The 144179-nt window shown below is 36.1% G+C and overlaps 5 protein-coding genes and 1 long non-coding RNA gene across 9 annotated transcripts in view; 3 read left to right on the top strand and 3 right to left on the bottom strand.

Moving 5' to 3' along the window:
- Positions 1-2282: 2282 nt before the first annotated feature.
- On the bottom strand, positions 2283-10981 carry LOC307149094 (GTPase IMAP family member 9-like; the record flags this gene model as incomplete). Its single annotated transcript, XM_079855151.1, has 2 exons — positions 2283-3227; positions 10886-10981. 2 exons carry the CDS (start codon positions 10979-10981, stop codon positions 2283-2285), a joined length of 1041 nt encoding a protein of 346 aa, XP_079711277.1.
- A 27250-nt stretch (positions 10982-38231) lies between these two features.
- LOC307152397 (glutathione hydrolase 1 proenzyme-like) lies at positions 38232-79753 on the top strand. Its single transcript, XM_079860987.1, has 11 exons — positions 38232-38345; positions 41931-42029; positions 44470-44754; positions 44878-45008; positions 48887-48982; positions 51905-52091; positions 71900-72057; positions 72152-72301; positions 74011-74144; positions 77783-77973; positions 79693-79753. The coding sequence occupies exons 1-11, from the start codon at positions 38233-38235 to the stop codon at positions 79694-79696; spliced, it is 1548 nt and encodes a 515-aa protein (XP_079717113.1). The 5' UTR covers position 38232; the 3' UTR covers positions 79697-79753.
- Positions 79754-80366: 613 nt separating this feature from the next.
- LOC307152212 (protein NLRC3-like) lies at positions 80367-109902 on the top strand. 4 transcript variants are annotated; one of them, XM_079860642.1, is made up of 7 exons: positions 80367-81524; positions 98772-98956; positions 103484-105346; positions 105499-105672; positions 105773-105946; positions 107053-107099; positions 108044-109902. In XM_079860642.1, exons 2-7 carry the CDS (start codon positions 98829-98831, stop codon positions 108571-108573), a joined length of 2916 nt encoding a protein of 971 aa, XP_079716768.1. In that variant the 5' UTR covers positions 80367-81524; positions 98772-98828; the 3' UTR covers positions 108574-109902. The 4 variants fall into 4 exon arrangements, with proteins under 4 accessions (XP_079716768.1, XP_079716770.1, XP_079716769.1 ...); XM_079860644.1 differs by having other exon boundaries at positions 98803-98956; positions 108044-109896; XM_079860643.1 differs by lacking the exon at positions 80367-81524 and adding an exon at positions 98405-98602 and having other exon boundaries at positions 108044-109896.
- On the bottom strand, positions 93545-94241 carry LOC307152872. The gene is made up of 3 exons (XR_013820076.1): positions 94199-94241; positions 93918-93991; positions 93545-93597 (listed from the first exon to the last, which is right to left on the bottom strand). It is a non-coding gene; the product is annotated as an uncharacterized lncRNA (long non-coding RNA).
- Positions 109903-132786: 22884 nt separating the features above from the next.
- Positions 132787-136967, top strand: LOC307152391 (GTPase IMAP family member 8). Its single transcript, XM_079860971.1, has 3 exons — positions 132787-133203; positions 134643-135500; positions 135927-136967. The coding sequence occupies exons 1-3, from the start codon at positions 133185-133187 to the stop codon at positions 136619-136621; spliced, it is 1572 nt and encodes a 523-aa protein (XP_079717097.1). The 5' UTR covers positions 132787-133184; the 3' UTR covers positions 136622-136967.
- A 4663-nt stretch (positions 136968-141630) lies between these two features.
- Positions 141631-144179, bottom strand: part of LOC307152299 (GTPase IMAP family member 8-like) — a 15061-nt gene continuing 12512 nt past the window's right edge. Inside the window, exons 8-9 of the mRNA XM_079860822.1 lie at positions 144072-144179; positions 141631-143829 (exon numbers count right to left, since the gene is read on the bottom strand). The exon at positions 144072-144179 is cut by the window's right edge and continues 663 nt beyond it. Coding sequence (XP_079716948.1) covers positions 143195-143829; positions 144072-144179 — 743 coding nt within the window. The 3' untranslated portion in view covers positions 141631-143194. The remainder of the gene's footprint in view (positions 143830-144071) is intronic.

Consider the following 144179-nt stretch of genomic DNA (forward strand, 5'->3'; position numbering starts at 1 on the left):
GTTCTTCTGAGAGATTTAGGGTTTGTTTAGTTTACACAACACCATTTTCAACTAAAAACGTAAAACTTTTTATGCATTTTGGTCATTCATTTACACGACAACAGTGTTTTGGGAGCCTGAAAACACAACCTTTTGAAAACTGCAAAGTTTTTGAAAACGGTCTCCATGTAAACAACAAAAAAAAAAAACATGAATCTGTGGAAATTATGACATCATGCACATGCGTATTACATGTTCAGTCTATAGTGTTTCATCGCCATCTAATGGCCTGGCAGCAGAATACAGCGTATTTAGTCGTTTACGTGGATCCGTGTGAATGGGGGTCGTTTTGACAATGGTGTCGACTGTACGTGGAAAACTCAAAGGAAAAACTTCTCTGCTTTAAGCATATTGTTGTCGTGTTAACGTACCCTGTCTTCTTTTCTCTTCAGTTGATTTCATCTAAGGCTGTGACAAAAGTCAGTTGTAGTTCTTGTGTTTCTGCTTATCTCTTTTTTTTTCTGTCCTTCTTCATAGCAGGTGTTCATCACTAATGCACAATCATCACTTAATTAATCACCTAATTATCTCATTAACTTTAACTCTGCTTCAGCTACTTTAAAACTCTAATGCCTGGGACACATTAGACAATTTTCAAATCTTAAGTGATTTAAAACTGTGGGAGAGTGCAGACATAAGGGCAGTTTCAATTATAATCCTCTGAATGCACACACTAGAAGATTCGTCTGGACCATGAGACCACACACCTGTTGATTGTAGTAACATTAGGCTTGTATGAGATGCGCCCCACCTCACCTGAAATTCATCCGAGAGTAGGCGGCTGCAGTGAGGGGAGGAGTGAAAAAATATATTTTTAGAAATATGACAACAATCACATAACCCACAGAAGGATCCCACTGTCAGAGTTTGGGAATATTCATATATTATTTGTACACATAAAAACATGATATCAGAGTTTTAAAATCAAAAATTTTCCCATCGTTTTCCATCATACTTTTGATCAATGCAGTCGGTGGAGAGAAACTGCGCTTGACTGCAGAATCTGACATGGCAGCCACGCCGTTGCAAAAGTTATGTAGGACACGTCAGCATGACATCAGAGCAAGACGGCCCACACTCATGCATCTCAAGGTGACCAGTTCTGTGCAGATTTTGCTCATCTCAAACAAGCCTACCCAGATAGCAACATTGTTTCGGCCCAGATCTGGCCCACATCTGGCACTTGTGGAATACTGATCTGGCCCACATGCAGCGTGGAATGATGGCCATTGGGCGGACCGCTATTTTCACAGTGAGACGAGATCTCATGGAGACTCGTGAGATCAAATGTGATTTGAGAAGAAAAACAATTGGAGAACGATTGATGTCATCAGCACTGTAAAAATGAACACGCTATATCTACTCAATAAAATTGTGGCAACAGATTACAAGCAATATTATTAATTAAATTGAACAAATTAGAATTGAGTAATAATTAATTCCTTAAAAGTTAACCATTTAAAATTAGTAAAATGTAAAAAAAAATTTAAACAATAATATCTGAATAACAGTCAGACGTCAAATATTAATTAAGAACTCTTTATTTTGTATTGCCAACATTGAAGACACCATTATGGTGTTTTTAAGTCACCGTTATGGTGATCAGTGTTTGTTTTAGTTGGGCTCTTGACCCTTAAATCATTAACTTTAGATTTAGTCTGGCTGCTGTACATGAGTTATAACAGCCAGATGACCAAATAGAAAAGGTGATCTGATGGTGTTGGTTGTGTTTTAACATATCATTATTTCACAGTCATTTAACCTGAAGCACTGAACTCATATAGAGCCCAATTTCTGAGTTAGGTTTACTTTATTAATTATAGCAGCTCTGTCCATGTACAGCATAATATTTTTAGCCTTTTCAATGAAATTTTCACTTAAATGTTCGTGGCTGCCAAGTCTCAGTCATAGAAGCACACACCATCCGGCAGGTGAAGCTTGGGAGCAGTAAAATAATCGTACCCCGATCTCTTGGGGTGCAAATTTGGCTCAAAACCGGGCTAAATATCTTCAAGTGTGTGGCCAGACTAAGGGTAAGTTTACATGACAAAGATGTACAAACTCAAAATATTTGTAATTTTTGCATTTTATGATCAAAACAACAATACTGATAATCATATAAATCTGTAAGTAATCCCTTAAATCAGAAAAAAAAAAAAAAAAAACATGAAAATCACAGCAATACATAAGACATAAACAACATACCAAAGGAAATAAATATAAAGTGATCATTATAATGAGAATTAATCATCATACCACTTGGAACTTCCCCTCTTTAACTTTCCCTTGATGTGTTTAACCTGATCTGCAATGGCTTTAGCAGCACCTGTTCCTCCTGTTAGAGCTGCTCCTCCTGCTATTAAAGCTACAGGCAGTGCCACTCCACCAGTGGCAGCAACCAGTACTGCACCTCCAGCTACTGCTGCTCCTACACCCGCTACACTCGCTCCTACTAAAGCTGCGTCTTGAGCCTTCTTCATCATGATCTTTCTCTGAGCTTCCTTGTACATCTCATTTGTGTAATGCTCTCCACCATTCTTCATCACCATTCTTTCTATCTTCTTTAACAGTTCAGTGACCTGTGATCGATTTGCTTCTTTGTTATTGAAAACATGATAACCGCCTTTACACTGTTTGACTAGCTCATTAATCTGTTTGTTTTCAGTCAGAAACTGCTTTATAGATGTTTCTAACTGATCTCCTCTAGTGAACAGAATGATAGTGTAACGAGCAGCTTCTTCTCCAAAGTTCTTCTGAATCCATTTCACTGTGTTTTTCTCCTCATCTGTGAATCTCACGTCCAGTCTGATGACCAGCAGAAACACATGAGGACCAGGAACAGACATCTCTACACACTTCACTATTTCCTCCTTCACTTGTTCTTCACTGAGCGAAGTATCAAACTTTCCTGGAGTGTCGATCACTGAGATGTTTCGACCATCCGTTATCCTCTGATGTTTTTGGCATTCGTTAGTCACAGATTCAGTAGAAAACCCTTCTTCAAACAGCTTTCGTCCAAGGATAGTGTTTCCTGTTGCACTCTTTCCAGCTCCAGTTTTACCCAACATCACAATCCTGAGATCTGACAAGATTAAAACATAAAAAAGGATAGGTGTGTACCAAATAAATATTTGCTTATACAGAGCAAAATCCCCAGTTTTAAATACACACCCCTCAGTGTAGGAGAGCTGAGACAGTTGAAACACTTTTCAGATAAATGTCGTTTTCTAAGATAAGGTTACAGATATATTTTTTTTTTGTTTTTTTTTGTGATCAACAACTCACATAAGTGTTCTCTTAGTATCATGTGTTATTCGGTACAAATATAGAATGATTTAAGTAAAATTTGACTTTGAACTTTGTTTCAGCAACACAGGGGTGGGACAGATGAAACATAACAGTTTAAACAGCCTGGTCTCATTGTTAATACGTAGGTATTAATACGTAATTTTCAAAGATAGAAAACGTACGTTTTGTACGTTTGGATAGATGCTGAAACGTATAATATGGACGTATCTGCAACGTTTAAACGTAACATTATTACGTTTTTACAGCTAAAAAACATAAACTATTTACGAATTTTTCATATCATAAAGATATCTGTATAATTTCCCTTTTCACCATTTTATAAATAAATGTAAGATCCCTTAACCCTACTCCTATGGAGCTTATAATATGACAAAATAATTTGAATTTGAATTGTGTAAATTTGAATATGACAAAATAATTTGAATTTGAATTGTGTAAATTTGAATATGTCAAAATGATTTGAATTTGAATTGTGTAAATTTGAATATGACAAAATGATTTGAATTTGAATTGTGTAAATTTGAATTATTTGCAAGTGTAAAAATAGTTCTGAATTTGATTTTTTTTTTTTTTACGAATATTGAACATTTGAAATTTAACAAATTGAAATGTTTTTATGGCTGAATTTTATAGACATGTATTTTCAAACAGCTAGTTTTTTTGTTCTGAATTCTTATACTGCAAATATTCAGTTTAAAAAAATACAGATTCAAGTTTTCAAGAAGAAGAAATTCGGATCTTCAAATTCAGTTTTCTAAAATTCAATCTCAAAAATTCAATTTAAAAAAATTCAGGTCTTACAGAAAGTAGGTCACAGGTCATCCACAGGGAAGAATAAATGATCTCAGATAAGTCGAACAGAGCATTTTGGCTGCACTGCAGTAGTTTTCTGCCGCAAACGCGGTGGTGGTTCAAGATAATCCGTGTATCTTTCGTTCAGTTGTTTTTTTATTTAATATTAAGAGTAGAAAAATAAGAAAACAGCTTGAGTATTAGATTTCTATTATTCTAATAATAGTCCGCTGCAGCAGTTGCACGGATAAAGCGGTTGTTAATAAAATGCTAAATCAGATATATGTACAATAACATTACGATGACCTTCAATCGATTTAAATAATAGGCTACATGGGGTTTAATTTGTCGTTTAATGAGATGTAACCTGATATATGTTATCAGGCATGCATTTATGCATTTATGCATTTATGCCTGATAACATATATCAGGTTACATCTCATTAAACAACAAATTAAACCCCATGAAAACTGAATTTGAAGATCCGAATTTCTTCATCTTGAAAACTTGAATCTGTATTTTTTTAAACTGAATATTTGCAGTATAAGAATTCAGAACAAAAAAACTAGCTGTTTGAAAATACATGTCTATAAAATTCAGCCATAAAAACATTTCAGTTTGTTAAATTTCAAATGTTCAATATTCGTTAAAAAAAAATCAAATTCAGAACTATTTTTACACTTGCAAATAATTCAAATTTACACAATTCAAATTCAAATCATTTTGTCATATTCAAATTTACACAATTCAAATTCAAATCATTTTGTCATATTCAAATTTACACAATTCAAATTCAAATTATTTTGTCATATTCAAATTTACACAATTCAAATTCAAATCATTTTGTCATATTATAAGCTCCATAATTATGGGTCTATAGGAGAAAACGCCTTTTGTGTCTCACCTCACGGTAAATAAACCAAATATTACAAAATGGTTAAACGATTAAAGAAGGTATTTTTAAGGTTTTAAAAAGGATTCTTGTTTAACACCATAGGCTAATCCTCCGAAACGAGTTTGCAGCAGAAGTCACGAACAGAGCGAAATGTTATTATTTATGATTAACATTAAACTATTAATAAATGCGACTTAAAATTTAATTGATAAGACAATTGAATGCAATAGAGTCAAAAAATTAATCCCACGATTTTAATATGCATAAGTTAAATAGAAATACGTACAAATGTGTACGTCGGCAGTGTTGGGGGTAACTCATTACAAGTAACTTGAGTTACGTAATAAGATTACTTTTTCAAGTAACTAGTAAAGTAATGCATTACTTTTTCAATTTTTAATAAAATATCTAAGTTACTTTTCCAAATAAGTAACGCTAGTTACTTTTTCACATTTATTGACTGACAGCTATCCTGTCCCCATGTTGAGAGAAACAAAGTGAGGTGTGTGCGCTGTGTAAACATGATGGTTATTGTAGTTCTAGAGTAAATGTGAACTTACTCATCTCACTGCTCAAAATAAATAAAAACAGTAAAATGCAATCTCAGAATTTTACTCAACTTTTATAATTAACTATTAAATTAAACAAATATACTTTGTGAATTTAATCTCACTTTATTAATGTCTTTGCTGCTGACCTTCAATGATGTAATTCAACCATACTAATAAGCAAAAATGACTTTATAAGATTTAGAAATAAGAGTGTTGAACTTCCTTCTCCTGTATAGTATTGTTCTTTAATCCAGATCAGTAGCGCAGCTGAAAGGTTAGTTTGAGCGGCACTCTTTACTGTCAGTGTTGGGGAAAGTTACTTTTAAAAGTAATGCATTACAATATTGCGTTACTCCCCAAAAAAGTAACTAATTGCATTACTTAGTTACTTTTTATGAAAAGTAATGTGTTACGTTACTTTTACGTTACTTTTTCTTCTCACCTGGGCTGGGCTTGCTTGTTTGTTTTTTTAACAAGACCAACAAAAAAGTTATACTTTTGGCAAATGTTAAGGCTCTTTCACACCAAAAGTGAACTGAATAAGCCTCAGGCTGAAGGAAATGTATATTTACGCTTTTACAGTAAAGAGTGCCGCTCAAACTAACCTTTCAGCTGCGCTACTGATCTGGATTAAAGAACAATACTATACAGGAGAAGGAAGTTCAACACTCTTATTTCTAAATCTTATAAAGTCATTTTTGCTTATTAGTATGGTTGAATTACATCATTGAAGGTCAGCAGCAAAGACATTAATAAAGTGAGATTAAATTCACAAAGTATATTTGTTTAATTTAATAGTTAATTATAAAAGTTGAGTAAAATTCTGAGATTGCATTTTACTGTTTTTATTTATTTTGAGCAGTGAGATGAGTAAGTTCACATTTACTCTAGAACTACAATAACCATCATGTTTACACAGCGCACACACCTCACTTTGTTTCTCTCAACATGGGGACAGGATAGCTGTCAGTCAATAAATGTGAAAAAGTAACTAGCGTTACTTATTTGGAAAAGTAACTTAGATATTTTATTAAAAATTGAAAAAGTAATGCATTAATTTACTAGTTACTTGAAAAAGTAATCTTATTACGTAACTCAAGTTACTTGTAATGAGTTACCCCCAACACTGTTTACTGTAAAAGCGTAAATATACATTTCCTTCAGCCTGAGGCTTATTCAGTTCACTTTTGGTGTGAAAGAGCCTTAACATTTGCCAAAAGTATAACTTTTTTGTTGGTCTTGTTAAAAAAACAAACAAGCAAGCCCAGCCCAGGTGAGAAGAAAAAGTAACGTAAAAGTAACGTAACACATTACTTTTCATAAAAAGTAACTAAGTAATGCAATTAGTTACTTTTTTGGGGAGTAACGCAATATTGTAATGCATTACTTTTAAAAGTAACTTTCCCCAACACTGTACGTCGGTAAAGTTGTTTATACGTAAATAAATTACGTTTTTGTGCTGTCAATACGTAAATATTATACGTTTTAGTGCTGTAAATACGTCAGTATTATACGTTTCTGTGTGTATAAAACGTAAATAAATGTACGTATGGTAGAACTATGCTTTACGTAAAAAGACACACGTATTCTCATGAGATCACGTTGGTTTAAATGGCAACTATTCATCTAATGCTTGTTTTTGTGAACAATACCTGAAAAGTAACTTATGTACATATTGTATTTTGTAATTTATTTTAAATTAAAGGTTCATATTAACCATTTTTGTTCTGTCGCCCAATAAACAATGCGCATTTTGTAATCTTTCTAATAGGCTATTTTGACAAAGACAGACAAATCCGTTTACAATTCATTTTTTTACATTTCTTCCTTGAGTCATATTGAGTGTTTGCTAGTTGAATAGCCTGTTAAAATGAAGAAAACAAGGCCAACCAAAAGACGATAAATTAAATTTATTGAAGATTTAAGATTGGACAATTGATGATTGCTAAAGAGATAACATGTGTTGCGTAATTGAAAATGAATTTGCATTAAAAGAAACACAAGTCTAGCAACAGTATATGAATCTATATACAGTATAGGCTATGACCAGGTTTAACTGGCAGGAGGCGCAGTCGGGACGGTTGAAACACTTGTTAATGCACACTTAAGGGTGTCTTTCAGTTAGGGCTGGGCGATATGGCCAAAAAATATTATCACGATATTTTTTTTATATCAGTCGATATCGATAATTATCACGATAAATGTCAAATCTTTCTTTCAAGTTTAAAGGCAGATTTTTGCTCCTAAGTGAAAGTTGTAGAAACCAGAGCATTAATTGTGGTTTTAAACTACTCTTTATTGTCAGAACATATCATGACAAACACTTGCCAAACAGGCAAACATTTCACAAATCTGAGGTAGAACATTCAGGCATTTGTCATTTTTCCTTAACAAAATAAATATCTTAAAAAATATTTCTTAGTTTCTGCATGTGCTCATTTTTATTTGGTAAAATTTAATATTCTCACTGTTTGAGTTTTATTAAAATTAACCATTGGTCATCCAGTATCATGCATTTAGATCATGATAACCTCACTATCATGGCAAAATGTAACTTTATGGTTTCTGGTATTTGTATGAAAAACAGTAGCCTAACGTTACATTATTAAATACTGTAATTATATTCCATTAGTCCTTTAATACATTGTCTACATTAAAAATATAATACAATTCAATGTAGGCTATATCCCACATTTCATGGTGCAGTTAATATTACTAGGCTAACGTTACAGTAAATCCATGGTAAATGATGGGGATTTGTAGACGGAAAAGTCTTCTGACTGTATCGTTGCGCACAGTGTTTCTCCTGTTTGTCAGCGCTGTTTCATCTGCCTTTAAACTGGTTTAAATCACTGAGACGTGTGTTCTTCGCTGAATTCAAGCGCTTCTCACTGGATCTCGTGACTGACACCGATCAGAGTAAACGCATCTGCTCTAGTGAGCTCGCGCTGCTGTTTGGACTTTGAGCCGAGCGGATAAATGGTCCGTGTGGCGCGCGGTTCAAATGAGTTTTGTTCCGCTTTTGGCGCATAAACATTATCGAACATTTATCGAACTCTTGATATCGTTTTATCGAGAAAAATTATATTGCGATAATTATCGTTATCGTTTTATAGTCCAGCCCTACTTTCAGTACTAATACACCTGCCATATTATCATTATGATGGCACATGAAACAATACAACTTGTCAGTCAAAAAAAAGTTCTGCCCGAAAGAATTCACTTACCGCACTCAAAAACAGCGTTTGCAGCTTTAACTCCAAAACGGCACGACGTAAAGAAGAAATGTTTTCGCGGGTATGGTAGGCATTGTGTGCTGTACGTGCTGACGAAATTTGATGTACATGACGTGAGTGGTTTTCAAGGAAATCTCAGTGTTTCATCCGTCCCGCGTTTCAATCGTCCGGGCTCTCCCCTACATATGTGTCCACACTACAGTATGTTAAAATAACACTGAAGCAGTGTTGAAGTTAATGAGATAATTAAGTGATTAATTAAAGGGGTCATATGCTGGTTCTAAAAAATATTTTTATTTTGAAACATTATTTTGTGTATTTAATTTAATGCAATATGTTATGCAATAAAAATGTGGTTTTAGGTTAAAAAAAGTCACATGCTGTACACCAGGGATGGGAAAACTCGGTCCTGGAGGGCCACTGTCCTGCAGAGTTTAGCTCCAACCCTGATAAACTCTCCTGTCTGTAGCAGTAATCTATTAATATGTTGGGAGCCAAGATAGTATAAAACCAGCATGCATTGGCATGAAGCATGTCACCATTGTTGAGATTCGTATGCTGATTATTGATGTCTGTTTCTTTAAAAAGAAAATTTGTACTTAAAATTTAAAAATCAAAATTCTAAACATTTGATCTGTTGTAAGAAAGTTTTGATGGTAGTGCTGGGCGGTTTGACCAAAAATCCACATCACGGTATTTTTCTAAATTACACCGGTTTCACGGTATATGACTTTTTTTTAAGCATGACTGGGTGTAAAACACATTTTTCACTGAGTGAGAGAGGAAATACTGCAGTAGATTGACTTAGAATGCCCTATTTTACTGTCATGAGTGAATATTGTAGAAAAAAATCCTCATTATTAATACAGGTTTGCAAGGCTGTTTAAAAAGAGGTGCCAGCTTGTTTATTCAACGATGTCAATGCCAACCACAAACAGATTTTCCAAAAGGTGTTGATATTGTGAACCAATGTATGGGAAACACTGTAATATAATTTGACAGCTATCAATTATAGTTTAACCTATCCATCTTCAAAGTCACGCTTAGTAACACGTGCAACAGAGAAAAAGGACACTCTCAAACAGTGCCGCGCCGCGTTCCAATCATTATTAAAGCGGCATACACCGGTACTGCGGTATTTTAAAAATTCATATCATAACAAAAATAAACACCGGTATTCAGTATGAACCGGTACACCGCACAGCACTAATTGATGGTATTATTCACTGATAAAATGTAACCTTTTTTGTTCAGGGGTAAAAAAGCAAACTAGTCTACTTGATTATCTTTGTTTCTGGTTTCATGGCAACACAATATGTTGTGTTAAATACTGTTACAATTGACCTGAAACATGCATAAAAGCCAAGAGTCAAACTGTCCAACTAAATAAAACACTGATCACAATAATGGTGACCAAATATTTTCAATAAAACATCAACTACTAAACCTCTGTTAATTCTAAAAAAAAAAAAAAAAAATCCCTGCTGAGATATTGAGAGGTTTATTGTCTTTTATTTGCAGTTGATTTCAGGCTGTGTGGCTTTAAGTCAGCTGTAATTGTTGTGATTCATTTTCTGAGAGTGCAAGCATGATGTTGAACCAACATCACATTATAGCATTGACTCAACACCATCACCATTGATTTATGGATGAAATTTCAACATTTTTTCAACATTAATTGCTGGAGCAAAAGAGATGTTGATTCAATACAGTTAACATTGACACATTAACATTATTTTGATGGTTGCTGTCTATCTGGGACCCTAATCAAACACACCTGAACCAGCTAATCAATGTCTTCAGGATTACTAGAAAGCTACAGACAGGAGAGTTTATCAGGGTTGGAGCTAAACTCTGCAGGACAGTGGCCCTCCAGGACCGAGTTTGCCCATCCCTGCTGTACACTATTGTTGCTCCTTTATGCCCAGCCTTCCTGAAACACGACGATTTTTACAAAGCTCATCGGTCTGAAAAGCGTGGTGTGATCTGATTGGTCAGCGATCCAGTACATTGTGATTGGCCCAAAAACCTTAAGCGTGTAATGAAAATGTCACGCCTGTTACCATATTTGGAACATCAGCTCCCAAAGCAGGTGATAATGTCAATTCTGAGATTTTGTTGAGATTCATGTGATGATTGTTGATGTCTGTGAGTATCATCATAGCTTAACTTTTCATGCTCAAGTTGGTTAAAATATTCTAACTGATTGTTATAATATTGCTGGATCTAATGCTGCAGTAACACAGGGTTTGCGATGTAAATTTATTAACGGTTCAACACAATTGTTAGATTCCAAAGACATCAGTGAATCAGTCTATTTCATGATGATTATAAAACCATCATCATCTGATCTCATTTCACTTTAGCTTTCTTTGCTGCCGCAAATGTGTTTGACAAACACACTGTCACAGCGGCCAAAAAAAAAAAAACCATAAGATATAATAAGAGTTACGAGCCCAACTAATGGAAACACTATTCACTATTATGGTGACTTCAAATGAAACACATTAGAGTTAAACCTCTGTTAATTCTCAATTACAACTTCTGTAGACGTCTGACAGAAATAAAGTCAGTCTGGTTAGTAATAAGTGAAGCTGGTAATGCTGTTTGTGGAGTTGTTTAATCCTCCTCTGCTGAGATCTTCACAGATTTAATGTCTTCTTTTATCTTCAGTTGATTTAATCTAAGGCTGTGTCTGAAGTCAGTTGTAGTTCTTGTGTTTCTGTAACCATAATTCCATAATAAAACGATCACCGAAAATCAAATTGGGCGGGAATTAATGTAAACACAGATATCGAAAGTGAGTGTAAACAGTCGGGCCAAAAAAACAGATCTGGTCAAAAGATCTGACCTGTGCATTAAAACTTGCTGTGTAAATGCAGCAAACACCCAATACCCTTTCAATCGGTTTCAAATGCCCAAAACCGCTGCTTTTCAGGAAAAAAAAAACAGTAACTCTTACTTGAGTAGATTTTTAGACCAGTACTTTTACTTGTACTTAAGTAAAATTGTATTGAAGTAATAGTACTTTTACTTGAGTACACTATTTATTACTCTTTCCTCCTCTGTCATTATGGAGATCAGTGTTTGCTTTAGTTGGGCTCTTGACCGTTGACTTTAACTTTAGTTCTTCTGGGGATTTTGCAGTGTTGTGAATTCACTATTGATGTTTGGTTTTTGTGTTTAGAGTTTTGTGTAAAGTTCTTACCTTCTGATATTATCTGGTATTTCTTCTTATGGCTCATTTCCCATATTTTTTCTGATGTCTTGCCTACATTTTTGTCTCCCATTTTTTCATTAGAGAATTCCTCGAATCTGTCTAATGACATAGTATCCAGGTTTTCATAAATGGGAGTTGTTGTCATTCTTTGTCTGAGATAAGAAACATCATTGTCCATTTCTTCTTCAGTCACAGTGTGTGTTGTTCTCTCTTCCGTTGCACTTTCCATTTCAAAAGTCTCTGACTTTGTTTTTGCTCGTTCTTGTCTCTCCTCTTTTTCTTCCTCTTCTAGTGTCTTTTCTCTTGTGATTTCACTTACTTGTTCAATCACAGCACGTGTTCTCTCTTCTATTACTCTGTGGGTTGTGAAAGTCTCAAATGCTGTTTTAGTTTGCTTTTGTTTAATTTCTTGCTCTTTTCTTTTGTATGTCTGTTTTTCCTCTTGTTTTTTCCTTATTCTTATGCTCTTTGTTCGAGACACTGAGAAAATCCCACTATTGTAATGCTGGTGATTATTCTGTTTGACGAATTCATCAATCTTCTCTAAAAGCTCTATGATGTGAGTTTGATTAATCTCATTTGTACTGTTGATCTCATGGTATTTATCTCTAAAGGGGTTGACAAGGTCCAGAAATGTTCTGCTATGTATCAAGACCATCCATTCTCTGTTTGATATTTTGTCTCTTCCAGTAAACAGAACCAGAGTGAATTTAAAAGCTTGAGCTCCAAAGTTCTCCTGAATTTGCTCCACCATGTTCCTCTTGTCCTGTTTAAAGTTCTCCAGGTTTACGTTGAGCAGGAAGACGTGAGGACCAGGATCAGAGAGATCCAGACTCTTCATCATCTGCTTCTTCATCTCTTCATCAGTCAGTTGAGTGTTGAAGAATCCTGGAGTGTCGATGATGGAGATGTTTCTGTCTTCTACTCTTCCTCTCTGTATCTCACTCTCTCTGGTTCTGCTCTCTTTAAATGCCTCTCGACCCAGTATTGCATTTCCAGTTGAACTCTTTCCAGCTCCACAGACTCCCAGTAACACAATCCTCAGATCAAGTGCACCACCTGTCAAACAGTTCATGTCATTAGCTTAGGATATTGTTGATGTGTACTGTAGTTATCATAATAAGCACACTGTAAAAAAAAACTGTAAATTTACAGGAAACGGTCTGTATTTTTTAACAGAATTTTGTCGTTTTGTCATTATACAGTGAATACCTGTTATTTTACAGATATTTGTTGTAATTTAAAGGTCCACTATTAAATTTACAGGTAATTGCTTTTATTTTGGTTTTACATTAATTTTACGTTTTTAAAAGGAAATTCTCTGTAATTTTATAGGGTTATGTGTAATTTTACATAAAAAATTAAGTAATATTTTACAGATTATTTCTGTGGAATTAGAAAACAAAGAAAATAAGGTAACTGCAGAAATCAGCAGTCACTAAACATGTTTTCCTTAAAGATTATTAAGCATGTGGGGGTTAAAGTGAGTTTTAAGATTTGTACACACATTAGGCAAGCCTATTTAATTATTTATAGTCTTTTAATTTTGTCTTGCAAATAGATGTTCATTTTGATCATCATTTGTAGGCTATTTGCCCGAAAATTTCATTTAGGCCTATATTTTATGTCTTTTATTAATCGTTTTTCCAAATCTGCGTGGCTTTGTGTGCGTTTGTATGTATGTATGTGTGTGTGTGTGTGTGTGTGTGTGTGTGCCCGCGCGCGCGCGCGCAGATTCAAATTATCCGCCATTTGCTGGCTGCTAGTCCCGCCCACAACAGTTAGCTACAGATCTGTCTCTGTCTGTCGTCGATCTGTGTCAAGGGCAAGCGGGAGATTTGAAGTTTCAGTCTACGCTCGTGAAGTAGTCGTGGATTGTGATCACAGTGGTTCAAAGCTATAATCGTATTCGACAGAAGCAGCCAGCCGTGAGCAGGAGCGCTGAACACATATTAGTTGTTTGTAGTCTGGGTGTCAGTCAGTCTAGAAATAACGCGCCCTTTTTCAGTGAGCCTGGTTCGTCGTCACAGCAGACCTCATCCCGACCGATCAACGGCTGAGGTAAGAGTCTCATACTACATGTGTGTACGATATTTTATATTACATTTGTGTTAAGTGGTTAGACAATTTCCATGCTAACGTTAGCATTCTTAAATGATGTTCAGTTATAACTGGGTCAGGGCAAAACACTGAAAATGCAGCATGCGTTTTTTAATTATCGATCTGTGTTAAGAAAGATCAGTTGAACCCAACCCACATCTCTACTTGTTAACTTAAAGACCTAAAACAATCTTTAGTAGACTTGTTATTCATATTAAAGTCCATAATTGTGTATAAAATCTTCGTTATGATAGTCAGTAACATTAAACCAATAAATGGCGGGATATTTTGAAACACTGTCTGGAAGCTGAAAACTTTTCTCTTAAAAAACATACTTTATTTTATTATAATAAAATTGTAGTAAACACGTTTTTAGCTGATTTTTTACCATTGTAATAGCCACAGTTTTACTAAAAATAGGCCTACCGTGTTTCTTTTGTTTATTTCGTAATAGTTAACATGACTAACTTTATTAAGACCGTTAAGAAATCGAAATACTGTAACTTAACGTACTTGTTGATGATACAGGAAAGCCTAGAACAGGAATACTAGAATATGAATACAACATGATGAACCCCTAGGACCTAGGTGTGCAGCTAGGTCACAGTAAATCATATTCATTTAACATTACTTTCTATAAATGTAACTTAGCTAAAATCACATGGCAGCTCAAAATATTACTGTTAGCCTTTCCAGCTCAGCTTCAAGATCATAGTCATTTGAGTTTTTGCATTGTCCCAATGGAACATATTCTGACATGTGTAAATCTAATACTGAGTTTTAAAATAACTTGTGTGTGTGTGTGTGTGTGTGTGTGTGTGTGTGTGTGTGTGTGTGTGATTTCAGGTCACGTGGAAAGCAGATGATCATGGCAAACAAGGTATGGGAAGAATTCATTAAAACATAAAAATCATAACGGTTCTGATTCCATATGTTCATAACAGTCTTCTGATTCCATATGATTGCACTAAAAGTATGCACAAGGTTTGGATTTGCTACAGCAAGATTACGATTGTGTTAGATTCCACCCATCTTTCTTTCTTTTTTTTAATTTTTTTTAACTACCCACTAAGCAAAATGATGTCCGAAAGACTTCTTTTCAATGTCTTTGTTACAAAAATCAGACGTTGAAATGCCGTCCACTGAGGAGCCAGAATGAAAGTTATGACGTCTTTTTTTGACGTGTTCTGCACGTCCGATATAGACGTTCATCGAACCTTCGTACAAGGTTAAAACTAGTTCAGATGTGGCCATTGTGGACATATTTCAACATCATTTATGGTATCATTTAGACATAATTACTTTGACTATTGCTGTCTTATGATCTTACTGAGAATTAACAGAGGTTTAGATGTTGATATTCGTTTAATTTGAAGTGTCACCATTGTGGCGATCCGTGTTTGCTTTAGTTGGGCTCTTGGTCCCTGTTCCTTTTACTTTTAACTTTTCTTTGGCTGCTGTAACAGTGTGTTTGTGTAACACAATTGTTGTGGCAGAGAAAGCCTAGAAAAAGTATGAGGTGTTATCAGTTCAATGTTGATGATGACATAATTATCACAAAATGGGCCTTTAATATTGTGTTTAAAGTTTTGTGTTTATATTTGCCATTAATAACCACCGACCTTTTGGAACTGCATTATTGGTGAAGGTGTATTTATTTGAAGGTGTATAAAAAGCATGTGCACATTATGTTTTGAGCAAGAGTATCATACAGTCACACACAGACATCAAGATTTTGGATATGAATCACAACAACGGTGACAACCAAAAAAAGCTTGGGAATTAAGGATGAGTTTTGTACTATGAAAGCTACCCATCATGCATTGCAGCATGAAGCTTTTTTTTAAATTGTCACCATTGTTGGAAATCATATGCACAATCTTGATGTCTGTGTGTGACTGTATGATACTCTTGCTCAAAACATCATGTGCACATGCTTTTTATACACCTTCAAATAAGTGATCATTTTAATGTTTTTGGCACCAATAATGCAGTTCCACAAGGTTGTTGGTTATTAATGGCAAATATAAACACAAAACTTTAAACACAATATTAAAGGCCCATTTTTGTGATAATTATGTCATCATCAACATTGAACTGATAACACCTCAAACTTTTTCTAGGCTTTCTCTGCCACAACAATTGTGTTACACAAACACACTGTTACAGCAGCCAAAGAAAAGTTAAAGTAAAAGGAACGGGGACCAAGAGCCCAACTAAAGCAAACACGGATCGCCACAATGGTGACACTTCAAATTAAACGAATATCAACATCTAAACCTCTGTTCATTCTCACTAAGATCATCTGACAGCAATAATCAAAGTAATTATGTCTAAATGAGACCATAAATGATGTTGAAATATGTCCACAATGGCCACATCTGAACTAGTTTTAACCTTGTACGAAGGTTCGATGAACGTCTATATCGGACGTGCAGAACACGTCAAAAAAAGACGTCATAACTTTCATTCTGGCTCCTCAGTGGACGGCATTTCAACCTTTGATTTTTGTAACAAAGACATTGAAAAGAAGTCTTTCGGACATCATTTTGCTTAGTGGGGCTCTGTCATTTAGAAACATGACTTTTCCTATCACTACTATCTTAATGACACATATCTTTTAATCCAGCTAGATGATCTGACGGTTGCTGCTCGCATCTCAGCCTACCTGATGGAAAATTCTTGCTGGATGAATGACCTTCACCTTTAAATCAGCCTTGCCAAGACAGAACTGCTTATGGTTCAGCTTTCAGCCAAAACATACTTGCTGTGATCCTGCTGATTTGCCTTATCATTAGGAGGATCAGGCCCTTCCTATCGGAGCTACACAACTCTCTTGTTCTATCCAGACTGGCCTATTGTAATGCTCTCCTGGCAGCTCTTCCAGTGTCAGTCAAACCTCTGCAACTGATCCAGATGCTGCAGCAAGAGTTGTCTTTAAAGGTAGCCCTATGCCTAAACTCACTGCTTCCGATCTATGTGTCCTCCAGAAGCATGTGTTCTGCAAGTGAACGGCGCCTTGTGGTGCCATCATCCCAAAGAGACACAAAACCACTTTCACTGACATTTACCTGGACTGTTTCCTGGTGGTGGAATGACCGGCGCAACGCAACACATTTTCAAGAAACTGCTAAAGATCCATCTTTTTCATAAACACTTCACCCAATAATACTAAATCTTTGTAAAAAAAAAAAAAAAACCCTTTCTGTGTGTACTGTGCTAGACTAACTGGGACTTGTCACTGCACTTGTTGCTTTTTATTATCTTTAATTATTATCTTAATTGGTTAGTCACTTTGGATAAAATGTAATTGTAAATGTTAAAATAAGTTATACTGTAAAGGTATACGGTAATTGCTTTTTATTGTGGATATTTTTACATGTTCTAAATTATATACTAAGCTTCTATTTCCTATCAATCACTTATCTTGATGTTTAGTGTTTGTTCAATTACTAATACTGTAAATATGCAGGTAATTTGTACTCATACATTTAGTTAATTTAAAAGAAATTGACTGTACATTTGCTATTATTAAGAACTTAATTAGAGATGTTGTGAAATTGTATCTGTACAAATAAAAAATAAAACTGTAAATTTACAAACATTTGTATTTGAATTTATGTACTTGTGTGCATTTTTTATACATAATTTCATTGTTATTTTACACATAAAAACTATATTAAAAGAAAATTACTGTAGATAGACAGCATTATTATATAAAATAATTTTATAAAACATTAAATTTACAGTATTTAATTGTTTTAAAGGTGTATATGACTTTTTAAAACATTAAAAATCCCAATAATTACATAAGATTTAATGTAATATTAAAGATAAAATCTGTTATTTAATTATGGAAAATTACTGTATTTTAACGAGATTGTTTTTTGCCGTTATTTTACGGTAATTTTCTGGCGCCCCAGCTGCCGGAATAATACCGTTTTTTTACAGTTTTTTTTTTTACAGTGCAGACTATTTTTGTACGACTGGGTTAATGGGAGTCAATCACTCAGTGTTGTTTTTAATGCGCCATTAGCAACACAGCGGGTGTGATGTATATTACGATGATGAACAATATGCCTTTCTCCACTGATGTTCTTAGTTGTTCAAAGATTTTTTGATGATTGTTAGAAGGCAGATATCTGCTTCTGTACCTCAGTAAGTTGACCGAGTCAGTGGAGGTGGCGGGGCTAATTTACATATTCATGGATCCGCAAATACTAAATTAAGCAAGAGTGTATAGTATAGTTTTTTCTCACAGGAAAATATTTTATATGTAATTTTGGTGACCAAAGATTAGTTTTAAGGGGTATAATTATTGACTACAGGGGAACTTTAAGAATGTATCGTGAATCCGGACCCTGATCGTGCAATTGATGTTATATTTTTTATATTTTATTTCAAATAGATTATGCCGTTTGGATGTATTGGCATTTTTAGGCCTATGAAAACATTTCAGTGTTTTAATGCAATATAAACAGCACCGGGGTTCACTCCTGTTGAACCAGATGCTGATGCAGTCCTGTGTTCCTCAGCTTCCGATGTCATTAATCACTTTGACAAAAAATCATCAGGTCCCAATGCTTCATTTTGAAATATGTTTATTTATTCATTGGCACAAGATTTAGAGCTTTGAATGTCACATCACAAATGTATCTGTGCTGATCCAGCATCTTATTAACCTTGGACCCATTAATATAAAGAGTCAGCTGTCAGTAAACTTTTAACTTATCGCCTAAACTAGATCGTTTGAATGGCATGCAATAAAGTAATTCTTAGAACAGGGAAGTATAATCTTCTTCCTTAAGGCCACCTTCCAAATACCTGAACCAGTTTTTATAATTACTTGAAAATCACAGACAATGAGTTTCAATCAGAGTTGAGACTAAAATCTGCAGGAGCAGCGACAGCGTATCAAACTCCTGTCTCAGATCATGATGTAAGAGACTGGAAACTGTCAGTCTGCAGATGTGCTATTCGTCACGTCTCATTTTTATAACAACCAAATAGAATTTTACATAAGACAATGATTCTGTTGAAACTAATGCATGATGAAACAGCTTTAAATCAGCTGTAAATCAGAAGCTTTGTAATATGACCAACTTATCTTAGTAAAGATTTAATTAAGTTTTTACTCCCTGTTTTACGTTTCAGTTTTGTCAATACCACAAACAAAAATCCCAGCATATAATTCAGTTCTGAGTATTGATTTAAACTGGCTGTATCATATTAAGTTAATTAATTTACACTGACCTTCATGTTCTGATTCCATTATGTCTCTTGCAGTTTTTATGTCATTCAGAGTCTTTCTGTTTCTGTCTGACTGTCAATCTGAATAAGAGAATCTAGAAGTGTCTATACTGAACTTTGCCCCTTTGAATATAATCTCAACGCCGTTCATTGGCTATGTATTAGACATTATGCAGCAGCAGGGCCGTGCACAGACATTTTGAGGGGCAGTGGCTTAAACCAAAAAAGGGGGCACTTTAAGGAGTTTGACTCTGAGGCAGTATCATCTTAATATAGAGAATTAATAACAGCTCTTTTATAATCATGGGCAATTAGATTACAATTAGGATTTAGTGCTAAATCAATTTATGTTGTTAGAATTATCCTTCCAATTAAATAATTAAATGTCTGTCTTTCTTATCACACTCTATTTACTTACTGTCAGCCAGTTTAACTGTCTGATTTGGCTGACACTCAGTGGGCTCTCCCGCACTCTCCGAGCTGCACTGTTAGACCTTACCAGGTTTTTTTACTGTAAAATACTGGCAACACTGTTGCCAGTAATTCACTGTTAATTGTACAGTTCTTTACTGTAATCTACAGTATGTTACTGTAAAAATGCACTAAAACTCGAGTTAACTAATTTCACTTGCAGAAACCGACTGCCTTAAATTGATTAACTGTCATTTAAATGTATTAACTAAAATGTATAACGCATTAATAACGTGAGCAAAGTATTACTGTGAACTTCTTTCATTTGAAACCACAACAAAACTTTGAGATTTCCACTGAACCAGCAACTACACAGTCACCGCCTGTTAAATAAAGCAACATGCAGAATATCATCAATGTTTGTAGATCTTCTCCTGGACTGAAGCACAGGCTCTACTCTTCTGCACAATGGTGACCCAAAACATTTATTTTTACAGTAAACTACTGGCAACAGTGTTGCCAGTATATACCTGTTTTTTAACTTACAGTTTATTACTGTTAAAGTACTTTTTGTGGGTGTGTCTTTTTTATCTTACACTGTTAACCATTTCAACCCCACAGGAAAATCCACACTATAAAGAGTAAAAGTAACATTGAGACAGTGTTGCAGTTAGATAATTAAGAGAATATGTTGAATAATAAGTGAAATAAGTGAATGAGAACCACAACTGACTTCCAGCCATTACACATTATTACACTCATTATACCCAGTATGACTTTATTTCTGTCATACATCTACAGAAGATGTTGTTGAGATGTTTAATTGAAAATGTTTGGTTTGAAGTTACCATAATAGAGATCAGTGTTTGCTTTAGTTGGGCTCCTGACCCTTCACTTTTTAACACTAGTTTTTCTCTGACTGCTTTAACTGTGGTTTAGCAGGTCACGTTTGAGTACACACACGGTTGGTGAATGATTGTGGTTATATTTATTATGATGACAAAATCATCATATAGCCTGTTTGTCCACTGAGTCTCATTCAGTTTTTAATCCTCTATTTAAAGGGGACCTATTATGCAAAATTCACTTTTGTATGGTGTTTGGACATAAATGTGTGTTGGCAGTGTGTGTACACAACCACCCTACAGTGATAAAAATCCACTCACTCCTTTTTTTCTAATCTCCATAAATCAAAAGCAGTCTCTCCAAACGACCCGTTTTCAGAATGTGGCTTTAGTGACATCACTAAAGCCACAGGCCCCGCCCCTGAGTGTTGACTGACACTGCCGTTATAACTTAGACCCGCCCTGATCGAGTTCACAGCGAGTTGTACACATCAGCCATTGCTGCAGCAATGCACTCACGAGAAGCGTCGAAGCATCTCCCAAGCGTTGAAGGTGTTGTAGCTGGATGTATTCATTCACATAGCTCTCTCTATTTACTCTTGAAATCTGCTAGCCAGTGAAGACGAGGTGGATTCATTTTGTTTTCAAAGAAAATCCTCCCTCAACTCAACAGAAACTTATGTAAGTTACTTATGCACTTCTTATACTGTTTACTCAGCTCTAACAGTGATTTTCTGAAGAAAAACTGATGCTTCATCTTTTGTGTGACATACAGTAAACTTTATTAAACTCATCAGTATATTGTGTCATCATTCAGACAATTAGATCGTCAGACGGAGTCCTACAGCAGGCTTGCATTAATAGTGTATACAAGCAATGCCAATTAGGTTATAATCGTAATTAAACTAAACTATACCTTTTCCAACTCCATACAGCATATATTCTCTGACTCTGTAGACATTTTTATGGTCGAAATGAACACCATTACTGTGACTGTCTGTTTTATTATTATCATCTTAGCTCTGATCGCGGCTGCTTAAGCTCCGCCCCCTGTCCCGTGAACCGCCAGCTCATTAGCATTTAAAGGAGAAGCACTAAAACAGTGCGTTTTTCACAGACCCAAAAAATGATGATTTAAACGTGCTGTAAATAAAATTATGTTGGGTATTTTGAGCTAAAACTTCACATACACACTCTGGGGACATCAGAGAATTATTGTACATCTTGTGAAAAGGGGCATAATAGGTCCCCTTTAAAGTGTTACGTTACCACCTCTGTGGAACTACAGTAATAAGTTATGATGATCTTTTTTTTTTAACACATAATGCACAGCCTAAAAAAGAATCAGAGCTACAACCTCTTGTAGAAACACTGAGATATCAAAAATCTGCATATGTCTCTCATCAATGGTGGCAATAATTTATTTTTATTTATTTATTCATGCACCAATGCATGCTGGGGGTTTTATGCTCTCCTGGAACCCAGCATGCATTGCGACATGAAAATTGTTATTGTCACCATTGTTGAGATTCATGTGCTGATTGTTGATGTCTGTGTGTGCCTGAGTTAAGCAGGAGTTCAAAATGTTTTAAAGCACTATATTATTTCAATATTCTTCAGAATAACTTATTACAGAAATATTGTATTTCATGTTGTGGATTAACAGGTATATGATAAATATAAAACACCCACAAATTCAAAGGCTTATACACTGGTTAAGATCAGAGAATAAGACATGTCCAGGATGATTATGTAATCATCAAAACAGTCTTAAACACCTGGTCATCTTTCTCTTGACTATTTCTTGCCATAACAAATGTGTTTTATAAACTCATAGTTAAAGCAGCCAGAGAGAAACTGATATAATAAAGTTAATGGTTCAAGAGCCCAACTAAAGCAAATACTGATCTCCATCATGATGATAATAACTTTATTATTTTCAATAAAACATCAACAACTAAATATCTGTTAATTCTCAACAATAACTTTTGTACGAATATTAAATAATTTTACAGTGGTTTGTAAACTGGTTTCACACTCGGTGGCTGGAAGTCAGTTGTAGTTCTTGTGTTTCTCTTTTTTCTGTTCTTGTTTCTCTGTCCTTCAGTGATTCTGCTTATCAGGTGTTCATCAGTTTCTCAATTCACTCACTTCTTTTCATTCACTCTGTCAAGGGGACTATATTAGTGAACTAATGTAGGGAATAGTGAATGAGGGTATAGGGTGTGATTGGGAAAACAGCCTCTGAGTGTCGATTTTGAGCACTGTTAATTCACAGTATATTCCTGTAGGCTACTTTTGTTTTCTACGGTATATTACTGTTTTAATGGAAAATGGTATGATATTGTCAGAATTTTGCTTTTTTTACAGCAAGGGTTAACAGTGTGCCTCATCTTAAATGGAAGTATTAGACATTTAATTTAATATTATACAGTTACAGTATAAATTGAAATGATATTAGGTTACAGCAGTTATAAAGTCACACCGGGGTAAAATGCACATTTGACTTAATTCTCTTTTAGACCACTCCATGGCACAAATTCAGCTCAGCACACAGCAAAATCCCCAGTGTTAAATTAACACTCCTCAGTGTTTATATGTGTCCACACTACAGGGTGTTAAAAATTAACACTGAAGCAGTGTTGAAGTTAATGAGATAATTAAGTGATTAATTAAGTGATGATTGGCCATTAGTGGTGACACCTGATGTTAATAAGCAGAATCAATGACGGAAAGAGAAAAAACAATAACAGAAAAAAGAGAAACACAAGAACTACTGACTTCAAGTCATTACACATTGTTGCACTTATTATTACCAGTTTGACTTTATTTCTGTCATACATCGACAAAAGTTCTTGAGATTCAACAGAAGTTTAGACGGTAATGTTTTATGGGATTTTTCTTTTCAAGTTACCATTTTGGTGGTCAGTGTTTGCTTTAGTTGGGCTCTTGACACTTTTCATTTTTTAATATTAGTTTTTCTCTGGTTGCTACAACTCTGTGTTTATAAAGCACATTTGTTACTGCAAGAGAAAACATGACCTGCTCACAATATGTTTTGATGATAAAAACATTATCATGTAGTGTCCTGATTCACTGATGTCAGAGTCTAAATTTTTGACTATATGCTTGATGTCTTGTTTTAGTATTGGTGATTGTAGCTCTGAGATTCTACAGTTTGAGATCTAACAGCAATATGAAACATTTTGAAAATACTTTGAGCAAAGAAGTTATTGTGTTTAAACACACAGACATCAAGAATCGGCATATGAATCTCAACAATGGTGACAATAAACAAACTAGTGACGAACAGATCAACTCTGAACATCACAAAACAAGCTACTAAAGTCAGAACAAAACAATAGCAAAATAAAAGCCAACAGAAAAAACAATGAAAATTACAGGAAAATTCAGCTGCATAATTTATTCATGCTGCAATGCATGATGTCAGTCATTGATGCATTCTGATTGGTGGCTCCCATCATGCACTGCAACATTAAGCGTTTGTTTGATTGTCACCATTGTTGAGATTCATATGTAGATTATTGATGTCTGTGTGTGAATTTAAAACCTTCAGATTCCTAAAACTGGAAGTAACTACTGTAGTGAAAAATTAATAAAACAATTAGCTAATCAGTTTATAATGCTGGGTGACATCATTGAATCAGGTCACTAGTAATTTCATCATCAAATCATAACCAGGGCTGCATTTCCAAAAGCATCTTAAGCCTAACTTGATCGCAGACCAACTGCAACAAATGGTCTATACGATCAAATTAGGCTTGTGATGTTTTCAGGAAACACAGCCAAAGTCATAGCTCCTCTTGCCACAACACATATGCTTTATAAACACAGAGTTGGAGCAGCCAGAGAAAAACTAACGTTAAAAAGTAAAGGGTCAAGAGCCCAACTAAAGCAACCACTGACCACCATAATGGTGACATGAAACGAAACATTCCATAAAACATTACCATCTAAACTTCTGTTAAATCTAAATAAGACCGTGTGTAGATGTATGACAGAAATAAAGTCAAACTGGTAAAATAATAAGTGCAATAATGGCTCGAAGTCAGTAGTTCTTGTGTTTCTCTTTTTTCTGTTCTTGTTTCTCTTTCCTTCAGTGAGTCTGCTTGTTATCATCAGGTGTCACCACTAATGGCCAATCATCACTTAATTAATCACTTAATTATCTCATTAACTTCAACACTGCTTCAGTGTTAACTTAATTATCTCATTAACTTCAACACTGCTTCAGTGTTAATTTTTAACACTCTGTAGTGTGGACACATATAAACACTGTGGAGTGTTAATTTAACACTGGGGATTTTGCTGTGCACTTTTTTTCATAAACGCTTTTGATGATGGACTTGAAAATTTGGCTGATCCTTGACTTGATCGCGGCAAAGTTGATTCTGTTCTAATTTGATCTAATATTTTATGTTTTTTTTTTTTTAAATGTTTTAAACTTATGAAGCAATTTAAATACAAAGATCCCAAAAATCTTTTAGTTTTAAAATAATTTTGTTTCTGTATTTTTCAAGTAAATTTTGATGACAGTATATTTATTGAACAAACATTATTTATTTAATTGATCAAAATAACCCCAAAAATAGTATAAACTTTACTAAAGTGATTGTTTTGAACAAGTATCAACTTATGCATTATTAAAAGCATTTTAATTTATCTAAAGTATCAATACTGTGTCTTCTGTACCGTGCTGGTTTTACCCCTTGTGTACCTCCTCGCCACCTCATACATTAATACGATTTTTAAACTAACAAACCACCTTTATGATTTATTTTCACACAAAATCTGTTGCTCATCAATTTTCAAACATATCATCACCTGATCTCAGTTCACTTTAGCTTTCTTTGCTGCTGCAAATGTGTTTGACAAACACTCTGTCACAGCGGCCAAAGAAGACAAAATATATAATAAGAGTTAAGAGCCCAACTAATGGAAACACTATTCACTGTAATGGTGACTTTAAATAAAACACATTATAGTTAAACCTCTGTTAATTCTCAATAAAAACTTTTGTAGACGTCTGACAGAAATAAAGTCAGTCTGGTTAGTAATAAGTGAAGCTGGTAATGCTGTTTGTGGAGTTGTTTAATCCTCCAGTTCTGGTTTATTTCTTTGCTCTTGGCTGAGATGTGGCATTGCTATGGCCTGCTTGTGGCCCAGATCTGGCAAACAGGAGTGGCCCACCCAAGTGCCGTAAGTCCATGCTGCATGTGGGCCAGATCATCTTTCCGCGTGTGCCAGATGTGGGCCGGATCTGGGCCGTCACAATGCCACATAGCAACATTGTGACGGCCCAGATCCGGCCCACATCTGGCACACGCGGAAAGATGATCTGGCCCACATGCAGCATGGACTTACGGCACTTGGGTGGGCCACTCCTGTTTGCCAGATCTGGGCCACAAGCAGGCCATAGCAATGCCGCATCTCAGCCAAGAGCAAAGAAATAAACCAGAACTGGAGGATTAAACAACTCCACAAACAGCATTACCAGCTTCACTTATTACTAACCAGACTGACTTTATTTCTGTCAGACGTCTACAGAAGTTTTTTATTGAGAATTAACAGAGGTTTAACTATAATGTGTTTCATTTAAAGTCACCATTACAGTGAATAGTGTTTCCATTAGTTGGGCTCTTAACTCCTATTATATATTTTGTCTTCTTTGGCCGCTGTGACAGTGCGTTTGTCAAACACATTTGCAGCAGCAAAGAAAGCTAAAGTGAACTGAGATCAGGTGATGATGGTTACCTGTTGATGGTTTCATAATCATCATGAAATAACCTGTTTCACTGAGATAATTTGAATCTAACAATTGTGTTGTACCATTAATATATTCTCATCACAAACCCTGTGTTACTGCAGCGTGAGATCCAGCAATATTATAACAATCAGTTAGAAGACTTCAACAAACATGAGCACGAATCATTACTGTTCGATCACAAACACAGACATCAATAATCAACGTATGAATCTCAACAATGGTGAGAATCAAAAGTACTTTGCTGCAATGCATGCTGGGTACCATCATTGTACAAAACTCCCAGCATGCATTGCAACATGAATAAATTATGCAGCTAAATTGTCCTATTAATTTGTTTAATTCTAAATATGTGCTTTTATTTTTTTGCTGTTGTTTTTGTTGTGGCATTTAGTAGCTTTTCAGTGATGTTCTGAATTAATCTAAAAAAAATAAAATATTGTCACCCTTGTTGAGATTCATGTGCTGATTTTTGATATCTAAGTGTGTCACCATGGATTTTTTTTCGTGCTCATGTTTGTTAAAGTCTTCTGATTGTTATAATATTGCTGGATCTCATGCTGCAGTAACACAGGGTTTGTGATGAGAATATATTAATGGATCAACACAATTGTGAGATTCAAATTATCTCAGTGAAACAGGTTATTTCATGATGATTATAAAACCATCAACAGGTACCCACATAGCAACATTGTTTCGGCCCAGATCCAAGCCACATCTGGCACATGTGAAAAGATGATCTGGCCCACATGGAGCGTGGAATGACGGCCCTTGGGTGGGCCGCTCCTGTTTGCCAGATCTGGGCCACAAGCAGGCCATAGCAATGCCACATGTCAGCCAAGAGCAAAGAAATAAACCAGAACTGGACCTTATCTGAGCCACAAAATCTGTGTATATTAAATATGGAGTCATCTCAGCCTTAATAAGTCTGTTAACAAGCAGAATCACTGAAGGAAAGAAGAGAACAGAAAAAGAGACGAGCAGAAACACAAGAACTACAACTGACTTCAGCCACAGCCTTAGATGAAATCAACTGAAGAGAAAAGAAGACATTGAATCTGTGAATATCTCAGCAGAGGAGGATTAAACAACTCCACAAACAGCATTACCAGCTTCACTTATTACTAACCAGACTGACTTTATTTCTGTCAGACATCTACAGAAGGTCTTATTGAGGTTTAGATGTTGACGATTTATTGAAAATGCTTGTTCACCATTATGGTGATCAGTGTTTCCTTTAGTTGGCCAGTTTGACACTTAGGGGTTTTTTTTTTTTGAGTTTGAGTTTGTGGTTTTTGTAACAGTTTTTACCATAGCACGTAATTTGTTCCAAAGAAAGCCAGAAGCAAAAATGTTCAGGTGATCTAGTTTTCAACAACAAAAAAATTGAATAATGCACTTATCTCATCACTGTCCAAAAGTGGTTATTTGATGTTAATAGATTATATTCACCAACAATACTCTCTTGCCACAGATTGGACATTATTTTTTTTCCAATGCCAGGAGCATTTCTGTTGAGTTGTGATTAGAATCTGCTGAATGTTTGCTTTGTAATTTTCTGCTGATCAGATGCAAAATGTCAACTAAGAAAACAGGGATAAAAATTTACAAATGTATAAATAAATGATGTGTTTGACATCTCTGATGCTTGTGCAATCGACAATTTTAGTTTTGAAGGCATCATTTACAGAAAGAATTGCACAAAGAGATTGGAAACATCCATGCAGAACAGTATATTTATTCATTCATAATAACTTTTTTTCACTGAAGATGTAGACGATCACATGCATGCAAGCAAAACATCTTTGCATATGACCATAGATTGTTAAATATTTTATTTTTATTTTATGTAGATCGATGCAGGTTTTGTATGTCTCTGGATGCAATCTTGTCAGGGGTGCACAAAGGTCAACTGCACATCTCCACTAACTTCCAAAACGTCAATCTCCTCCATATCATTTTTGCGACGGCTGTAAGTATGAACTTGTTTACCATTGACAAACACCATTACCATTATCAGAACTGCAACAAATGGTGACCTGAAATGCACATACAAGGAAAAGATGTGAAATTTATATATATATATATATATATATATATATATATATATATATATATATATATATATATATATATATATATATATATATATATAACACAATCTGATAAGATAGCCCTTAATAATGTCTATTATGTGAACACATTTTGCATGTATGGATAATGATACAGTTTTGTGATGTAAAATATTGCAACCTCTATTGTATAGCCCATTTGAATAGAAATGCTTTATACAAGAATCATAGTCAAATACCAAAAATGGTTGCCCTGGCTCAAACGGCATCTCTCCAGATCGTTCCTCCTTGCCCCACTTCCCGTCCTCATATCGGTTGCGCACAACCACTTTCTCATCAAAATCAGGACTGTAGTCAAACGCAATTCCAGTTTTGTGCCGTAGACTAAACCCTACTCTGTTGGAGAAAGAACCTTTTTTAAAAGTAGATGTGTCATTACAACAGCATTAGAGAACATTTAAAAGCATTTTAAAGAAGAAAAATGAATGATATTGCATCTGTGTCCGAGAGACATGACATTGTCAAACCTTTTTGCTTGGGCGTTGATGACTCCCTGGATGACAAAGCATTTGCCAGGCAGTACTCCACCATATATGATGCTTTTGTATGGGACCATCTGATTGTGGATCAAAGTAATTAAAAATAATTATTATTTATACTGCAATGTGATACTCCTTTGTCAAAGTTTAAATTATTCATTCCACTTTTCGGATTATAAAATGTATGAATGAAACGGTCTCTCCTTTAATCTAATTGTAAAATTTTCTGTGATCATTTGACAATTTTCCCCTCCAAAGCTGAAACGTCTGTGACTGTCCAAAGGATGTGAATATAAGGCATGCGATTGGTTCTGTTGCCATAATATTGTAAAACTGCATTGTTTCACACTGAACACGTTTGGCGCCGCCCTTTTGTCAAACTATGGAAGCTATAGAGGTGTCAAAAGACTTCTGGGTGGAGGTAAAATGGAGAAACTGTACACATTGTTCACCTACATATACTAGCAACATTGTAACAATACAAAGCTGATCAGCAAACTTTTCCTTTAAAAGGGGACCTATTATATCCCTTTTCACAAGATGAAATATACATCTCTGATGTACCCAGAATGTGTTTGAAGTTTCAGCTCAAAATATCCCAAATATCATTATAGCTATTTGGGTGCGAGCAAAAACATACTGTTTTTTTATGTGTTAGCAGATTGTAACCAGTTTTGGGTGGGGCTTCCCCCTAATCTTACATTAGAAATCTGGAACATCTTGTTTGGAGAGACTGTTTATCATTTATGGGGATTATAAAAAAAAGGAGTGGGTGGATTTTTTACCTTTATAGGCTGGTTGTTAACACACATTGTGCACATATCTCCATGTTCAAACACCTTATAAAAGTGAATTTTGCATAATAGGTCAATTTTAAAATAACTCACCAAAGGTCCTGGAAGTGCAGGAAGGTGGGGCTGTAAATGAAAATAAATGTGGATATTTAGGACGGGAACATTTGAGCTGCATAAACTACAAATGAGCTGATAATTATCTTACATGTACAGCAGTAATAAAACAAGAGCATAGGTAAGCTAAATAGGACATATCACTATAGGCAGGACGCAACAGTAAGATTATTATTTTTTTAAACAAACCAACAATTAAAACAGAGTCACATGACCTCTGATGATATTCAAAATGTTGGTGTTAAAAAAATGGTGCTGAAGGCAAATAATATCATTCCCTTATTTTACAAGTTTCACAAATTCTTATTTTCTATCCAGTACCACTCCCCAAACATTTTATATGACTGCGGACTAATCCTGCTCCTGATTTATGAGATTGTCACTGTAATCTTCCCCTTACCAGTCATTTAAAAAAATTAAAAATAAACAAGAAAAAATGCCCCCCCCTAGTCAGAGCCGATTATAGATGACAATCGTCAATTTTCAACATGGAGCACAAACTCTATTTTTAGAGAAGCCTCAGATCCTTCAACATATTGAATTTCAACTAACTTCATTGTGATAAACACATCTGTACACACTGATACATTACATCAAAATTAACACAAAATATACTGTATATTGCTTTTAATTCACCATTTCCCACACAAGATTGATAAAGGCCTACAGAACCCATCTAGCCAAATAAGGAACAGATGCAGATAATGGTATAATATATGGTAAAGTAAATATTGTTTTATTTCTCACCACAATATAGTGGAAGGCAACTAAATTCAGTTCCACCATTCCAACCACACAGATGCGATCCACATCTGAGAACGGCATACGGTGCTTGTACTCCGAGAAGAGTTTCCCATTTGTACTTATCTAGAAAAAGCCAAAGATAATGTTGTTCTTCTGCTACAATAAAAAAAGGAATGTAGTGGTGGTTGATGGAAAGATCCTTTCCATGCCTTGTCATTAAATGGCTAAAAAAAAGTCTGAAACTATTTACAGACAGAAAGCAGGACTAAAGCAGAGTGAAAAACCTTGTAAGACTCCTGGGTGACGAGGATCTGCAGAGCAAACATCTGGCCTTTTGGGAAGGGAGTTTCTACCTTGGATTCCTCCCAGCCCCACTTCCCGTTCTGGCGGGTGTTGTGCACTACATACCCAGAGATGGGCAAGAGCCATGAATAGCGTGGGTTAAAATGCAGAACAACATCATCAGACCCATGTGCGAGGTTCACGTTGAATCTGGAGAAGAAACAGGAACAAGAAATAAAGGGACAGTTCACCAAAATAAATGAGATCTCTGCCACCATTTTCCAAGATGAAGATGTTACGGGTCCTGGTTGCAGCAGAGAAGAAACAGGATATATGTATATACAGCAGTCTTTATTAATCAAACTCAAACTAACAGAAATACTCAGAATTCTTTAACACGGAACAGAACGACCAAGCTTTCAGCAATGTCAACTGACAACTAGACAGGATTAAACTCAGGCTTAACTACACAGGCAAACAAAAGGAAGTAATGAGACTAATTATCAAGACACACCTGAACTCAACTAACACAATCAGTAACCAAGGATATAAACAGGGAGAGGATGAAGGAGAACTGAATATTAACAAGGACATTAGGGGCTGTTTAAACAATACAGTTTTCAACTAAAAACGTAAAACTTTTTATGTGTTTTGGCCGTTCATTTACATGACTACAGCGTTTTGGGTGCCTGAAAACATAAAGTTTTGAAAACGGGTTTCAAAGTGCAAGTTTTTGAAAACGGTCTCCACGTAAACAACAAAAACGCGAATCTGTGAAGATGATGACGTCATGCACATGCATATTACGTGTTCAGTATAGTGTTTCATCACCATCTAATGGCCTGGCAGCAGAATTCAGCATTTATAGTCGTTTTTGCGGATCCGTGTAAATGGGGATCGTTTTGACAGTGGTGTCGTCTGTACTCGGAAAACTCAAAGGAAAAACTTCTCCATTTTAAGCATATCGTTGTTGTGTAAACGTACCCTTAACCCTTGTATGGTGTTCGGGTCTGTTGGACCCGTTTTCATTATTTATCAAAAGAAAAATGATACAATTAATTATTTTTTTCAAACTGAGACTCATTGGCCTTGGCTCATTTTCTGTGAGGAATATATATCAGAACACATTTTTAATGAAAACACACTGTACACCCCCCCTACACATTTATATTACACACAGGATGTTCGGGTCCACTGGACCCGGGGCTAATAAAAGTGTGGAAATTGTAGGTCCTGTGTACCTTTACTCTGTCCTCCTCCTGTCAGGGCCTGCTGTGTGCATGTGTGTATGTTCTTTTATATGGTTTATGAGGACACAAATGTGTATAATGACATGGGTATTACAACGTAAACATGGTTTATGACGACATCTGTGTCCTCATACTAAAACATACTAAATGGTGTTTTTTGAAATTCAAAAAATGCCAAAAGTTTTCTGTGATTGGTAGGTTTAGTGGTAGGGTTAGTGTAGGGGGACAGATTATACATTTTGTACATTAGAAAAACCATTATGCCTATGGAGAGTGACCGTACACCACATATCCAAGTGAGTGTGTGTGTGTGTATGTGCATGTGTATGTGTGTGTGTGTGTGTGTGTGGGTGTGTGTTTTGTGTGTGTCTGTGTTGTGGGTGTGTGTGTTGTGGGTGTGTATGGGGCGCCGTTTGTAAAGCGGCTCACGCTGAAAATAACAGCAACATTTTGTCACATTTAGCTTCAAACAATGTTTAAAAAACTGGTATGAATTTTTGACGGTCACTTTTTAGCACATTTACAACAATATTTGTCAACTTAGAGATATTTTAAATAGTTAAATCTAAATATTAAATGTTAAACCTAAATGTTAAATGTTAAATCTAAATGCTAAATCTAAATCTAAATGTTAAATCTAAATGTTAAATCTAAATCTAAATGCTAAATCTAAACGTTAAATCTAAATGTTAAATCTAAATATAAATGCTAAATCTAAATCTAAATGTTAAATCTAAATCTAAATGTTAAATCTAAATATAAATGTTAAATCTAAATCTAAATGTTAAATCTAAATCTAAATGTTAAATCTAAATATTAAATGTTAAACCTAAATGTTAAATGTTAAATCTAAATGCTAAATCTAAATCTAAATGTTAAATCTAAATGTTAAATCTAAATCTAAATGCTAAATCTAAACGTTAAATCTAAATGTTAAATCTAAATATAAATGCTAAATCTAAATCTAAATGTTAAATCTAAATCTAAATCTAAATGTTAAATCTAAATCTAAATGTTAAATCTAAATATAAATGTTAAATCTAAATCTAAATCTAAATGTTAAATCTAAATCTAAATGTTGAATCTAAATGTTAAATCTAAATCTAAATCTAAATGTTGAATCTAAATGTTTCGGGTGAAACTAAATATTTAACTAATATGCAAATTCAAAATGCCGGTAACCGGAAGTGCCAAAATAAAAGCGTGAGGAAGTCAGTGTGTGTTTATAGCATGGTTTAGTGTCAAATAACGAATAAAAACCATCTCATCCGAGGAAATGGTCTCTCTTGGACATGGATTATCGTAATAAGTACCTAAAATAATCAACACGTTTGAAGAAACTGTATTTGAGTAGGCTAGTGTCACTTTTATGAAAGGTGCGGGACTTATGACCTGTAGCTATAATAGTCAGCCACGAGGGGGCTCACTTTGATTGAATGTCATGTCATCACTCTGTCATCATATACAAATACAGTTTCTCCAAACGTGATTATTATTTTATGTAGTTATTATCACGATAATCCATGTCCAAGAGACCATTTCCTCGGATGAAATGGTTTTTATTCGTTATTTGACACTAAACCGTGCTATAAACACACACTGACCTCCTCGCGCTTTTATTTTGGCACTTCCGGTTACCGGCATTTTGAATTTGCATAATCGATATTAGTTATATATTTAGTTTCACCCGAAACATTTAGATTCAACATTTAGATTTAGATTTAGATTTAACATTTAGATTCAACATTTAGATTTAACATTTAGATTTAATATTTAGATTTAGATTTAACATTTAGATTTAGATTTAACATTTAGATTTAACATTTAGGTTTAGATTTAGATTTAACATTTAGATTTAGATTTAGCATTTAGATTTAGATTTAACATTTAGATTTAACATTTATATTTAGATTTAGATTTAACATTTAGATTTAGATTTAGCATTTAGATTTAGATTTAACATTTAGATTTAGATTTAACATTTAGATTTAACATTTAACATTTAGGTGTAACATTTAATATTTATATTTAACTATTTAAAATATCTCTAAGTTGATAAATATTGTTGTAAATGTGCTAAAAAGTGACCGTCAAAAATTCATACCAGTTTTTTAAGCATTGTTTGAAGCTAAATGTGACAAAATGTTGCTGTTATTTTCAGAGTGAGCCGCTTTACAAACGGCGCCCCATAGGTGTGTGTATGTGTCTGCATGAGTGTGTGTGTGTGCGTGCGTGTGAGAGAGAGATTGTGTGTAAGTGTGAAAGAGTGCAAGAGTGAGTTTTGTGCTTCTACTCCTGCCATTCCCACACGAGGTTGCAATTCTTAAATTTGATCTAATAAAGGTAAAGAGAAAATATTGACCATATATGCTGTTTATATTGCTTGTAATTGGGATGAAGTAAACATCTGTTGAGTATTTTAACATAAATTGTTTGATTGTGTTGAATTTAAATGCATTGATGCCACTTTGTTCATTCTTGAAGTAAACTTTTGCCTTGTTAAAACAATTAGTCTAGTCTAGGCACTGTTCCCACAACATTTTGTAGACATGGATTGCATGAACAGTGATGTCCTTGATCTTTTAAACAGCTCCCTGGAAACAGAAAACATCCCAAATTACTTATTTTATTTGGATGAATTCCTAATTTTTTATACAATGTATCAGTTAAGTTTCAGATCATGGCTCTAGGCAACATTATTCATAATCTCTTTTTTTTTTTTGCTGATGACAGTTATACAGTACATATCTGTAGAGCAAAGGTCTGCTGAGGTGCCATTTATATTCTCCTTATTAATCACTGTCATATCTCTTTTCCCAGTGGCAGCCATGTTGTTTTAACCAGTCATCAAAAAGATGCTTCACAACCAATCATAGAACTATTAGCTAAGTTTATATCATACTGTTGAAAACATGGAAGATAAGATAATGAATCTCATGGAATTTCTCGATTGGTAAAAAATCTTGTGCACATATAAATTTAGAGCATTTATTTTATAATTTAGGGCTTCAGTTCTGCATTACTGAAAGAGTTTTAAAGGAGTTTCATATGGTAATAATCAGACTGGACAAATAGGGTGAATTATCATGCCTGAGTAGCAAACAATTGTTCTACCGTCCCACAAATTTTCAAGTTTGTCGATAAATGAATATCTATATAATGTCAAGCACAAGTGTAGTTATATTTTGAACACTGATTCCTGATTTGAGGAATATACTATGATATGCAGTACAACAGGAACTAATTCATATTGCAATAAAAAAACTATTTCATCTTCAATATATGTTTTGTTGTATACGTGAAAATGGTGATATCATAATGGAATATTAGTTCTTTTTATAAAAGTCTTGCTACAGGTGTCCTGATAATGTCCTGAATTGCATTGCAGAAAATGTTCAATCAACTTGAAGTAGAAATAATTGGTCACTTACTGGGTTGATAAATGGCGGTTGCATAAGCTGAGTCATTTTTGGCAGATGTTGCTCTCCTCCAAAAAACAAAAACAAAAGAGTTTAAGGGAAGAAATCCATCAGTAATCTTGTATTCAAGGCTGACCACCACTTACAACATGTCCAGTTGCAGCTCTGGATGATTGAAGCTCCACTTACTGGTTTCAGTTTCTTTATCTGAGTTAATGTTTAACCTCTGTGTTTTAATTACATGGCACAAGTACTGTACATTTCTGTTAATCCAAATATATAAATAAGAATCACTGGTCCACTGATCTAGTCGAGCGAGTCTATATCTATATCATATATAGATATATAAGATGTGCCTATATCATGTGCTTCAGGATAATTTCTCTTTAAATTATTCAGTTTTGCTGATTTTCCTCATGCATAAACTTGACTTCAGTGATAATGAACTGTGTCCTATAGTCTTGTTACATAAAATAGGTCAGAATTTCAAAGTCCATCTAAGATTTATAATGATCAAAATGTCAAGCTTTAAGGTTTAGGCCATATAGTTGTATCTTTTTGTAAAACTGTAAACACCCTCCCTTTTTGACCAATTTATACAGAGGATGTTGTTAGATAATCCTGTGAAATTATAAACAAAGTATTGTTGAATTCTCAATATCAATAATATATCTGCTAACAGAATGGCTGTGGCTATTAAAAACCTGAAAAGCCTTACAAGAGGCTTTGTCAACTGGGCAAATTTAAAAAAGCAACAGCAAAGGTTGAGGCTTCCGGCAGAGGTTTGGTTTATCAATGGTTTATCAAACATGGGTCTATTTGAGTGTAACAGATGCATATGCATGAAATCACTGTCCATAATCAGCTCATGGACACAGTACTGAGGCTATACACAGAATATGTATTACTTATAGTACTCTATATGTGTATCTAGCCTTTCACTGCCCTGCAAAAAGCATGTGTGCAAAAAGCAAGGGTATGCTCTGCCATAAAAGTTGACCAGTTTTGCAGCGCTACAGAAAGGGTACATGTAGATAAAATAATTAAAAAGTCAATAATACATTAAGGCTTTTAGTTGGAACTGATTGGGGAGCAAATATAGATACATTAATGATGATATAGGGGAATTTCATTTAATATTGATTATGGTTGTATGGCATATGGGTCAGCAGCATCTATTTTAAAGATTTTAGAAGTTGTTCAAGCGAAAGCATTAAGAATATGTGGAGGGGCAATGAGAACACCACCACTTAATGCACTCTTAATCGAAATGGAGGAAACCACATTGGAGTTGAGGAGAAATAAACTGTCTCTTTATTATTGGACTAAGTTACAAGGTAAAGATTTTAGAGATCCTGCTAGAAGTTTATTGGAAGAACATTGGGAATTTCAGGGAAAGAATGGAAGGAAAAGAAAGACTATGATGAACTTCATAGATAAGAGGGCACAAGGAATGGGAGTGAAATATTTAAAGATCGGACCAGTAGTGTGTTGGCCACCATGGTTTCTGTCAGAGCGGAGTTTTCGGTCGAAGTCCACAGTAGTCGATTGTCGAGTTCACGCGCGTGATCATAGGTAACTAAGCAACAGTGGAGAACTCGACAATCGACTACTGTGGACTTCAACCGAAAACAGGAAATAAACAGGTATGTGCGCTGGCTGAATAAACATAATTTTTATTCATATCTTTCACATCTACTGCAGTCAGATTGACCCGCGTTCACTCTGAAGGAATCACTCACATTGGCTGTGCACTTGTAATGACACATCAAGGATGTTAAGAGGCTAAAAGCAGGTTTAAAACTTGCCCCATTGAAGTCAACAGGGTGCAAATTTTAAAGAGGATAACACGGTGTAGGCAACACCGATTTGTGTCGTTGTTCTCTGTACTGACAGCACTCCAAATTTACAAAAAAATTAAAGTAGTGCATTTAGTGCATTTTTACAGTAACACACTGTAGATTACAGTAAAGAACTGGCAACAGTGTTGCCAGTATTTTACTGTAAAAAAAAACCTGGTAAGGTCTAACAGTGTGTTGCTGTCTCCGCGAGAAACTCAGCGAATACTTATCATACAAACATGAAACGTACATCTAAAGAAAGCTTGAAATGTATTTTAAATAAAATAATTCACATTTAAAACAAATATTCTCTATGTAACTAAATAGATGTACAGTGTGGTGCAGTGTTACATTTGTGGTGTAATTGCATATTGACTCCACTAGATGGCCACCTTGTTTTTTACTACTGGGGGTTACTGGGAGTGAGTGAGGGTTATAGCCTACATGCCCAGACTGGTGAGTAGCACACGCTGCTAGTGTTCAATTATAAATATTTAGTTCTGAGATACATCTCTATGTGTGTGTAGTTTATTAAAAGCACTACACGAGAAGGAACATTATACAGTTTCTCCTGGCTCAGCTTATTATTGTTAATATGATCACATCCACGTAGGCTACAGAGTGCGCTGTTCATAATATATTGTGTAGAGGCAGTATAATCGAAATGGCAAACGCCCCCAACAATGCCTTAAAAAGCATAGCGTTTTATCATCCGATTTATTCTCTTTCCTGCGTGTTTGAACGATGGCACGCTACACATGTGAGGAAGCTATTCCACTCAACCTGTTTAGTAACGAAGAGAGCGCATTTTCCTCAGAAGAGCGACTTGATCCAGTCATGGATACAATGTCGGATGAGTAAGGTTTTTTTTTCTTTTCTTTTTTTGAGTTGCTAGCCATTTATTCCTGTGATATAAATAATTACTCCAATTTTTAGTGTCACACGATCCTTTAGAAATCTCTCTAATATGATGTTTTAAATATCAAGAAATATTTCTGATTATTATGAATGTTGAAAACAGTTGTGTATCTTTTTTTCAGGATTCTTTGAGTAGAAAGTTCAAAAGAACAGCATTTATCTGAAATATAAATCTGTATTGTAACATTATTCAATAGGCTACCATTCAAAAGTTTGTGCTCAGTAGAGTTTAGTTTTTTGTTGCTGATCAATGTTTTTTTTATATATATATATATATATATATATATATATATAAATTAAAGGGGTCTGTCATTTTTGTACATGCTAATATGATTCTTTAGGGTATAAATTAAAAGTTTGTAATATACTTTAATTAAAAATTGTCATTAGTATTGTAAGAAAACACAAATTTTACCTGGTCAAAAACAGCTCTGTTTTCAGCACGCCATTTACTCTCCCTCAAGTTGTTCCAAACCTGTATGATTTCCTTTCTTCTGCTGAACACAAAATAAGATATTTTAAAGAAGGTTGGTAATTAAACAGTTGCTGGTCCCCAAAAATGGTACAAAATTGGCTTTGACAGGGTACAATCCAGAGTTGTATAGTCCAGGGGTCAGAAAGTAAAAGTCCTGCCATATGTTTATTCCACCCATAAACTCAGTCAGCTGATTTCACTAATTAGTTCTCTCTCCTGTCTGAATTAGCAAATCCAGGTGATTGGAACAAAATACTGAGGAGAACTTTTACTTTCTGAACCTGGACTTTACACCTCTGCATAGCAATGCCACATGTCAGCCAAGAGCAAAGAATTAAACTAGAACTGGACCTTATCGTAGCCACAAAAAATCTGTGTATATTAAATATGGATTAATTTCAGCCACAATCTTAGATGAAATCAACTGAAGAGAAAAGAAGACATTTAATCTGTGAAGATCTCAGCAGAGGAGGATTAAACAACTCCACAAACAGCATTACCAGCTTCACTTATTACTAACCAGACTGACTTTATTTCTGTCAGACATCTACAGAAGTTGTATGACTCCAGACTCAAGAGTGTTAAAGTTAATGAGATAATTAAGTGATTCATTTAGTGATGATTGAGCATTGAAGACACCTGATGTTAACAAGCAGAATCACTGAAGGAGAAAATATATTTTTTAAGACACCATTATGGTGATCAGTGTTTGCTTTAGTTGGGCTCTTGACAATTAAATCATTCACTTTAGATTTTGTTTGTTTGAACAAAGAGAAAATTTTATCAGGTGGTGTTGGTTATGTTTTGACATCATAATTTGCCTGAATCACTGAACTCATTTACAGTCTAATCTCAGACAGTATATTGTTGATTACAGCAGCACAGTGACTCTACAGCATAAGATCTGCAAATGATTTTCAACATTTTCAATATAATCAAAAATATTTCTTAAAAGTTGTTCTGATCAAAAGACTTAGAAAATTAATTTTTGTAGACATGCTGACATCAATAATCAGCCTGTGAATCTCAACAATGGTGACAATAATAAAGCATGTTGCAGTGCATTCTGGGTGCCACCAATCAAAACTCACTCATGGCTCCCATCATGCATTGCGGTATGAATAAATTATGATCTGAATTGTCTTACTAATTTCCTTTCCCTAATTGAATATTCTTATTGTCACCATTGTTGAGATTCATACACTCATTCTTGATGTCTGTGTGTGCCTGAAAGAAAGATTTGTTTTATCAGAACAACTTTTAAGAAATCCTTCATATTATTTAAAAAATTCTGGATCTTATGCTGTAGAATCACAGTGACGCTGTAATCAACAATATACATTTAAGCCTGAGATTAGACTTTAAATGAGTTTAGTGATTCAGGTCAAATTATGATTGTCAAAACATGACCAACACCACCTGATCAACTTTTCTCTTTGTTCATCTGGCAGTTATAACTCAGATACAACAGCCAAACAAAATCTAAAGTTAATGATTTAATTGTCAAGAGCCCAACTAAAGCCAACACTAATCACCATAATGGTGCCTTAAAATATATTTTCTCCTTCAGTGATTCTGCTTGTTAACATCAGGTGTCTTCAATAATGCTCAATCATCACTCAATGAATCACTTAATTAGCTCATTAACTTTAGCACTCTTGATTGAATTTAACATTCATATTTTAACACTTTAACACTCTTGAGTCTGGAGCCAGATAAACTCCCAGGAGAGTTCATTTAACACTGGAGTTTTTGCTGTTTTATAATTATTTAATATCATTAAATTGACTTACAAAACTTTTATTTCCTTTATGTCAAGGCTACTCAAATATAGTGATAAGTTAAAATCTACCTTAAATGATTAAGGTATCATTAAAACCTTTAAAAAAAAATACTTAGCAGAGGCTGTCTTTTGATATTGAAAAGAAACGGTATATATATATATATATATATACCTTTTAATGCTTGGGACATATACCTTTTTGACCCTCAAAAAGGTACATATATGTACCTTGGGGGACAGAAATGGACTCCTACTGTACCCCTATTTCTGAGAGTGTACCGGTTCCATATCGGTTCCAGGTTTCGGTACCCTACAAAACACACAATTTGTTGCAAAAAAACCAAACAAAATAATGATCAGCTGATCTAGAAAACAGCATCATAAAGGCAAATAATTCATTATTCTTATTCCTGAAAAGTGATTACTTGTGAATAATATATTATATTTTACAACAAAACTATAATGCAACAGATCAGACAATCTCAATTTTGATTTTTAAATACATTTTAGGAATTTTGTTTAGAAACATGGGGGAATTAACACGTTAATCTTTGCGATTAATTTGAGATGTTTAATGCGTAAATAAAAATTGACAATTGACGATGTACTTTTTTTTTTTATTTTTTTTTTTTGCCTCGTTTTAATGATTTCCTGTTGCGGCTACTATTGAAAAGGCTGAAAATATACCGTCCCGCCCCTCCGTGATGATCAGGTTTCATTCTCGCGCAGCTTTCTCTAGCTAGACGTCCGGACTGTAGTGCGCTTCTGTTCTGTGTTTACTTTTCGGCGCAGTAGGCTACTAACCAAAGCAAAGTAAAATCCCGCTGCTGCTGAGAAACTAGTTCCTGTAAATGTAATGTGATCATTGAGTAGCAAGAGTAGTTTGATTACTAACATTATTCTCTCAACAGACATTTACATCGATAGTCTGGCGTTAAAATTGATTTGCTTTTGGTGTTCTGTGGAGTGGTTAAAACTGTTTTTAATGGCAGGCTAACAGATACCGTTAGCCTAGCTCCAGCGAACTATGCAACTGGAAGGACTGGGTGAAAAATGTTGAAAACTGTCTCCACTGATAAATAACACCCAGGCTAACTTGGAAACGAGGTCCATTGTCCAAAATCCTGAACCACCGCTTTAAAATAGATTGTGCTACTCTCTGATAAATCATAACAATTACTATTGTAAATATTTGAATAAATAATAGTACACCATTGCAACTATAAAAACACAAAATAAGATTCATATGAATATTTTTATTGGCAGAAGGAGTTGGGGGAGAAACAGAAGTGGGCGGAGTTTCCATTTCAGCAGCACTAAGTACCCAGCAGTTGGCAGCAAGCCTTCATACTACACGAGCAGCGGGTAACATTAAGCAAACAGAAAATTTACATTTATCCTTCAGTGCTACTATATATATATATATATATCTATATCTATATCATCATTATATATAGATCTTGGACTGAAGCACAGGCTCTACTCTTCAGCACAGCGGTGACCCAAATTTTACTGTAAAATACTGGCAGCAACATTGCTAAATATAATATAATCACAAGTAATCACTTTTCAGGAATAAGAATAGTTAACTATTCCTGTTTATGATGCTGTTATCTAGATCAGCTGATCATCATTTATTTATGGCTTTCTTTGCAACAAATTGTTTTTTGTTAAACTGATATAAAGACAAAAAACAGAATGCATTATTTTATACTGTATATTACTGTTTTAATGGAAAAAGTATGACATTGTCAGAATTTGGCCTTTTTTACAGCAAGGGTTAACAGTGTAGTAAAATCCCAGCCAGCACAGCCATGTGGGGCCCAAATGGGTTTGACCTGGGCTATCTAACTGGGGCCCAGCCAGTTTTGTCCTCGGTTTCCATGTAGGCCCCACATGGGTTTGCCCAGATGAAATGAACACTGCTTAGTGTGCACAGTACAGGCTGTTAAATGTAACACTGAATCAGTGTTGGAGGTAATGAGATAATTAAGTGATTGAATAATGATTGTGCATTAATGATGAACACCTGCTGTTAACAAGCATAATCACTGAAGGAAAGAGAAACACAAGAACTACTTCCAGCCACAGCCTTGGATGAAATCAACTGAAGATAAAATACATTACATCTCTCAAGATCTGATTAAACAACTCCACAAACAGCATTACCAGCTTCACTTATTACTAACCAGACTGACTTTGTTAATTCTCAATAAGAACTTCTCTAGATGTCTGACATAAATAGAGGTTTAGATGTTGATTATTTATTTGAAAGTAAGTAGTTTGATTTGATGTTACCATTGTGGCGATCAGTGTGTGCTTTAGTCAGGCTCTTGACTTTTTAACATTTGTTTTTCTCAGGCAGCTGTATCTATTTGTTATGGTGAGAACAGCAAGAGAAAAGATAATCAGATGCTGTAAGCTGATTGATGATAAGAATATAATCATCATGTAGTGGCTTAACTCACTGGTATTATGTGTAAGATTTGTACAGGTAGTATGTCATTCATTTTGTTTTATTGTTGTGATTCTACAGCAAGAGATCCAGCAGAGTTTAGTCAGAACATCAAATGATTTTTAAAACCCCATTTACACGTGTTGGACTACTGAAAGTTCTACTTGCACACAGACATCAAGAATCAGCATATGAATCTCAACAATGGTGACATGCTTCATGCTGCAATGCATTCTGAGTGCATCATACAAAACTTATCCATGGCTCCCAGAATGCATTGCACCATGAAGCATGTCACCATTGTTGAGATTCATATGCTGATTCTTGATGTCTGTGTGCGAGTAAATCTCACAGGAGCCCAAAATATGTAAATGGCGTGTTAAAAATCGTTTGATGTTCTGATTAAATTCTATTTTTTTTTTTTTTTGCTGTAGAATCACAACAATAAAACAAAATGAATAACATAGTACCCGTATAAACCTCACACATAATCAATGAGCTAAGCCACTACATGATGATTATATTCTTATCATCAATCAGCTTACAGCATCTGATTATATTTTCTCTTGCTGTTCTCACCATAACAAACAGATACAGCTGCCTGAGAAAAACTAATGTTAAAAAGTCAAGAGCCTGACTAAAGCACACACTGATCGCCACAGTGGTAACATCAAATCAAACTATTACTTTCAAATAAGTAATCAACATCTAAACCTCTGTTAATTCTTTTCTGTAGATGTCTGACAGAAATAAAGTCAGTCTGGTTAACAATAAGTGAAGCTGGTAATGCTGTTTGTGGAGTTGTTTAATCATATCTTGAGAGATGTAATGTATTTTATCTTCAGTTGATTTCATCCAAGGCTGTGGCTGGAAGTAGTTCTTGTGTTTCTCTTTCCTTCAGTGATTATGCTTGTTAACAGCAGGTGTTCATCATTAATGCACAATCATTATTCAATCACTTAATTATCTCATTACCTCCAACACTGATTAAGTGTTACATTTAACAGCCTGTACTGTGCACACTAAGCAGTGTTCATTTCATCTGGGCAAACCCATGTGGGGCCTACATGGAAACCGAGGACAAAACTGGCTGGGTCCCAGTTAGATAGCCCAGGTCAAACCCATTTGGGCCCCACATGGCTGTGCTGGCTGGGATGTGGCATATTCCATATTATTTGATAACAGGATCAATTGACAATAATTTACATGACATGATTTGGTCAGGTATGCTAGTTTTAGGAGGAGGAGTTAAACTTATCAATAAATAAAAATGATACAGAAGAACATTTGAATTCTGTTTGTGTGATGAATAAATATAAACTATCTCAAACTCTGGTCTTCTACTTTCAGATGTCTGTTGTTCGCCTTGGTGATTGAAGTGGTTGTGATAGTTTTGATTTTTTTTTCCATTCGGACATTCTTTTGGACACTCACTCAGAGACACTCTGAAAAATTCTACTTTAAAGCAGCAGTGACTGGAGATGCCGGGGTTAGTTCTGAGAGACTCTCTGATAAATGCTACTTTAATGCAACAGTGACTGGAGATGCCGGGGTTAGCTCTGAGAGACTCTCTGAAAAATGCTACTTTAATGCAACAGTGGCAGCGGATGCCAGGAATTGTTCTGAGATCGGGAGGTATGATGCCAAAGAGCCACATTTATGTTTGCATGAGCAAAGAGACTTCTGAAACCCTAGAGTTGGACTTACTAATATGGAGTCATTTTTCTTAACTTTACACAGAGCTCTTTGTGTTTGCAGTGACATGTTGAAGCGTGGCGGTACAGCAGTTGATGCTGCTATTGCTGCTCTGCTGTGTATGAGTCTGTTTAATCCCCAAAGCATGGGCATCGGAGGAGGTGTAGTTTTCACCATATACAATGCATCATCAGGTATGTGGGCTTAAGACTTAAGACTTAAACCAGACTCCGACAACAATCTCCTAAATAGTTACAGGAACTTAAAGGTGTCATGTGTAAGAATTGAGGTAAAAATATCCAAAAAATGAGCTACACGCATCAAAAGAATGAAAAGAAATAAAGGCGATGATGTCATTAAAAAATGACAAGTTATTGTGCTGCAGAGATATCAACCTGAATTAGCATGCTAAATTACTAGCCACAGCCCGACAGGTGTCATAATACCAGTTTCGGCCATGGAAGGCGGTATGCGGGCAACATAACCCCCAGCCAAACTGCAATACACGAATAACTTGCACGGCTTGTGGGCGTACTTGAACCTGATGTCAATCGTGTGGAAAAAAATGCCCACTACTACATTTCAGTTCAGGGAAGAGAGCGGAAGAATGGCTGAAGCCCTTGGCAAGAGACCCTTAGGCCAGTGACACACTGGATGCGTGGCGTGTCCGTTTTTATTTCGGCTCCCATGTTAACAGGTTAGAGCTTGCACACTGCCTGCGTGACACGCGCGTCTCAGGTGCGACTCGAGTCGCGCGGAAAACGTGTGCATGCTAGAAATAGAACCGACGCCTATTTTTCACGCGATGCGTCTTGGAAGCGTTTCCATGCTAAATTGAATAGGAAAATCTGTTTATATGTCATTTTGACACGAATACATATTAATAAATGTCATTTTGATGTTTAAATGTGTCTAGGTTTTGACATAAATGCAAATATAAATGTAATTTTACTAAATATTATCGATTTTCAAATACTGCACCTGTCAATACAGAACAAAATATTATGTTGCCTATTTTGCCGTCAACACTGCCGACGTTGTCTTTGCTGCTATATATTCATGTTTAACATGAAGTATAGTCCTTCCACAACTCTCTCCCCATATGTCAAATATAGCCTATCACCAATGAGGCTTATCATATGTCACCTAGCAGCAGCAGCACCGCATCAGACACGCTTCTGGTGTGCAAAGACATGGAAAACGCCACACAGCTGACACGCAACAGAAACGCCACGCAGCCAGTGTGTCACCGGCCTTACCACCACCACAACCACCCGCTGCAGGGAAAAAACACAGCAGCCAAACAAAATCTAAAGTTAATAATATAAGGGTCAAGAGCCCAACTAAAGCAAACAATGATCGCCATAACGGTGGCTTACAATTTGTGATTTTCTCCTTCAGTAATTCTGCTTGTTAACATCAGGTGTCTTCAATAATGTTCAATCATCACTCAATTAATCACTTAATTATCTCATTAACTTCAACACTCTTGAGTGTGGACTCATATACACTCCCAGGAGTGTTAATTTAACACTGGAGTTTTTGCTGTGTACAAAGAGCCGTAGTTCACTGACAAGCTGAGCCATATCGCATGAATTATCGCTGGCGATACGTCCGCGATATTAATGCGATATGGCTCAGCTTGTCAGTTAACTACGGTTCTTTGTAGTAAATGCCGCTCCATCTGAAAGCAGGTGATGGCGATTTACTACTAATCAAGGAACCGCCTTTACTAACGAGATGCGCATAACAATGTCATGCGATATATCGCCCAGCCCTAATAGAGACCAGAGTCACTGAGATGCTCAATCCAGAGTTGTATAGTCCAGGGGTCAGAAAGTAAAAGTCCTGCCATATGTTTATTCCACCCATAAACTCAGTCATCTGATCTCTCTCCTGCTGAATTAGCAAATCCAGGTGATTGGAACAAAATACTGAGGAGGACTTTTACTTTCTGAACCTGGACTTTACACCTCTGCATAGCAATGCCACATGTCAGCCAAGAGTAAAGAAATAAACCAGAACTGGACCTTATCGTAGCCAAAATAATCTGTGTATATTAAATATGGAGTAATTTCAGCCACAGCCTCAGATGAAATCAACTGAAGAGAAAAGAAGACATTAAATCTGTGAAGATCTCAGCAGAGGAGGATTAAACAACTCCACAAACAGCATTACCAGCTTCACTTATTACTAACCAGACTGACTTTATTTCTGTCAGACGTCTACAGAAGTTTTTATTGAGAATTAACAGAGGTTTAACTCTAATGTGTTTCATTTGAAATCACCATAAGAGTGATTAGTGTTTCCATTAGTTGGGCTCTTAACTCTTATTATACCTTTTGTCTTTTTTGGCTGTTGTGACAGTGTGTTTGTCAAACACATTTGCAGCAGCAAAGAAAGCTAAAGTGAAATGAGATCAGGTGATCATGGTTACCTGTTGATGGTTTTATAATCATCATGAAACAGTCTGATTAAGTGAGATATTTTAATCTAATCCCTGTGTTACTAAAGGATGAGATTCAGCAATATTATAACAATAAGTTAGAAGACTTCAACAAATATGAGCATGCAAAAATCAGTTTAATATGACACACACAGACATCAACAATCAGTGAATCTCAACAATGGTGACAATCAAAAGTACCTTGCTGCAATGCATGCTGGGTACCAGCATAGTACAAAACTCCCAGCATGCATTGCAGCATGAATAAATTATGCAGCTGAATTGTCCTATAATTGTGTTTAATTCTAAATATTTACATTTATTTTTTGCTGTTGTTTTTGTTGTGAATTAGTAGCTTTTCAGTGATGTTCTGAATTGATCTGTTTATCTACATATTTGTTATTGTCACCATTGTTGAGATTCATACGCTGATTGTTGATATCTGTGTGTGTCAGCATAAGTCTGTTTTTTTTTGTTCCATTCTTTGTTAAAAGATTTAAACCGATTGATATATTGCTGGATCTCATGCTGCAGTAACACAGGGTTTGTGATGTGAATATATTAGTGGATCAACACAATTGTTAGATTAGAAAAATCTCAGTGCATCAGTCTATTTCATGATGATTATAAAACCATCAACAAGTAACCATCATCACCTGATCTCATTTCACTTTAGCTTTCTTTGCAGCTGCAAATGTGTTTGACAAACACACTGTCAGAGCGGCCAAAAAAAGACAAAATATATAATAAGAGTTAAGAGCCCAACTAATGGAAACACTAATCACTGTAATGGTGACTTCAAATGGAACACAGAGTTAAACCTCTGTTAATTATCAATAAAACTTCTGTAGACGTCTGACAGAAATAAAGTCAGTCTGGTTAGTAATAAGTGAAGCTGGTAATGCTGTTTGTGGAGTTGTTTAATCCTCCTCTGCTGAGATCTTCACAGATTTAATGTCTTCTTTTCTCTTCAGTTGATTTCATCTAAGATTGTGGCTGAAATTACTCCATATTTAATATACACAGATTATTTTGGCTACGATAAGGTCCAGTTCTGGTTTATTTCTTTACTCTTGGCTGACATGTGGCATTGCTATGCAGAGGTGTAAAGTCCAGGTTCAGAAAGTAAAAGTCCTCCTCAGTATTTTGTTCCAATCACCTGGATTTGCTAATTCAGCAGGAGAGAGAACTAATTAGTGAAATCAGATGACTGAGTTCATGGGTGGAATAAACACATGGCAGGACCTTTACTTTCTGACCCCTGGACTATACAACTCTGCTAATCAAAGAAAAAGTTTCCATGAGAAAGGGGCTGACATATTGACCCCAGTTCTGGTGACACACTTAATTGGGACTAAATATGCTTCTTTTTCATCAGAAAACCACACCTTTGGCCACATTCCTGGACCAACCTCCATGTAGATTAATCAGATTTAGTTAATGGGCTTGTATTTCATTGTTATCAACCTATTATTTCCCTCTGATTTTGGGGTAGGTTATGGTTTGGATATTGTGACTGTGTTCACACAGGAATTGTAATCCAGGAAACACAGTGACTGCCATGACTATAAAGCCTCTAACACTTCACTGTTAAATGAAAATTAAATTCCATGTTTTCCCTCTCAGGAAATGTGGAGACGATTAATGCCAGAGAAACTGCTCCAAGGGCTGCTACACAGAACATGTTTGAGAATAAGACATATTGCAATGATGCAAATAAAGGTAAGCCAACAAGGAAGAACATCTCACAAAATCTAGCCACCATGATGATTTTACACTTACAAGTTTCAGTAAGCGTCCCAGTCAACACGTTGATCTCACAGTGATGTCACCATATGATCACAACATCAGCAATCTGAGTTCACAGTGATCTAAAAGTGTAACCAAAAAAGTGTAGTTACCAAAAAAGTGTAGTTTGTTTGAAAGTAATACTTTGGTTTGGTCATTGTGGAGGCAGTGTTTGCTTAAGTTGGGCTCTTTGGCCTTGACTGGTTGATGTCAGTTTTTCTCTAGATGCTATAAGTGTTTGTTATAGCAAGAGAAAGTGTTGTTGGCTACTTGTTGAGAATAAAGATATTAGCTTAAAGGTGGTATCAGTGATTTCAGGCCCAAAAATATTTGTATCACATTCATCTAATCTTTCCTAACAATCCGCTAGCTGCCCGCCCCATAAGCATCCCGTCAAAAAAATGCGTCTCTGTAGGTAGCCTAGGCTCTGAGATCTGCACACAAAAACAAATGGTTTAGCCAAACACTCAAAACCAAAACAAATAGTGTTCCAACCAATCACAGACAGGGGGAGGGTGTTGTGAGGTTTTGTGCTCGTGCACGGCTGCACGCGAAGTCAGAGCTGAAGAAAAAGCTGTCTCAAAACCTCACAACACCCTCCCCCCCTGTCTGTGATTGGTTGGAACACTATTTGTTTTGGTTTTGAGTGGTTGGTGAAACCATTTGTTTTTGTGTGCAGATCTCAGAGCCTAGGCTGCCAACAGAGACACGTTTTTTTGACGGCATGCTTATGGGGCGGGCAGCTAGCGGATCGTTAGGAAAGATTAGATGAATGTGATACAAATATTTTTGGGCCTGAAATCACTGATACCACCTTTAATGTAGTGGCCTGACTTTCTCCATGGATTTGCATCAATTAATAACAAATTAATAAATATATTTGTTGTAATCAATAGATGTCCGGTTCTTTTTAGTGAACCGGTCGAACCAGTACACTAAATCGGACTGAATCGTTCGAAACAGTTCGCGTCTTGCGTCAGCGCTGATCCACAACTACTCACTTTTGGACATGTCTGACATTTCTCTGACTCAAAATAAACCAATATCCTGGAGTATATGTTACTCAGTAATTCCAACACTTCACTGAGCTGAGACATGTGCTGAGAGAAGTGATGAGCACGAGTAGCTGATACATACGCGCACTACCGAACGTACAGGTACAGCGGTTCTCGGATCACCAGTACAGAACCGAGAACTGTTTCTTTCGGACACGATCAACACACTGGGAACCGGATGAGCTGAACATATGTGCAATTTTTTCAGAGGGACGAAATTCATGTTTCTTAAGTATTTTGTTGAACATCAAACATCAAGAGTAACAAAATAAAACATGTTGGAAATATGTTTATCACATAATTACTGTATTTTCACTGTATTATTTTAAAGATTGGAAACACAATGAATGGATTGTAAAACTAAATATTTATTATTATTCTAAAATATTATTTTCAGGAACAGCTAATTCAATTTCTAAGTAAGTTGATATTTGACGTAAACTCTTGCCAAGGTTTGGGGCAAACAAAGATGGGGCAAACAAAGTAAATGTTTATAATGTGTTGATAAATGTGTTTCGGGGCGGCAGTGGCTCATGTAGGTTGTCTACAAACCGAAAGGTAAAGCGCTTTGGTGGCCACAGGTCTGTGAAAGAGCTATATAAATGCAGTCCATTTACCATTAAAAAAAAAAAAAACACCGTATTAAACATACTGGAGACATGCATCGACTTTTTAGTTTTGTCAAATATAGGTCAATCAGGTTTCAGCAGTTCTCCGCTCAGCGCACGTATTCTGCTACAGCAGTTCTCTGATCACCAGTACAGAACCGAGAACTGTTTCTTTCGGACATGTTTGATACGGAGAACCGATGAGCTGGAGAGACTGAGCATGCGTGATAGCACCGTCTCTGAAACGTTCTTTCGGCCAACTGATGCTGTGCTGATACATGAGCAAGGCTGAACCGAGGACTTAATGAGGGGCTGAATTTGGCGAAATAAGTTTATTTAATAACAAATAAAATAAAATTGATGAAGACACATTGCACATTGATGATTATGACGATGATTACTATTATTTAACTGACCTAATGATTACAAATGCCTTTATCTGAATTGATATTTATCTGCCGGGATGATAGAATTGAGTTCATTACATTAGGGCATAAAAGAACCGGTTTAATTGAAACGAAATTGAAAGAAGCGGATCCTGCATTATTTGAATCAGAAAATCTGAAGTATTTAATGTAAAAAACTAAATATTTGAACATTAGTTTTTAAGCCATCATTTAAAGACAAACACAAACCTCAAGAACCAGCACGTGAATCTCAATAACGATGGCATGCTTCATGCAGCAATGCATTGTGGGTGCATCATCCAAAACTTATCAGTAGCTCCCAGAATGCATTGTGGCATTAAGAATGTCAATGTTAGTTCAAAATTGTTGTTTCTTCTAAACATCTAATTCTCTGTTAATCACAATAAGAACTTTTGTACATATATGACTATAGTAATAAGTGAAGCTGGTAATGCTGTTTGTGGAGTTGTTTAATGATGTTGAAACCTGACAAATGTTTAGACATCAACCCAATTTTCATTATCAACCAAAATGTGACGTCTGAGTGATGTTGGATTCCATGTCCAATAACATTTCTAGCTGGGGTGACTCACAATGTGGCCATAATATGAGCACACAGTGAGTGTGCTGTGAGATTACACTTTTAGATCACTGTGAACTCACATTGTGCATGATGACAGGGATGTTAGTTATCATTAAAACAGTAAAATAAGTAGTTCTTATGATTTATTGCCAGTTAGGCCTTTGAATGACTTGACCACTTCTTTTGTTTCATATGGATGGTAGCATCATATATAGCTGTACCAGGAGAACTGCGTGGTTATGAGATGGCACACAATAGGCACGGGAGACTGCCATGGGAGGAGCTGTTTGAGCCCAGTATAAAGCTGGCAACGGAGGGTATTAAGATTGGCAAGGACTTTGCCGAAGCCATTGAAGACGAAGACCACAAACTTTGTGATAATGCACTGTGGTAAGAATAAATAATTTGTGAACTATCTAAAAACTACACTGTTAACCCTTGCTGTAAAAAAGGCCAAATTCTGACAACATCCTACCATTTCCCTTTAAAACACTAATATACTGTATAAAACAATGCTTTCGAGAAAATACAGGAATATACTGTAAGCTAGATGCGAAAGTTCGTCGAGACAAACTTTAAGTTGGCTTGAGAAAGTTTGGACCAGAACGTTTTTTTGCTAGGAGGTTGCTAGGGTGTTCTGGGTGGTTGCTATGGTGTTGCTAGGCGGTTGCTAAGGTATTTTGGTTGGTTGCTAGGGTGTTCTGGGTGGTTGCTAGGGTGTTGCTGGGTGGTTGCTAGGGTGTTCTGTGTGGTTGCTAGGGTATTCTGGGTGGTTGATATGGTGTTGCTAGGCGGTTGCTAGGGTATTCTGGGTGGTTGCTATGCTGTTGCTAGGTGGTTGCTAGGGTATTCAGGGCGGTTGATATGGTGTTACTAGGTGGTTGGTAGTTGTCACAGATGGTTACTATGGAGTTTTTATAGAGTTCTTAGCATGATCTTGGCATGATTTAACACTTAACTAATCGCTATTAGCATGTAGCTATGCACTGCTAGCATGTGTAGCATGTTGGAAGTGCTGTTTGCTAGCATGAGTCAAAAGAGCCAAACCTCATCTCTATACGATGTTCTGATACAGAGATATAGGACTTGCAAAACGGTTGCTAGGGTACTCAAGTTTGGTTGCTATGGAGTTGCTTGGGAGCTGGAAGCTTTAAACTTAAGAAGTTTAAAGTGGTTTGAAGTTTAAAGTAGTTTACAGCAGTTTTAAGTTTATGACAGATAGATAGATAAATAAGTTAGTTAGACAGATAGACACACACACACACTAACTCGCTCACACACTCACTCAGACACACACACTCAGAGTTTATGACTTTAGAGTTTATAAGTGTATAAATTGATGAGTTTATAAGTGTATGAGTTTTTGAGTTTTGAGTTTGTAAGTTTAAACAAGTTTAGAGTTTATAAGTTTAAATGAGTTTAGAGTTTATAAGTTTAAATGAGTTTAAGAGTTCATAAGTCTATGAATTCATGAGTTTATAAGTTAATTAGTTTATAAGTGTATGAGTTTAGAGTTTATAAGTTTAAATGAAGTAAATTTAGTAGTTTAAAGTTTAATTTAGTTTGAAGTTTAAAGTAGTTTGAAGTTTAAAATAGTTTGAAGTAGATAGATGAGTTTATTAGTTTAAATTAGTCTCAATGGCTTTTATATTATATAGAATGGCAGTTTGATTTAGTCTAGGGTTTCAAGGAGTTTAGATTTGAATTTTTGGCAGTTTGATTTAGTTTAGGGTCTCAAGGGATTTAAATTTGAATTTTTGGCAGTTTGGCAGTTTAAAAAACCTGAACATTCCGCAATTTTAATTCAAATGTTTTTTTCCGAGTTTTGATCATCATTTTTAGGAAAACCGTAAGTCCGATCAGTCTGAAAAGATATAGCAACTCGAGTCAGAACAGTCTGAGTGTCTGAGCCGAGTTTGGAGTATGTAGAGTTAAAGCTCTAGGAGGAGATCCATTTAGTTTTTTTTAGTCTCAGAAGAATAATAACTAGAAAAAAAAGTTTGTTGAGACAAACTTTAAGTTGGCTTGAGAAAGCCGGACCAGAGAGTTTGAAGAAGTTTAAAGTAGTTTGAAGTTTAAAGTAGTTTAAAGTTTGATAGATAAATTAGTTAGAAAGAAGGAATAGTTAGAAAGAAAGAAAGATGGATTAGTTAAAAAGAAAGAAAGATGGAATAGTTAGAAAGAAAGATTAGTTAGAAAGAAAGATGGATTAGTTAGAATGAAAGAAAGCAAGATTAGTAAGAAAGAAAGATAGAAAAAAGAAAGAAATGTAGATTAGTTAGAAAGAAAGACAGATAGATTAGTTAGCAAGAAAGAAAGATACATTAGTTAGACAGAAATAAAGAAAGATGGATTAGAAAGAAAGAAAGAAAGAAAGAAAGAAAGATGGATTAGTTAGAAAGACTGATAGATATATTAGTTAGAAATAAAGAAATAAAGAGAAAGAAAGAAAGAAAGAAAGAAAGAAAGAATGAAAGAAAGAAAGAAAAAAAGAATAGTAGATTAGTTAGTTAGAAAGAAAGATGGATTAGTTAAAAAAGAAAGATAGATTAGTTAGAAAGAAAGAAAGATGGGAAAGATGGATTAGTAAGAAAGAAAGAAAGATTGATTAGTTATATAGAAAAAGATAGATTAGTTAGAAAGAAAGAAAGAAAGAAAGAAAAAGAAAGAAAAAAGAAAAAAAAAGAAAAAAAAAGAATGGTGGATTAGTTACTTAGAAAGAAAGATGGATTAGTTAAAAAGAAAGATAGATTAGTTAGAAAGAAAGAAAGATGGATTAGTTAGAAAGAAAGCAAGAAAGACAGTTTAGTTAAAAAGAAAGATTCCCAGTCAACACATTGATCTCACAGTGATCTCTCCATATGACCACAATCTGAGTTCACAGTGAGCTAAAAGTGTAACCTCACAGCGCACTCACTGTGTGCTCATTTTATGGCCACAATATGATGTCACCCCAGCTGTAAATGTTATTGGACATGAAAATTTTAGTTGAAAATGAAAATTGGGTTGACGTCTAAACATTTGATGTCAGGCTCTAACTTCATTAAACAACTCCACAAACAGCATTACCAGCTTCACTTATTACTAACCAGACTGACTTTATTTCTGTCAGACGTCTACAAAAGGTTTTATTTAGAATTAATAGAGGTTTAACTCTAATGTGTTTCATTTGAAGTCACCATAACAGTGATTAGTGTTTCCATTAGTTGGGCTCTTAACTTTTATTATATCTTAAGTCTTTTTTGGCCGCTGTGACAGTGTGTTTGTCAAACACATTTGCAGCTGCAAAGAAAGCAAAAGTGAAACGAGTTCAGGTGATGATGGTTTTATAATCATCATGGAATAGACTGATTCACTGATGTATTTTGATTCTAACAATTATGTTGTCACATTAATATCTTTTCACAACACAAACCCTGTGTTACTGCAGCATTAGATCCAGCAATATTATAACAGTATAGTTAGAAGACTTTAACAGACATGAACACAAAAAAGTCAGTTTAATATGACACACACAGACATCAACAATCAGCGTATGAATCTCAACAATGGTGACAATCAAAAGTGCTTTGCTGCAATGCATGCTGGGTACCAGCATAGTACAAAACTCCCAGCATGCATTGCAACATGAATAAATTATGCAGCTGAATTGTCCTATAATTTTGTTTGATTCTAAATATTTGCTTTTATTTTTTGCTGTTGTTTTTGTTGTGAATTAGTAGCTTTTCAGTGATGTTCTGAATTAATCTGTTTATCTGAATATTTGTGATTGTCACCATTGTTGAGATTCATACGCTGATTGTTGATATCTGTGTGTGTCAGCAAAGGCTAATTTTTAAATTTCATGTTTGTTAAAAGATTTAAACCGATTGTTATATTTCTGGATCTCACGCTGCAGTAACACAGGGTTTGTGACGTGAAAATATTAATGGAACAACCTATTTGTTCGATTATAAAAACCTTTGTGAATCAGTCTATTTCATGATGATTATAAAACCATCAACAGGTAACCATCATCATCATTGTAAAAAAAATTTTCACACTCAGGACCTTCGGGTCCAAATGGACCCACCATAGGAAATGAATGGGAAATTGGCAAAAATGTGAAAATGCAGAGTTTTTTTGTGCGTACAATCTACAAATCAGCCACGATCCAGAAAAAAAGCACACAACAGTGAAGGGGTTAATCTATAAAACATCAAGAGTGCAAAACAGACACATCCACACACACAAACACACTTTTATACACATACACACTAATAAATTCAGATTACAAAAATCTGTTTTGAATTTTTAAAAATCACAGCTTCATCGGAATGTTACGAAACTAGGTGACTTTTATGGTATTAGGAATGTGAACACACAAAAAATATTGGGGTCATGATCCAAGCACGTCACACTTCTGCTCTTTGGTCAAAAATGACCCCCATAGGAAATGAATGGGAAATTGTCAAAAATATGAAAACACAGAATTTTTTTGTGCATAAAATCTACAAATCAGCCAGGATGCAGAAAAAAAGGACTCAACAGTGAAGGGGTGAATCTCTAAAACATCAAGAGTACAAAAAAAAACCACACACACACACACATTTTTTTTAATAAAAATAAAATAAAATAAAAAATATATAAAAAATGTCTATTATATTCAATGGGAAAAAATGGGTCATAATTATTGCATAAATATTAATTAAAATCATAAAATTATCTCAAAACACCAAAAAAGAAAAGAAAAAATATTATAAAAAACAAGTAAAAAAAAAATTATATATGATTTTATATATATATATATATATATATATATTAATCCCGCCCTCCGGGTCCATTTGGACCCGAAGGTCCTGAGTGTGACTGTTAAACAAAGGACCCCAGAGGGTTAATGAAGTTGGAGCCTGACATCAAATGTTTAGACGTCAACCCAATTTTCATTTTCAACTAAAATTTTCATGTCCAATAACATTTACAGCTGGGGTGACATCATATTGTGGCCATAAAATGAGCACACAGTGAGTGCGCTGTGAGGTTACACTTTTAGCTCACTGTGAACTCAGATTGTGGTCATATGGAGAGATCACTGTGAGATCAATGTGTTGACTGGGTTGATTAGTTAGAAAGAAAGAAAGACAGTTTAGTTAAAAAGAAAGATTGATTAGTTACAGGTGCTGGTCATAAAATTAGAATATCATCAAAAACTTGATTTATTTCAAGAATTCAACTTAACAGGTGAAACTAATATATTATATAGACTCATTACATGCAAAGTGAGATATTTCAAGCCTTTACTTGTTATAATTTTGATGATTAAGGCTAGGGGTGCACGATATATCGGCCGCCGATATAATATCGGCCGATATGGTCATTTTTTTTACACATCGGTATCGTTCCGATGTCAAAAAATGGCCGATGTGAACAGGCCGATATTTGACGTGTGAAGTTGAAGATGAAGTTGACATGCTGACGCGAGACCGAGCAGTAGTGAACCGCCTGATAGAAATGCACATTTGATTCAGATGACATAAGCAGTCTGTTTTTTTTTCCGTTTTGAAGTGTTCTGTTTAAAAATAGATGTTTCAAGCTTTCTATATATGTGTTAATACACTGTGAGGCAGGTAAGTTTCGGTTCATTTGAGACACGCTCCAGTTCACGCGCCGTCGCCTTGCATGTCCTGATTAAATATTTTCTAATATTTACTTATTTATTTTGGATGAAACATTGATCAAAATTAAGATACAATTAATACAAAACGAAATCAAATTTAAAGACAGGCTTTGTGCTTTCTGTTTGAGGTCTCTGTGAAAGTTTTAAAGCGGTCTTTCGGACATGCGTAACAGAGAACTGTCCTGTCAGTAGCCTAACATTGTTAACGCAGTTATGTTTTTTCCCTCTTCATGACACATTTTTGATTGATCGTTTTTTTGACTTGTAGATATTTGAATATATTGCATGATATTTGATACCCGTTCGAATTAGATTTTTCTCAAAAGTGACAGCGCGTGTGATTTGTGGATTACTGATAAGCGCGAGTGGAGAAACAGGCGTTTATTTATTCATTCTCAGTGTTGAGAAACGTAGCCTTCATGTGTTACGTTATTGTGTTAATAATAACTAAAGTAGCCTACCTAATTATGTTACATATTTATTTTGTATGAAAACTAGCGCGTTCGTTACTTATGGATTAAAAAGTAGGCTACCGTTGTATCAGTGCTGCGCGAGCTCTCCCTCACAAACACGGACGCGCGCACACAGAGAGAGAAGATAATTGTAAAATGAAAAATTGACGGGCTAAGTTTAAATTTTGTTCTTGCTTGTTTTTTGTTTTTCTATCAAAATATCAGAAAGCATTTTGTATTATCCATCCTGTTTTTAAAATTCGTTAAATGACGGACGTTTTACTGTTAACACAGCCCATATGTCGGATTCGTCTTATAGCCTACTTGTTATTATTTTTAGAATAAGTGCTTCGTTATGCTATTATTGGACTCCTGTCTATTCATTGTCAACTGTTTTCTATAAATATGTTTGTATTGGCTAACATTTATTCAGCTAATGCGTGTGCTGTTTAAAATGTGCAATGTTCAAAGGCAAAGACAGCACGTCACAAATAGAAGCCCTATTCCCTGTGGTATTTAGTATCATATTTGGATATTGGAATAATAAATTAAGTAGCCTATCTTAATTGTACAAAATGTTCCTGTTTTTTTTGTTTTTTTTCTGTTTTCTAAGGGTTTCTTAATTTTAGACAAGTTGACCAGCACACATTATATGCAATGCAATATAATGCATGTGCGTCGTATGTGTGACATATTTTGCATACAGGTAAAGGTGCCCAATATCAGTCATTTCTAAAGTAAAAAAAAAAAAGTGTTTTGGAAAATAGCTCTTTATTTGATAATCATTAAAATTTGTTTTCTATACAGAGATATCGACATCGGTAAATATCGGTATCGGCCATAAAAACAATATTAATATCGGTTATCGGTATCGGCCACAATTTTCACATCGGTGCATCCCTAATTATGGCTTATAGCTTATGAAACCCACAAAATCAAAATCCCAGAAAATTAGAATATTACATGAAATCACAGTAATTACACAGTGATACCATGGTCATTGAACCAGGTTTTGGTTCTTTTGGCAGTGTGGGCCAGTGCAAATCCTGCTGGAAAATGAAGGAAGCGTGAAGTGCTCTGGAAATGTCCTGGTAGACGGCTGTGTTGACTCTGGATTTAATAAAGCACAGTGGACCAAAGTCCTCTTTTCTGATGAGAGAAAATTTTGCATCTCATTTGGAAACCAAGGTCCCAGAGTCTGGAGGAAGAATGGAGAGGCACACAATCCAAGATGCTTGAAGTCCAGTGTGAAGTTTCCACAGTCTGTGTTGGTTTGGGGAGCCATGTCATCGGCTGGTGTTGGTCCACTGTGCTGTCCACTCAACGCATCCGTCTACCAGGACATTTCCAGAGCACTTCATGCTTCCTTCAGCAGACAAGCTTTATGGAGATGCTGACTTCATTTTCCAGCAGGATTTGCACCTGCCCACACTGCCAAAATAACCAAAACCTGGTTCAATGACCATGGTATCACTTTGTAATTACTGTGTGATTTCATGTAATATTCTAATTTTCTGAGATTTTGATTTCGTGGGTTTCATAAACTGTAAGCCATAATCATCAAAATTATAACAAATAAAGGCTTGAAATATCTCACTTTGCATGTAATGAGTCTATATAATATATTAGTTTCACCTGTTAAGTTGAATTCTTGAAATAAACCAACTTTTTGATGATATTCTAATTTTATGACCAGCACCTGTAAATAGAAATAAACAAAGAAAGAAAGATGGATTAGTCAGAAAGAAAGATAGATTAGTTAGAAAGAAAGAATGATTAGTTAGAAAGAAATGAGGAGCTCTTTTCCAAAACGGGATAAATCCATTTCAGTAGTTTTCAGGAAAATTACATTTTTTACCTAGACCCACACATTTTGTGAATATTCAATTTATCCTAATTAAAATGTTTTTTTTGGCTCAGTCTGAACACGTTGAACAATGATTATTAAATCAAACAACAATATTGTTGATGATAAATACAAAGTTTATTTATTTATTTTTCAAAACGCTATAAATCCATCAATTTTTGAAAAAAAAAAATGATGGTTTGTCTTTTAAAAAACAAACAAGAGAACATGCAACATATAATCAGGTACTCATAGTATAAATGAATATAAATTAAATAAGTGCAAATGCATGAAATAAATAAAAGCCAAATAAAATAAATAGTAAAATAAAATAAAATAAATAGTAAAAATAAAATGCATATTTCCAGTGACATGTTCTAATATTGTCCACCACATAAAACAAATTATTTAAAAATAACACACATACAAATACCAGTCCTTAAATACAACAATGTTAAAAAATACATTCAAATCATTTAGTAACACATTTAGGCTATTAGGCTATTAGAACTATTCAGTACTTTTAATGTCACGTTAGCAGGCTTCTTTACAGGAAAATATCTTTATCGCGAGGGGGAAACCTACAAAACAGTATTATACTAGTCAATTCTGAAACGAAAGTTGTACTCACCAAACACTTTTATGAAGGTCGCCTTGCAAACGGGCACATTCTCCGGATGTCTGTTGCACAAAAGACTGTACTTAACAGATACGTTCCGGTCTTTTTGTTTGTTAATGTCCTGGACTTTCGGACGCTTCCTTGTCACTTGCGTGATGTCCAGGAGATGAAGTATGGCCTGGTCCTGGTCAACCTTGTTTTGTTTTTCATAAAAATAGTTGAAATTTACCATCAGATCGTCCGGCGACAGCCTCTCGGCCTGACAGAAACCTTTGGCGGCAGCTTTGTGTTGACATCCCACTGTTGGTATTAACGCACCACCCGAGTGACGAACCTTCTTTTTTTGTTGTTTTTTGTGATTTTCTTTGTTCAGACTGCGCTTTCTACCCCCAGGTGTAGGTCTCACTGGCTCATCAAGGCCATCAAAAGTGTTGCTACAGTTTAAAGCACTCATTTTGAGGAATGAATGAACATAAAGTAACAAACCTCTGTTCAGATCGCCGCCTATTTGGATTGCGTAGAACGCTCACCGAATTCTGATTGGTTGAGAGGATATATCCCGTTTAGGCTAAAAATAGGTTTGGCGCTTATCTCGTTTTGGAAAGAAACTGCATCTTGCAGTACATTTTAAACAAGTAAATATAGCGATTTGTCATGAAACGTTGATGGAGCAGTGAATAGGTCCAGTACACAGTAAAATGACATGACAAACTCATTTTTTTTAAAAATGGCGTTTATCCCGTTTTGGTAAAGAGCTCTTCAAATAAAGATAGAAAGAAAGAAAGATGGATTAGTTAGAAAGAAAGAAAGAAAGAAAGAAAGAAAGAAAGAAAGATTAGTTAGAAAGAAAGATTAGTTAGAAAGAAATAAAGATTAGTTAGAAAGAAAGAAAAGTTAGAAAGAAAGAAAGGATAGAAAGAAAGAAAGAAATATTAGTTAGAAAGAAAGATTAGTTAGAAAGAAAGAAAAAAGGATAGACAGAAAAAAAGAAAGATTAGTTAGAAAGAAAGAAAGATTAGTTAGAAAGAAAGAAAGAAAAAAGAGAAAGAATAGTAAGAAAGAAAGATTAGTTAGAAAGAAATAAAGAAATAAATAGATTATTTAGAAAGAAAGATAGATAGATTAGTTAGTAAGAAAGATAGATTAGTTAGAAAGAAAGATGGATAGAATAGTTAGAAAGAAAGTAAGAAAGAAAGAAAGATTAGTTAGAAAGAAAGACAAAAAGAAAGAAAGACAGATAAATAGGTAGATAGATAGATTAGTAAGAAAGAAAGAAAGAAAGAAAAAGAAAGACAGATAAATAGGTAGATAGATAGATTAGTAAGAAAGAAAGAAAGAAAGAAAGATTGAGTAGTTAGAAAGAAAGAAAGATTGATTAGAAAGAAAGAAAGAAAGAAAGAAAGAAAGAAAGAAAGAAGATAGATTAGTTAGAAAGATAGATTAGTTAGAAAGATAGATTAGTTAGAAAGAAAGAATGATAGATAGATTAGTTAGAAAGAAAGATGGATTAGTTAGAAAGTTAAAAAGAAAGAAAGAAAGATAGATTAGTTAAAAAGTAAGAAAGAAAGATTAGTTACAAAGAAAGAAAGATAGATTTGTTATAGATAGATAGATAGATAGATAGATAGATAACAGTTTGAAGATAGATAGATAGATAGAAATAGTTTGAAGATAGATAGATAGAAATAGTTTGAAGATAGATAGATAGATAGATAGATAACAGTTTGAAGATAGATAGATAGATAGATAGATAGATAGATAGATAGATAGATAGATAGATAGATAGATAGATCGATAGATAGATAAAAAACAGTTTGAAGATAGATAGATAGAAATAGTTTGAAGATAGATAGATAGATAGATAGATAGATAGATAGATAGATAGATAGATAACAGTTTGAAGATAGATAGATAGATAGATAGATAGATAGATAGATAGATAGATAGATAGATAGATAGATAGATAGATAAAAAATAGTTTGAAGATAGATAGATAGATAGATAGATAGATAGATAGATAGATAGATAGATAGATAGATAGATAGATAGATAGATAGATAGATAGATAAGTTTATAAGTACATTGAATGGTAGTTTAATTGAGTCTAGGTCTTCAGAGAATTTACATTTGAGTTTTTGTGTTTGTGCACTACTGGGCCACCGTAGTCTTGGCTCAATTTGAGAGAAAGAAAGGATAGACAGAATGAAAGAAAGATTAAAAATAGTTTGAAGATAGATAGATAGATGATAGATATAGTTTAAAGATAGATAGATAGATAGATAGATAGATAGATAGATAGATAGATAGATAGATAGATAGATAGATAGATAGATAGATAGATAGATAGATGATAGATAGATAGATAGATATAGTTTAAAGATAGATACTGGGCCACTGTAGTCTTGGCTCAATTTGAAAGAAAGAAAGAAAGAAAGAAAGAAAGGTGGATTAGTTAGTTAGAAAGAAAGATGGATTAGTTAAAAAGAAAGAAAAATAGATTAGTTAGAAAGATAGATTAGTACGAAAGAAAGAAAAATTGATTAGTAAGAAAGAAAGAAAGAAAGAATGAATGAATGAATGGTGGATTAGTTAGAAATAAAGAAAGATGGATTAGTTAGAAAGAAAGATGGATTAGTTAAAAAGAAAGAAAAATAGATTAGTTAGAATGAAAGAAAGACTGATTAGTTAGAAAGAAAGATAGATTAGTAAGAAAAAAAGAAAAAATGATTAGTTAGAAAGAAAGAAAAAGAAAGAAAGATTAGTTAGAAAGAAAGAAAGAAAGATGGATTAGTTAGAAAGAAAGAAAGATGGATTAGTTAGTTAGAAAGAAAGACTTATTAGTTAGAAAGAAAGAAAGAAAGAAAGAAAGAAAGAAAGAAAGAAAGAAAGAAAAAGAATGATTAGTAGGGCCCTATAAAATCCGTTTTATTTTTTCCCAAATTCCGTTTTATTTTTTCCCAAATTCCATTTTTTCCGTTTTAATTTTTGCAAATTCCGTTTTTTCCGTTTTAATTTTTGGGAATTCCGTTTTTTTTTTACCCTTTACTGTTATTTTAGTCGTAAAAAGAGTGTTTTTAATGTTAATGATTAAAATGTACACAAATAAAATAGGAATGACCCTAAATTTATTGAGGTAACAAACAAAATTCTCATTTTAAGAGATGTTAAAAGTGGTTTGGTTTGTTTACATTAGTGAATGTATTAGGCTAACTAACATGAACCATGAGCAATACATTTGTTACTGTATTTATTAATCTTTGTTAATCTTAGTTAACCCTAACCCTGTATTTTTATTATGTTACTTCACACAGTGCATTGGGCTAACTAATGTTAACAAATACAACTTTTCATTTAAATAATGTAGGCTACTAAATGGTGAAATTAACATTAATAAAGATTAATAAATGCTGTAGAAGTGCAGTTTATTAATAGTATGTTAACTGATCTAGTTAACTAGAGTTTAATAAATGGAACCTTATTGTAAAGTGTTACCGATTTTGTTATACACCGAACCGATCAGTGTTGGACAGATCAGTTGTTTTAACCATTCATTAAAGTGAATCAGTTCAAAGGAGTCATTAGTTCGCGAATCGGACGTATCATTAGCAGACTTGTACGCGTTGTGTGATTATCCCGGCAGTTAGGACATCGCACAAGATTTGTCAACACAGAAAACATTTCATCATTGGATAGGTTTTGTTTAGTTTATTGAAAGTGTTTTTTATGTCAGCTGAATGGGCGGAACGCTTTTCAGAGAAGAAGGCAAGGTAAAAAAGTTTTTTTTGCACAATTCACACCCAGCGGTAGCCTAATTCAGGAAAAAAATATCCGAATGCTCCACGTGAAACTTCGTTCTTCCGATCTTTTACCATTGTGTCAATTCTCAATTGATTTAGATTAATAAGCGCGAGGGAGTGAGAAAGAGCAAGACAGTTTGAAGACGCGCGCGCGACCGGGCCTCTCTCTCTGCTCGTTCTTTCAGTAATATGCGATTTTCCTCAGACATACGTTTTTCTCCCACACAAAAACAGAATTTTATTCCAAATATGTAAAATTCCGCGAAATTCCGCGTTGACACTAGATTCCGCGTTAATTTGCCAATTCCGCGATTCCGTCCGCGATTCCGTGATTGCGGAAATTATAGGGCCCTAGATTAGATAGTTAAAAATAAGTAAAGATGGAAGAAAGAAAGATGGATTAGTTAAAAAGAAAGAAATATAGATTAGTTAGAAATAAGGATGGATTAGAAAGAAAGAAAGATGATTAGTTAAAAAGAAAGATATATTAGTTAGAAAGAAAGAAAGAAAGAAAGAAAGAAAGGTTGATTAGTTAGTTAGAAAGAAAGATGGATTTGTTAAAAAGAAAGAAAGATAGATTACTTAGCAAGAAAGATAGATGGATTAGTTAGAAAGATACATTAGATAGAAGGATAAATAGATAGATTAGTTAGAAAGAAAGAAATAAAGAAAGATTAGTTAGAAAGAAAGATGGATTAGTTAGAAAGAAAGAAAGATGGATTGGTTAGTTAGAAAGAATGAAAGATGGATTAGTTAGAAAGATACATTAGATAGAAGGATAAATAGATAGATTAGTTAGAAAGAAAGAAATAAAGAAAGATTAGTTAGAAAGAAAGAAAGATGGATTGGTTAGTTAGAAAGAATGAAAGATGGATTAGTTAGAAAGAAAGAAAGAAAGAAAGAAAGAAAGAAAGAAAGATGGATTAGTTAGTTAGAAGGAAAGACTTATTAGATAGATAGATAGATAGATAGATAGATAGATAGATAGATAGATAGATAGATAGATAGATAGATTTAGAATGGTAGTTTAATTGAGTCTAGGGCTTCAGATCATTTAGATTTGAGTTTTTGGCTTGTACACTAATAGGCCACTTGGCTCAATTTGAGCACTCTGCAATGTAAGTCTATGGGATTTTTATGATTTTTAATATTAATTTTTAAGAAAACTGAAAGTCAAATTAGTCTGAAAAGATATAGCACACCAAGTCATAACTGACATAACAGACTGAAAGTCTGACCCGAGTTTGGAGTTTGTAGAGTTAAAGCTCTAGGAGGAGTTAGTGTCAAAACATTTTGGGTCAGAAGAATAATAATAAGTTTAAATAGGATTTCAGTAAGTTGGCTTTCTCAAGCCAACTTAATAATATGTTTAAGTACAATATCAGTAAGTTGGCTCTCTCAAGCCAACTTAATTAACAGTGCTCAAAACTGAGACTCAGAGGCTGTTTTCCCAATCACACCTGTCATGGGCTATGTTCCATTCAGCTTAAACACTCCCAAGAAAATCCAGGACACAGTTGATTCATTTCCATGAAGTTTACTGGGAATTTTTTACTGGGAACCCAAATACACACACAGCAAAATCCCCAGTGTTAAATTAACACTCCTCAGTGTTTATATGTGTCCACACTACAGGGTGTTAAAAATTAACACTGAAGCAGTGTTGAAGTTAATGAGTTAATTAAGTTAACACTGAAGCAGTGTTGAAGTTAATGAGATAATTAAGTTAACACTGAAGCAGTGTTGAAGTTAATGCGATAATTAAGTGATTAATTAAGTGATGATTGGCCATTAGTGGTGGCACCTGATGATAACAAGCAGACTCACTGAAGGAAAGAGAAACACAAGAACTACTGACTTCGAGCCATTATTGCACTTATTATTTTACCAGTTTGACTTTATTTCTGTCATACATCTACACACTGTCTTATTTAGATTTAACAGAAGTTTAGATGGTAATGTTTTATGGAATGTTTCGTTTCATGTCACCATTATGGTGGTCAGTGTTTGCTTTAGTTGGGCTCTTGACACTTTATTATTTAACATTAGTTTTTCTCTGGCTGCTCCAATTCTGTGTTTATAGAGCATATGTGTTGTGGCAAGAGAAACTATGATTTGGGCTGTGTTTCCCGAAAACATCGCAAGCCTAATTTGATCGTATAGACCATTTGTTGCAGTTGGTCTGCAATCAAGTTAAGTTTAAGATGCTTTTGGAAATGCAGCCCTGGTTATGTTTCAATGATGAAATTACTAGTGACCTGATTCAATGATGTCACCCAGCATTATAAACTGATTATCTAATTGTTTTATTATTTTTTCACTACAGTAGTTACTTCCAGCAATGTTTTAAAGATCTGAAGGATTTAAAATCACACACTGACATCAAGAATCTACATATGAATCTCAACAATGGTGACAATCAAACAAATGCTTAATGTTGCAATGCATGATGGGAGCCACCAATCAGAATGCATCAATGGCTGACATCATGCATTGCAGCATGAATAAATTATGCAGCTGAATTGTCCTGTAATTTTCATTGTTTTTTCTGTTGGCTTTTATTTTGCTGTTGTTTTGTTCTGACTTTAGTAGCTTGTTTTGTGATGTTCAGAGTTGATCTGTTTGTCACTAGTTTGTTTATTGTCACCATTGTTGAGACTCATATGCTGATTCTTGATGTCTGTGTGTTTTAACACAATAACTTCTTTGCACAAAGTATTTTCAAAATTTTTGATATTGTTGTTGGATCTCAAACTGTAGAATCTCAGAGCTACAATCACCAATACTAAAACAAGACATCAAGCATATAGTCAAAGATTTAGACTCTGAATGACATCAGTGAATCAGGACACTACATGATAATGTTTTTATCCTCAAAACATATTGTGAGCAGGTCATGTTTTCTCTTGCAATAACAAATGTGCTTTATAAACACAGAGTTGTAGCAACCAGAGAAAAACATATATTAAAAAATGAAAAGTGTCAAGAGCCCAACTAAAGCAAACACTGACCACCAAAATGGTAACTTGAAAAGAAAAAATCCATAAAATATTACCGTCTAAACTTCTGTTGAATCTCAAGAACTTTTGTCGATGTATGACAGAAATAAAGTCAAACTGGTAATAATAAGTGCAACAATGTGTAATGACTTGAAGTCAGTAGTTCTTGTGTTTCTCTTTTTTCTGTTATTGTTTTTTCTCTTTCCTTCAATGATTCTGCTTGTTATCATCAGGTGTCACCACTAATGGCCAATCATCACTTAATTAATCACTTAATTATCTCATTAACTTCAACACTGCTTCAGTGTTAACTTAATTATCTCATTAACTTCAACACTGCTTCAGTGTTAACTTAATTATCTCATTAACTTCAACACTGCTTCAGTGTTAATTTTAACACTCTGTAGTGTGGACACATATAAACACTGAGGAGTGTTAATTTAACACTGGGGATTTTGCTGTGCAGTAACAGTGTAAGTAGCACCACTTAGCTAACATAGCAGTGCCTATATGATAAACACAATCAAGCTAGTAGAAACAACCAGCAGCAATAAACAAAGCTTATTTAGCCGTCTCAATAATCTTACAAAATTAAAAGTAAGCAGTAACCAAATATTACACGATGAGAAATACTTACAGACGTTGCCTTAGCAAAAAGGGAGAAGGAAAAGCGATCGACTCAGAAACGACTGATAGAGCTCACACATTACTGTAGCTGATTACCGCATGGCAATTTTACTTCCTGTTTCCCAACATGCACTAGTACTAAATTACTATGGTTACAAGATAAACAAACCACACTGAACTGCTGAAACAAACACATTTCCAAGCGGCATGACAACACCCTATACCCTCATTCACTATTCCCTACATTAGTTCACTAATATAGTCCACTTGACAGAGTGAATGTAAAGAAGTGAGTGAATTGAGAAACTGATGAACACCTGATAAGCAGAATCACTGAAGGACAGAGAAACAAGAACAGAAAAAAGAGAAACAGAAACTACAACTGACTTCCATCAACACTGAGTGTGAAACCAGTTTACAAACCAGTTTAACATTATTTCTTTCGTACAAAAGTTATTGTTGAGAATTAACAGATATTTAGTTGTTGATGTTTTATTGAATATAATAAAGTTAGTCACCATGATGGAGACCAGCATATCATCATCTATAAATTTCTCTCTGACTGCTGTAACAGTGAGTTTATAAAACACATTTGTTATGGCAAGAAAAAGTCAAGAGGAAGTTGATCAGGTGTTTTAGGCTGTTGGGGTGATGCCAAAAGTCTTCTGGACACGTCGGATTCGCTGTTATCTTTCTATCTGCAAGCTTTGAATTTGTTGATATTTAATATTTATTTATTAAATATCTTTGAATGAAATAAAGCAATGTTTCGTAATATTTTTTTTAGGATATAAAGGATATTGAAATCATATAGCGCATTAAAACATTTTGAACTCCTGTTTAACTCAGACACACACAGACATCAACAAATCAGCACATGAATCTCAATAGTGGTGTCATAAGTTTAATGTCGCCATGCTGGGTTCCAGGATAGTATAAAACCCCCAGCACATACCGCAGTATAAATAAAAAATAAAATGGTGATCCTTTTTTCGGGTCCCCATTGTGCAGAAGAGTAGAGCCTGTGCTTCAGTCCAGGAGAAGATCTACAAATACTGATGATTTGCTGCATGTTGCTTTATTTTACAGAGAGTGACTGTGTAGTTGCTCTGTAGTTGTTAATGCATTATATATTTTAGTTAAAAACTTTAAACGACAGTTGGTCAATTTAAGGCAGTCAAGTGAAATTTGAAATTAGTTAACTCAAATTTGAATCTAGTGCATATCATTTTTACTGTAACATACTGTAGATTACAGTAAAGAACTGTAAAATTAAAAAAATTAAAACAGTTACCAGTATTTTACTGTAAAAGCCTGGTAAGGTCTAACAGTATTAGCTATTTTGAAATTAAAATAAAAAACACACTTTCTCTGTGGCAGCGGTTTTGGCCACTAGGCAGATCTGACCTTACAGTGTGTGCATAATTATAAGTTACCACATAAAAAAACACATAAATCTTAACAACCAATGTTCATTTTGTACACTGTTAACCCTTGCTGTAAAAAAAGGCCAAATTCTGACAATATCATACCATTTTCCATTAAAACAGTAATATACCGTAGAAAACAAAACTAGCCTACAGGAATATACTGTGAATTAACATTGCTCAAAATCGACACTCAGAGGCTGTTTTCACAATCACACCCTATACCCTCATTCACTATTCCCTACATTAGTTCACTAATATAGTCCACTTGACAGAGTGAATGAAAAGAAGAGAGTGAATTGAGAAACTGATGAACACCTGTTAAGCAGAATCACTGAAGGACAGAGAAACAAGAACAGAAAAAAGAGAAACACAAAAACTACAATTGACTTCCAGCATCACTGAGTGTGAAACCAGTTTACAAACCAGTTTACGATTATTTCTTTCTTTCATACATGTACAAAAGTTCTTGTTGAGAATTAACAGAGATTTAGTTAATAATAAAGTTTGTTGTCACCATGATGGAGATCAGTATTTGCTTTAGTTGGTCACTTGTCCCTTGACTTCTTACCATTCATCTCTCTCTGACTGCTGTAACAGTGAGTTTATAGAACACATTTGTTATGACAAGAAAGAGCCAAGAGGAAGATGATCAGGTGTTTTTGGCTTTTGTGATGATGTCACACTCATCCTGGACATGTCTGATTCTCTGATTTTTCCTACATATATTATTTGAATTGATGGGTATTTCATATTTATCATATATCTGTGAATCTACAACATGAAATCAATATTTCTGTAATCAGGACTTCTGAAGAATATCAAAATCATATAGTGCATTAAAACATTTTGAACTCCTGCTTATCCTGGACACACACAGACATCAACAATCAGCTCATGAATCTCAACAATGGTGACAATCAAAAGTTTCATGTCGCAATGCATGCTGGGTTCCAGGATAATATAAAACTCCCAGCATGCACTGCTGCATGAATAATACAAAAAATATATATTGCCACCACTGTTGAGATTCATGTGCTAAATTGTGATATCTCTGTTTTTCTTTAAGACAGTGTAGCTCTTTTTTTTTTTTTTGGTTTATGCATGATGTGTTAAAAAAATGAGTCATTGTAATTTATTACTGTGGTTTCACAGTGGTGCTAATGTAACACTTTTGATTGAGAATTAAAGGAATTAATTTCCTTAGTGAATGAACAGGCAATATGATGATTTTGTCATCATAATCATTATAACTACAATCATTCATAAACTGTGTGTGTACACAAGTGTGACTTGCAAAAACAGTTCAAACAGCAAAAGAAACACTAATGTTTTAGCATCAGCATCCCAACTAAAGCAAGCACTGATCTCTATAATGGTAACTTCAAACCAAACATTTTCAATTAAACATCTCAATAACAACTTCTGTAGATGTATGAAATAAAGTCATACTGGTTAATAATAATTATAATAATGTGTAATGGCGTCAGTTGTAGGTCTTGTGTTTCTCTATTTTCTGTTCTAACAGCAGGTGTTCATCACTAATGCTCAACAATCACTTACATATTCCCTTAATTATCTCACTGCAACACTGTCTCAATGTTACTTTTACTCTTTGTAGTGTGGATTTCCCTGTGGGGTGGAAAGGGTTAACAGTGTATGATAAAAAGACACACCCACAAAATGTATTTTAACAGTAATAAACTGTAAGTTATAAAACAGGTTTATACTGGCAACACTGTTGCCAGTAGTTTACTGTAAAATCTAGTTTTTTGGGTCACCGTTGTGCAGAAGAGTAGAGCCTGTGCTTCAGTCCAGGAGAAGATCTACAAACATTGATGATTTGCTGCATGTTGCTTTATTTAACAGGCGGTGACTGTGTAGTTGCTGGTCCAGTGGAAATCTCTTTATTTACAAAAGTTTTGTTGTGGTTTCAAATGAAATAAGTTCACAGTAATACTTTGCTCATGTTAGTAATGCTTTATACATTTTAGTTAATACATTTAAATGACAGTTGGTCAATTTAAGGTAGTTGGTTTCTGTAAGCGAAATTAGTTAACTCGAGTTTTAGTGCACTTTTACAGTAACATACTCTAGATTACAGTAAAGAACTGTACAATTAACAGTAAATTACTGGCAACAGTGTTGCCAGTATTTTACTGTAAAAAAACCCGGTAAGGTCTAACAGTATATAATCATAAGAGATAATTGTTAACAAGGGCTTAAAGTGAAAAATGACTTATATTAATATATTATATTATATTCTTATATTATGCATTATTATAAAGCAGATTTTTTTACAGGTAAAATGGGTAAAAGATGCAAAAATATGATCAGAATATCGACTTGCCAAATTATTGTTATTATATTATAATACTACACTAAAAAAAAATGTTATGTTGGCTTTAATGAACTTTTTTATGTCAAGGTCTACATAACTAGGTTACGTTGGATTTATGTAACATTATTTATTTCAATTAACTTAAGTTATTTACATAAGGTTAATCCAATGCCATTTAATTGAATGAGGTTAAAAGTCTTAATTTTGTCCAAAACAATTAAGTTAATTAAGTTCAATTATCCTAAAATTAATATTTTTACATTCAGCCAAATTTGTTTGACATAAACCTGTTGACATAAAGTTAATTAAAGCCAACATAGCATTTTTTTTGAGTGTGTGTTGAATGTCTCTATTTACACAGGGGTCCCTAAAGCCTCAGCCTTTTCACTTACATAACATCATCTTGTATCTGCTTTTGTCTCTCTTTGTTCTAGTGAAATGATTTACAGCTCAAAAAAAATTTGGAAGGAAAATGATACTAAACCCTTTCCCAAACTTGCTATCACCTACAAGACGATATCAAAAGAAGGAGCAAAAGCCTTTTACGATGGGTCATTGACTGATGATATAGTGAAAGATATAAAGGCTGCAGGTTATTTCATTCTTTAAATTTTATCAGGATCTGCTGACCTACAATAATTTGAGTATGCAATTCTTTCTGAGGGGTTTTTGGTCTTATATCACAGGAGGGAATATAACACGTGAGGACCTGATGTATTATAAGGCAGAGCTAAACGAGCATGCATTAAACTTTACTTTGAGAAACTACACGTTTCATGTTCCTACTGCTCCATTCGGTGGACCTGTGCTCGCTCTGATACTCAATATACTCGAAGGTCAGTGAGTGTATGTCTGTCTGTGCACAGCAAAATCCCCAGAGTTAAATTAACTCTGCTCAGAGAACATTTGGTCCCTCTCTATAGAGAGTTAAAATAACTCTGATTCAGAGTTATTTTAACTCTCTGTAGAGAGGGACCAAATGTACTCTGAGCAGAGTTAATTTAACTCTGGAGATTTTGCTGTGTGGATTACAGGTTGGGAGTTCTAAGGCCAACTGTGGTACTCTCCAATTAAATAATTCTCCTCACAAGCGACTCACTCTCCTCACCATTTGTGGGGTGCATTTAGAGGTGGGTAATCCAGGGCCAAAGAGTAAAAGTCCTGCCATATGTTTATTCCACCCATGAACTCTGTCAGCTGATTTCACTAATTAGTTCTCTCTCCTGCTGAATTAGCAAATCCAGGTGATTGGAACAAAATACTGAGGAGGACTTTTACTTTCTGAACCTGGACTTTACTCCTCTAGCCACATGTCAGCGAAGAGCAAAATAAATAAACCAGAACTCGACCTTATCTGAGCCGCAAAACGTATATTAAATATGGAGTCATCTCAGCCTTAATAAGCCTGTTAACAAACAGAATCACTGAAATAATGAAGATAACAGAAAAAGAGACAAGCAGAAACACAAGAACTACAACTGACTTCAGACACAGTCTAGGACAGGGATGGGCAAACTCTGTCCTGGAGGGCCACTGTCCTGCAGAGTTTAGCTCCAACCCTGATAAACTCTCCTGTCTGTAGCTTTCTAGTAATCCTGAAGACATTGGTTAGCTGGTTCAGGTGTGTTTGATTAGGGTCCCAGATAGACAGCAACCATCAAAACAATGTTATATTAATGGTAATGTGTAAATTTTCGCTCATCACGTTTGCTCCCACAATTTAAGATTTCATCCATAAATCAATGGTAATGGCGTTGAGTCAATGTTAATGTAATGTTGGTTCAACATCATGTTTGCACTCTCAGAAAATGAAACACAACAACTATAACTGACTTAAAGCCATACAGCCTGAAATCAACTGCAGATAACAGACACACATGTAACCATATACTGCTGTAGTCTGTGTTGTGTTGGAAATCAGTGAAGAACGACAGGAGAGCGTCGGACTGGGTTTGCATAGAGAATGTATTGAACCATCACCTCCTTACCGACCCTTTTTAATGTATTTTTAGAAACACTAGTTTAAACAAATGTATAACAGCCTTAAATGTATATTAACAGGAAAATCTTGTGAAATAAAACCATTTTAACCTCGTCACACACACACACAGCGTGATTTTAAGACTTCGATCTTTAGCTCATTCAAGGGCAAGCAGTGTTATGAATGAAAGCCGGTACAGCCTTTAATAAGCATCTGTACATTAAGTAGGTATGCTCTTGTGCTCACATCTGTCTGCTGTTAAAGAGACCAAGTGCATTGTTGTTGCTATTCAAATCACTACATACATGGCTTAACAATATTTCTCTGAGTTGAATATTAATATATTGTGTAAAAAAAAAAAACTTAGTCAAGTTAAATTTAAATCACAGTGAAGTTTATGCAATATGTACTGAAGAGAGAGTGCAGTGGTTCGCCAATAACAATTCGCTTGTGCATCTGTACATTGTAACGCTTCTTTAAACTAAGTGTTCATTCAGAGAGTAAAAACAAAAATGGAAAATGATTAAGATACATTTTAAATAATTATTAAACATTTCCTATTAGGTTACAACTTCACAAACACCAGTGTGTCCACAGAGAACAAGACTCTGACCTATCATCGTATGATAGAGGCGTTCCACTTGGCTGATGTCGAAAAGAGTAAACTGGGAGACCCACTCGATGAGAACATAACTGAGGTGAGTGCAACTCTTCTTATATATTGTCACAATGTCTGTTGTAATTTCTGTTCCTGTTTGTGTTTGGTTTATCTGTCAATTAGTTCAGTTCTGTCAATTAGTTAGTTCAGCCTTGTTTAAGATATTTGCAGGCTATAATAAGTTTTAAAGGGATAACAATTCGGGAGCCCAAAGGGTCAAAATTGGGAATTTTTGCACATTTGACTCAAACTCTAAACACATCAAAAAACATCCTCATTGTTTCCTGTCTCATCTACACATCTACATTTACATTTATTCATTCATTTTGCAGATGATTTTATCTAAGGCGACTTGAATGAGGAATAGAACAAGCGATTCACCAAGAAGAGGCAAACAAACACAAGAATAGTGCTAAAAACAAAACAAAGTAGTAGACATTTGCAGTAGCATAAGCTATGGTAGGGAGGGGTTAAAGGTTTTTTTTAATGATGATGAGGTTAAGTTCTCACGGAAGAGATGAGTTTTCATCTGTATTTTGAATGTTGTCAGGGATGCTGCATTCCAGTAGCCTGACAAGCAACAACTCTGACGTCATTATGTTAAGCCCACCCACTAACCAGTTAAAGCTATACACGATGTGACTGGCCTGACTAGAGTCTGTTTTTTCCAGCTCAAAAGCCAATGGAGAGTTGCTAGACGACACTGGCTGCAAAATAAAATTTGCTGCCTCTAAGGTGCGTCTATTTCATAGTTATGGAGCCTTCACGTGCTATGGTAATTATGGTAAATACCAAAATGCACATGAACACCCCCTCATGTGGTATTTTCCACTGGGCAGCTCGTAGAATATTTTGATGCACGAGTTGCCGAGATGAGATAACCTTTGACCTTTTCAAAATGGCGGAGAGCAACACAAGAGTCGTGAATGGTAAGCATTGTACACAACTAAACGTTTTTTTGCTACTGTTAGCGGATAGTTTTGTAGCCTATACAATGTTATGTCATTAACAATTGTAATATAATGCGTTAACACTCAGTGTCAGTTTTAAAAATACCGTTATGGTTTGGTGTTACCTACCCAGAGCAGATGCTAGCTAGCAGTCAATAGGAGCCTCCTAGTAATGAGCGGTCAGGCAATTTACTCACGTGAATGTATTTTGTCTGTAGTGTACATCTTTTCCCATTACTACAACAAAAGCACTTGAACACAACACACTGATAAATACTAGTTCACAAGTGGAAAATATCATCTTTTCCATAGCACGTGAAGGCTCCATCAATTCAGTTAATTGTCGAAGTTACTTGAGACACTGATGAGCACCTGCTGTTAACAAGCAGAATCACTAAAGGAAAGAGGAACGAGAAGAACAGAAAAAAAGATGAAATCAAGATAAAATACATTAAATCTTAGCATAAGATCTCAGCAGAGGAGGATTAAACAACTCCACAAACAGCTTCACTTATTACTAACCAGACTGACTTTATTTCTGACTGACATCAACAGATGATCTTATTTAAATGTTTGATTATTATATCTTTGTGATTTGACATCCATAAAATATGAAGGATTTTAATAAGTTTATGCTCTGAATCTATTGAACTTCTTAAACACCCAGGCACACACATGCATCAAGAATCGGCGTATGAATCTCAACAATGGTGACAATCAAAAGTTTCATGCTGCAATGCATGTTCAGCATAGTACAAAACAATCGTCCATGACTCCCAGCATGCATTGCAGCATGAATAAATTATGCAGCTTTCATTTTCTTTAATTTGTACTTTTTGCTTTTATTTTTGCTGTTGGTTTTGCGTTGACTTTTAGGAGCGTGTTTAGTGATGTTCAGATTTGATGTTATATTTTTTGTTGATTGTCACCATTGTGGAGATTCATTGGCTGATTCTTGATGTCTCTGTGTATCAAACTGTAAACACAGTGAAAATATTTATAAAGAATAATGAGTTTAAAAATAATTTTTCATAACTGATTATGTAGCACTGTTTGGTATTTTGCTGTAGTTTTCAGTGTTGTAATACTAATTAAGCTATTATATTTAAAAAAAAATATATATATATATATATTTAAAATATAATATTACATTAAGCTATTATATAAAATTTTGCTGGACCTCATGCTGCAGTGACACTGGGTTTGTGATGTGAAAATATTAGTGGAACAACATAATTGTTAGATTAAAATACCTCAGTGAATCAGTCTATTTCATGATGATTATAAAACCATCAACAGGTAACAATCATCACCTGATCTCATTTCACTATAGCTTTCTTTGCAGCTGCAAATGTGTTTGACAAACACACTGTCACAGCGGCCAAAAATGATAAAATAGGAGTTCAGAGCGCAACTAATGGAAACACTAATCACTCTTATGGTGACTTCAAATGAAACATTAGAGTTAAACCTCTGTTAATTCTCAATAAAAACTTCTGTAGACGTCTGACAGAAATAAAGTCAGTCTGGTTAGTAATAAGTGAAGCTGGTAATGCTGTTTGTGGAGTTGTTTAATCCTCCTCTGCTGAGATCTTCACAGATTTAATGTCTTCTTTTCTCTTCAGTTGATTTCATCTAAGACTGTGGCTGAAGTCAGTTGTAGTTCTTGTGTTTCTGCTCGTCTCTTTTTCTGTTCTCTTCTTTCTTTCAGTGATTCTGCTTGTTAAGGCTGAGATGACTCCATATTTAATATACACAGACTTTGTGGCTACGATAAGGTCCAGTTCTGGTTTAATTCTTTGCTCTTGGCTGACATGTGACATTGCTATGCAGAGGTGTAAAGTCCTAGCCTGACTACGTCAGACTTCGTACTTCCGCTCAATTTCAGTTTGCTTCTGTACTCAGTCTGAGATAGCGACCTATCTCCCCGTTTTCCTCCAGGCTTCAAAACAGCCGGCCAATCAATGAACAGAGGGCGGGCTGAGAGCCGTGACGTAGACACTGATTGTACCGTGGATGCGTAGATTTTTACTTCACATAATCTGCAAAAGTCGCGCACAGCCATGTTCACTCCGGTATTTCGCTCGATGGTTTTGTTTTCGCATCATACATGTGTTTACAGTGGAAGTTAACACACGCGCATAACACACGTCATAACCAAACTTTATGTGATTTGGCTTACGGGTAACCAATGATTTTAAACTTCAGACAAGCCCCCCACCCCCTGCGAGAAAGAAAACGCTTTTCAATTATGCCCTCACAGACTCTGTCTACGAAGCAAAGCGAAGTAGCAGAGTTTGGTATTACCAGGCTAATAAAGTCCAGGTTCAGAAAGTAAAAGTCCTCCTCAGTATTTTGTTCCAATCACCTGGATTTGCTAATTCAGCAGGAGAGAGAACTAATTAGTGAAATCAGATGACTGAGTTTATGGGTGGAATAAACATATGGCAGGACTTTCTGCTTTCTGACCCCTGGACTATACATCTTTATAAGTGGTGACATGACACACAAGATCTCAAGACACATGCAGCCAGTGACATCATACTCATGTGATTGGATCATGTTGTGATTGTCATGGTCAGAAGGTGAATAAACAATGTCAGAATTTTCAGTTTAGAGTCAACTTAAACTTTAAGCCGACTCACATACACAGGAGTAACTTATGTTATAACAGGCATTATTTTCTCTGAGCCTTTCACTGTTCCTATTTTCATGAATTTTGTCACAGATTGTTTTACAGATTGTCCAAAATATGACCTCAGACGACTTTGCTGACGGTATCAGGGCAAAGATTAATGATAGCATCAAACAAGTGAGCTACGGTTGCTCTAATGGGAGGGATGACTCTGGGACATCTCACCTGTCAGTCATTGATAAATATGGGAATGCAGTGGCAGTCACCAGCAGTATCAATGACGCGTAAGAGAAATATATATCAGTGTGTCTTAATCAGAGGTGGAAAGTCCAGATTCAGAAAGTAAACGTATTTTGTTCCAGTATTTTGTTCCAATCACCTGGATTTGCTAATTCAGACAGGAGAGAGAACTAATTAGTGAAATCAGCTGTGTGAGTTCATGGGTGGAATAAACATATCAGGACTTCTACTTTCTGACCCCTGGATTACCCACCTCTGCTGATAACGACGGAACTTGCGAACATTGGCTAACAATGCTTTTGGGAAACACACCCCAGATTAGTTCTTAAGACACAGTCTTAACAAAATGGCATTGTTCATGCAACTGGCACCTGAACTGGATCTGACTCACCCAGTTACAGTTTGTAAAACATAATATATCTTATAATTACAATATATAGGTCCAAAACTGCAGCTTCAGACAGCAGACTTCTCACTATACAATTTGTTTAACTGTTTTTTTTTTATATAAAACAAAAAATGTTTTTTTTTTTTTTTTTAGAATAATTTGCATAGTCAATCATCTGCAATCATCATGAGTTGGAGGGAATGGCTATGTGTCTTTCACAAACTGGTTGTATAGCATACACTACGAAAATAATGAAAGCATAAAGTCTTTAATTTATAATCCACATAGAGAAGGTGAAGGCAGCAACAACCATTAAACATTGACAAGACCGGACAACAAAGAACATAAACACAGTAACTTAAACACAAGAGACAAACAGAGGTAATTAATCAAACACAGCTGAATAGAATGATGAATCAAATCATAGCCATAGTAACTAATAATGAACCTGTCAGGCAGTGAGAAAACAAACTCAAACTCAACACAACTGTGACGGTCTCTCAGCAGGAGAGCATTAATAGATTCATCAACTGAACTCTAGTCCCACTGGCTCTGATAAAATCAAACATGATGGGAATTGTCATTGTATGTCAACTTCCTTCAGTACATCCTTGATATTATCAGAGCCAGTGCAACCGGTTCTCAAGGCCTTTTACTTACTAAAAAGCTCTTTGTTAAACAAAGCCTTGTCCTTAAGAATTTCTTTCTGGGATTCAACTAAAATGAAATGACTAATAAAATATGAAGCAGAGACTGAACTAAATTGTTTATTTAAAGTAGATAATTTTGACATCGCCTACAAAATCAAGTTGTTTCATAGCCAGTGGGACAAAGCCTTGAGAAATATTTATCAAACAATGCTGACAAGATTCACTCAAAATAGTAAAATACCACACTTTTTTCGTTAATTTGATTCAATTTAATTTAATTTAATTATAGTAATGAATTTTGATTCATTTAATTATATATTAAGAAGACCTCATTTAAAAGACAAAAACGTTAATGTACTTTTGGTGTCTATTTTTATGAAGCTCTGTTGCTTTGCTGTTTTTTTTTTTGTTTGTTGTTGTTGTTTTTATCATATTGTTGTCTGAATCTTTTTTGTGTTCTCACAGTTTTGGATCTAGGGTGATGTCAGACTCAACAGGCATTGTATTTAATAACCAAATGGATGATTTCATGGATCTTGATATGATGTGTGAGAGTGTAGAAAACAAAACAATAAAAAACAACTTAATTAAACCAGGTAAATAAATAAAACTGGCATGCCTTGAGTTACATAAACTTACTGTAAATGAGGCTATATTGTACTGTACACTACCTACTGCTGCATATAAATATAAATGTTCACATAAATACTAATTGTTTTGACAAGGTAAAAGGCCACTTTCATCAATGTGTCCCACAATAATATTGGACCAAGATAAAAAGGTCAAAATGGTGGTTGGAGGTGCAGGAGGGACAAATATCACCACCGCAGTTGCTCAGGTAACAAAAAACACTAACAAGAGTTTACATACTTTACATAACATGTCTACAGCACAGACCAGAAAGCAATTTGACATTTGATTATTCTGAATGATCATTCAGGACAATAAAAACATTTGCTTATATTGAATAGGTTGTGTTTAATAAATGAAGAAAAAGCTATTTTTCTTTTATCTAACAACCTTTTCCCCTCTCCTCTCCTCTCAGGTGATCATGAACTACCTGTTCTTTGGCTATGGCTTGGAGCAAGCTGTTACAGAACCCAGAGTTCAGATCAGGGGAAATGAGACATTTGTAGAAATCAAGGACTTAACTAAGTTTGAATTCTTAAAGGTTTGTCATCTCAATAAGATACACAAAGTCATAAAAGTGAGAAATATTCTAATTTTATCTCTGTGTTTATGAACTCAGGAAGTAATTAAAGGCTTGGAGCAGAAGAATCATGAAATAAAAAACCATTCTGAAATATCAGTGATCCAGGCGATTGTCCGAGAGGGGGAAACACTCTGTGCTGAATCTGAGAGGGAAGGCGGTTATCCTGCCGGATACTGAGCTCTGCTCCTGCGCTCATGCTGATGTTGTCAAACATGTGTTTGACTCCGCAAAACTGTCGTCTAGTGACAGATCAAGACTTGTTTGTTGGGGTGTTTTATGGGTGCCAATTAAACTTGAGCAGGAAATGTGCAAACAAGTATTCATAGTTTCAGCCATCCTGCATTACGATATCAAACTTTTTTATCAGTAGTATTCCAGCTTTTCCATTTTTATTTATCTTATTTGTTATCACTTGCATTATGAAATCTACTAAAAATATATATAAACTCAAAAAAATAAAAAAAATTTCCATGTTGTAAGCTTTAATTAAAAGAGTTTGATTGTTGTTAAGGAGTTGTTGCAAATCAATAAAGTATCCTGTCATCTTTAACTTTATAAAGTGTTGTTCTGCCAGTGTAACATTGGTGAGGGAAGCAATGGAAACAATACACAGCAAAATCCCCAGTGTTAAATTAACACTCCTCAGTGTACATATGTGTCCACACTACAGGGTGTTAAAAATTAACACTGAAGCAGTGTTGAAGTTAATGAGATAATTAAGTTAACACTGAAGCATCATCAAACACACATACAACATAATACAAAACTATATTATTACAGTATACTATGACATAATATAGGCCTATAAATGCAATATAAATTACCATACATTCATGTAATATATAGGTTAGCTACATCCTATTATGTAATACAAATATTTAATATTGATGTTAAAGATTGTATTTTGATGTTAAATTGTATTTTTATTTAGTTAATATATCAAACTTGAAGCCAATCTAAGTGGTAAATGTCTGTTGCCATGTTAATATTAAAATGAATGTAGTTTATTTTACAATGTTTTAACCTAATTTATTTATTATTTTATCTTATTTAAACATAATCATGATAGGTGCATTATAACTGTCGCGTCTCAGCAGTGACAGTATTTCACTCTCCACTTCCAATGTAGGCTATGTATCAATGTGCCCTTATAGCCTACCCTATGGGAGTTCGCACTGAACATGCACGGACTGGAATCTCACTCAGAGCACTGATGGGTGAAGGGAACACACATCGAGTCACCTAATATGTGAGAAAACAAAAGTAAAAGAAAAAACGGAAGAGACGCCAGTCCGGAGATATAAAACAAAAACCACGTGTATTTAACTCCGGGAGCCTGTTTAGGTGAGTTCAGATGTTTTAAAAAATTGTTTTTAAAAGTGGGTGGGGCAGGTCAGAGTTTGAGTTTTATTTGTCGACACAACTCATGTTTTGTCCTTATACTGTAGCCTAATGCATGTTGTTAGTAGCTGTTCTTATCAGTCAGTAAATATCAGCGTTTAATGCTATGGCGCTGGTGTTGAACTAGCGTGCTTGAGGAGACATGGGTTCTAATCCGCCCACGATTAGTTTATTATTATTTTCTCATTAAAACAAACAATGTTTGTTTTAATATTAGAAAATGTAGTTATTTGGTGAATGCAGGTAAAGTGGGCAACTTTTTGTGTAAACGTGTAATGTATATAAACTAGATGTTTGTTTTCCTTTCCTTTTCTATTAGATTCCATTAATTTTATAAGGCCCAGCTATAATATTTCAATTTGAATACAGTTCATATGATGTGTTATTTGCACCAATACAATTTATTTTTATATTTTTTTATTTTTTTGCATCATGCACTCCAGACAAATTTATTTTCAGGTACACTGGGCCGTCCTGGTTTACAAAAAAAGGTGCCTGTATCTAAATTAAGAATACATTAATTATTTACACATTATCAAACAAAGATATTCAATAAAATATTGAACCAACCCAAAATATGTAAAATTCATCAGTTCACTCAATACATGTGTAAAATTCTAAATAACTGATTGACATGAAATCTGAATATCAGAATATATACATTTTCTTTATTTTAGATGAACATTTTAAGCAGCCATGTTGATCTGTGTTATCAATGCAGAAACGTTTTCTAAAAACACCTGCAATTGCAATTGCAAAAAGAAAGTAACACAAAAAAGGGTCAAAGCTCAACTAAAGCAAACACTGATCTCCATTTTCAATAAATCATCAACATCTAAACCTCTGTTAATTCTTCTGTAGACGTCTGACAGAAATAAAGTCAGTCTGGTTAGTAATAAGTGAAGCTGGTAATGCTGTTTGTGGAGTTGTTTAATCCTCCTCTGCTGAGATCTTCACAGATTTAATGTCTTCTTTTCTCTTCAGTTGATTTCATCTAAGACTGTGGCTGAAGAAAGTTGTAGTTTGTGTTCTTATTTCTCTCTCTTTCAGTGCTTGTTCACAGCAGGCATTTGAAGGATTGAAAGAATGTTTCAGGAACATCACACTAACCTTTAAATAAAATTCTAGCAATCTTCTAGTAACATTTGTATGTTCTTGGAATGTTACAAATCAAGATCCTCTGTTAGCTGGGTTAATGCCTCTCATTCCTTCCTCATTCCTCATTTCTGTGCAACCTTATAAGTTAGAAATGAAAGTATTTTGTCATGTCTGTTATCTGCGGTCAAACACACCTATTGTTGTGAAGCATGTCGCCGTAAAGCAGCCCGCAGCCAGATTATTTTGATAGCGGCTGGTTCTGAAATAGATATGTCATGACAGCAACAGTTACTCACAATCACTTCATCTTTATTCATTTTGCCTTCAAAATAAAAGTATGAGAATGTTTTTGCAGCAATGTTTTATTTTGAGATGAATTGAGAGCTTTTAATTTGAAAAGTTCTGAAAGACATTCGAAAGAGCCTGTGGATCGCGTCGTTGCAGATAACCCTGCAAACAAGCCAGCACTGGCCCTTTACGGGCCCACTTAGGGCTAGCCTAAGGGCCCCCAGCGGGCTGCCAGCGCAGGGCCCATGAGAATTTGCTCATTGGCAAAACGTTGGCCCCTTAGCGCTGGCCCCGCACGGGCAGCCCTCACTTAGCCCCCAGAAAGCCCTCACTAAGCCCACACAGGGCCCGCACTATTAATTTACAACAATAAATCCGTTTCACTATAAATACTTTTCAGCTACTATAACTTATTTTATACATCTGAAATGAATGCAGTCACCACATAACTAATGTCTGTATTGTCAAAAAATGTACAGTAGTCAAAGGGATTTCAAATCAATGTATTTATTAATTACAAAATATAAAACATTCAATTCAGGTTAATACAGGTTAATAAAGCTAATTTAACACTCTGAAAGGGACTAAAAAATCTCTATACAAATATAAAATAATTCAAATAAACATAAAAAATACTGGTAACACTTTATAATAACGTTCAGTTGTAAGTCGTGTATAAGTGGTTAGTTAATGATGAACTAATCATTTACAAAACATTCATAAATGATTAGCAAGTGATATACTAACATTTTATGTATGTTTTGTAAATTCCATTACAAGTCATTTACAAGTGATTAGTAAATGATTAACTAATTATTTACAAAACATGAATATGCGTTCATAAATGATTAAAAAGTGATATGTTAATTATTGTATGTTTTGTAGATTAAGTTATAAGTCATTTACATTTGATTAGTTAATGATTAACTAATCATTTACAAAACATGACTATGCGTTTCATAAATGTTTAATAAATTATGTGTTTTTTTTGTATGTATGTAGCAATTAGAGGGTGCAGAAAGTGTTGTAAATGCCTTGTATACACGTACAGATCATTTGTAACAGGTAAGTAAGTGTTCAACACAATGTGTAAATGCATGAATAAATCATTTACAACACTTTCTGCATCCCCTAATCTTAAGTGTACACTATTCATCACTTGTAAATGTGTTACACATCATTCATAGATTACCACTTCAAGACTCAATAAGGCATAAGATCAACAAATCTTATCTACGAATGATGTGTAACACATTTTCCAAGTGATGAATAGTGTACACTTTAGATTAGGGGATGCAGAGAGTGTTGTAAATTATTTATTTATGCGTTTACACATCATCTATAACAGGTGTTGAACACTGTAGTGTGTACTGCAGTGTAAGTGCTGACTGGTGAGGGTATAGACAGCTGTCTTCTGTAGTGTGTAGTGTAGTGTGCACTGCAGTATATTCTCTGACACACATGGAGTCTTTAACCACTGTGCACCTGATGTGAGCAAAACATACAAAAAAAGGTGGCTCGCTGGAGGAGGGTGGCTCACTGGTGGAGGGTGGCTCGCTGGTGGAGGGATGGCTCGCTGGTGGAGGGGTGGCTCGCTTGTGGAGGGGTGGCTCGCTGGTGGAGGGGTGGCTCGCTGGTGGAGGGGTGGCTCGCTGGTGGAGGGATGGCTCGCTGGTGGAGGGTGGCTCGCTGGTGGAGGGGTGGCTCGCTGGTGGAGGGTGGCTCGCTGGTGGAGGGGTGGCTCGCTGGTGGAGGGGTGGCTCACTGGTGGAGGGTGGCTCGCTGGTGGAGGGGTGGCTCGCTGGTGGAGGGGTGGCTCGCTGGTGGAGGGTGGCTCGCTGGTGGAGGGGTGGCTCGCTGGTGGAGGGGTGGCTCGCTGGTGGAGGGGTGGCTCGCTGGTGGAGGGTGGCTCGCTGGTGGAGGGTGGCTCGCTGGTGGAGGGTGGCTCGCTGGTGGAGGGGTGGCTCGCTGGTGGAGGGGTGGCTCGCTGGTGGATGGTGGCTCGCTGGTGGAGGGTGGCTCGCTGGAGGTGGGTGAAATCAAATTAAATCAACAGTGCTTTATTTTTTTTCAGCTACCTTAGGTGTATTTAACAGTAGAATTCAAGTACAAAATTAAATGAACAAATATAACAATAAAACACTAGATATGTTAATTATTGTATGTATGTTTTGTAGATTAAGTTATAAGTCATTTACATTTGATTAGTTAATGATTAACTAATCATTTACAAAACATGACTATGCGTTTCATAAATGTTTAATAAATTATGTGTTTTTTTTGTATGTATGTAGCAATTAGAGGGTGCAGAAAGTGTTGTAAATGCCTTGTATACACGTACAGATCATTTGTAACAGGTAAGTAAGTGTTCAACACAATGTGTAAATGCATGAATAAATCATTTACAACACTTTCTGCATCCCCTAATCTTAAGTGTACACTATTCATCACTTGTAAATGTGTTACACATCATTCATAGATTACCACTTCAAGACTCAATAAGGCATAAGATCAACAAATCTTATCTACGAATGATGTGTAACACATTTTCCAAGTGATGAATAGTGTACACTTTAGATTAGGGGATGCAGAGAGTGTTGTAAATTATTTATTTATGCGTTTACACATCATCTATAACAGGTGTTGAACACTGTAGTGTGTACTGCAGTGTAAGTGCTGACTGGTGAGGGTATAGACAGCTGTCTTCTGTAGTGTGTAGTGTAGTGTGCACTGCAGTATATTCTCTGACACACATGGAGTCTTTAACCACTGTGCACCTGATGTGAGCAAAACATACAAAAAAAGGTGGCTCGCTGGAGGAGGGTGGCTCACTGGTGGAGGGTGGCTCGCTGGTGGAGGGATGGCTCGCTGGTGGAGGGTGGCTCGCTGGTGGAGGGATGGCTCGCTGGTGGAGGGTGGATTGTGCCATGAATGTGAACATATGTTGTCTGTGAATTTTTTTATATAATCTTTCGTGTGAAGAATGCTACAATTTAGCGGGTAGAAGTTTGATATGGTTAGACTTTGTGTGAGAGCACTTTGTGGACTACAACTCTTCGCTGCTTTCGACGCGTTTGAAACGTCAACACCACTCGCACTCGGACACTAGCTCACGGATCCCGCTAAACATGGCTGTGTCTGTGGAAAAGGAGTTTCCCCACTGTGTATGGGGAACTGAGGTTACGATAGTAACCCAGTAGTTTTCTCTCAAATGTTTACTTTCACTATACATCTCCCATAACCAACTGAATGCACTGTAGCACGATACTACCCAGACAGCAAACTGACTACGAAACGCATCCGCCGCGGAGGTACAGTGAACTCCGGAACGGATCCAGAAAGCGGATCCGAAACTGCGTCCACTTGCACACCGCGCCGGATCCGCCGCGGTGGCGGATCGCGGATCCGGTCCGACACCGCTGCGGTCCCTTTGCGTATCCGTACATAAATGGGTATGGCGAGCGGATAATGCCTTTTCTAAGTCTACCCTGAAGAAGGCGAAGGAGCAGTCTACCCTTCCGTCGCCGTCAGTCCGTGTCTATTTTTGAATGGGATTGATAGAGACGTCAGACGACAGACCGGCGGCGACGTCACGGCGGCGTCACAGTAGTAACGTATACCTTACGGCGACGTGGCGACGGCGTACGTGAGAAATGTATAAAAAATCATAACGTCTGAACCAGGCACGTCGCCTAATAAGACGCCTGATACACACGTCGTCCCTCAGTACGTCGCCTAATAAGACGCCTGATACACACGTCGTCCCAATCTAATGTTATTTTTCCGATGTTGATAACGAAAAGTGAATAGCATGAGTAAGATTGGATTTGCAATAGGCTATATCGGGAGACATGATTTTTGTTTTGTTTTGTAGGAAGCTTTTCTTTAAAGTGAATTTTTGTTTAATATTAAAGCCTCTTAATTTTAAATTTGTCATCACCCAATTGCTTGGATTTAATAAAAAAAGAAGCGAATATTCCATAAACAGGCTCTAACTTGTTGGTCTTTCTACAGCAGTGTTTCAATAAATGGTCTATCTTTTCTAGACAGAAAAGTTAACAACAAAGTAATAAAAATCTTTTATTTGCAAAATCTATCCCTGCCTCCAGATACAAATGGTCCCCCTTGTATGAAAATATTAATTGGAATAGAGCATGGAGTAACCCACATACATTTTTAATTACAAACAAATTAAAAGAAATATAATTTATTACCCCTGTAACAAGATTATCTCTAAATTTATAGCCTACCGTAGACGAAAAATGCAGCTTTTGCTTTATGGAAACGGAAACGTTAGACCATTTATTCTATAATTGCTCACATAGCTCTTCTCTGTGGAATGATATAGCCAATGTTTCATTAATGGCAACAACAATGTTTCAACAACTTGGCTCAAACATAGCCTACATTTATCTAATTTTGATATCTTCTTTTACTTTTCTGACTCAAATTTCTCTGTACAATATATAGTCGACTTAATCATTTTGCTTGGAAAATTCTTTATTCTTAAATCGAAGTTTATGAAAAACTACGGTGACGCATTGCTGCCACATACATATAATTTTTTCCACTCAATTATGTCGTAATAACGAGATCTTATGTCGTTTTAACGACATATTTTTCTCGTAATAACGAGATCTTATTTCATTAAAACGACACATTTTCTTGGCCTTATAAGGACGTGTGTAGTCATGTACAAAATATGCCTTTATCCACATAAAATTGATAGCCAATCATGTCTTTATCATACGTTCAAAAAGCTGAAGAAATAGCAGCCCCCAACGGACATTCATGTTAAAAGATAAAATTCTGTACACACCTTATTAATAGCAGATGAGCCCAGAATACGAACATTGTGTTTAATTCATAGACTGTAAAAAATAGGTTTAATTGCATATTAGGCTAAGCATAAAGAAAAAGCTTAATGTGGCTTAATAGGCTACTTCAGTGATAAAGATCAAATGCTGTACACACCTTATTAATAAACCATACTATCCTACAGAAAAGCAGATGAGCCCAGAATATGAACGCAATGCATTTAATTACACGTTAAGCGTTTTCCGATAGAAACCCTTTATTATAAAGAAAATAAAGGTGGCTCTTAACGTGGCTTTCTATGGGAGGATGGCATTGCGGTGCACAGCAAATCCTTTAAATGGTACTCAATGCAAAACAAAAATGAAAAATAAAAGTAGCCAATAAAATAAACAAATTATTGTGGCATTAATTAGCCCACAAACAATATTTATTTTAAAGACTAAACGAATTTGTTTAAAGAAAAAAAAACAGCATTGGGCGTTTATCTGTAGAGTGTTTCAGCCGCCCTTTTCAAACTGGCGCAATAAAATGCAACAGAATTTGATTTGTTAAACATGAAGGACTTATCAGTCTGGCATGGCCGCTCGCTCTAACGTTAACCTAGATAAATGTTCGCTATTATTAAGCGCATATCCGAGTGTTTGTGCGGAGTGTGGAGCGCGCACTGCATGGCACACATGGACGCGCCGGTGCCATCACTCGCATTTTCCTATCAACAGTGGAAACAACTTAAATACTCCATTTCTGGTCATACAGAAAAGAATAATACATCAGTCGCAACTTTATTTGTGTAAACTCTCAACAACAAGAAAACGTTGTGCTTTTGTAAAAGAAAAGAAAACGAACGCGCTTTCATGATCTCTGTGAATTGGAGCGCATCTAAAAAATGAACCGAAAAACAGTTAGCCTCACAGACATGAGAAATATAACTAGCCTATCTATATAAAGTTTATAAATAAAATAAAAATGTCCACCAACGAAAGCAAATACGGTAGGCTGCCATCTGATTATGTGATCCTGTCCTTATGAAAGGCGCATTCATTAGCCTACTTTTGCCGGTGCTTTGCGGCAAGTTTTATGCGCTTGAGCGCGGAATAGCCATAGGCTATATACACCCAGGATTGAATATAAACGTGCGATTAGTCCTAATTGCTTAAATAAATTACTACTAGTCTAGAAAAATCCTTTAGTCTATGGCAACTCTAATCAATAGCCTACATTTAATATTTGACATTATTTAATTATTAATTTTATCCAGCTCTTTACATTAATTTAGTTGAGTTAGCATAATTAGTTCATGAACAAATAAAATAATAAAATAAAGTTTAAATTATACCGGTAACATTTCTATATAGCATTGCTTATTCCACCACACAAAGGACTGTTTATAAGGTGACAATCCGTTATACATGTGAAGATTGTATATGGCTGTATCTTGAAGATTTTTGTATTGTATCTTCTGTTATAAAGATGAAGATTGACATTTCGTTAATTAAACAAAATAAGAACACAATGTTGTAAAAAATAAACAACTTAGGCTATGTTCTGTTAGATGTGTTTTGACTACTTTTTGTTTAATTATCTCTAGGTAATGAAGATATAGCCTATTAACAAAAATAAATCTTAGGCTAGGCTATATATAATTAATATATTATATAAAAAAACTTATAGGCCTATATAAAATATATTTTTAAAAAGGGCCTCATTGATTCATTTTGCCTGATTGGGGGCTGTTACTATTTGCATAAGCTTTTTGAACGTAGAAGTGTGAAAAAGGATAGGCTGTCAATTTTATGTGGATTATAAAGGCAAAAAAAAAAAGATGTCGTGACATCTCATTATTACGAGAAAAATATGTCGTTTTAACGACATAAGATCACGTTATTACGAGAAAAGATGACGTTAAAACGACATAAGATCTCGTTATTACAACATAATTGAGGGGAAACAATAATATGTATGTGGCAGCAGCTATGCGTCACCGTAGTACTGCTCTTGATGTAAAGTGTAACAATTATCGTCAGTTATCCTCTTGCGCCCTCTGTTGGCATTTGTACATAATATACATATGTTCATTGTTTATATATTTCTTCATGTATTTTAATAGTGTTGTTAAATAAAATAAAATAATTAATTACTTTTAATACCCTACTTTATTTGAACCAATTATATTGCCTCATTTGTAATTATGTATTTAAGTCATACTAAAGGCTATTGTTCACTTCAGATCTATCTTTATGACCAAAAAATATATAGCCTAAATAAATAGTCGACACTGACAGCCCTAGTCTTGAACATTTGACCATGAACCTACATTGTTTTGCATTTTGTGACTAAACGACTATTTCCCTCTTATATTTTTTCATTGTTGATTTCTTGAAAATAATAGGCTATTAAAATACTTTCTTGTCACCTTCTCCTGTAAACAATATCGTGAATAGTTTCATTTTGTGTATTCGCCCATTATGGTCAACTGTGTAAATTAAAATTATTACCACCTTCAAAAGTAAAAACTCAGACTGACACATTCCAGAATATTATGTTTATAGATTACAATTAATGAATTTATCTGTTCAACTTTAAAGTTGTTGTTAATAATTGTGCAAAAAGTTGTGACTTTGATGGTGTATAATTTGCATAGCCCTCATATCCAGTAGAAAGTGAGTGAATTATTTAAAAAAAAAAAAAAAAAACTATGTTCGTAAACCATTCAGAGATGACATTAATGACATAGCCTACACAACTTTGTATACAATACAAAATTTGTATCAATGATATTTTCAATGTCATCAGAATACAAGAAAAGAATGATTGATTAGAAAGATAACAAAGGAAAGATAAGAAAAGCTAGGGGGGGGGGAAATAGATATTATTTTATTGTGATGCGACGTTGGAGTCATGCTGTGGTGAGACGTTGGTGTCACGCGTCTGTGATGCGACGTGCTGTGGTGAGACGTTGGAGTCACGCGTCAGTGGTGCGACGTGCTGTGATGCGACGTTGGAGTCACGCGTTGGTTTCACCCGTCTGTGGTGCGGCGTACCCCTTCTGTCACGTAAAAGTACACGACTGTAGACTTCGGTAAGTTATCCGTGGCATTATCCACTCGCCATAAATGGGTACATCCGCCCCGGCTTCGCTTTGGATCCGCGAATGAGCCGCATATCCGCTCCGGGTCCGTTTTGGACCCGGTCATATGCCCGGCCCGGGTCCGTTTTGGACCCGTTCATAAAATTCCGTCTACAATGCCACTTTTTTCCCCACACTTGATTATCTGGCCAAAACTATAGCTACAGATATATTTAAAATCTAATGGTGGACGAACATTAGATAGACTGGACTGCTCTATAAAAGCTTGAATAGTTATTAATGTATGTGCCTTTGAATAAAACATGAATCATTAAACATTAATAATTTTTAGCCAACTAACAATAACAAAATAGGTTATTACAGACTATAAATGTATTTACTAATTTTTTAAATAGTTTTATTCATGTATACATTGAATAGACATTACAGAAAAAAATGAAATCAACCATGAATTGTACCAAGAACATCATTTTATTTAGTGAAAAACATTACACTAAAATGATAAAGTATTTTTTTTCACTACTGTTGGGTCAAGGTTTGCTGACAGGGGCTCCGGCTCCTTGAGCTTCCCCTATCTGATGCCAGGTTGAACCACCGGATTACATGTTTTGTAATGTCGTCATCGGTGGCGGCACAGGAGACATGGCTCTTTCTCACACCACCTGTAATACATAAGCAGATTTTCATTACATGTCATGAAATCACATTGAAGCTACCAGGTTGTTGTTTTTTAGAGGATAGACATAATTCTTTTTTTAACTTAAAATAATGTCAAGTCGTAACAGGGTGAAAGGCACTTCTGCCTCCGCTTTGCGGTCCTTTATCTGCTATAACCACGCTATGTAAGATTGCCAGATCGGGTCGCGTTTCTGTAGTTCTAATGAGACATAAGAAAACTACAGACTTTAATAGACTCCCTAAAGAATTTGGCACAAACACAAACAGAAGCTCAACTAAAATGATTAAGTGATTATAATTTTAACCATTATACAGCGTGACAAAAAAAAAAAAAGTTTTCCTTGAATAAAACTTGAATGCCCATAAGTTTAGTTGACTAAAAAAAGAACTAAACAAAAACAGGATAAGGTTGACTAAATATGATAAAAGTTAAATAGTAAATTTGACACAGGACTAAGCATGCATAAAAATAAAAAAGCTGACAAAATAAACTCTATTCGAGTCTTGTATCTAATGAGGTATTGCTCACCAGAGCAGGCAATACTGTCTGATCCACATCCCCCCCCCCCCCCCCGCCAGGTAGGTCTGTAGACTCTGCTTGCAGAAGGGGTTTGCTCTTCTGCTGGTCTCTGTGAACAGTGAGGCGAAGAAATGGGTGGAGGTGGAGCAGCTGTGCCGCTACTTAGGATAAAAGGTGGTGGTGTGATAACAGGAGCTGATGGTTGTGTTAAAAGTTTGCCTCTCTTTTTATGAGCATCTTCCTCCTCGCTCTCATCAGAGTCTCCCAAGAAATGACTATAAATTAGGGTGGAAAAAAACAAGCAGTAAACATCTTATTAATTACTCTTATTAATAATAATAATAAATGTAAAGCCTTCCTGTAGTTCAAACAGTAGAGTGTTGGCGCTTGCAATGCTAAGGTCATGGGTTCAATTCCCAGGGGAAGCAAGAACTGATAGGAATGTAAATGTGTACCTTAAAATGCAATGTAAGTTGCTCTGGATAAAAACGTCTGCCAAATGCATAAATGTAAATGTAATTACATAAACATTTTCACTGGCCTAAGAACTTAAATTGTAAATCAATGTAATTGGTTGAGAATAGTTTCTCTGAGAAACCAGAAAACATACTGTCCATTTAACTCTATTTCAGCTGGCTTTACGTGTGGTGGTTGTCGGGTTCATCATATCCTAACACTAAATTATGTTTTTGAGAAAATATAGAGGCCAAAAAGTTAATGTAAAATATAAAGGATAATATACGTATACTAACATCGGCTTTGGCCTTCTTTTTGGCCGAATCTCCTCCTCTTCCTCTTCAGACTGTAAATCTGATGTGTTGCAATTTAGAGCTTTCTTCAAGAGTTGTTGTGCCACAAAGTAGTCATCTAAAAAATAAATAGCCTACATGTTAAACTTCAGTAGACCTTCAAATTAATAGAGTAGAACTATAGACAACAGAACAATATGAGAATGTAATTAAAAGGATTTTCTTCCCATATAACATATTGGCAAAATACTTTGATATTTGCTTACAAAAGCCATTTAGATTATTTAAAAAGAAAATAGCATACCACATGACTCTGGCATCATATTTTTTCCAGTCAGGTCCAGGTTCCTTAGAATTTTTCACTGCCCCGTTCACTCTCTCATCACTTTTGTAGTTTGGCCAATAGGTAACTCCATCACTGTACCAATTTTGTGGCACCAAACATCCTTAAACGAGAAGGAAGTAACAAACAGCACCAGATAAATTTAACTTCCTGTTTCAAGAACAGGTCAGTATGTCTACCTTGGGTTATTTCACCAAGTGTATGGTGTAATTGCATATGGGTCACTTTTAAATTAAAAAAGCTGGTCCAAAAAATAAAAGAAATTCAGATATGGTCAACAAATCAGAATTGGGCATCAAGACCTGCAGTATAAATGTGGCCTTACTGAACTCAATTGAATCAACAATGAACTGTCAACTTACAGTGAAGTTGCTGAAGAACTTACTGTCTTAAGGTGGAGCTGGAGACAGGTACAGTTTTTCTATTCATTTTATCTAAAAGAAACGTAACAGAAACACAAAATACACATTTCAACTAGTGAGTTGTGGAAAATAACCAAAATTTTGAGTGTTTTCAAAAATAATTATACAGCAGGGCTCGACAATAAGGACTGCCTGATGGCCCGGGGCCAGCGTGAAAGATACTTGGGCCAGTTGCAGGAACTTTAACCTGCCCCATTGGGCCAGTGCTGCATCTTCAAGTTGATAATTTGCAAATTTTTAAGCCTTGACAATTGAAATGCTGTAGTGTGGATCAGTGTCAGTATTTGACAACATATCTGGCTAAATCAAGTTAGAACAGTATTAAATCTTACTTTACTCTGATGTCAGGAAAAGATGAAACTCCAAAATAAGACTGGTGGCACTTGAACAAACTGTGAACTGTAAGCTGCAACAGAACACACACACATGATATGATATGAAATAATTATCTGAAACAACATTACATGGGGAGGTGGTGGAGAATATATTTGTCATGATGTAAACAAAAATGGACTCAAACTAACCAAACCAGTACAGTATTAAATGCTGTAGTGTGGACCAGTGTCAGTATTTGACAACAAATCCAGTTGGAACAGTATTAAATCTTACTTACTCTGATGTCAGGAAAAGATGAAACTCCAAAATAAGACTGGTGGCACTTGAACAAACTGTAAGCTGCAACAGAACACACACACACACACACACACACACACACACACACACACACACACACAGTATCATATAATATTAATTATTTTTTTGAAACAACATTACATGGGGAGGTGGAACTGTCAAAATGTAAACAAAAATGGACATGTTATACCAGAAATTCAGTGAAAAACGTAAGTTGGGTAACTTTAGGCCTAACATGATAATATTGCCTGACATTTTAACGTTACTGGAGGGGAGAAAATACGCGATCAGGGTGTGATAAAAATCCGGACAGCTAACGTTAATTAAATCACCTAACCTCCCAGACAGAAAGAATATACCATCCAAATAGCTTTTTACTCAAAGTTATTAATTATCAAATACATTTTTACTCAAATCTACGCTAATGACAATTTGCTAACTTCGTTTGCCACAATCATTTCAGAAATAAAATCATCGGTATGTTGAACGGTATGAACGGTAATGTTTTACAGCTAAGTAACTGTACAAATAAAGCATATTTGAACCATTCTTACCGTGTTCCGTGCTTGTCGACCTGCCGGTTAGCTTTTCCACAGAGCGGAGAATGATTCTGTGACGATGGCGACAGTTGAAATTAGGCGCGTTTGGTCAGCGGGTCCGCCCAGCGTCTGTAGCGAGTCCGCGAGGTGACAGTGCGTTAGGGGGCGGGGCACATGTTAAGGCGCGTCCGAAGTGCGGATCCGTATGTGATCCGTTCTGGGTCCGCCGATTAAAACCGCAGGCGGGGCCGATCCTGGAGGCGGGGCTGATCCTGTTAGCGCAGCGAAAACGAATCTGACAGTCAGGCGGATCTGGCGGCTTGAGGGCGGGTCCGCCACGGACTCCTTTGCTGTGTGGGTACCATCTTCAAAAGCAGATCGTGGAGCCATTTAATCGTCCACGTTCAAAATTCGTGTGCTCAGAGCAGCCGTTAGACGAACGTAGTTATAACTAACGAACTTTTTTTCCTTAGACTTTAGCAGTTTACTGTGACAATCTGACGTGGTAACATACAGAATTGTAAACGGGGTGAAAAGGACAATATTTAGCCTATATAAGCTAACTAACGTTAGTTTATTGACAACCTAACGTTAGCTCGTTGTCGTTCGACAAAAACATAACTTATGGTCTGGATTAACGTTAACAAAAAAAAACAATAGGTAACGTTACTGAAAATACAATAATAGCAGAACACACACACTGACTATGGCAAATATTTACTGTTAAAGATAATACTCAATTTACAATTAAAACTCACCTCAGAGTCAGGAGCTTTCCACTGTGAAGGCAGAAACAACCGTTAGGAAGGCGGAAAGTGACGACTGCAGCCTGTCTGTAGCGCGATGACGTTGATTAATCAAAAAGTTGATGTTCGACGCATGCGCGGAATTGGATACTTTTAACACGCATGTATTAATCTTTTATTTCATGTAATTTAAAGTGTAATGCCGAGTTAAGGATAGAAAAATAGATACTTAAATAGATATTTCATTAGATAAATTATATTAATTATTATTAATTATTAAATGCAGGAAGGTTTCTTCAAGCATCTTGTTCACAGTTTTTTTCAGTTTCTTCATGTTATCAGACTCGATGATGGTGAGATCAGATCATACCGGCTGTTGTCAGATTCGTTGTGCATACACAAATCTCACTGGATTATTACAATTAATGGCAAAAAGAATGTTTGGAAAAGAAATAACCGACTTAAAACCATTTTTTTTTTTAGTTAATGTAAACATAAATGTATATATTCAATGCTATATATATATATATATATATATATATATATATATATATATATATGCATTGAATGCTACAATTAATTCTTATAAGTTAATAACAAAAGATAGCCTATAAATTACATGAAAAATAGCACTCCAAAGAGCGCTCAATCTCTATCTCGGCAGACATTTTCCTTCTAAATATTAAAAAAATGAGTGTATAGCCTAAAGTTAAACTTATGATCTCCAATGTTGTTTTGAGTGTTGTAGACAATGGTGTGAAAAGCAACTATAATGAATAAACATTTATTTGACTTGACTGAGGTGTTATTAGTCATGTGAACTAGTCTTTTCTTTCAATTTAATTTCATTTTTATTGTTGAAAATGTTTAGCTATATTAGAATGATATAAATGGCATTAGGCCTATACGTCTATGGGAAATTGTATAAAAACAGACAAAAAAGAAGAGAAAAGTTTAATTTAAACTTTAAAATTAAAATTTAATTTAAACTCAACGAACTCTGCCAGAGTGATGGATATCATAATAACTAGTAATAACTTTTGACCTTCTCAAATAAATTAAAAGCCTATTGTTTTATTCCTGATATGCAGGATTCAAAATGAAAGTAGGTTGGTAGATTTTTTTTTTAAATTACGAGGCAGCCAGATTTTTACCACCAATTGCATGGTACACTGTTAATTTTGGATTACATTACAAACATCATATCCAGTAAAAGTAATAGGCTTTTTAAAGTAAGATTTGTTCTTAGAGTTTTTAAGGGATCATGTGTTGTCTTGTAGACACAATCCAATGCAAATAATGGATTTTTACTCTGCTGAGCAGAGTTATAAATGGAAGGTCTTATTGAATTTGACATTCAATTTTAAAAAGCAGCCAAAACGTAATGAAAGTGGGCTACCTAAACAAAACCTGCATGGGCCCAAAGGTACAAAAGCTGCTCTGGGCCCGAACGGGCTGGCCCACAATGGGCCACCATGGGCTTAATGTGGGCAGCCCGCTAGTGTGGGCTGCTCACAGTTAGCCCGCGGTGAGCCCAAAGCTGTGGGCCTCGCCTGGGCAAGCCCACACTGGGCCTGTTTAGGTTTGGTGTGGGCTGGCCCTAGCCCACTGTGCCCGCAAAAAGCCAGCATGGGCCCCGCAGGGGCATGTTTGCAGGGAAGACACACCGGCCGGCTTTGCATTGACAAAACTAGGTAGATTAACGCATATTGTCTTTCCATTCTTCTTTGTAGGCATATGCCCTATTTTCACTGTCAACTTTACTCTTTAGACTCTTTGATAGTGCCATTTTCTCTTATGTTAACATCACCCTGCCTGCACATGACGTAATAGTGTACCTCCACCACGCAAACAATAATAATAATAATAAAAAAAAAAACGTTTAGTACGTGAGGATGCCAAGGAATAATTCTGAGTGTAAAAGGCTATGTCAAATAATTGTGTTATAAGCAAATTAAAATGATACACATTTATTATTCACAATATGGATAGAGGAAATAAGACAGGCTAGTTCGTTAAGAGCATGACTCAAACATGCCATTAATGGGCTTATTCAAGTCCTCTTTTATTTTCTTAATGTTATGTTTATCCATTCCGCATCTTCCACATATGTGTGTTTTAGCAAGGCGGTCTCTGTTGCAAGTTGGTGCATGAAGATACTTGCCAGGTTACCTGTCACTACTTTATTAATTTATCCAGTGTAAAACCCAGACACCGCCACACAAATGTGGCTTTTTGTTAATGACTGTCCTACTACAGGATTTAACACAGAGTAACATCTCACTACCAGTTACATAACAGTCTGTCACAGGCAATTCTAGTTGCATTTTTCATCAATTCATTTCTTAAATTATCATTTGACTATGTTCTGGCCCGCCATCTAGTGGCGAAAATGTTTTTTTTTGGCCTGATGCTGAACGTACTTGCTGACCCTGACACATTCCTCTGTCTATCTGAGCATTATGTAGATGGTGTAACATCACTAAACACCAGAACGACAATTAATGAATAAGTTGCTTTCAAACATATGGTTAATTACATCTCAGAGTTAATGAGACAGTCTTGTGAGTTCGTATGGCAATGTCAGAGGTTTCTGCCCCACAGTGTCGGTGCAAAAATACTATTTAAAATTACTTTTGAAAAATACTTAATAATTAAAATCTTCATATTATATGTCTTTCTGTTAATACAGCACAGTGAAGAAAAACGTCTTGTGGTCTCCCAGTCATTTGTATCATGGAAAGTTAAGCATTATGTAAAAAAAAATAAAAATAATGCCCTTATCATGATGCCTTTATCTTTGAAAATATGTGCATTTCATAATGAATTCAGGCGAACTCAGTGTCGACTCATTTTCCGCTTATTCTTTTTTTTTTGTGTGTGAATTGAACTCTGTGTAAAGGATTGTGGGTGATTGGAGGACGTGAAGGATACACATGATGCATATATCCTTCAAAACAGGCTGAATGATGGACGCAAAATGCCTTCCAAGGCTCCTTCAAACTGAGACGGCTTTAGTAGGATATCCTTCTGATTGAGAAACACACTGAAGTGCCAGTGCAGAAGGAAAACATATGATGAAAGCACACAGTGTTTAGGGTAATAATCAGATTTTAGTTTGCCATCTGCAAGCAGGAGGTGTTTGACCTCAGAAACTAGTTTAAGAGCAATGGAGCTTAAAAAGTACTGTTTTAATCCATGAATCTGAGAGATGAAACATGATTGTTTCCAGTGTTACTGTAAATTTGTTTTTATTGTCCTTTTGAAGATAATTAACAGATAAAGGCCTTAAACAAGAGAACGGGAAGGGGAACACACCTCCAAAATGCATCACTGTGAGGAGAGAGAGGAGGACAGTAAGGAGAAAGAAGAGTGTGGTGCAGGACCCAGCTGTGTGTCAATGAGGAGTGATCAGTCCATGCACAACCCCATTACTTTCACCTCTGACCTCAGGTACAGTACGATACCAATGAATGCATTTGGCAATTGCTTTCAAAACAATTTACAGTACATTCAAGCTACACAGCACAACATGTTGGGACAACAGATTGATAGACAAACATTTGTCTATCAATAGGTCAAAATTTGAAAAAGCTGAATACAGTTGTTTTCATATTGTTTTAAAGCAGCTTCACAGAAGACTATGCCTTATTGTCTTAAAGGGATAGTTCACTTTGAAATTAATTTTTGGTATGTTTTAGCTTACCTCAAAGGCATCCAAGATGTAGGTGTCTTTGTTTCCGCAGTAGTTTCAATTTTTATATTTTTAGGTCAAACCGTTCTTGTCTGTCAGTCATATAATGCAGGTCTATGGTCACTGTCTCAAAACAGCATGCACAAAGTCCAAATTAAACAATTCCCCATCGTCCAAATTAAACAATTCCCCATCGTAAGTACACATTGATGGCTTAAGACACGAAACGAGCGGTTTGTGTGAGAAAACGAACAGTATTTATATAGTTTTTGTCCTCTTGTAAACACACACACCCAAATGATCAGAGGACGCGGGTGCTTCGGTCTGCGCAAGCGCCGGAAAGCGCCGGAAAAGGTCAGAGGGCGCGGGTGCTTCGGTCTGCGCAAGCGCCGGAAAGCGACGGAAAAGGTCAGAGGGCGCGGGCGCTTCGATCTGCGCAAGCGCCGGAAATTATCTCTCGCGCGTGTACGTCACTCATTGTTTACACAGAACAGAGATTGTAGGTAAGACGGCTAATCGAAATGGTTCTAATTTGGTTCGAAATGGTTCTAATAAATACAACCTGTCCCAAAGAACATAGCGCAACAGACAAAACCGTCTAAGGAAGACACAGTTTCAAAGCATTTGTCACGATTCTCAAATTAGTTTTTACAGACTGACAACAGTGTAAGTTGTCTTTACAAAGTAATGGTAATACATTACATATTCCATGGTGGTTTTCTTTAGTGGTGTGTGTGTGATCATTGATGTTGCCTTGTACAATAGCGTCGATTTGTCTGTTCAGTGACTGAATGATGTGTATTTACCTAAAATTGTGCAAGGTAAATTGTTGAATTGAGGAATTTTTTTGTAGGTTATTTATTGAAAATTACACCGCTTTTGTTGTCATTTTTCTTGTATTTATTAGGCCTTTATTTAAATTTTCTCTTTGATTTACTACTATATTTTTGTTTGATTCCCTTATTGCTGAAAAATATTGTTCATTTGTGAATGTGCAGCTAAAGAAAATTAAACTTACAATCCTTGCTTTTATGTAAAGTGTCATTACTTTTTATTCTAAATATTTATATATAAATATGAAGATATTATAAATACAGATTGTTTATTGACGCCAATTACAATGCAAATGTAGTTGCAATTTGTTTTTATTTTAGAAATTAAAAGAAAACTTCACTTTACAGTATAATGACAACAAGCAGCACTTTCAGAAAGTCCAGAATGCATATCAATGATAAATTCCTTTAAAATAGGGAAAAAGCTTATATTATAAGTGAACAATTATTAAAAAATATATAGAATGTTGTAAACAAATTATAACAGTACAATACAAGTTTCTACAACATTGCAAATGCATTGTCTGCCTCTGTGAAGCCAACATAACGTCCGGAGGGGGATGGATATTTATCGCGAATGACTTTCACCACACAAGAGGGTAAAACTTTTCTATTTCTTCTGCCCAGATGTTCCCCCTTCAGCATCCACTCCAAAACCACACGATACGCCACCAATCTGCACTGTCTGAAATATAATGCAGTAATTATAATTAATTAATTGGTTTATAATGCACCCTTATAATCGTTACGATAATAGTAAAAATACAACACAATACTCACTCTATTGACAGCGTACCATTGGGTCCCTCTGGCCTTGGACGTCGCCTCCAGTTTATACGTGGCAAACTAAACACAACGTGCAAAACGCTGCGGCTCAACAGCGGAGAAAACTCGGGATCTTCAGTCAGGCAGGTGTATGACGGGGTACTGTCAATGTCCTCGTCGTCGTCTTGTAGCTGTGGCATTGCTATGTTCCATTCGTGACAACATATGCTCTCTACTTCTGTTGGCATCTCACAACACTTGCTACAAGAACACCACCAATTTTGCAGAGATCTAGCTGTCTCTCTGAGGCTTGAAGACGTGCTGCTGCAGCGGATGCTTCCTCTATCGCTCTGAGTTCTTGATCGGTGTACTCTGGTTCAAATAAATATGGTTGTGTAAAAAATTCAACGTTGTCTGTTGATATATCGAAATCGTCTTCCATTGCCATTTCCTGTACGTCTAAATATGTTTAGATCTTCACAGTGAAAGGTAAGGCTTCCGAAATCTCTGTGTAAACAATGAGTGACGTACACGCGCGAGAGATCATTTCCGGCGCTTGCGCAGATCGAAGCGCCCGCGCCCTCTGACCTTTTCCGGCGCTTTCCGGCGCTTGCGCAGACCGAAGCACCCGCGTCCTCTGATCATTTGGGTGTGTGTGTTTACAAGAGGACAAAAACTATATAAATACTGTTCGTTTTCTCACACAAACCGCTCGTTTCGTGTCTTAAGCCATCAATGTGTACTTACGATGGGGAATTGTTTAATTTGGACGATGGGGAATTGTTTAATTTGGACTTTGTGCATGCTGTTTTGAGACAGTGACCATAGACCTGCATTATATGACTGACAGACAAGAACGGTTTGACCTAAAAATATCAAAATTGAAACTACTCCGGGAAAAAAGACACCTACATCTTGGATGCCTTTGAGGTAAGCTAAAACATACTAAAAATTAATTTCAAAGTGAACTATCCCTTTAAATGTAATGCCTTGATGCAGTGTATCTTAACTCCAGTCCTGGGACCCACCTCCCAGAATGTTTAAGATGTCTTACAAATTAAAACACCCTTTTCAGCTCATCAGCTTGAGTAAAACATATTAGGAGGTGGGTGCCAATGACTGCAATTGAGAAACACTGCCTAATTGTGTGCCTATAGTATGCTTAATGTCTCCAGTGAACAGCCAAATGTAATTGTGGCAGAGAAAAAAACTCTTTAAGAGCCTATTTATAAATAGTATGTATACATTTGGTATCAATATTTGTAAGCAAGCATTCCAACAGATAGGAAAATAATTAAATTATAAGGATGGTGGTCCATGTACATTTTTCGACTTAAAATTTAAAGTAGAAAAATGAGAAAATGGCTAATTTATAATATAATTATATATATTTTATATATTTAAAAAAAATGAAGAAAAAGAAAATGAGAATTTGGCTTCTTAAAGCGTTTGTTACAAATAACCTCTTTTTTTTAATCCAACAACTGGACTAAGGAATGCTTTGACATAAATCACACTGGGCAGGGCCCAGAAAGGGTTTTCTCCTCTATAGGCATGGTTGTGACAACCTGCTTTCCAGGAAAAATATTAGCTGATTATTTCAGAAAATATGAATGCACCCACACTACTCATCAGCCTACTTTTTTGGCACACTACTGGTTTTATTTAGCTGTCCAACTATCAAAATCTGTGTCTGTGTGTCAAAGCTGCATGACCCACTGGACAGCACAGAGCGGATTATATTTTATGTTACAGCAAAGTGCAGAAAGTACCAATTTAAGTGTAAATATGAAGCACTCATAACTTCTATTTTACTTCACACCAATTTAAAAAAATAATAATAATAATCCTGAATGCTGATTAAGTAGCCTAACATCTTTGTTTGGATTGTTGAATGTGTGTTGATTGTGTTTGGATTGCAGAACTATGCAGTTGTTGCCTTTATTTTCACATGGTTACAGTTAATGTTTTCATTTAAGGCCAGTTTTATGTAGTTTCAAGTTCAACCAAATTTAAAAACAAAAGTGATGCTGATGCTAAATGTCAGTACCATCTTTGTTTGTATTGAATGTGCTTACTGTGCAGTTATTGCCGTTAATTTCAGATGGTTAAAGTTTTTATTTTCAATAGCCAAAACCCAGTTTGGTCTGGTTAAAGCAGGGCTCAGTAGTTTCGGGAGCTCCCCCCACAGCTTCGGAATAGATATTTGACAACACTGTTGTAAAAACTTCTTTTGGCCGTAAAGCAATTGTTTACATCGCGAGACCTGATATCACGCGATACTTCCTGACGCAGCGGCCGGCGGCCTGCCGGCTCAAAGTTGCAAGTGCGTATTTTCCGCTCACGGGCACCAGGGGGGTGTGAAACGACCACCATTCAACCCGAAATAAGTATAACCATTCCATATATAACCAATGACTCCGAAGCTGTTCAGTTAAGGTCAAAAAGTTACTTAGATCACCTTTAAATACCAAATAAACATCTTGTTTATGAATACTTTCATTCTTTCTTGTTTGTTGCTTAAAGAAAGAATAAAACAGAATTCGGAATCGGACAGTTTGCTTGTAAAAAACGGTATCCGAATTGGCCATTAAAAATCATGATCGGTTCATCACTAATTATAATGTTATGTGAACTTTTTAATGCATAAATGTTGTTGATGTTGTGTCTTTTGTATGTTGTGATCAGATCTGTGCCGTCCTCTACATCCTACAATCAGACCCATATCAGGCAGGACAAAACTGAAGAAGTCCTGCAGACACACACACTGGAGACTGGATACCTGCAGAGAGTCAAAGATCAGCACAAAACCAGCATGAAGAACAAGTATGAGAGACTATTTGAGGGAATTAAACTACAGGGGAATCAAACCCTCCTGAACAGGATCTACACACAGCTCAATGTCATAGAGGGAGAGAGAGAAGGAGTGAATGAAGAACATGAGGTTTTACAGATGGAGAAAACAGCCAGAACACAACACTCACAAGACACTCCAATAAACTGCAATGACATATTTAAAGCCTCACCTGAACCAGGATGTGAGGAGAAAGACCTGATCAAGACTGTTCTTACTAAAGGCATCGCTGGAATCGGAAAAACCGTCTCTGTGCAGAAGTTCATTCTGGACTGGGCAGAGGGAAAAGCCAATCAGGATATAGATTTCATATTTGTGCTTCCATTTCGAGAGCTGAACTTGATCCGAGATCATCAGTACAGTCTTCACAAACTTATGCTGGATTTTCATCCTGAACTTCAAGATCTGGACTCAAAGATTTATGAGGAGTGTAAAGTTGTGTTCATCTTGGATGGTCTGGATGAAAGCAGAATTACACTGATGTTTTCAGACATTCAGAAAGTTTCTGATGTGACTGAGACTTCATCAGTGGGTGTGTTGATGTCAAACCTTGTGAAAGGAGATCTGCTTCCCTCTGCTCTCATCTGGATCACCTCCAGACCAGCAGCAGCCAATCAGATCCCCTCGAAATACATCAAACGTCTGACAGAAATTCAGGGATTCAATGAGCCTCAGAAGGAGGAATATTTCAGGAAGAGGATCAGTGATGAGCATCAAGCCAGCAGAATCATCTCACACATCAGAAGAGCAAGAAGCCTCCACATCATGTGCCACATACCCGTCTTCTGCTGGATCTCATCCACGGTGCTTCAAACGCTCCTGAAAAAAGATCTGGGTGCAGAAATCCCTCAAACTCTGACTGAAATGTATATCCACTTCCTGCTGATTCAGATCAACATGAGGAATCAGAAATATGAGGAGAGAGATCCAGAGAAAATCCTGCAGTCCAACAGAGAAGTGATTGTGAAACTTGCTGAAGTGGCTTTCAAACAGCTGATGAAGGGCAATGTGATGTTCTATGAGGAGGACCTGAGAGAGAGTGGCATAGATGTCACTGATGTTTCAGTGCATTATGGGATTTGCACTGTGATCTCTAAGGAAGAATCTGTTATTCATCAGAGGAAAGTCTACAGCTTTATTCATCTGAGTTTTCAGGAGTGTCTCGCTGCTTTCTATGCATTTTATCATTATGCTATCGAAATTTTTGATAAGTTGCAATTTTGTGATGTGATGCATAATCTGCATAGGGATGCAACTGATAAAGCTCTTAAGAGTAAGAATGGACATTTTGATCTGTTCCTGCGGTTTCTGTTGGGCATCTCACTGGAGTCCAATCAGAGACTCTTACATGATCTTCTGACACACACAGAGAACAGCTCAGTGAGCATCAAGAGAACCACAGAGTACATTAAAGAGAAAATCAATGATGGACATGGAATCTCCACTGAAAGATCCATCAATCTGTTCCTCTGTCTGCTGGAAGTGAAAGATCAGACTCTGTCCAGAGAGATTCAGGAGTTTGTGAAATCAGACAAACACTCAGAGAAGAAACTCTCTGCTGCTCACTGCTCAACAATCGCCTACATGCTTCAAATGTCAGAGGAGCTGCTGGAAGAGCTGGACCTCAAGAAATACAACATATCAGATGAGGGTAGAAGAAGACTGATACCAGCTGTGATCAACTGCACAAAAGCTCTGTATGTGTTTAATTTTGTCTTAATGTCTTAAACTGTGTCTTAATCTTTTTTTTGAAGGTCTTTTGCAAAAAAAAAAAAAAAAAAAAAAGATAGAAATACAGTTGAAGAATGAGATAAAAAATTAAATTTTCATGTGTTTTAATCTTTTTCAGTCTTGCTGGCTGTAATCTCAGTAGTCAGTCATGTGAGGTTGTGTCATCAGCTCTTCAGTCCACAAATTGTTTCCTGAGAGAGCTGGACCTAAGTAACAATGACATACATGATTCAGGAGTGAAGCTGCTCTCTGATGGACTGAATAGTCCAAACTGTCAGCTGGAGATACTAAGGTGTGTTAGAACATATAAGGGATAATGTAGAGTCAGACAGCTGATCATAATGTTGATGTGTGTTTGTAGATGATCTGACTGTGTGTGTGTTTGTCTGTAGGTTGTCTGGCTGTATGGTGACAGAGGTAGGCTGTGGTTATGTGTCTTCGGCTCTGAGTTCAAACCCCTCACACCTGAGAGAGCTGGATCTGAGCTACAATCACCCAGGAGAATCAGGAGGCCAGCTGCTCAACGACAAACTGAAGGATCCAACATGCTCACTGAAGATTCTCAAGTATGTTTAGACGTTATGACTCATATGTGTGTCTGTATGTGATTAGGGGTCACCTAAGAGGGATCTTTGGTTAAGAAATTGCAACTGAACTTTTTTATGATCTCCACAAATCTCAGATAAGTGAAAACAGTGAGCAGTTGTTCTAAAAAACTGAGGGTGTAAAACTAGAGAACTGTTACTTTGATACCAAATTACTACAACCCATATATTTTTAAAGTCCTACTAGGATTCAAGAGAGCTTAGTTTTAAGGGGTTAAATTCTATCACAATTTGCAGTACTTATTTAAAACTTTATTGTGCCATTTTGTTTGCAATGTTTGATTGCAATGTTTTGTTGTCTATGCTGACCTGCACATAGGATTTATTCTGTGCTATACTGTCTCTGGTCTGGAGCACACTGGTTCACGTGACACAGATGCAAAATTAGAGGCTGTATTCACAAAAAAAAAAAAAAAAAAAAAAAATCTTAAGGCTAATAGTTGCTCTTAATGCAAAAAAATTGGAGCAACTGTTAAAACCTAGGGGCATGTTGCTCCTAATATTAGGAATGGTACATTTTCATCTAGGAGTAATTCAACAAGCATTAAATGCTAAAATTAGCTCCTAAACCCAGGACAGCTTAAGGCAGTCTCACACCACATGACAGGATTTTGCTGTTGCAGACAGATTTTGTCATGGACAGAAGGTCTATGACCAAACCCCTGGATCATCGCCAACAAGGTCTTGAGGTTTATGTACCTTATTTACCTCATCTATGTTGTGTATGATTGCTGCTATGCTAAGAATAAGACAGATGACAAGGAACCTTGTTCTGTAGTGAGAGCACCACAGCAATTCAGGTAGTTTCACAGTCCTGTAGTTTGAGCTTTCCTTTAGAAGTATTTGCACCTGTTCAGAACACTCCTTTGAGACTTGGCTGAAGATACAAATGCAGTATTTATTTAGGGTAATCCAAAAAGTAGTCAAAAGCAGGCAAATGTCCAAACATACTGAGATCAAGATAATCCAGACAGGGTAAAATACAAACAACCAGGCCTTAAGAACCTTCCCACATATCATGTAATTTTTGTTTGTTTGTTTTTGTGTATGTTTTTGTCTCTGTATAGTTTGGACCATGGAGGATATTCCAGGATCACACCAGGGCTGAGAAAATGTAGGTCCTCACACACACACACACACACACACACACACACACACACACACACACACAATATTTATTATAAACAGCCACTGCTATAAACTCTATTAATTTTATTATACTCATACTGCAGTATTGCAGGGTTTGTGATGTGAAAACATTAATGGAACACTATTGTTAGATTTTAAAAACATCAGTGAATCAAGCTACATCATTATGATTATAAAACCATCAACAGGAAACCATCATCACCTGATCTCATTTCACTTTAGATTTCTTTGCTGCTGCAAATGTGTTTGACAAACAAACTGTCACAGCTGCCAAAAAAAAGACAAAAGATATAATAAGAGTTAAGAGCCCAACTAATGGAAACACTAATCACTGTTATGGTGACTTTAAATGAAACACATTAGAGTTAAACCTCTGTTAATTCTCAATAAAAACTTCTGTAGACGTCTGACAGAAATAAAGTCAGTCTGGTTAGTAATAAGTGAAGCTGGTAATGTTGTTTGTGGAGTTGTTTAATCCTCCTCTGCTGAGATCTTCACAGATTTAATGTCTTCTTTTCTCTTCAGTTGATTTCATCTAAGGCTGTGTCTGAAGTCAGTTGTAGTTCTTGTGTTTCTGCTCGTCTCTTTTTCTGTTCTCTTCTTTCCTTCAGTGATTTTGCTTGTTAACAGGCTTATTAAGGCTGGGATGACTCCATATTTAATAAACACATATTTTATGGCTCAGATAAGGTCCAGTTCTGCTTTATTTATTTGCTCTTGGCTGACATGTGGCATTGCTATGGCCTGCTTGTGGCCCAGATCTGGCAAACAGGAGTGAGCCACCCAATGGCCATCATTCAATGCTGCATGTGGGCCAGATCATCTTTCCATGTGTGCCAGATGTGGGTCGTATCTGGGTCATCAAAATGTTGCTATGTGGGATGTTCTGATCTCTCTTTTTGTGTTCAGATGCCTGTCATCTCACATTGGATCCAAACACAGCACACACTCAACTCATTCTGTCTGAGGAGAACAAAAAAACAACATGTGTGAAAGATCATCAGCCGTATCCTGATCATCCAGAGAGATTTGAGCTCCAGGAGCAGGTTTTGTGTCGAGAGAGTCTGACTGGACGTTGTTACTATGAGGTTAAATGGAGTGGCTCGGGTCATGTAGCAGTGGCATATAAAGAAATCTGCAGGAAAAGTGGGATTGACTGTTGGTTTGGACTGAATGATATGTCCTGGAGTCTGTACTGTTCTGATATGAATTACACAGTCTGGTTCAATAATAAAAGCACTGATGTATCTGGCCCTTCAGCCCGCTCTAATAGAGTAGGAGTGTATGTGGACGTGTTGGCCGGCACTCTGTCCTTCTACAGCGTCTCTGACACACACACACTCACACACATACACACATTCAACACCAGATTCACTGAACCACTCTATGCTGGATTTGGGGTTTATCCCGAATCTTCAGTGTCTCTGTGTCAGATTTAACAACCTCCTGCGAGAAACCACTGAGACACATTTCAACCTTTTTTCATAAAAAAAGTAATTACAATTTTATATCTTGTCAATGCAATATTCTCACAATTGTGACATCAATTAATAGCCTTTTTTTTTTTTTTTTTTTACTATTTTTTGACATTGTGAGCTTTACTCACAATGCATGAGGTTGCTTTGTGAAAAACAAGTCATATTGTAATATAAATTTGCAGTGTGAGATATAATGTTACAATTATGAGAAGTATTTGCAATTCCGAGATTTAAATTCACATTGTAAGAAATTGTCATAATGTCAGTCTGTTTTGATTTCTGTTCTTATTTGTGTTTGGTTTATCTGTCAATTAGTTCAGTCTTGTCTTCCTTCGCCCCCCTGTCGGCTTGTTCCTATAGTTTCTAAATGATTGTTAGTTCAATTCAGGTGTGTATTGTTAATTTACTCTTCAGTTCTGTCTATTTAAACCCTGTGTTCTGTCATGTTCTTTGTCAGTTCTTATCATTGTTTTAAGTTGGTTGTTCTGTTCCTTGTAAGATTTGGATTTTGTTCAATAAAAGATTGCTGCACTTAGATCTTATTTCTTCCACATGCTGCAACCAAATTGTAATGGATATAAAGTCACAATTACCACAGCAAGGTTTCCCTTCAATGAGCTAAGGAGTATTTTCAACTTTCACAAGTGAAAATAAGAGATGGGATCGTACAGATTTTCTGTCATATTCCTAATGTTACCAATATAGAATTATACTGTTAAATATATTGAGGTGAATTAACACAAAATTGTTCATATCTGCATAACTGGTATAGCTGTCTATTTGTGAATGTTTTCCCTTTAATTGAGTCTTGATGTCTTATTTCCAGATTTTGCTCTTATTCTTCCCTTTGCAACATAATTTCATGAAAAAGGTAGGGTTCATTTGAGCTCTCGACAGTCTTCATCTTTATTTTAATATATCCATTCAACAGAATTGGTTTAAAGTCAGAGTTGGAAACATATTGATGTCAAATGTCTTTTTCCACAAATGTTCAAATGTTCACAAATGTGAAAAGTGTATAATATCGAGGTACACATTTCTAGTAATTGTGAAGTTAATTCTCATGTTGTTTTTTTTAGAAAGTTTTAGAATATTTGTCCTCTCCCCAAATTTGTCACTACCGAAACACAATAATACATAATTTAATTAACAAGAAGGCTTATATTGAACTATTAAGATTTTGTTTTCATCTACCTTATAAATATATTTTTTGCTATTTTACTATCACATGTAAATCAATAACAATTACAATATTTACAATATTTGTTAATAAAAAGTGTAATTTATGAGATTTGTTGTATTCTGAATCTGATCTTTCTGTGTAAAAGGCATAAGTTTCAAAGGATTCATTAGTTTGAATATACATTGAACCAAACTCTAAAATAACATTATCCACTGCAAAAAGAGATGTGTCAAAAAACAACACATGTGACTGTGTAGATAGCATTTTGACACGTTGTGTAGATTTTAGCACACAATGTGTGTTAAAATGTAACTCTGGATAGAATAGCACTGGGTGGAGGCCAGTTTGTGTTTATGAAAAAAATTATAGGTATATTTTATATGGTATCCCATAAAATACTCTAAAATAAATAAAGCAATACATTCAAATAAATAAATTAAATCTTAATTCATGAAAATTTAAAGATTAACGGGTGTTTTTTTGCAGCCAATCACATCATGCCTCTTTTTCAATGTCTTTTTCAAATGCTGCTTTCACTTGTTATTAATAACCAGATTAACTTTATTTCTGTCAGACTCTACAGAAGCTCTTATTGAGAATTAACAGGTTTTGGTGTTGACGATTCATTGAATGTTACATTTAAAGTAACCAGAATCGTGATTAGTGTCAGCTTTATTTGGGCTCTTGACCCTTGACTCTTTTTTACGAGAGGTTCTCTCGTACTGCGTAATATCTTACGCTATGGGGAAATCTCTTTTCCGCGAGATACTGAAGCCAAAAATTATCATTAATTTTGGAATAATGTAAAACGTGTTACGGCAGCATGCAGACATAGGTGAGACAGCTCGCGCGCCTATTAGCTGCCCTGCGGCAACGCACCAGCCTATCGAAAGGCCCCATCGTGACGGCAGCTCCAATATATTATAAATATAATTGAGTCACTCAATTGACCACTGAGTCACGTCTCGCCAAAATGGGCGTGGCCTTGGGCTATAAATATAGCTTCGACAGGCTGGTTTAGCTGTTTTTTCATCGCCGGAGCGAACCAGAGCGTGTTGCAGGCATGGCAAAGATACGCAGTACTCGTTCCCTCTTCTAGAGAGAACCGAGGTTACGTTAGTAACCGAGTATGTTCTCTTACGAGAGGTTCTCTCGTACTGCGTAATATCTTATGCTATGGGGAACACAGTGTAAAACGCTGTGCATGCTGAGATCCAATACCAAAGTCCCAAGGGCAAGTGCCCGGGGCTCATATAGTACATGATCATCAGGGACTCACAGAGAGTCCAGGAAGAAGGGCTAGAATAGCATCATTCCTGTAATAAACAGCATCCTATAAGGAGCAATTATGTTGATAGTGTTCCACACAGCCAGGGCGAACAAACTCGGCCTGGTCTGATGAATATTATGGGTCTTACACACTGCCCATAGAGCTGCGTGATCGATCAGCACGCGTTTGCTCAAGCAGTTTCAGTACACATATACACTCTTTAATGGACATATGCACGTTTAACCACAATTTTACAACGTAGGCCTATTATTCCATGAATTACTTCTACTTATATTAAGTTGCTCAAGCAAGTGGTAAAATATTTAACCATGTACTTATATTAAAATGGCAAACATTTTAAATTAAAATTAAAACTTAAAATGGACAAAAACAGCCGACTCCCATGCCTTTTCTTTTGCATTTAAATTTTAATACAATAAATCTTGCATGTCACAAAGAACTTGTTTTTCCACCTCCACATGGATTTAAGCTGTGAAATTTCATCAAACAATGGCAAGAGTTTATAGTAAAAGAGCCAACAAACACACCTCTGATGTTAATGTCTTTTGTTCCACAGAGCACTTGTGCACTGTTTCACTTTACACCGCAGAAAGTCTTATTTCACTTTACCAGATGTTATGGACGCAACATCATTACCCAGCCAACATTTGTATGTGGGGCCCATATGGGTATGAAATGGGCTGAAAAATGGGCCCCATGTAGGATTATCCGCGGGGTCCATAATGGCCCCATGTTAATTGCCCAGATGGATTTCATGTAGGATTGCACTTTGTACTCGATGGGACCCAAGTGGGCAACATGCACAAGACCCATCTTGGTCCCAGCTTTAACCCAGTCGACATTTGTATGTGGGGCCCATGTGGGTTTGAAATGGGCTGAAAAATGGGCTGTGTATGGGATTGTTTGCGGGTTCCATAATGGCCCCATGCCAACTGCCCACATGTATTTCATATAGGATGGCACTTATAAACAGGTGGGCCCCAACTGGTCTTCATGCACAAGACCTTCATGCTGAAGACACAACTCTTCCACAAACACCACAACCAAAGATGTTTAGCAAAACAAACTCTTCTCTCTATTAAGTTTTTGCACTTTTACTTTTGCTCTTGCTTCTGTGTTAAATTTCAGCTTTAAAGGTGCAGTGTGTAATTTTTAGTTTTCAAACCCCTTTATCTAAACCTCTCTACATAACCGCCGGACCTGCCTCCATGTCTGTAGTTTTTCAACACTTTTCACTCATGTTTGTAGTTCTAACCGTATCCTCGTCCAACGCGCGATGGGTTGTGGGCAATATTAGCCGTTACAGTGCGCATCGATCTGCACTTCGGATTCTGACCGGAGATAGTAGACCATCCGGGTATCTTTGGAACACTCATTTCAACATACTACTAATTCTACTACTAAGACGTACTAATTCTATTTTTGAATACTATTTAGGACGGATAGTATGCGAATTGGGACGCACCGATTCTGATGTTTCTGTTCCTCCATAGTGCAATAAACAGATGCACAATAATGAAATATGAAATAAAAACAAAAATACAGTTTACTATAATAATAATAATGGCTATTGACCATTTTATTAAAAGTGAAATCAATACAACTCAAACGCAGTTTCACAGACACTCAATATCAGAATAACAGTCACGACTACATCAGAGGTTTGGTGTCCCAGATCGCCCTAATTCACATCGTAAGAAACAGGATGTTTTCAGTTTATTATAGCAATGAGAAAATAATGACAATTTTACATTTTACTTCTAACAAGTTCATATGAAGATCAGATGGCAGTTTTTAAAAGACAGAAACCACAATCAGAAATTATACATTCACAGAATGATTTACTAAAATAATAGAATCAAAAGCAAAACACGACTGGATTCAACTAATACATTTCCTCATATCAGATCATTCCAGTTGTTCCCATGGTCTTTTGTAGGATTCAGCTCAATGCAGTCCTCATTTCCAAGGTTATTCGCCTCACCTTTTTACCAAAACCCGAATAAAGTGTGTCAGATTTTCAGTTATTCAGGACCCCAGATGTTCAATGAAAGTTTGTATCCATTCAGCAAACAACAAATGAGGAGCTTTACAAAATATTCATCATAAAAGAGCCAACAATATTCACAGCACCAGCCCAGCTAACAGGGAATGATTTCATAACATTGGCATTGTGACATTGTGAGTTAGTTTATTTAGAGTGAACACTGTGAATCTGACTGCAGTGCAGTCAGATTCACCGTGTTCACTCTAAATAAACTCACTCACATGGCTGTGCACTTGTAATGACAAATCAAGGATGTTAAAGCAGGCTAAACGCAGGTTTAAAACCTGCCCCATTGAAGTCAACAGGGTGCAAATTTTAAAAAGAGGATAACACGGTGTAGGCACCACCGATTTTTGTCGTTGTTCTCTGTACTGACAGCACTCCAAATTTACAAAAAAAATAGCTCAATGTTAAAATTGACCGGAGTTCTCCTTTAAGGATCAATACATTTCTGGCTTAAAGTCAGACGCTTCACAGTAAAATCCCCTGTGTTTCATTAACAGCGCACAGCGTGAGCATTAGTATTGACACCTGAAGTTAATGTTTAAAATCACTAAAGGAAAGAGGAACAAACATTTGAAGTCACCATTGTGCTGATCAGTGTTTCCTGTATTTGGGTTCTTGAACCTTGACAGTTTTATTAGTTTTTTTTTCCCTCTTGCTCCAGTATCAGCGTGTACAGAGACACAATTAGGCTACTGTGAGATAAACATGAGACAAAATAACATCAGATGATGATGACTGAAAATGTATGGTGACTTCATCAGGTGGTGGTCTGATTCACTGATTTTTTATCAATGCTGAAATACCTGCAATTGCAAAAAAAACAAACAAAAAAAAAAGAAACGCCAAGTGGCCGACTGGAGCAAACACAATGTTCAAACAAAACATTTTTGACTAAACATCAACATCTAAACCTCTGTTAATTCTCAAAAAGAACACCTGTAGACGTCTGACAGAAATAAAGTCAGTCTGGTTAGTAATAAGTGAAGCTGGTAATGCTGTTTGTGGAGTTGTTTAATCCTCCTCTGCTAAGATCTTCAGAAATTTAATGTCTTCTTTTCTTTTCAGTTGATTTAATCTAAGACTGTGGCTGAAGTCAGTTGTAGTTTTTTTTTTTTTTTTTTTTTTTCTGTTCTTGTTTCTCTTTCCTTCAGTGATTCTGGTTGTTTACAGCAGAAGTTCAAATGTTTGAAATAATGTTTCAGGAACATCTAACTAACCTTTAAATAACACTCTATTAACATTCACAAAACTTGACATTTTATGTTCTTGGAATGTTACAAATCAGCGTTCTCAGAATGTTAAGTTTTTGATAAAAATGAAGTTGAAGAATGTTTCAAGAACATCATCAAGAACTTAAAGAAAACTGGACATTTTAACGTTCCATAACAAAAACCTGACTGTTTGGAAAATGTTCTTAGAACACACAATTTTTAGCTGGGACAAAAAATAAAAGTTTTTTATTTTATTTTATTAAAGTGGTTGTTGTTGTGATTGTGTTTATAACCCAGTCAACACATTGATCTCACAGTGATCTCTCCTTATGATCACAATGTGAGTTCACAGTGAGCTAAAAGTGTAACCTCACAACGCACTCACTGTGTGCTCATATTATGGCCACAATGAGAGTAACCCTGTAATGTTCCAATAAAGCAACTTAGTTTCTCAAAGTCTTAGCTTTATTAACATTAAGCTTTCGACAGTAACTTACATGCAAACACACAATGTGACTACTCTTAGAAACTGTTGACTAGCGTTCTTCTTTGGATGTCTGCAACTTAACTCCTAGCAAACACTCCGTCGCCACCTAATGGACTAAAGACGCATTGCCTATAACAACAATATAAACTGTTTTATATCACATCACCCTTCCTTATGAGTTACTTAACAAATGTAACATTGAACTGTGAAATTACAATAGTCAGAAAACAACATTTGTTTTACGTTTTTTTTTTTCATGAATGTCTTTCTTTATCTTGCAAAGTCCTTGAATCTCTTAGGAGTTGTGACAATTCGTCCAGACCTTGTTTGCACTCTTTTTGGTGAACTAACTGTAGTGTGACTGGAATCAGACTCCGGTAGATCAGTTCCTGGTTGTTCATACTGCACTGTACTGTCTGGGACGTTATCAGGCTCAGTTGCAAGTTGATTTTGACCATGAACTTCATTTTTCCTCTGAGTTTGTTGAACTGAAGTAGATGCTGGTTCAGTGTCACTGACTGTAGGCATCAGGTGTCGACGATTTCGTCGAAGTACTCCAGTTTCAGATTGGACGAGGTAAGACCGTGGTGATTCACACTTTCTGAAAATAGTTCCGGATCTTATCCAACCTCTTTCAGCATCCAGCTTGACTGCAACAGAAGTTCCAGGTGGAATCTCAGGTAATTTTCTAACACAAGTTCCAGGTGGAATCTCAGGTAATGTTCTAACACCGTTTCTTTTGTTGTAATACTTCCTGTAGGTCCTTTTTGCCTTTTGATCAGCCTTTCTCACTTGCCGCAGATCAGGCCATTCAGGTCGCAGGTGAGACTCCAATGTGGGGACTGTAGTTCTTATTTGTCTTCCCATCATCAGCTGTGCTGGACTTAGCCTGTAGCTTGAATGGGTGTAGCTCTGTAGCTCATCAAAGCTGTGAATGGGTCAGACTGCTTCAGGATCCTTTTAGCTGTTTGCACAGCCCTTTCAGCTTCTCCATTTGACTGGGCATAATAAGGGCTCAAAGTAATGTGCTGAAAATCATAGTCTCTAGTGAAGTCTTTGAAAGCACTTCCACTAAACTGTGGGCCGTTGTCAGTAAAGAGAACATTGGGACAGCCCCATCGTGCAAACATGTTCTTTAAGCAAGCACGTGTTGTTTCACCTGACAAGTTTTGAAGGTGAGCAATGTCAATATATCTTGAAAAATAGTCCACGACTACCAAGTAGTGTTGCTTATTCACCTCGCAGATATCAGCACCGATTCTCTCCCATGGACGGTCTGGCAGTGAAGTGGTTAAAAGTGGCTCCTTCCTTTGGGTAAGTCTTGATTCCAGACAGTCCTTGCAGCTGTTAACTAGCTGCTGAATTTCCTGACTTAAGCCTGGCCACCACACACTACATCGGGCTCTCTCTCTACATTTCACAATGCCTTGGTGACCGCTGTGCAATCTTTGCATTATGTCAGACCTCATATTTTGGGGTATTATGATCCTGTCATCATAAAGCAGTAGATCCTGGAAAATTGACAAATGATGGCGTGCACTGTAGTATGATTTCAAGGCTTGAGGGACATTTGCTGCATACCTGGGCCAGCCATCAGTCACATAATGCCTCACCTTTTGTAGCTCAAAATCCATCTCTGTCTCTCTTTTCACAGATTCCAGCTTTGTGGGAGAAATTGTGGGCCATGCACCACTGACTGCATTCTCATAGGCTTCCACTTCTTGGACTAATTCAGAGACCACTGATGAAATGGTTGGCTGAGGGTGTCGTGAAAGCGTATCAGCGACCACCAGTTGTTTACCAGGTACATATTGTGCGACAGGATTGTAACGCATCATCCACAGCAACAGCCTTTGACATCTCAGCGGAACTGAATCAAGATCCGTTGCGTTGATCAGTGGAATCAGTGGCTTATGGTCGGTTTGCAGGATGTAACTTTCCAATCCATACAGAAACCGTGAGAATTTTTCACAGGACCACACGGCCGCCAGACACTCTTTTTCGATCTGGGCGTACCTTTTTTCAGCATCGGTCAGCACCCTGGAACAGTAAGCCACTGGTTTCAGCTGTCCATCATGGTCCTGCAGCAAAACGCCTCCCAGACCGTAGCTGCTCGCGTCTGCGCTGACGACTGTGGGCTTTGTAACATCATAGAATGCTAGCACAGGAGCTTTTGTGATTAGGTGCTTCACATTTTCAAAGGCCTCCTCTTGTACGGCACCCCAGTACCATACTACATCACGTTTCAACAGCTCGTTGAGAGGTCGAATAACCTCTGAGAGATGAGGAACATACCTGCCCAGGTAATGAATCATTCCTAGCATTCTCCGTAGGTCTGAGACGTTCTTTGGCTTTTCAAGGTGAGTGATAGCTTCGATTTTGGCTGTGTCTGGGCGAATGCCCTCTTTGTCTATGACATGTCCCAGGTACCTGAGTTGACTCTGACGTAACAGGCACTTTTCCGTGTTCAGCTGGAGACCAGCCCGGTCAATGGCTTCCAGAGCCTTCTGCAGTCGCTGCTCGTGTTCCTCTGGAGTGTTACTAAATACTAAAATATCGTCCATGAAGACTGCGACTCCTTCAAGGTCGTTGAGGATTACTGACATTTCCCTTTGGAAGATTTCGGGTGCGCTGGTGATACCGAATGGTAGCCTACGGAAAAAATATCTTCCAAAAGGAGTAATGAACGTTGTCAGTTTAGCACAGTCCATATCCAGTGGAAGCTGCCAGAAGCCACTAGCTGCATCAAGAAGTGAGAAAACTTCGGCGTGTGCAAGCCTGGGAAGGATGTCGTCAATTGTTGGCAGCACAAATTTCTCTCTTTTTACAGCTTTATTTTGTTGTTTTAGATCCACACAAATCCTTATTTGCCCCGTTTTCTTTGGAACGGCCACCATAGGGGCGCACCACTCAGTAGGCTCGGTGATCTCCTCAACAAAACCACATTGAACCATTCTCTCTAGCTCCGCCTTGACTTTTGGAAGCAAGGGCACGGACACCCGTCTTGCAGTGTGCACACTGTATGGTACAGCATCCTCTTTCAGGCAGATTTTAATGGGTTTTGTCTTCACTAATCCCAGTTCAGAAAAATAAATGAGTTGGAGCTCTTCTAGCCTCTTAACTAAACCCATTTCACTTGCTGCATCACGACCAAGGAGATTGTTTACATGGGGACCAGTCAACACAAATGCTTCAAAATTATACTGCTCATCTTTAAAGGTCGTCTTAGCTCTGAACTGACCTTTGCATTGCAATGTTCCCCCTGGGCTCTCAAGTTTCACATTGACTTTGTTAAGTTTTGGTTTGTACTTCAAAACTGAGAAAGTTTTCTCAGAAATGACACTTATGTCAGCGCCTGTGTCAATTTTAAAGTCTATGTTTGTGCCCTGAATTGGGAGTGTGACAATCCAAGCTCCACTTTTGTCATCAATGCGAGTTAACTCACCCAGGAAATGTGTTACACTGCTGCCCTCTTGTGGTCTGCTGACATCATGGACTTCTCGTGTTCTACAAACTGCAGCGAAATGACCCTTTTTCCTGCATTTGCGACACTCAGCACTTTTTGCTGGACAAATTTCACCTTTTCCATGATTTCTGCCACATCTTTTACATCTCCAGTCAGAAACATGCTCATTTTGGTTTCGTTTTGAGCCACGGTGCTGTCTGCCTCTTTCACTTTGGTGGAATTTTCCTCTCGCGCCGGTCACCTCGCTGATTTGAGCACTGACACTGGCAGCCTGTTCATTAACGTGTCCACGGACTTGTTCAGACTGCCTCACGAGCTCTACGGCATTTCTGAGTGTCAATTCGGGTATTAATTGAAGCTTTTCTGACAGCTTTCGGTCCTGAATCCCGATCACGAGCCTGTCGCGAATATTTTCATCTTTAGCAGCACCAAAGTCACACGTGTTTGCTAGCTCGTGGAGGCTACGAATATACTCTTCGGCCATTTCACCTGGCTTTTGAGCCCTCGTGTGGAATCGTGCACGCTCGTGAATAACATTAACTTTAGGTACAAAGTAGTCATCGAGCTTCCTAATCACAGCTTCATAGTCCTCTCGTTCTTCCTCCCCAAACGTAAATGTCTGATACACTTGTTCAGCTTCTTTTCCCAGTGAATAAAGCAGTGTACAGACCTGTACTTCAGCCTCTTCCTTATCAAGTTTAGTGGCGATCCTGTAGCGGCGAAATCTCTGACGCCATTCTGGCCATCGTTCGGGGTGACCAAAATCAAAACTGTCCGGGGGCTGAAACTTTGCCATGGTGTTAACAGCGCTCCACTTCTGACACCATGTAATGTTCCAATAAAGCAACTTAGTTTCTCAAAGTCTTAGCTTTATTAACATTAAGCTTTCGACAGTAACGTACATGCAAACACACAATGTGACTACTCTTAGAAACTGTTGACTAGCGTTCTTCTTTGGATGTCTGCAACTTAACTCCTAGCAAACACTCCGTCGCCACCTAATGGACTAAAGACGCATTGCCTATAACAACAATATAAACTGTTTTATATCACAAACCCCAGCTAGAAATGTTATCGGACATGTTAAAGTAATTTGATTTCCAGTATCTCAAACCCTTGCTCATTATTTTTAATTTGACCATGCCCACGCTCGCAAAAGAGATTGACAACAACCACAATAAAAAAAAAGAACTTCCCATAAATAAATTGTATGGATACATTATTCTCTCTTTTGGTTTTCTTCACTTTAACTTCTGAACTACTCTGCAGTTGTCAACTAACAATTTTGTGTTCTAAGAATGTTTTCCAAACAGTCGGTTTTGTGAATATTAATAGTGTTATTTAAAGGTTAGTTAGATGTTCCTGAAACATTATTTCAAACATTTAAACTTCTGCTGTTAACAACCAGAATCACTAAAGAAAAGAGAAACAAGAACAGAAAAAAAACTACAACTGACTTCAGCCACAGTCGTACATGAAATCAACTGAAGATAAAATACATTAATCCTCTCAAGATCTCAGCAGAGGAGGATTAAACAACTTATTACTAACCAGACTGACTTTATTTCTGTCAGATGTCTACAGAAGTTCTTATTGAGATCCGAGCTTTAGATGTTGATGTTTAGTTGAAAATGTTTTGTTTGAAATCACCGTTATGGTGATCAGTGTTTGCTTCAGTCAGCCTCTTGGCCCTTGACGTTCTTTTTTTCTTCTTCTTTTTTTACAGCAATTGCAGGTATTTCTGCATTGATAAAGAATCAGTGAGTCAGGCCACTACCTGATGAAGTCACCATACATTACATCATCATCTGATGTTATTTTGTCTCATGTTTATCTGACACAGTAGCCTAATTGTGTTTCTGTACACACTAATACTGGAGCCAGAGGAAAAAACTAATAAAACTATATTACTTTATTATTGAAGTTGGTGTTTGTCTCAAAAACCTATTTTTTCAAACCCTTTTTATATTAAATACTCCAGATTTTCTGATTAAAACGCTGCATGCTTCTCATGCTGAATAAATTCTGGATATTTATGATCATGTAAAATTGATACCCGAGACTAGTCCCTGGATGAAATCAGGCTACTGCGTTATGATACTATCATTATTATTAACAAGTAGCCAACATACTTGTTTACAATTTCTCTTGCTATAATAATGACTTTCAGCAGCCAAAAAAAAAAAAAAAACTAACATCAAATACTCAAGGCCAAAGAGCCCAACTAAAGCAAACACTGCCTCCACAATGGTGACCAAATCAAACTATTACTTTCAAACAAACTATTTTAAGAGGTTCAGTCCTGTGTCTGCTGGGAAACTTCCCGCTAAAACTTTAGAATGTTAGGGGATAATGTTCTATCAATGTTATCACTAAAAATGTTTAAAATGCTTTAATAGAGTGTTGTCCTTTTAGGAGAACATTCTGGTAACAAAAATAAAATTAGCTACAGAAAACAATATAAGAACATAAGATAATGCTCTCAAAACATTCATAGAACAATAACATTTCTAGCTGGGATGAGCTCATATTGTGGCCATAGTTTGAGCACACAGTGCTAAGACAGAGAACTCAGATTGCTGATGGTGTGACCACATAGTGACATCACTGTGAGATCAATGTGTTGACTGGGGGAAGAGCCGAGTTGAATTTATAAAGGTTGTGATGATCTCATTTTTGAATGAGAATTTAAAGGATTTAACAAATGCATCCGAAGTGTTTCTCTGAGATGATGAAAGCCTATTTTTCAGAGGATGAAACCTATTTCTCACAAACACATTTTTTCCTATTTGAGCATGGGTAATCATGCCAGTTGTTCAAGCTGGGGTCTGTAGGATCCAGTACAATACAATCCTCATCTCCACCATGGCTATTCGGCTGACCTTTGAACCAAAACCTGAATAAAATTGGTCAGATTTCCCATTATTCAGAACCACAATTTTCAATCAATCTAGATGTATAGTCTTAATTTTAAAATAAGAAACAAATACACTTGATTTTCTGTGAGTGTTTTATCACTTACCCTTGTTTCAGTGGTGAATTATCAACCCATTTCATCCTGCCTTCAGTCTCAATGTCAGACAAACCAATTCACACACTCTCCTTGACTAATGAAGTTATGTGCCTCTGTTTGTGAATAAAAACAGGAGTAAGTGTGATTCCTCTCTTTAACTAACAGACACTCACACAAACTCACCTGTTTCTCTTCAGTGTTGATAATGATCAGATCAGCTCCTCGATCCCTGCAGAACTGCCTGCTCTCAGACCAGCTCTTCCGCTCATTGGATATGAAAAACCTGTCATTTCCTTTCAACAAACACAAACACTTTGCTCAGTATTTGTGTTGTAAAGTGCAAACAAACGTATAAAATACATTTGTACAAACCTTGTTCATATAACTTCCTTAGTTCAGCCTCCAACTCCAGTTTCTTCTGACTCAAAGAGCTGAAGTTGTTCTTCAGTTGGTCTTTTTCAGTCATTAGATCAGTGTAATTGTCCTGTAAGCTGTTGATAGTGTGATTGAACTCTTCAACTGTGTTCTTGTAACTCTTTAACAGGTCTCTCTCTGCTGTGATGGTGATGTACAGTGTGATGAAGACCAGCAGAAGAACACAAATGAGCCCGAGACACACTCATCAACACCAAACACCTGCTTCCTCCTGACAAACAGAGACAAAACACACGGATATCAGTAAATAACAATTCACTCTATAGTAAAATATATAACTAAATATCAACGTTCAAAAAGTCTTTTTGAAGCGTTTTATTCTGAATGCTCTTTTATAAATGACAATCATCAGAAATTAATATACACTCTCAGAAAAAAAGGTACAAAAGCTGTCGCTGTGGTGGTACCTTTTCAAAAGGCACACTTTTGTATCTAAAGAGTATTAGTCCCTCAAAGGTACATATTATTAACATGTAACAGTAACATTTTAGTGTATGGTAAAATATACAAACAAGAATTCTGTTTTAATACATTTCACATTGACGTATTGTTTTTAGAGAACAATCATTGAAATTGCATTTCTCAATTCTTCAAACATTATCGCCACCATCACTGCTTCAGAATAAACTTTGTACTTACTGCACTTTTGAGCTTTTCCTTCATCCTGGTGGTGATTTGGTGTTTGAGGTCCAGTTGTATCTTCAGCATCTCTTCTTTCAAAATTGACATAATAGATGTCTGATTCCATTATTTGCACTTTCTTACAGTTACAGTAGAGTATGTGTTCACAGATGAGCTTTGGTCTCTAGAATGAGGAAGGTTTATTTAAACACACTGTTAACCCTTGCTGTAAAAAAAGGCCAAATTCTGACAATATCATACCATTTTCCATTAAAACAGTAATATACCGTAGAAAACAACACTAGCCTACAGGAATATACTGTGAATTAACAGTGCTCAAAATCGACACTCAGAGGCTGTTTTCACAATCACACCCTATACCCTCATTCACTATTCCCTACATTAGTTCACTAATAAAGTCCACTTGACAGAGTGAATGAAAAGAAGTGAGTGAATTGAGAAACTGATGAACACCTGATAAGCAGAATCACTGAAGGACAGAGAAACAAGAACAGAAAAAAGAGAAACACAAAAACTACAACTGACTTCCAGCAACACTGAGTGTGAAACCAGTTTACAAACCAGTTTAACATTATTTATTTCATACATGTACAAAAGTTCTTGTTGAGAATTAACAGAGATTTAGTTAATAATAAAGTTTGTTGTCACCATGATGGAGATCAGTATTTGCTTTAGTTGGTCACTTGTCCCTTGACTTCTTATCATTCATCTCTCTCTGACTGCTGTAATAGTGAGTTTATAAAACACATTTGTTATGGTAAGAAAGTGTCAAGAGGAAGATGATCAGGTGTTTTTGGCTTTTGTGATAATGTCACAATCATCCTGGACATGTCTGATTCTCTGATCTTTTCTGTATTTATTCTTTGAATTTATGGGTATTTCATATTTAGCATATATCTGTAAATCTACAACATAAAATCAATACTTCTGTAATCAGGTCTTCTGAAGAATATTGTAATCATATAGTGCATTAAAAAACTCCTGCTTGTCTCAGACACACACAGACATCAACAATCAGCACATGAATCTCAACAATGGTGACAATCAAAAGTTTCATGTCGCAATGCATGCTGGGTTCCAGGATAATATAAAACTCCCAGCATGCACTGCTGCATGAATAAAAATATATATATTGCCACCGTTGTTGAGATTCATGTGCTAAATTGTGATATCTCTGTGTTTCTAAAAGACAGTGTAGCTCTGTTTCTCTGGTTGCATGATGTGTTAAAAAAATGAATCATTGTAATTTATTGTTGTGGTTTCACAGTGGTGGTAATGTAACACTTTTAATTGAGGATGAATTCCTTAGTGAATGAACAGGCAATATGATGATTTTGTCATCATAATCATTATAACCGCAATCATTCATAAACTGTGGGGGCACAAGTGTGACTTGCAACAACACAGCTCAAGCAGCAAAAGAAAAACAAATGTTTTAGCATCAGCATCCCAACTAAAGCAAACACTGATCTCTATAATGGTAACTTCAAACCAAACATTTTCAATTAAACATCTCAATAACAACTTCTGTAGATGTATGACAGAAATAAAGTCATACAGGTTAATAATAAGTGTAATAATGTGTAATGGCTGGAAGTCAGTTGTATTTCTTGTGTTTCTCTATTTTCTGTTCTAACAGCAGGTGTTCATCACTAATGCTCAACAATCACTTACATATTCCCTTAATTATCTCACTGCAACACTGCGTCCATGTTACTTTTACTCTTTGTAGTGTGGATTTCCCTGTGGGGTTGAATGGGTTAACAGTGTAAGATAAAAAGACACACCCACAAAATGTATTTTAACAGTAATAAACTGTAAGTTATAAAACAGGTATATAGTTTACTGTAAAATGTATTTTTTGGGTCACCATTGTGCTGAAGAGTAGAGCCTGTGCTTCAGTCCAGGAGAAGATCTACAAACATTGATGATTTGCTGCATATTGCTTTATTTAACAGACGGTGACTGTGTAGTTGCTGGTCCAGTGGAAATCTCTTTATTTACAAAAGTTTTGTTGTGGTTTCAAATGAAATAAGTTCACAGTAATACTTTGCTCACGTTATTAATGCATTATACATTTTAGTTAATACATTTAAATGACAGTTGGTCAATTTAAGGCAGTCGGTTTCTGCAAGTGAAATTTGTTAACTCGAGTTTTAGTGCATTTTTACAGTAAAGAACTGCACAATTAACAGTAAATTACTGGCAACAGTGTTGCCAGTATTTTACTGTAAAAAAACCCGGTAAGGTCTAACAGTGCAGTACTGACCTACCCATTTTTGCGGAACCCATGCAAAATGAAATGATGACCTAAGACCTTGATTACTTGGAATCTGCTATGAGCTGTTTAATTATTTATGTTTTGCTCTGTTCTATACACAGCAAAGTCCCCATGTTAAATTAACACTGCTCAATGTTTATATGAGTCCACACTCAGAGTGTTATAAGCAGTGTTAAAGTTAATGAGATAATTAAAGGGGGGGTGAAATGCTATTTCATGCATACTGAGTTTTTTACACTGTTAAAGAGTTGGATTCCCATGCTAAACATGGACAAAGTTTCAAAAATTAAATTGTACGTTTGAAGGAGTATTTCTGTGCCAAAAATTGTCCTTCCGGTTTGTCACAAGTTTCAGAAAGTTTTTTTCGAGTATGGGTATGTGTGACGTCAGATGTAACGGAATTTCCTTATATGGGTCCTAAGGGCACTTCTCCGGTAAGATCGCGGGCGCGCGCGCACTCGTAGACCAGAGCAAGAGAGTGAAAGCAGTTCGCCATCAAAGCGCCCTGCCCGGCTTTTGGGAAGCCAATGTCACCAAAGAAGTGTGTTTTTGGTTGCCAGGGCAAGACAACCCTGCACAGATTCCCAAAGAACCCGGCGTTAAGGCACCAGTGGATGGAGTTTGTTTTTCCTGAGCATAAACGGAGTTGTGTAGACTGTTTGTTCCCTGCATTTCGACGATGATTGTTTTATAAACAAAGCCCAGATCGACGGATTTGCAGATCGTCTAATGCTTAAGGATCGAGCAGTCACAATGATAAAGGTTAGGTGAGTAGAACTGCTTCATGTCTCTGTGTGTTGTTACTAGCTCGGCGCGTTAGCACAGCTTTAGCTTCGCCCACAGGGCCCGCCTCCAGCCGCTCGTTTTTTTCCGGAAAGACTCGGTACAGCCTATCTTTCTTTTATAAATATAATAAAACTAAAGACTTTTTGGAGATATGAAGGATGCAATACTACTCTATAGGTACTCAAGGTTAACAGGAGATTGAGTGAAAATGAGCATTTCACCCCCCCTTTAAGTGAATAATTGAGAGATGATTGAGCATTATTGAAGATACCTGATGATAACAAGCAGAATCGCTGAAGGAGAAAATCAGTCATCCCATTTTCCTAGTTACATGTTGTGATTTGTAATGTCACAGCGTGTACGAATAACAAGGTCACATGAGACACAACCATCTTCTAACCGTATTTGTACACGCTGTGACTATATAAATCACAACATAAAAAGGAAAATGTTGGTGTTATTTTGTCACTTATTGGGAGCAGTATGCTAGCTGGAGCCGTTTACCTCCAGTCTTTGTGCTAAGCTAGGCTAGCAGTGGGTGCGTCAGACAGAGATACAGCACGCACAGAGATGAAAAGGGTATGCATTGTAACGATATTAGCTCAAAGGGGAAATATTAATAATAATCCATAATTATTATAATTAATATTAAATAATTAATTATTAATATTTGGGTCAGTTAATTATATTAACTTTGAGGTAAGCCAATTAATATTACAATCAATTAATCAGTTCCAACGAACTCTTTGGTTATTCATTTATTCTAAGAAAAGGGTATCTTTCATGGTCACTGAAAAAAAATTATTCCTTAGCCTGTACAGCAATTAGAGCATACTGTAACAAGATCAAGATCATAAAAGGGACTTTGTATGCAAACAGAGGATCAGAAATCAAATTAATAATTGTGCACAAGTTTTATTAACTAAATCACAAACATAACTAACACTAAACAAACATAAATACATTCATTCAGCCATACATACATGCATAGGTAAAGGGGTGAGTGATGTGGAACCGGAAACAGGAAATAGAACTATGGAGCAAGATCTATTTCAGTATGAAAAGAACCATCAGCTGATCATTTTCAGAGCACCTCATTAAATTGATATACTGTACTTGCATGGTCAGTTGCAATCGTGGCCAATTCTTGAAGTGGTTGAAAAATGAGTCCGTTGGTGTGTCTGTGAGGGTCAAAAGTTATGGTGCAAGTTGCAATCGTTTCTTCTCCGTTGGATGAAGACAATAGGATGAACTTGTATTGTCGCTGTTCTCATGGCTGGAGTGCAGATTGTGGCCTACACGCTCTGGGCCGGCAGGACACAAAAAACACATGGTGAGAGTTGCGTGGGACTTCGTCCGTGTTGAATGACGTCACTGAACTCCTGAAGTTGACCTTGATGCTGGAGTGAGCACATGTCCTGGATGCTTCGAAGCCTCCTGCCCTGGGCCTGTTGAGGCCACGCTGGAACACACGGCATCCTTAACCCTCTGGGGTCTGAGCTGTTTTCTGGGCCCTGGAGGTGTTCTGACATGCTCTGACATTTGTGGTTATTTCTGTTACTTGTGACATTTTCATGGCTAAAGTCTAATTACACTGTATTCAGCACAAACTCTGCTACAATAATATATCAGCAGCATGTGTGTAAAAGTTTGTAGTTTTGAGATAATGACATTTATGCGCTGTTTGTGAAAATACAAAAAGAAAATTCTCACTGAAATAAGGCCATGAAACCCTTATGATTATTTCTATTACATACTGATTAAGACCTTTGAAAATTGTATGACGTAGTCTAGAATATTTGCTCTAAAACTATGTGAAAATCACCCTGACTGCTCATTCAGATAACACAATATATTGATTTAAAATTTTTACGATGTGTTTTGTGTGAGAAAGCTTTATGCGGGAGGTCATTAATATGTATTGTTTTCACACCTGAGAAAGACAAAGACCCTCCTCTAACGGCCCTATTAGGAGCTATCAGGCCCTGTCATTCTGAGCAACCTTGCAAAATAAATGAGGAGATTTAAAAAAGAATGGCTTTTAAATTGTTTGGATTTATTTACAACACAACATAATCCAAAGATACACAACAAATGACAAAAAAGCACTTATTGAAAACAATGATCCAAAGACAAAGACCTTTGTGCCATTCCTAAAAACATTGTACATACCTTTCATTTCCAAGGTGTTTTATTTTCACTTTACCATGTTCATGTACAGAGACTCATGTGAATGTTGAAGTCAGCAGGACTCAGTGGCATCTGGGCCCTGAAAGAAAAAAAAGTGAACATACTGATATCAAGAGAAAGGCCTGCACGATTTTGGGAATAAATTTTAGATTTTTCTGGTTAAAATTGCTTTTTAAAATTCACAGAATACACACACACACACACACACACACACACACACACACACACACACAAATGTTTCCAACAATATATAATATAATGAACACCAGGTTTGTTGTGCCTTGTAGGCATAGGCTATGCGCAGTGCTGCATAAAATAATAATAACAATAACCTATAGCAGCCTATACCAGTAACAACTAAGCTAGAGAAAAATATATTGATTATCATGTTACTTCAAATGTTTCCATTCGTTATGATGATATGAAATGAGATAATAGTAAAAACATGAAGCCTTTAGGTGCGTTTTGCTTTTCAAACGCGATCGCGATCCAAACTATGATACATTCAAACGCGATTGCGCTCAAATATAAAACATTATGGTTAGGCCTACCATATACATATCTACGTTTGAGCAGATATCCACAAACACAGTAACAGTAAACACGGGTCTAAATATTATAATATTCACCATATATCTAGCAACAGTTCAACTACAATGTGAAATTTATGCAACAATAACAAAATAATATGTAAGAATTTCTTACCTTACATCTTCTTACATCTGCCCTAAATCAATACATGATTAACTAACTGTATTTCTCTATGTACATTTCTGAAATGCACTTTCTGTAAAACTGCTTTGAAACAATATGTATTGTGAAAAGCGCTATACAAATAAATTTGAATTGAATTGAATTGAATCTTTTTTGTCTTCAAATCGCGTTCTTCTTCTTCTGAGGTAATTCCAATGTAAGCTCAGGCCAAACTTCCAAACTCGACGAAAAGCAGAGACTTGTGAAGTGTTTTGGACGGAGAAGCAGAACGCACACCCTGTTTATTTTCTTTATTTTACAAAAGCACAATGTTTTGATTTGATTGTAAGTGGACACATACAAAAGTAGAAATATCACAGATTTTTTCTGTATGACCATGAATGATGGAGTAATTTAAGTTTATAGTGCTACAATGTGGAGAAAATCCAGCAAAATGCGCCGGCGCGTTTGCTGACCTCAGAGGGTTAAGGCAAGAGTTGCCCGTTTCCTTCTTGGTTGGATTTAAGAAAGGCAGTCTGACTCGGCCTGCAGAGGCCTGCAGGGCCCAGTGGGGGGGAAAGCCCCCCCCCCCCCCCCCCCCCCCCCCCCCCATATAACAGTTTAGGTCCGAGGGCAAGAGCTAAGAGGGCTGGATCTTGTGGTCAGTGACTTTTAAAGCGTGAAGATGGCACACCCATTTGGAGAAATAAGAGCCAATAAGAAGTGTCTTCCTTTGGAGGGAAAATGTCTTTTTTATGACCTTTGTTCAAGCATGGTCATTTGCAATGTGTACTTTCATTGGGTGTTTAAGAAAAGAATCTTCAAGATTCTTATAATTCTAATGCGTCACAAAGTCAGCAAAATGTAATGTAAATTAACAAATTGGGGACGCAGATTGGAGTTTATAGAGACCAAATACGCCACACATCTGATTTTGGTAAACCATAGTATGCAACAAAGTCTGAAAATCATGAGGTGGGAAGATTAGATACATGTCTACACATTTCTCAATTAGGTTATAGATAGGATACATTTTAATGGGGTTTATCTCTCCTTCTCAGCGAGAATTAAGTGAGAGTCCCGTTTTGGTTGTATAATCAAATATATATCAAAGTATATACATAATGGTACACAAGCCAGTACATCATTCACACAGTTTCTGGGATGCATGTTCATTTATAGATCCGTTTGTCTACGATTAAATGAACGCAGGAGAGTTTGTTCTGATATCTGTGGCAGAGTTAGTTACTTGTTAGCATTCCTAAGAGTCATAAAAAACATCCTATCTGATCGCGGGACCACAGCTCTCAGATGGAAGTTTTTTAAAGATTTGTTCGTGCATATGCCAAATAATTGTGTCTGATTTGTCTCAGTCGCTACAGCATGGACTTATCTAACTCTGGGGGATAAGGTGAATAAGCCATAAGTATAAGTCCCAAAAAGTCGGCGTGTTCCTTTAATGCTTTATTTATTGCCTCATAATGTTGTTTTAGAATGTTACAAGTTGTGGAGGAAAAGTTATTTCAATTCTCAGAACAACAACAACAACAACAAAAAAAAGCACAGCAGGCTGCAACGCATTCTCATCCTAGGGAGTCATATACTGACCCTTTTGACATTTCGTCTACATCGAACGCACATGGCACCCTTTAGCGTCAATATGACACGCACAGAGCCTTGTTCGGATATGGGTAGGTTTAGGTCTGGGGTAGGTTTAGGGTTAGACCGCTAGGAGGCGCCTTCTGGCCCATATCTATCTGCGTCTCATATTGACGATAAAGGGTGCCATGTGCGTTTGATGCAGACGAAATGTCAACAGTGTCAGTATTATGACGCCTTATATTCACATTAGCATGTTTAAACTTTCAATAATTTGATATGAAGAATAGACATGCCAACTATCTTAATACATTCTTTTTTTATCAACTCCTGAATGTCGTTAAGTTTCATAAAAAAACAACATTTTGAACAAAGCTGAGAAAAACACATTTTTGTCAAACACTCCATCCAGATCAGATTCAATTGGCTGTATATTAGACATTATGCAGCAGTGTGTTTTTGGGCTGCAGCACCCTGAACAGAGAGAAGACTGTATAAAGATGAGCTATAAATCATATTCTTCTTTGTTTTGATTTATTTTTTTATTTCTGTAAAAATTACAGCATTATCTGTCAGTGTGTTTTATAATTCACATTTTTTTTAATTAAAGTTATATCAGCATTTTAGAAAGAAAAAAAACTTAATATAAAAATGGTAATGATTTTTTTTTTGTGTGTATAAATACATATTTTCTGTAATCACTGGCATTGAAATAGTAAAAACAAACACTTGACAATCAGAACCTAGGGAAAAGAACAAGAGAAGCCAAACTTCAAATAAAAAACAACACATTTTGAGTCTCTTAAATTGGTAAAAATACATAAATAAGAAAGCTATATTAATAACTGATATATACTCAAAACTTTTCAATAATAAAAAAAATCCTGTTATCCTTATTAATGAAGTTTGTAAGTCTGTTTTTTTTTTTTTTTTTTTTTTTTAATTCATATGTGTTATTAGTTTTATGTTATTTGTAATTATTTGAAGTATAATATTTGTTTATGGACTGTGATGACTGAATTTTTGTAAATTTAATAAAACAAAACAAAAAAACACTATAGCGACCTCTAGTGAGGGATTTTATACACAAAGTACTGCTGTTAGTGCTCATAAGCTATTACTCAGGTTAGCATGATGGAGTCAATGAGGGGCCGTTTACATGACACCGTTTTCAATTAAAAAAGGAAAACGTTTCATGCATTTTGGTCGTTCACTTACACGTGAACTGAAAAACATGGCCTCAAAGCGCAAACTTTTGAAAACGTGTTTAAAATTAAACACCACAACAAATATACTGGAGAGACCTGTAAATAACTTGTGCAATTTACGCTTACTAACATAGAACTATCAAGAGTAAAGATAACCAAAGGGAAAGGCTAAGTAGCTATTTCTTATTTATAAATGCACCCTGGTAGCGGAGATTCAGGAGTTGACCGACCGGACAGAATGGCGACACATTAATTGCAATGCTTCAATATCTGACGCTCAAAGCAGCCTTTAGCGTCCATTTGAGACGCATAACCCTACCACAGACCTAAACCTACCCAACCGAAGCGTCACATATGGACGCTAGGGGGCGCTTTGTGCGTCGAATATTGACGCTTCCGAAAGCGTCAGTTACATGACGCCTAAAGCTACCCATAACCGAAGCGTCACATATGGACGCTAGGGGGCGCTTTGAGCGTCAGATATTGAAGCATGGTTGAAAGTGACAAAAAGTGACGCCTTGGGTGTGAGAATGTGTTGATTAATTCTGAAGGAAACCCTGCTGATGACCTGACTCGGGGCAAGAGACTGCAAGACTTTTTATCGGCCCCAACAGATGGCTTCAAGGTCCGAAGTTTCTAATGCAACCTCAGGAGGAGTGGCCCTCTCACCCCACCTCACATTTTCCGAACTCTGAAGATGCCAACATTTAAAAACAAAATTCCAAAAGTGATTTCCAATATAATTTTCACAAGTTCGGGACAGCCGCCATCCAATTGAAAGTACCCAATGAATGATGATTATATATATATAATTCAAATCTTAGATGTTTACTAAGATCCTTCTATTATCTATCTATCTATCTATCTATCTATCTATATATATATATATATATATATATATATATATATATATATATATATATATATATATAGATAGATAGATAGATAGATGATAGAAGGATCTTAGTAAACATCTAAGATTTGAATTGTTTGAATAGTTAAATGCTTTTTAAATGTGTGGGTTTTTTATTTTTATTTTATTTTTTACTTTTTTGGGGTTGTGGAACAGCAGTTTGCACCTATTCTTTATGGCATATATCCATATATATACACCTTAACTCATGTTTATAATGTTATTTGGATTTTAATGTTATTCTTTTTGTAATTTTACTCTTTGAGTAATATGCTATCTTTTATCTATAGACGCGGGCATCAGATTGTACATTTACCTGAGACAGAACATGTAAGACCATTTCATCCACATTTGAATCCACAATGAATCAATATTATAAATGCTTGAACAATTTTTATGCATTCATCGTTATTATTTTTATTTATTCATTTATCATAGTTTTAAATTTCCTTCAGTGTCTCATCAGTGTTGATTCTCACTCTTTTCGTTCATTGGTTTGTTCAGTTGGAGCTCAAGAGGTGCACTGCAGCTTTAAAACCACACAATGAATGTCCTGCCGTTAAACCTGTTCAATAAATACCACGAAAACAACTGAAGTGTCATTCAGGTCTATAAATAACACTTCAGATGTATTTGAACAGGTTTAACGTGTGCTGAAGGTTGGAGCACAGAAACAAACTGAACTGATATACAGTATATTCCAACTTTGTGTTGCAGCTCAATATGGATTATTAAGAGAATGATACTAGAGATCAGGGATGTTAACAGAATTATGAGCTGAACTCCAGAGTCAACATGTGAAATTGTCATTTTTCTTGTTGTCCAGTGCTCACTAAAATGTTAAACAAAAATATCAGTTTAGCTATGATGTATTTAAATTGAATACCATCGAGGCAAATCAAACTGTATTAAACTGGCATGAAATGTGTTTTCATTTATGAAAGCATGTGTCAGAAAGCCTTTTAACCACACACTAGCGTTAGGCAATAACTGTCATTAGTTCATGACAATAGAGGGAGTTTCACAGTCACAAGAGCTGAGCTCAAATACCTTCATTCTGTCACTGGATTCACACTGAGATTGAACAGCTGAGAAACTACAGGAATAAACCAAACAGAGACATGCATCCAGTGCGTACAGGTACGTTTCAATTACTGTACTTCAACTCTAACCAACTACTATAATCATTATAATATTATAATCACACAAAACCTGTTTAACTACTGTAGTTGATCTCAATGACTCTCAGTGTTAAGGTGTGTGATATAGCCTAGATTTAGTATATATATCTTCACATAAACAATGAAACAATATCTATAATTATTGTATCAAAGATGTGTGTATATTTGCACTAATAGGCAGTAAATACAATACCATAGTTCACATACTACAGTCTGTGTGCTGTCAGGTTATCAAGTATATGATCGTTTAGCTAATATGATACAATACGTTACAGATACAATCAATATGTTTGTAGATCTGTCGATTTAGGCTGAAGTGATTGTCATCGAGTCAAATTGTTCTTATAAGGACTTATAAGTCTTATAAGGAAATCTCTGACTTCAGACATACATTTTTTCCTCAGTTTTAAAGTTGACATGAGCCAATTTACTTAGTATAACTTTTATAATTTTTTCTGTATTATTGTGAATAATTTATTTATACATCGTTCCAAAAAAAACAAAAACAATTATATATCAAAAATAGGGTTTAATAGCTCCATCTTTTAAAAAGGTATCGTCTTGTCCATAATCTACAGTCATTTTAATAATATACAATAAAAGTACATTTTCCTGTGTTAATCTCGTACTTTAGTTACTAATATAGTAATGTTTGTGGATCATGTGCTTGATCAAAGAGACACTGTCTCTTTAAGAAAAGGCAGCACTTCCTGTGGAAGTACATTTTCTCCCAAAAAATCTCTGTAACTATTTCACGTTTTGGTGGTTTATTCTTACAAATTCGTACGATCTTGTCCCTCTTCCGTTTTAGTATAATCTGTTTAAACCCCAGGGATGGGTAACAGTGTAAAATGTGATCAGTTGACCTAACTTAAAAAAGTAAGTAAACCCGTTGCCTTAAGATTAGGTAAATAAACTTTATGCATAATTGAGAAAGTTAAGTGTTCATGTAACTTAATTTTTTCAATTACGCAAATTTACATAACTTAATTTTTTCAATTACGCATGAAGTTTCTTTCCTGAATAATTTTGAGGTAACGGGTTTCCTCACTTTTTTAAGTGAAGTCAATTGATCACTTTTTACAGTGTAGGTTTAGGGGCAGGGTTAGGGTTTGAGCTACAATATTTTGGAATTAAGATAAAAACAATTGTTAAGAAACATTAAAATTAGTTTAGATACATTTTACACAGTTTTCGACTAATTTATGGAACCTACTGTCCCTAATTCCTCTTATTATTCAACAGTCACAAGCTATATTTTATTACATAACACTTTTCATGATCCAAACATTGATATGTATCTAATACACTACCTTATGATACCGTAACCATTTACTGAAGATCATATTGCAACTACCAGACTTTAGTCAACAATGATTATTTCTGTTTTATTCCCAGAGTCTGATGAAGCACTTGCTGTACAGAATCTGAGGATTGTGCTGATCGGAAAAAGTGAAGCTGGAAAGGGTTCAATAGGCAACCTAATACTGGGACGAGATGCATTTAAAGAGGGCATAACCAGAGAGAGTGAGATACAGAGAGGAGGAGTAGAAGACAGAAACATCTCCATCATCGACACTCCAGGATTCTTCAACACTCAACTGACTGATGAAGAGATGAAGAAGCAGATGATGAAGAGTCTGGATCTCTCTGATCCCGGTCCTCACGTCTTCCTGCTCGTCATCAGAATCGACAAATTCACAGAAAACGTGGATAAGATCGTGAGAAAGATTCACGAGCACTTCGGAAAAGAAGCTTTCAGGTTCACCATGGTGTTGTTCACAGGAAAAGAGGTGATGTCCAAACGGGAATGGATCGAGTTCAGGCTGCACAGAAAAACGAGAGAACTCCTGAGCTTCTGTGAAGAGAAATGCGACGTGATCATTTACAAAAACAAGAGAGATAAGAAGCAGATCGCCAGTCTGTTGGAGAACATTGATGAAGTGGTGAGGAAGAACAGACGAGAGCATTACGTTAAAGAGATCTCCCCGAAGAACAGTGAAGACGAGACAAGGACGAAACAAGACAGGACAGAGAAGATCCGTCAAGAGGAGCAAATAACAGGCCAAGAGAAAGAGGAGAACAGAGGAGAGCATCAGATCAGAGAAGAAGAGATAGAAAACAGTGTTCAGAAAGAACAAAGAGCGACAAATGAGAGAGAAAAAGGATGTATGGATGGAAATCAAAGCGACAGAAAACATGAAACATGTTCGATCGGCGAGGAGAAGAAAGAAACACCAGAAAATCATTCAATAGGTAAATATTTAGCTGTTAAAATGTATACAATTGTATATTCTGATGTGAAAATATAATATCTTCCCTTTTGTATTAGATTTAAATTATTGTTATGTATTTAAATAATTAAGTTATTTAATATTTACAACACAAAAAAAGTTGTAATATGAAAATGTACACCTCTTTTTATTAAGTTTTAAGTTAGTAAACTAAAATGCATATTACTCTATGCATCATAAAATTATTTATTTAATATTCACTGATGATTATACTGTATGACATTTCTTTACAAATGATTTCATAAATTTGATATTACCGAAACATTGACAGAACATTTGCATTTATTCAGTGTTTGCAATATTTTAAGAAATTTTTTCACAGTGTTTTGAGCCTCAAAACTGTCATAAACAGTAACTGAACTAATATGCATATTGTTTTTCTTCACAGCGTCCGATCTGAGGATTGTTCTTCTGGGTAAAAGTGGATCAGGAAAGAGCTCGACAGCAAACACCATCCTGGGCAGAGATGCCTTCAAAACCAATAAGAGTTTCCCATCAAGCCCTCAAACCTGTGTGAAACAAGAAGCCGGTGTGTGTGGAAGAAACATCTCAGTGATTGACACCTCAGGACTGTTGGATCCGTCGATGACGAGGGACCAGCTGAAGGCTGAGATTGAGACGTGTGTGGAGATGTCTTCTCCTGGTCCTCATGTGTTTCTGCTGGTCATCAGGCTGGACGACAGATTCACAGATGAAGAGAAAAACACAGTCAAATGGATTCAGGAAAATATTGGAGAAGAAGCTGTTCGTCACACCATCGTTCTGTTCACTCACGCTGATCAACTGAAGGGTCGATCATTAGATGAGTATATCAGAGACACTCCAGATCTACAGGCATTTACTGAGAGTTTTGGTGGCAGATTTCACTCATTTAACAATGAAGACATGGAGAACCGCTCTCAGGTCACTGAACTGCTGGAGAAGATTGAGAGGATGGTGGAGAGAAATGGAGGGAAGCACTACATCACAGAGAAAGAGGAGAAAGTCAAAGAAAACCCATCCAGTTGGTTGAAAGGAGTGTTTATTTTCGTCATAGCGCTCGCGGCTGCGGCGGTCGCTCAGACTGGCTTTGAGGGAAGATGAACATCTGGAACAACAGCACAGCAATATGAACAAAACTGGAAAATCCCATTTTGATTGTCTTCAATATTACAGATTCTAAAAAAAGTAACAGTGAAAGACTATATAAATTGTAACTGTTCATCATTTTTCATTAGGCTGGACCTAAAGATTGTATTACCCATTAAACATAACAGAATTTTTAAATATATGATCTCTGACTAAAATGTATGCCAAATATAAGTTTAATATGTTCCATATAGAAAATATAAATATTTGTGTTTGAGCATTACTTCATTTTTAAAGAAAAAAGTGTTTTGAATAAAACAGTATTTTGCCATTTTCAGTGGTTAATATTAGTTATTAGTGTAACAAAAAAAGAGCTTTCTTTGTGTGTTCACTGAGACTTAAGCCTACATTCATGTAGTTCATTTCTTTACTTTTAATTTTTTATTTGCAGGCAAACTATGAGCTATTTGTTGGTTTATCTCCCTCTAAACTGTAATCGGTGTGGCTCAGCGACGGAAGTTTTATGTTTTATTTAATGTTTTAATGACCGCTCGGCTCAACAAATGGTCAGAGTTTGGGGCGTGGCTACCAGTCCCTGTGATTCTAACATTAGCTGGGTTTCCATCCAAACGTGACGCGAATCTTGTCAAAGTTTGATAAACAAAAAAACATAAAATGTGAGTTAGGTCTGTTTCCATCAAGTTGTTGGAGCGTATGACAGTGGTATTGGTAACCAAGCAACCAACAGTAAATAAAACACAGTCAGCGGATTCAGCCGATTAATCACGTGGGTTTAATGTTCACTTGTCAGAACTTATTCTGCAAATGTGTATCCATCTCCCATTATTCGCATGATCTATTTTTCACACATTTCAAAAACCACCTCAAGCAACCGTAAAAACTGGTTTTGTGAATACTAATAATATATATATATATATATATATATATATATATATATATATATATATATATATATATATATATATATATATATATATTTAAATTGGCGTTTCCATCACTGGTTTCTGATGCGAAACTTCAAAATGTGCATAAAAACAGGGGGATGGAGACAGAGATAACTGCATCTATATTTTTAGTATCAAGGTCTGGGTGTGGTAATATTGCGTGTAGCTGGTGAAACGTGATGCTTCGTCATGGTCTTGTTTTGAGTCCATTGAATCTTTACCTTGAATGAATGTGTTTTAGGTGGAGTGTTTTGTTGGTCTCTGACAGATCTGGATCTCATGACACACCTTTTTACATCACACATTCTTAAAAAAGTCTCATGGAAACTGTTATGACTTGCATTTCTGTAGGTAGGCCTACTCCAATTTCAAGCTGGAATGTATTTGTGTTTGTGCAATCATTCTTGACTCATTACTCATCATGACACTTTCTGCTCCTCCCAAACTACCACCTAACCAAAGAGATGCCAAACATTATGATTAATTAAGAGTGTTTGCAGGCCTGTTTTAAACTGCAAATGTAAAATGTGAATGAAACCTATAGTGTCAAGTCAAACCTATAGTGTCAAAAAACCTGCATATGGGCCTGTGCTTCCTTATGATTAATCTGTTCTCCATTTGTTAGGTCAAAGAAACTATAAGCAAGGACTATAGATGTAAATTCAAACCTTGACAATACATCTATATGACATAATGTCAGATGACAGACACTCCTAATGTAGTTAACCACTGTCACCATATTAAACCTTATTGTAAAGTGTAACCTATTATTTAGTAACAGTATATTATTATCAGTAGTTTATTATTTTCCGTGTATGGTCCACTCCAACAGCGTGGGCAAAGGTCTTTTACTTGCTCTTCTGTGAAGTTCACTTAATTTCAGGGCCGGCCCGAGGCATAAGCGAACTAAGCGGCTGCTTGGGGCCCCCTCGCCACCAGGGGGCCCCCAAGCGATTATTATTTTTATTTTTTTTACATATTAATTAAATTAAACAAGTGACATAAATTAATGAATGGATTAATAATTCAAGACAAGAAAATTCTGATTTCATGATCAATATACCTGCCTACAACTGCTGCTGTGTCTGCCAGAGTGCCAGTGTTTGAGTCATGTGCGATCGCGTGCATAGACAATTCGTGCGCAAAGTCACGGTAATGTTAAGCCATGTCACAAAAATTTGATTTGATCAATGATTTATCCTTTAAATTTAATGATATTCAGAACAGAACAAGAATAAAAAAATAACTAAAAACAAGCCAAAACGAAATAATTTAAAAGCGAAAGTGAAAGCGGCGTTGGGCTCACGTATCTCTCTCATTAGAATCAAAATGTTTTAACATTCGCGATGGATTTGGATGGTAAACTATTCTTTATTATAGGCTTCTTTGTACTTCACCCACGTTCCAATATCGAGGGGAAAAAAATCATTATCTTCACATGCGCAAAAATGTGCTTGAAATCCAATATCGAGGGGAAAAAAATAATTATCTTCACATGCGCAAAAATGTGCTTGGAAACATCACAGTGGAGCGTTGCTTAGGCTACGCAGCGCTGAATACGAATTGTATTCTTATTTTGAGCAGTGTAATTTTTATATGTTAGGTTGACTATTTTATTATTATATTTTATTACGGCTATAACGAACAGGCTGCGATGTCAAGATTGCAATGCTTGAATATGTTGTTTGTGTGTGTGTGTGTGTGTGTGTGAGGCGCGGGCGCGATCGAACAGTGGAAACATAAAAACATACTCCGTCATGTTCATACAAGACATCGTTCAAACTGCAAAGTGTTGCAAAACGTTGGAGGATATTTTGCAAATAAGTTTTTTTTAATATGTTTTGTGACAATTTGTTTTCAGAAGTTTCAAAGAGTTAGTAAAAGAGTAAATGAAAAAGTTAAAACATTTTTAAGTATCTATTTTTTATTAAGTATTTATTTTGTTTTAATACATAACCTCATTGTATTAATTTATAATGTAACATTATAGAGTGACATTGTGTCAATAATCACCAAGCACAGGTGACTCCGCGTGGTGGGAGGGGGCCCCCAAATCAAATTCTGCTTAGGGCCCCCAAAAGGCTCGGGCCGGCACTGCTTAATTTATTAGAAATTGGTTTCAATTTTACTTTAGCTCTGTGCTTAATCTAACTCCAATTTCCAATGATTATTAGATTTAGACTGTTTCTAATTTAGCAGCAGATCATAAGCTTAGTCGTGTTTTAATTGAGATATTTGATTATTCTGGATATCCCATACTTTAAATCATTCTTTCATTAGGGACCCAATGTCAAGTAGAGTCTCATGTCGGCTTAGTCGCGATCTTACGGACACAACATCGTCAGTTCTGCACTCTGAGAAACACTGGGTTAAAAACAACGCAAGGTCTGGATAAATATAGGACTCAACCCAGGATTTTTTAGAGTGTGATAATCTAAAGAATATTAAAAAGTTCAATGCATACTGGCAAATGTTTTAAACTATGGCGGCTCCCAGAAAGCATTGCGGCATGAAGCATGTCACCATTGTCGAGATTCATATGCTGATTCTTGATGTCTGTGTGTGTCCAAATGAAGCAGCATTTATAAAAATAAAAAAGGTGCACTTTTTCTATTCTTCAGAATATCACAACACTTTAAAATCAAAATGTGTTGTCAGGGCTACTATCGTCAATAAGGTGATATTCACAAGACACTGCCTATAAAATCAGAGATTTGACCCTGAATGAGATCAGTGAATAACACTGAAAGGAAAGTGTGCAGCACATACTTATACAACATAAACACACAACAAAACAGAGAAAAGCATTTTAATTAAGCATAAGAAAACCATCTGATCATAGCATGTTTGCACAATCTCTTTACTTATACAGTGCTTTACACAATAGATTGCTTAAAATCAAGCAGCTTGGTGTAGTTTGTGTAGTTTTTTAATCCTCCTCTGCTGAGATCTTCACAGATTTAATGTCTTCTTTTCTCTTCAGTTGATTTCATATGAGGCTGTGGCTGAAGTCAGTTGTAGTTCTTGTGTTTCTCTTTCCTTCAGTGATTCGGCTTGCAGCAGGTGTTTGAATGATTGAAATAATGTTTCAGGAATATCATACTAACCTTTAAATGACATTCTATTAACATTAAGGAAACTGGACATTTTTATGTTCCTGTAATGTTACAAATAAACATTCATGGAATGTTGATTAAGTTTAAAGAATGTTTCAGGAACATCATACTAAAAGTTCCTCTAACATCAAGAAAACTGGACGTTTGAACGTTTTGTAGGGGTTCTGACAGGTCAATTTACCTCAAAAGGAATTATTAATTCATTTATAGGGAATTCGAAAGAATCACTTTGTCATGACAAATCACTGGAAGCAATAGCAGGTGAACAAGTGTTTATTTGGACTCAACACTCAATACAATGAATATCACTCAAAGTCAATGAGGAAGATCCTTCTCCGGGTGAACTCGCGAAACGCTTCTCTTGCCACAGGGCAGACGGGACTCTCAGGGGATGACGCTCAGGCTCGGTCACACAGGGACTTCGATGGTCAGGTGCTCGGTGCTCAGTGTGAGGTGATCGGTGCTCGGGTGCGGTGAAACAACAGGAAACATCCACTGAAGAAGACGACGACAACCCGGAAGACGACACGAACACACACGAAGGACTGCAAACAACGGATGGACACTGGAATGGAGAGATGAGTGAGTATATGTAGAGAATGGTAATGGGAAACAGCTGAGGTGGGGAATGAGATGATTGCAGACAGCTGGAGCACTGAACAAACACGCGAGCGGCACAACGCCCACTCACGCAAACTCACAGACATGTAAACAAACAGTGACACGCGACACAGAGGAAACGATGAATATCAACCGTGACACACTTATTACAACCGAGCAAATGACTCGTCCAGCGTTAATTTGAACAGGCCGTAACTATCAGCTCTGCAGCGGAAATAAATATCCAGACTATAGTGAAACACTATTTATTAGCAAGGTAACTTAGATCAGCAGTTTAAGACATTAAATTCGTAAGCACATAACACAAGTAATACTTCTCTTTAAAATACAAACAAGACTTTATTGATTATTCTAACACATAAAACTAATATCTAACACAAACACATGCACACACATTCATACGAGTTGCAGAAAGAAAGAGAGTGAGGAAAGAATGAGTTTTAAGAGTGAGATGATGAAATCCCAAGTTTCTATATGCACTTATAAGACATGACCTGACGGACCATCAATCATTAATTTAACCCTTCTATCGTTTCTTAGGCGGGTTAATTAATTTATATCAATGCACCAGTTCCCTTTGTCAGCCTAAAAGCGGTTTCCAGGGTTCATTGGCTGGCGTCTCCTCATGTCTGGATAGATGTCTGGGGCGGCCAATCATGTGGTGTGCTGGCGGATGGATGGAAAGTCTTTGAAGTTGGAAGCGGGCTTTGCAGTCGAATCGTTTAACCAAAACTTTGCAGCAAAACTCAACTTAGAACCGAGACTCTCAACGGAAAAGAAAAGCAAGAGAAAGAGAATGAGAATTGAGACGAGAGTTGTTAAATGGCTTGAATGAAGCTGTTTAACCCATGTTCTTCTAATCTCGATTTGAGTTCTTTCGTCTACTCGTCTACATGGTTACTCGTCTGTCTGGTTACTCCATCATGGCTTCTCCATGATCGTTGGTGAATCTACTCTTCTAAAGCTTTGTTTGGGTCCTAAGATTTTAAACTCAAATGTTTGTCCAGCCTCCTGGATGAGTTCTGAACAATTAGACACTGTCTTTATTTGAGAGGTGGCATTTTCTTCACGTCTCATCGTAAATCATGCGTTATCTGTGATCTCCTTACTCTCCAGCTCTAGCAGTGAGTACAGAGGCCACAGTTTAGACATCATTCCTATTATAAGAATACAAAACATTTTACACAGATTTCAATCAAGCCATCTTCTGAATTAAGAACATATGATCGTACTGATAGGAAACGAGACACACTTTCATTCAAACATCTAATAGTTATAACAATTACATGACTTATATGCATGACACATATAGGTTGTAGACACAATATAGAATTATGTAGTTGAACGATGTTTGATTATAAGTCCATCAAGAATTGTTTTGGGATGATTTTATGTATTTTTATAGGTAAAGTCTCAGTCTCTGTGGTTTTAAGAGATTCCAACCCTATTGTCGTTCAGAGGTCCTTAAGAAGAAGGAGGTCTGTTTTGTATATCTGTCGTGGGATCAAGTAACCTCTGCCGTTATGTTGGTTGGGCCCTGAGTTTTGTCATCTCTGAACCAATCAGTCTTTTCCAAACTATCTAACATTGACAACGTTCTTCCTTTAGTTGGGCTCATCTCTTTGAAGTTTGCATGGCCATAAAGTTTTTAGCTGGGGTTTTTTTGCTGGTTGGCGTAGACTGGCTGGAGCCTGGATTCTATGGTTCTGGATTGGTGATTTGGGGTCTGGAATGTTGGGTTCTGTGTGGAATTATGTTTGAACAAATCACCTGGAAGATTCATTTGTGTTTGGTTCGCCCTCAAATCCTACAGTTTCCATAACCAAAACAAAATGTTTGGAAAATGTTCTTTGAACAAAAATAGGTTAACTATGTATTAGTTGGTTTTATTGTATCTTACAACCACCTGTATCATCTTGTCTTTTAAAGATGTTTTGTCTGGTGTAGTGCTTCCCTCCATTTCTCTGCACCATTTCATCAATCTTCTGCAGCAGTTCAGTGACCTGACCTTGATTGTTTCTGTCCTTGTTGTTTAATGTGTGATATCTGCCACCACAGCTGTCAATCACTGATTTAAGATCCTTGTTTTTTTGTATATATTCATTCAGAGGTTGATCTATCAGTGCATTTAGCCAATCAGCATGACTGACAAGAATAACTGTGTGATTTAAAGCATCTTTTTCAAGGTTCTCCTGAAACCATTTAGCCGGGTTCTTCTCCTCCCTTGATAACCCTTCCATCCCGATCACCAGCAGAAACACATGAGGACCAGGAGCAGACATTTCTAAGCTTTTCTCAACATCAGACTTATTATGATTATGAGTGTGCCTGAAAAATAATGGATCTAACAGTCCTGGAGTGTCAGTGATTGAGACCATTCTTCCAGACACCAATGATGCTTGTCTCTCACAGCTCCTAGTGGTTGTCCTTAAACTTGCTCTGAACACATCTCTGCCCAGGATGGTGTTCCCAGTTGAACTCTTTCCTGCTGCAAGAAAACCCAGCAGCACAATCCTCAGATCTGTTCAAGAAAGAAGGATATATTAGGGTTATTCAGAATTAGAAAATGCTGGGTCCTCGGCCAGTAGAAATGTAACTGTGAAGCCTAAAATGTTGTTGAAATCTAGTAAAATAAAACGTCCCATATACTTTAGGTTCCCATGTGATTTACTAATGCATGTCTTCAGCTAATACACGTAACACATGCAGAACCACAAGAAAATTATATGTTTGGAATCCAAACACAAATGTTTTGATATTTACCTTGTCTTGACAGATTGCTGTGTGCCATTGCTCTCTCTCGTTGCAGTCTCAGAGCCATCTCACTTAACTCGAGTGTCATCATGAGGTTCATAAGTTCCTCAGTGTCTT

The sequence above is a fragment of the Squalius cephalus genome (assembly GCF_949319135.1).
Source record: "Squalius cephalus genome assembly, chromosome: 2".
Lineage (NCBI taxonomy): Eukaryota > Metazoa > Chordata > Actinopteri > Cypriniformes > Leuciscidae > Squalius > Squalius cephalus.

Bases quoted from the DNA above. Each gene is read 5' to 3' on its own strand.
- LOC307152397 (XM_079860987.1), top strand. From the start codon at position 38,233: ATGGCACGCTACACATGTGAGGAAGCTATTCCACTCAACCTGTTTAGT. The intron at 72,058-72,151 runs GTTATTTCATTC...CTTATATCACAG, and splicing joins GAAAGATATAAAGGCTGCAG to GAGGGAATATAACACGTGAG. The intron at 72,302-74,010 runs GTCAGTGAGTGT...ATTTCCTATTAG, and splicing joins GATACTCAATATACTCGAAG to GTTACAACTTCACAAACACC.
- LOC307152212 (XM_079860642.1), top strand. From the start codon at position 98,829: ATGCATCACTGTGAGGAGAGAGAGGAGGACAGTAAGGAGAAAGAAGAG. The intron at 105,673-105,772 runs GTGTGTTAGAAC...GTTTGTCTGTAG, and splicing joins TGTCAGCTGGAGATACTAAG to GTTGTCTGGCTGTATGGTGA. The intron at 105,947-107,052 runs GTATGTTTAGAC...GTCTCTGTATAG, and splicing joins TGCTCACTGAAGATTCTCAA to TTTGGACCATGGAGGATATT.
- LOC307152391 (XM_079860971.1), top strand. The intron at 135,501-135,926 runs GTAAATATTTAG...TTTTCTTCACAG, and splicing joins ACCAGAAAATCATTCAATAG to CGTCCGATCTGAGGATTGTT.